Source organism: Rosa chinensis, chromosome 1, assembly GCF_002994745.2.
Source record: "Rosa chinensis cultivar Old Blush chromosome 1, RchiOBHm-V2, whole genome shotgun sequence".
Lineage (NCBI taxonomy): Eukaryota > Viridiplantae > Streptophyta > Magnoliopsida > Rosales > Rosaceae > Rosa > Rosa chinensis.
The window spans coordinates 50,096,077-50,201,536 of NC_037088.1; the positions used below are offsets into that span (position 1 = coordinate 50,096,077).

The following is a 105,460-nucleotide window of genomic DNA, read 5'->3' on the forward strand; positions in this document are numbered from 1 at the left end:
ATTTGTGACCGACTGGTTTGGTGTTGGGCGGTATTGGTACAACATTGCCAAATACCTTTCTTTTCGCTAGAGAATCAAGTTCTGCCTGGATCAGATCTTTCCATTTTGGCCAATCAGCTCTACGTTGGCATTCATCAACGGAGCGTGGTTCGATGTCATTGGTCTCAATAATCTCACGCGCCACTGAATACGCGAATACATCATCAATGATGATGAAGTTTCTTTCCCACGTCTCATGTACACTAGTGTAATTTACAGAGATCTCTACGTTCTCATGGATAGGTTCTGACATTGAGGCGTCCCCCAATGATGTCTCTTGGACATAACCGTAATCCGGAACATTCTCATGGGACAGATTTTGAGTATCGATGATCAAAGGATTTATCTGTGCCTCATTCGCTTTCTTTCTAGGGCGAGTATCCTTCGAACCAATTGGTCTACCGCGCTTCCTTGCGGGACCTGCGACCATAGATGCCACATCATTGCCATGTTGGGCAATGGCGCCATCCCCTGATGTCACAGGAGTGGCGTGATGTCTAGTATTTGGGACATCGATCCTTGCAGGCAAGTTTGCAGCAGGTATGAGTGATCTCGTCACTTTGGCAACATCAGAAAATGCATCAGGCAGAGTGTCTGCTACGTTCTGGAGCTCTATTATTCTTCGCACTTCAAGTTCGGACTGTGCGGTACGGGGATCAAGATGAGACATAGTGGGGACAGACCACGACAATTCCTGTCGTTCCTATTGAACATATGTGTTCTTATCTCCCCCTAACGATGGGAAGACTGTCTCATCAAAGTGACAATCCGCAAATCTAGCAGTAAAGAGATCGCCTGTCAAGGATTCAAGGTAGCGGACGATGGTTGGAGATTCATATCCAACGTATATGCCCATTCATCGTTGTGGACCCATCTTAGTAGGCTGTGGCGGTGTAATAGGCACATAAATGGCACACCCAAAAATGCGTAAGTGCGAGATATCAGGCTCGTACCCAGTCACTAGCTGTAACGTAGAGTAAGATTGGGTTGCAGTGGGTCGTAGATGAATTAGTGTCGCTGCATGCAATATTGCATATCCCCAAGCAGAAACAGGGAGGTTGGTGTGCATAACCAACGTCCGTGCTATCATCTGTAGTCGTTTGATAGCAGTTTCTGCGAGACCATTTTGGGTATGAACATGGGGAACTGGATGCTCTACATCAATCCCCAGTGACATGCAATAGTCATCGAACGTTTTCGATGTAAACTCCCCAGCATTATCAAGTCGAATCGACTTAATAGGATGATCTGGGTAGTGAGCCCGTAGACGGATAATCTGGGCGAGGAGTTTAGCATAAGCAGCATTTAGAGTGGACAACAGCGCGACATGTGACCAGCGCGTCGACACATCAACCAATACCATAAAGTTTTTAAAAGGTCCGCATGATGGTTGAATTGGTCCACAAATATCCCCTTGGATTCTCTGTAAGAACGGAATGATTATTTTGGGATCCTTTGCGTATGACGGTCTTGGTCCTAATTTCCCAAATGAACAGGCTTTGCAAAATGAGCGAGGGGCCTTAGAAGCAACCAATGAGGATTTTGGTTGGGCCTGAGCGTCTGGAGCACTATTGGAAGCAAAATGTGTGACTACATCTCCCATCATGGCATTAGAGCCATGGAAATTGGTATGTGTGGCGTCATGGCCACAAGGAGAGGCAACCATGACGTCATGCTCATGGTTGGCGCCATTGATGGCGTCATCACATGGGACTTGGGCAGCCCTATGGCGCCCCAAGACGGCTGCAGCGCCAGAAGCTGCAATTGTTGAAGTCTTGCTAAGTCCAGGAATCAATTTTCGATTCTTACTTCTTCTCACTCTGAAGAATGGATGTCCGTGTGAAGTCTTTAGTATACGGAGCATCATGTTACGACCAGGGTGTCTTAGTCGGTCATGCCAAAGCCAATATGTGTCTGAATCCAAGAGATCTTCTCTTATGACATTATTGGATTCAATTGGTCGAATTGTAGTAACATAAAGTCCACTAGATTGACACATAAGCTTCTCTAAGATGCGCTTTCATCCGCAATTATTAGAGGTAATGCAAAGGAACTCTTTTCCGTTCTCATTATGCGTTTCCGCATGGAATCCGTTGGCTCTTATATCTTTAAAGCTCAATAAGGTTCGATTTGCCTTAGGAGCGTAGAGAGCTTCAGTGACTTTAATCAAGGTGCCATTTGGCAATAGGAATTGAGCCATTCCATGTCCTTGAATTAAACCTGATGGCCCAGCCATCGTAGTCACAGAGGAATATGTAGGCAACATCTCTAAGAATAATTGTCTATGTCGTAGAATGGTCTGCGTAGTCGCACTATCCGCAAGACATTGTAGTTCATCCATTCCCAAAAGAAAAGCTCATAATTAAAAAAACAGGAGTCATAAAGAAAAGCACTCAACTTTTATTAATAAGCCAAACTGAATTACATCATCGTTTCTTTAAAAAGAATCTAATCTAATAAACTAGCTAATACAAAACAATGGTAGTCGTCTAACTCCTTTTGGTAATTTCAATGCAAATGTGACCAGGTGAGTAGTGAGATGTCGGTGGAGCAAAGCTCACTTAAGTACCACTTATCTTAAAACCTTCCTAGACATCACACTTACATTGAGTATGCCTCTTTGAAGAAAGACTAGTACCATTGGCATTTACTATAATAATATGGCAATTGCCTACATCTCTTGGAAAATAAAAAGACTTAATCAAAATCGCCAGTTTTTGGGTCTTGATTCTTGTAGTCTTCCACCCTTAGATCGAGATCGCCATCTTGATCTTCTTGTTCCATGTAATTTGCCTCCCTTGCTTCACGATACGTCTTGTACGCGTTTGCAACTTGCTGGGGTGCTTTACATGCTTTTGCCCAATGTCCAGTTGATCCACATCTGAGACAAGCATCATTATGGTCAGGTTCCCTTGATCGAGGCCCTCTAGGAGCGTTTTGAGGACGGTTATTGCCTTTGGTGGCGTTGCTACCATAACCGGAGGCTTGGCCTTTCTCTCTCTCTCTCTTCACACGTTTACCTCCACGGTTCCGTGCACGCCTATCTTGGCGGTTTCCTTCCTCTTTAAGGCGAGAATATGGACCAGAACGTCCAAGATTATCCCTACTCTTAGGGTTTCGCTCCTTGCGTCCTCCCTTGGAGGCGCGACTATAATTAGACTCCGGATTTGACTTGGTTCCCACGGGTCTAGAATTATAGTTTTTCATAAGTATGTTGTCGTGCTTTTCAGCTACGTTCATGGCACCAATTAGCTCATGAAATCTTGTGATGCGTGTAGCATTGATATCAATCCGATAGTTCTTGGCTATCATCAATGCAGAGACGGGGAAGGTGGAGAGTCTCTTCTCGATCAACATCGTATCAGTGATTTTCTGTCCACAGAATTCCATCATAGACTTGATACGAAGTGCTTCAGAATTGTAGTCAAGTACAGACTTGAAATCACAGAAGCGGAGGCTATGCTATCTCACTTCTAAGTCTGGAAGCAGGGAATCACGGACGTTGCCAAAACGCTGCTCGAGTTCTACCCATAGTTTTCTTGGGTCTTCCTCATTGAGGTACTCATTTTGGAGCGCGTCATTCATGTGCCTTGTCATGAGAATGATGGCTTTAGCTTCATTCGCCTCTCTCTTAGCTCTATTTGCTTCAAAAGCAGCAGCTTGTTGAGGAGTAAGCACGTCCTGACTTGGCTCTTGGATAAAACTCAAGATCCCATCAGCCTTAAGATGCTGGCACACATCACGGACCCACTTGTGGTATCCTGCGCCTATTGTCTCTAGTGGAGCGAAGCTCAACTTGTTCAGGTTACTCATCCTGAAAAACAACAAGAAAATATGGTTAGTTTCGGAGCGAAAAAGGGCTACCACGAAAAACTATAAAATTTCTGAGCGTAGTCGCTTTCCAAGAAATTAGGGATTTTCTGAGCGTAGTCGCTTCCAAGAAAATCCGATTCCAAGAGGGGTTTTGGATTAGATCGAAACAACGATGTATGTGGTCGATCGTTTTCTTCTCAACAAACTCTAAGTTTGGAGGACTCTACAAGCTCCAAGCTTGGAGTGAGCACGAACCCCACAGTTCGGCTTTTTGGTCTCCCCTATGAAGAAGAAAAGGGGGGTAGAAGAAGGGATGTTGGAAGTCCCCGATAAAAAGAAGAGAAAAAAAACTTCAAAAAACGGGAACTTTTAGAAAAGTTTACCTCGAAAAATTGCCGGAAATCTTGACTGGAAAAGTTGGCCTAAAAAAATGTCGCCGGAAAAGTCACCGGAAAAAGGTTGACCTGTCGTTGACCGGCGTTGACCGCAGGTGCTGACGTGGCGGCCGGTTGCTGACGTGGCAGACTGACTATATGCTGACGTGGGCTGGGTCCGCTGCTGACGTCAGTGATCTTTGGGCCGATCTCTTGTGCTACTGGGCCTAGGGTTTCTTTCTGTTTCTGGGCTGAGGGAGACTTGGGCCGAGCTTCTGGGCTGAGGCTGCACAGGGCTTAGCAGATGCAGGGGCTGAAGATGTTGGCGGCGGTTCGGAGGTGCAGCGCTTCTGGTGGCCGGTTCCAGGAAAAAATTTTCCGATTCCGTGGATCTGGGGTCAAAGTGCTTCTGTTGGTGGAGTATGGATGTCAGATGCGGAGGTGAAAGCTTTGAACCTGTTGGAGGAAAAACTATCACTTCCGGCGCCCGGTTTGGGTCTTTTCCTGCCGGTTCTGAACTCCTGGAGTTGAGATCTTCAAGGTAGGCGGCGGCGGTACCTGGGGTTTGAAGGCTACGAATTAAAGTTTCAGGGTTAGGGCTTCGTGCTGATAACGTGTTGTACAGAAACTGAATTTGAGAGAAATTTGTTGTGTATTCTCATTGATAATAGGGGCCTCTTTATATAGAGGATTACAATGCATAGAATCTCAATCATACAAGGAAAGTAATAGTATATTTAATAGGAATCTAGATCCTTCTAATTTAATCCTATTACCAATAGAGCAAGTAACCTAGAGTTTGGGCCAAACACAAATTAGGGTTTACTTGAACACTTAATACATTGTTGCCTATCATTTTCCATTACAATTCATTAACGATGAATGTTGTGTGTTACATACACTAAAATGTATGAACAATATTGGTCTTGCATTTGATGTAATAAGGATCTTGGTTTTTCGTCCATGTACATTAATCTATTGGTACAATTTATGATTTACATTTCATAAATTCATAAAATCAAGCTAGCTTTTGCTTCTTAATTGTTGATGTGGCGTATATGATGATGAACAAGTAGCCTGTGGGTACTAATGGATTCAAAAATCTGGATTTATATATGGAATATGTAGTGGGTCGAATCACAACTTTAAGTCTAAAGGCCAGGGATTCACAGAGTCGAATGGATGATAATGACCGTCTAAACTATTTGGCTGTAGCTCAAAATTGGACAGTTATACAATGTAATTGAGTTTTGACCAATCACCAATCTAAGAAAAAAGAAAATTAGAAATTACACGATCTTATTTCAATCACCAACGTGAGAAGTTTCACACAATATATGCACACGTACTGTCATCATAATCCGAACAACAATGAGAAAAATGTGGTGTATGTAGTCTTTTAAGGAAAGGGTAGAACAGATAATATGGATTATATCTTTGTTGGTTTAAGGGTCCAGTAGGGCAGAGTCTGTGGGGGAAAAAATCCAGTAGCTCATTCTCTAAGATTTTTACTCTATATATCCAAGCTGATTATGATATTCTTTTTTTATAAGATTAAATACTTGTTACTCCCTATACTTTGCCCTGTAAAACAGTTTAGTCCAAAATTTTAAAATTAAACAGGTTAGTCCTTATTCTCTCTAATTCTCACACAATAAGTCCAAATTCTCACATAATAGATCTAAATTGACTATTTTACCCCTCATTTTCTTTTTTTTTTGGGTTTAATTTATCTCTCTTTTCTTTATTTATTTTTCTGCTTCTCTCTCTCTCTCTCTCTGAGATCGATTCTTGTTCTTTACTCTCGCTCTCTCTTTGACTGTTTTAGTAATTAGCTAATCACCGATTCATATTCAGCAAGTGTGCTTCAATCTGTCGGTGTCGGCAAACTCATCAGTGAAGCCATATATGGCAGGGATCCATGGGGCAGGCCTAAACACGGAGGACTCGGCCATCGACGACGACTATAGCTGGAAATTGTAGGACCTCGATCGGGTTTGGGTCAATGAGGCCCATGTCAGGTTCCGATAGAGATCGAACTTGAATTCAGGTATTGTTCTTCCATACCTATAAGCATAGCCACATACATATCCATAATCCATAACCATCTTAATACCCTTACTGCTATTGCTCTCCTATTACACTCTAACAATCAAAGGTGAAGAAGAACAATACCAGAACCATCAACCCAGACCCATCGAAGAATGATGGAGTAGACCTGGACGACATCTTCGACCCAGAACACCAACGTCCAAACAATAGACTTCGATCCAGATCGGCTTCTTGCTTTGCTGCGTTCAAATCCTGTCAGATCAGCCGCAAAGGAACTCACTACTCTGAATCAGATTCCGGCGACCAACCTGCAAGACCCAATTTGAATCATGCGTTAACTCTTGAAATCGACTTTTGATTAAGTTTGAAAAATTTGGAGTTTTGGGTATAAATCTGCTAGTGTGTCCATTATGAAATGTGAAGTGTGATGATTCTGATCGGTTTTGGGTGTGATCAATTGTTTACTGAGTTTAGGAGTTTTATCGATGAACACCGTCATGGAAGGAGGAAGAGGAAGAAGAAAAATAAATAAAAAAATTGAAGAAGAAGGAGAAAAGAAGAATGGACAAAAAGGAGAAAAATAATAAATTAGAAAATAGAAAAAAATTAAAAGTGAGGGGTAAAATAGTCAGTTTGGACCTATTGTGTGAGAATTAGAGAGAATAAGGACTAACCTGTTTAATTTTACAATTTTGGACTGTACTGTTTTTCGGGGCAAAGTACAGGGAGTAACAAGTATTTAATCATGATTTTGACCTAGCCGTCTCTACAGCTAGGGTTTCTCGGTGCGACCTCGCATCGATAAAATTTCCAAAACTTCATCTTTTTCAACTGATCTCCTCTGATGGCCGGCCTCGGGAATGATTCTGTGGCATCGTTGCGGCAGGCAGACTCGACTCTGGTGGCCCTCGGGGATGCAGGGGCTGCAGCGTTTCAGGATCACCATTGGTACATGGTGGGACGATTGTTGGCACCGAAAACGGGTTTTCCAAGTTTCAAGGGTACCATCTCCAATATCTGGCATCTCAGATCAGGCCTTACCATTCAAGATGCTGGTGAGCGGTTTGTGTTTCAATTTGAGGACGAGTCTGTGCGCAATCGCATTATGCATGGGGGTCCTTGGTTTTATCGCAACACGATGCTAGTTGTGGGAGACTATGATGGACTTTGCCTGCCGGAGACGGTGGCTTTGAATATGATGGAGACATGGGTGGTGGTGCGGGGTCTTCCTCTTGCCCTGCGGAACAAGGTAGCGCTTAATATGGTGGGTGCGACACTAGGGCAGGCGGTTAGGATGGATCTGACAGCTCTGAAAAGGAAGGAAGAAGAGCAGAGGATCAAGGTCGTGTTTGATGTTCGCCACCGGATTCGATCTTGGAAAGTGGTTGAATTTTCTCCGGTGGTGCGACCAGAGTTAACTTTCATATATGAGAAGGTTAAGGGCTATTGTCGTGATTGTGGTTTGTTTATCCATAATGCGATGGGCTGTGATACAATATTGATCAAAGAAAAGGAGGAGCTTTAGGCACGGACATCGGTGGCGGCTATGGAGGGTCTGTCATTGACTGTGGGTAAGGCTGTGGGTGTTTCTGTGATGGAGATGGAGTCGGGACAGGGTAGTACTGATCTTGTTTGTTTGGAGACTGGATCGGGTTTGGAGGGTCAGGGTGTTGGGTCTTTATGGACTGGGAAGGAACCTAGAGCTGGAGTGTCCAGTGGTGTTTTGCGGTCCAAGGTGATGGGAAGACAGCTGGGGATGGAGCCGGTTCTGCAACAGTTGAAGACTTATGATCTTTTGCCTTTCATTCCGCCGGAGGTGGGGTTGAAAGCATTGGCTTTGCGTCTAGTAATGAATGGGAGCGGGAAGGAGAATATTTGTGTGGAATTCTCTTCCATGCAGGCGATGTCAAATGGAAGGAAAAGAAGGGCTAGGTCAATGTTGAGCAGGTTTGGCAAGAAGCTTTTAGCACTTTCGGACTCGTCGTTGGAGGAGGGAGCGAATACTTCCTTGGTTGTGCAACACAAAAATGGAAAATTACTGGTCTCACCTAGGAAGAAGAAGATTGGGCGTCCGAAGGGAAGCAAAAATAAAGTTAAAGCTACAGAGGACCAGGAAGAGAAGAAAATTCGTAAGTATAAGAGGAGGGGAAAAGCTTTGTGTTTTGACTCAACTTTGGAAGCATTGGCTGTCGCTGCTGAGGGGGTGACTGGGCATGGAATCATGCAACCAGGAGAAGATGAGGCGGCTCCAATTGTGGAGTTTCCGGTTGCAGAGGGAGTGGTAGAAGGTGAGGTTCCACCTTCTACCAGTAGTTTAATTTAATTTTGTTTTTGGGTCGCAAAAACCAGTGCCTTAGTTGTTTCTCTTTTATGTCTGCTTCGAGGCTTCTTGGTTTTTGTTAGAATAATGGTACGTGGATTTCCTAAAAGGTGGGTGTACTCGGGATTTTTTGAGATTTTATTCTTCTAGAATAGGGTGTCATGAGGTTCTAAGAAACGATTGCTTTCTGTCGACCCCATAGGGGTGTTTCGTTTTTGTACGGCTTGCTGAATCTAATGAAAGGGCTGACCTATTTCGTTAAAAAAAAAAACAAGTATTTAATCATTTTTTTATATATTCTTTTACTCAAATCATTATAAACACATTTGCAAGGTTTCCGGCCATTTTCCCATATGGGATTCACAATCTCAACATTTTTTTTTCATGAGAAATTTCACACAATATATACACGCATATTGTTAACGTGAAATTGAACAAACAATGAAAAAAAAGACTTTCGTGTTTTAAAGGGTTAGTAGCGATAATATGGATATTGCATCCTTTATTTTGATCACATCAGACAGAAAGTGAATTGTTGTGAAATTTTAATTAAAACTCGCAAGCGCATGAATCGTCGTTAGTATAGTGTGCAAGTACGAGGTCGTTCCAACTGAGGATTGATAATTAATTTAAAACCCTAACTCAATTAATCCAAACACAAAATCACATAAACAATCAAGAAAAAGAAGATATTGATTTTTGGGTTTTCGACTAAACAAATAATTTGAGAATTAAAGAAACAAACAAATAATGATAAAACCTAGGGTTTCGGAATCAACCACTAACAATCTTATTTATGTTTCAATGCAATTAACAGATTCTTTTATTTCTTTTGATGACAATTCCCGTATCTAAGTCCAGGTACGGCACTTGGACCATAGTTTTCCTTAAGTGTATGATTCTCTCCAAGTACGGCAGAGGTCGTATATCCTAACATGCAGTTTATCCAGGTACGTCATAAATTTAACACATAGGACTCATTACATTCTACAAAACAAGAGAATCATGCAAATCATTACTTCAGGTACGACAATAATGTAATTCACAACTCTTAATCACAAGAAGCTAATTTGAATTATATTGCAGGTACGCCTCAAATTCATCTTCAAATTACTAGATGCAAAGCCCTAAGGTGATCAATCAAAGAACTTAAACATAAAGCATCAATTCAAATAGTGACTAAGAATTCATCATAAAGAAACTATAAATCCATCAATAAAACATCAAAGTACATAAACAATCATAATAAGGCATCATCTTAACCCTAGAAAAAGGTTTAGCAAAAGATAACTAAATAAAACATAGGAAAAACATAAAAAGAATGGAAGGGGAAAAATGGGGAAGATGGATGAGTCGTCTCTGCTCCTTAGGCGTCTACATTGTGCTCCCGAGACTCTCTCTCATGTAAAATTCGTGCTCCCTTATATAGGGAAGATTTCTGCTCATCTTTGGCTTCATGTTTCCTTGTAAGACTTGGATTTGGATTCCTTTCTTCATTTGGAATGGGAAAACCTTGAAATATCTCTTGTAGAAGTAGGAATACATGTATTCTTGAATCCTCATCTGAATTAACTTCCTTGAAACATTAGGATTGACCAACTTGTGTCACGGAACTTGAGTTCTCCACGAATGGTTGTAAATTCCCGAGCAGATTTCTTGTCCGACCTATCTTCACTCAAATAATCATAACTTTCTCCAAAAGTATTGAAATCAAGATCCGTAAAATTCTACAGAAAGTAGACAACCGTAGCTTTCCGGTGATATAAGGCTCATTATCTGATTCAATCTAGGTAACTCCCAGTAATTCGGAGAAGTTGGTGGTTCTGCACAGACAGATTCTGGGACCTGGGCGTCTTTCAATCCCTAGTTAGCTATTTTGGCTTCTTTTCTTCTCTCTATGAAACAAATCTACAAAAAGACTAAAACATGTAAATGAATCATAAATAAGGAGAACTAAGGGGGGTGTATTGTATATGGAATTACTGGCACTTTTAAAGAAATCCATGGAATTTAAAAGTCTGGGTGTATTCAATAGAGACTTTTAACAGTCCATAAAAGTCTGGGTGTATTCAATTAGGATTTTAAAAAATCTTTATGAATTCCACCAAAGTCTAGGGGTATTCAATTAGGACTTTTAAAAATGAATAGAAGTTTAGGGGTATTCAAAATATCATCCATACATACGGAATTAGAAAATCATGGAAAATCATGGACTTTGTAGTGTTAAGTATAAATACCAAATTCCAATATTTTTCCAGCCACCAGAGCAAAGATTTTGAGCGTGGAAAAGTCTGTCAAAGTTCTTCTCTCTGCGCGTTCAAGGTTGGTCCTCCATCATCTCTCTTTCATGATTTCTTTTTTCTTTTCTCTATTATTTTGTGATATCAACCTCTAATGCCTAACATGTTCATTGTTGTTGTTAAATTTGATTTTTTTTTTTTTTCAATTGTGATGCTTGGAACCCTAATATTATCATCAACTCCTAAAACAAAGCCAAATAATGTATATGCCTAATGCTTTTACGGTTCGATCATAGTCCTGCATACTATTGCGGTTATTGCTATTGTCGTCACTTGTTTGCTGCGTATGTTTCTTCTTCTTTGTTTTTCTCGCTAGGTTTTCTGTTTCTTTTGTATTTGTTGCTGTCCTATATGGCATGGTTCTCTTTTTTTTGCTACTGCTTTGCCCTTGTGGCTCTTAAGTTCGGGTAGATTAGCCAAACGGTGGGTGGTTTTTTTTTTTTTTCCTTCATGCCAGAACTTCTTTTCTATACATAATAGTGTGTGTGATTTTACCCTGCATTGAGATAGGACTTATGTTGACAATCTCATGTCAACTTTCTTAAAATGATAGTAATGTCAGAGGTGCGATTTGGTTCAAGCTTTGGGTGAATCTACACAGAGTTATTAATTTTCATTCAAATTTTGCTATAACCCTTCAATTTGAAGCCAATGTTGGCCACCACTAAAGTCGGCAATGGCTGATAAAATTATGTCAGGTTATTTATTTTCTTTTTCTAAAATTTTAGTGTTCTTTTTTATGCTTTGAGAATATTATGTGTATGTTGAGCAGAGCTTTAATGTTAGAAATTTTACTTTGGGATTACAGAGTAGTAGGTTGAGTAAATAGGATCACTGAATCTTCAAAGAGTTAATTCAACTAAGTTTGTAGTCAGCTGAGAGATAGGAATATTGTTCTGGAGTTTTGATTCATGTTGGTTGGGCAAATTGCCATGATGACAGTTGTCTGGATCCTTGATTCAGTTTTGTCATCTTTATGGACCTCAATTTCTTTAGGATTCAGATTCTTTTTATTTTCCCCTTCAAATTCCTTTAAATTGGAATGCAGTTGTTACAAACGAGATTGATAGGGTTATATAGCTAAGGGAATTATAATTACCTCCCATGGAAACAGATAGTGATCAAGTTTTGGGGTTATGAGAGTCTGATTTGTGCAATTTATGAGTACTGTTTATAATCATATTGTATGGCATGCTATAAAAAACAAACAAGTGTGGATCAAAATGTAATTGAATGAATTATGAAATAAAGAAAAATTAAATGAATGAATTGAATGAATTATGAATTATGAAAATGAGGGAGAAGAATAAATCATATCATTATTTCAAAGACGTCTGCTTATTTGGCATGAAACTTCATCAATGTGTTTTTTTTTTCCCTTCTCTTTTTTGGATATCTTTTGGTTTGGTTGATTATATTTGGAGGCTTTTCCTTTATTTTCTTATATGTTTGTTTCATGACATTATTTGAGCTTCTCTGATTCCTACGCTAATGGTCATTAGTTAACATAGCTATGGCATCGTATTTTATTCTCTGACTAATAAACTAGCTTGGTTTTTCTTTTTTATAAGTATTGTGAAATCTACATAAGTCATTCATATAAAGTCTGTAGATTTTTACAAATCAGTAAAAATCTGTGCTAAAAATCAGTAAAAGTCAATGGTTTTTAAAAAATCAATAAAAGTCTATGAACTTTTTATAGAATCCATGAACTTTTGAAAAAGTCTATCATTTAAAAAAACTCCACACAAATCCAAATACAATACACCCCCCTAAATAAAAATATCAAGATTAAGAGGCATAGAAATATAGGAAAATATGAGCACATCATGAATGTAATTGTCCTCATAGGAATTTCTCATGAGATATTAGAAGAAACTAATTAGTTCTAAACTAAAAATTTAGTCTTGTTGTATATTCTATATGCCATATTTTTACATAGTATTGTTGCCGATTATTTCTCTGCATCCTCGGAGCTCTTAGGGTTTTCAGAAAAAAGTTTGGTGAAGTAACTTTCTTCTTGACGGTTCTTGTCTTGTGGCGCCCCAACGCCCGTGAGAGTCAACAGCTTCACCAATGCTTGGAGGCTGCTACCGGACAGGTGTGTGGTGGGTTGGTGGTCGAGGACGCGATGCGGCTTGGATTTATGGCCGACCTATGTTTTGGGTGGTAGCGGTTGTGCTAGCCATGGTCTTGGTGTTTCATGCCGGATCAGGAGGCGGGATTGGTAATCTCCTGTATCAAATCTGGGTGGCGATGGTTATGGTTGGCGGGGTGTAGCTGTGCATGTGGATTTTGGGAGGTGGTTCGTTTGCGGAGGTTTGGACCACCCAATTTTGTTGCTTCTCAGGTTTGATAAACAGAGGAGTTTTAAAAATTTTATGCACATGCACATACCATTAAAACGTTAGCATGAAATTGAACAACAATAAAAACATATACAGTAAAACAAAACTTGGTTGTTTGTCTTTCACAAGGCGAAGAATAATAATTCCTTCATTCAGTTTGCTTGATAACATATTTTGAATCTCTAAATTTTGCTGCGGGAAAGTAGATAACATATATATCAACTGGTTTACAAGATTACGAGTGTGTGTGTTCTTCAAAAGATTTTGGGACCGGAAAATTCGAAAATTGTGGGAAGTCACAGACGTTGATCGGAGAACGTTGCTGGAATGAGAAGTTGGACTGGGAATAGAAAAGAAAATTTGGTAGATCTGTGAAAAACAGAGGATCAGTACAAAAAGTAAATAAAACTTGTAAAATAAAAAAAAAGTTGTTTTATGGGGTTAGAGCACACGTTCGGTGGATAGAAATCAAGAATGCAGGCAACAGAGAATGGATCGATATTAAACTTAACGAGTAGCCACTGATAATTCTGATGGTTCCACTACTAGAATAATGTCATTAGACATCGCCACTATTAAATCGGTCAGGATTGCACCTGATGTTAAAAAACATGTTAACATCAGTTTGTGAAAAAAGCGATTTCTATTGTTATTATAGACATCAGTCACTAACATTTGTTTTGTTCGAAAAATTTAAAAAAACGCGGAGGGACTAAGTTTCAAACTTTTAGAACAGCGGGGACCAATTATTTCATTCCCCCAACACTTGTGTTTTTTCCGCTTTCTCTAAAACTTTCGAACTCTAGCTAATAACGAATCTCACAATTTGACTTCAACAGCTCATTCACCTTGTCGACATAGTTCTCCAAGCTGACCTGCGTCGAGTCCCCGACCTCCTTCTCCAACCTGACCTGCTCCAAGTCCCCGACTTCATTCTCCAACCTAAGCCGACTGGAGCCGCCTCCGACCTGTCTCTCCCTCATTAACCGCCTCCGACCTTATTGTCTTTCAAGTCACAGATCTGGTAGAGTCTTATCGAATCCAACCCACAAACCAAAATGGGTGGTATAGTCTTATCATATCCAGCCATATTCTCTCAGAGCCATAACGGATTCAGTCTCGCCTTCTCTAGGATCTCTCACAATCCAAACCCCAATTTCCCGATCGAGTTCAGTGAGGTTGAAATAGAGATGGCAAATGGTAAAGAGATGAGTTCCAGTGAGTTTGTGGAGAGGTACTTGGAGAATAACCAGCCTGTGGTGCTCATAGGTCTCATGGATGATTAGAGGGCTTGCAGAGATTGGGTCACTGATGAAGGCAATCCCAATCTTCAATTTTTCGCTACCCATTTTGGAAGATCCAAAGTCCAGGTACTCAAATGTTCTCTATTGAGCTGATTGGAAGTGTTTTTTCTTTTTTCTTTTTTCTATTGATTATCCTATTCTCTAATGGGTTCGCTTCTGTCTCCTTCATATCGCTCCTCAGCGGCTCAGCCCCACCTCACTTCCCAAATCTGAAGCACCTGTCATCATCTTTTCAATCACTCACCTCTCTTGAATCCCTTAACATTTGGGATTGTCTGAAGCAAGCATCTATTATTCCAGAAAAAGAGGATCGTCTGCCTCTTTCACTTACACAGCTTCTCATCTATTGTTTCCATAAGGGCTGTCCGCTGCTCCATCATATATATATATATATATATATATATATATATGTTTCAAGCTTCAAGCTTCAGAATCAACTACACACTGTATACACAACCACAATCTCCTTCATTTTCTTCAATTCGTCACAATCAGGTGTGCCCTATCTTCTCCCTTGTTTTCACACTATTTCGATTAATTCTTTCAATTTCGTCTGTAATCTCAACTTGCCAATTGGTTTATTCCTTCTCTTCTTAGCAAAATTTGTTTAAAGTTTTCATCTTTACTGCTAATTCGCACTGTGGAGCTGTTTCTGATCTATATAAATTTGCTTTTACCTCATCAAGTTCGTTAATTGCTTATTGGAATCAAACTACTAGGTGATTTAGTTCAGCTTTTGATAACCTAGGGCATGATTGATTGGCTTTAGAGTCGCAACCGGGCAATCTAAGTGGTTGATAATGGGACATATTAGGCAAGAAAATTGCATTATATTGGCAATTACTCCTGCCAACGCTGATTTAGCCACCTCTGATGCACTGCAACTCGCTAGAGAAGCTGACCCTACTGGTATCCTAATTATTGCTGTTAATTTAGCTTTACATGCATACATTGTGTTCCAGAGTGTTCATTTGTTCCCTGAATCCATACATTGTTCTCTATCACTGACGCAAATGCATTAATAGGTTTTCGTACCATTGGTGTCATCACCAAGGTCTGTCTTTCTCCTCTTTGATTCCTGGTTTTGTGCTTTGGTAAAAGTCTGATAAGGCACTTTTGTTCTGTCTGTAGCTGGATATAATGGACAGGGGCACCGATGCCAGCAACTTTTTGCTCGGGAAAGTTGTTCCCCTTAAGCTCGGTTATGTTGGTGTTGTCAACCGTTGTCAGGAGGTACAAATCATTCAAATAGTTAATCTGTCTACCACTAGTTTTATTTGCTACGTCGCTACAAAATTTATTCCCTATGACTAAGAGTATATATGGCAATATTAATTGGCAACTTTATAGGCTATTTTTCAAAGATTTGAGGAACTGGTATGACCTTTTAATTGGTTGTAAGTGTGAATTCTTGTTCAAGAGCTACTTGGATAATGTATGCTGCAATGTGGATTAGATTGGAAGTGCACATTAATGCCGAGCTGGCTCTTAGCACTTCAAATCTCTTCCCTTACATCGAGCTGGCACTTTCTTGCCTTGGAGCTTTAAGGCCTCTGGTGGCCTGGCTGGATGTTAACCCTTACTGGCTAAGTGATCCGATCAATCTTATCCATGAATTGCTCATGAATCTTGTTTTGCATTTTGCAGGGCAGCAGCAAGTAAAAGGTGGAGAAAGTTGTTTGCAATGAGAGCACCTCAAGAATTTTGATCTGGGCTTCTAGTTCTGGTTCAAGGTATTGTCCACTTAAGTAATTCTAATTTCGGTGCATTGATATGCATTCTGTCTGATATATGCTTCAGTTACGAGTAATGTGAACAATAAATTTGTTGTATGTGGGACTGAATTAATCTAGCATGACAGATAACCTTTCTCCATTAACTTTTGTCTTTCAAGTCTCTGTAGTTATAATCAGGTTCCTTACTAGATTTTTCTGTTTTAGGTAAATCAAACAAAGCTGACAAATATTAAAAAGTATATAAAGCACTACACTAATTTTTCTGTTGACGTATCTTTTATATTGGAAAATTGTTTTTGAAAATTTTGTTTGATAGGGCAACCTTTCCCAACAAATACTGTTGAAATTTCACATGCTTGCAGCAGAAGAGCTTGCATGATTGGTCCTCTCCATATGAAATTCATATACATATTTTGATATGGTTTTAGAGCAATTGTACACTAGGAGCATAAATTCATCGAATGTTTATAACTAGTTAGATAGACTACACTCTGTACAAATACTATATACAAATAGTAATAACTTCTTTTATCAGGTTAGAAGCTCAGGCATTTCTTTTCTATATGTTGCAGATTGCCAGTCAAGACTATGATAGCCAGTGAGGTATTTAAGCATGCCGCTACCATTTTAGGGTGTTGAACTTCTGGTAAGAATAAAACTGGAGTTTTTTTTAAGCTTGTTGTGGGATTTTGCATGCGTGTTGAAGTTCTTCGAGCGCGGTTGTAGGAACAAAGCAGGCTTCAGAACTAAAGGAGCAAATTTTTTGGTAAAATCAATCTTCTATTATTTCTTTTCTTGTCAGTGACAAATAGAGTGAAATTGAGATTGAGTGTACTTTTTGTGTATTTTGTGTTCTCTGCTGGAGAACAAGAAGATAAAAGAGATATCGTTGTGATATTCATATGCATTTTTTTTTTTCCTTTCCAACTTGAGTTTGTGTAGGCGTGTGTGTGTGTTTGTGTTTTTTTTCTTTAATTGGTTTGCATTTGATGGATTGTGATGTATATTCTAGATGTATGTCTCTGAGTTACTCAAATATGAGCAGAGGAATGCACACCTTTTATTTCACTTGCAAATCCCGTGCTATAACTTTTGTCTTTACGTCTTGGTAGGAGATGTTGTGCTGCTAAATCTTATTCTTGGAGTGACAGATTCCTACAGCAGGTTAGTTTTTCTTCCTTTCACTTGCTCAATACTGTATTCCCTTTTATTTAATTCCATTTAGTGTGCTTTTCAGTGATGTGTCAATGTCCATTCACGAGGAAAAATGCTACAGTATAAGATATTTGTTGTCTCACGTCCTAACAGCCTACGTCTTAGAAATAGTAGTTAACAAATTCACCAAAATGTTGTTGTATATTTAGATTTAAAATTTACAGAAACGAAATGAATTAATAGTTCTAGACTATAAATGATTCACTATATTTGTCATTGCTCTCAAACTGTATAGGACATTCTTACAATCTTTGTACATTCTTACATTCTTACACATTACTAACTTCAACCTCCGATCCAAAATTTACTTCTGTGCTTGATGCTAATACCTTGTTACAAACTTGTCATATATGTGCTAACATTAATGCAGCAAGGTTATGCATACAAGCTGGAGCTGCAGGAATAATTGTATCCAATCATGGAGCTCGGCAACTAGATTATGTCCCTGCAACCATTATGTCTTTGGAAGAGGTACATATACGCTTCATTTATCTTTCTAATTTTTATTGATTTATTTATTGCTTACGAATGAAAGGGCAGGAGTTCCTTTATCAATTGTTTGCATTCCTAAAGTTTCAGTCATTATAAGTGCTTAGTATTTCCCTTAGTTTGATTTTCTATTAAACTTTGTTTTAAATATTAGTGTTTCATTATGACTTACATTGTTATATATATTTGTAGTGGGCGGTAAAGGATCGGAAATGGTATACCCAACAACAACTTGACGAGGTGTGCATTGAAGTAGCCGACTACTTACAGACTGCTGTAGATTATGACCAGTTTCTTGATTTTGAGTTAGACTAGCTTTTGATTAACTTTTGTATAGCAATTATGAACAAAAATGAATACTAATTGCTAGGCTAGCCTTGTAGTAGGTGAGTTGGGGTTTTATTTTGCCCATTTTGTAAACTGTTTAGGATGTGATTTTAGATAAAATATCCCAATATTCAAATCACTCTTACTCTTGTTAACTGTCGAAATTGCAATTTATAGCAGCAGCTACATATTCTGTGGACATCATCCTCTTTATAGAATATGATGACTAGATATAAAGTTGAAATCAATTTTAACCATGAAAATTGATGTCCAGTAATACAGATACATCAGTTCTAAAATGAAAATTGATGTTACTAAAATATACAGACATCGATGTTTTGTCCAAAACGATATGTTACTGAGTACCAGACATCAGTTTCAACATGAAAATCGATGTTACTGAAATATACAGACATCGATTTTTTGTCGAAAACGATATGTTACAGAGTACCAGACATCAGTTCCAAAATGGAAATCGATGTTACTGGAATATACAGACATCGATTTTTTGTCGAAAACGATATGTTACTGAGTACCAGACATCAGTTCCAAAATGGAAATCGATGTTACTAAAATATACAGACATCGATTTTTTGTCGAAAACGATATGTTACTGAGTACCAGACATCAGTTCCAAAATGGGAACCGATGTCTGTAACAGTATCAGTCATCGGTTCTTAAATCAATAACGATGTTAAAATGCAAACTTGTGTTGTATAATCTATATTTCTTTAAGCTTGAAATTGTTTAAGTATAATGTATTTGAGAGAGATTGATGAGAGAGATGTTCTTATTATTGAGAATAGGAGCCCTATATATAGGGATTACAAAGTGCTAGTTCTAATGTTACAAGGAATACCAATCCGTGTAGGATTGGGAAATCTAGAACCTTCTCTCCTATTGCTACTCCTAGTTTGATAAGGCACATTAAATCGATATTCCTTCAACACTCCCCCTTGTGCCGCTTCAAACTAGGTGGTGACGCTTCATCCGTTGCCTCGTTAAAAACCTTGCCAGGTAACAAAAACCCTGTGGGATAAAAATAACCCTGGTCGAAGGACAAAAAGAGCACAACACGTCCTTCACTCTTCGAGATCGAACATGTAGACATCATAACTCCCCCTGATGTCGATATCTCCCCCTGATTGCTATAATCGTGGGAGTTCGGATAACTTTCTCAATCCGATGCTCTTCACATGTTTCTCGAAGGTGGATTTAGGTAACCACTTAGTGAATAAGTCCGCTACATTATCCTCTTATCGGATTTGATTCACTTCAATCTTTAGAAGTGATTGTTGTTGCTGATTATAAAAGAACTTAGGCGATATATGCTTGGTGTTGTCGCCCTTGATGAAACCTAACTTCATTTGTTCAATACAAGCTGCATTATCCTCATAAATGCATGTAGGTTCATTTGTGGTAGACTTCAAACCACAACTTCCTTGAATGTGTCGAATTACGGACCTTAGCCATACACATTCACGTACAGCTTCATGTAGAGCAATAATCTCTGCATGATTTGAGGAAGTAGCAACAAGGGTCTGTTTTGTAGACCTCCAAGATATCGCAGTGCTTCCCATGGTAAAGACATAACCAGTTTGGGAGCGACCTTTGTGAGGGTCAGAGAGGTACCCTGCATCAGCAAAACCCATCAAGACATCATTGTCGTTTTGATGGAGGGAGATAGGAGAACGCCGGCCACCATGAGCGGTGGCGGCGCCGGCGGCGGCAACATGGCCGGCGGCCATTCCATGGACGGGGGCGTTTTGCCTTTTGGGGTCTAATCCCAATTTTCCGTCATTCCTTTTCTCTCTGTAGGGATAGAATAGGCCCATATCAATCGTACCTCTTAGGTATCGAAAGATTGTCTTTATACCAATCCAATGGCGGCGTGTTGGCGCAGAGCTATGTCGAGCTAACAAGTTCACTGCGAATGAGATATCCGGTCTTGTGCATTGAGCTAAGTACAATAATGCGCCTATTGCACTCAAATAGGGCACCTCGGCCTCTAATGGTTCTTCGTCCTCATCCCTTGGACGAAACGGATCTTTTCCGGGCTCAAGACTACGGCCGATCATGGGAGTACTCGTAGGCTTTGCTTTATCTTCATTAAAGCGCCTTAGGATTTTCTGAGTATATGCAGACTGATGGATCAAGATTCCATCACTACGGTGCTCGAGTTCTAAACCGAGACAAAACCGTGTTTTCCCAAGATCTTTCATCTCAAATTCGGATTTCAAGTATTTAGCAGTTTCCTTCAACTCATCTAGAGTTCCAATTAGGTTCATGTCATCGACATAAACTGCTACGATTGCAAATCCGGAACTTGTTCTTTTAATGAACACGCATGGGCATATTTCATTGTTAATATATCCCTTCCCAATCAAGTAGTCACTTAGACGGTTATACCACATCCGTCCGGATTGTTTTAATCCATATAGTGAGCGTTTTAACCTTATTGAAAACGCGCTCCGTGGTTTAGAGCCACTTGATTTGGGTAATTGAAGTCCATCTGGAACCTTCATATATATCTCTGAATCTAGATCCCCATAGAGATATGCTGTAACCACATCCATAAGCTGCATGTCAAGTTTTTCGGAAACTACCAAACTGACAAGGTAGCGGAACGTTATAACGTCCATTACGGGAGAATATGTCTCCTCGTAGTCAATTCCAGGGCGTTGTGAGAAACCTTGCGCCACAAGGCGGGCTTTGTATCTAACAACCTCGTTTTTCTCATTACGCTTTCTAACAAAGACCCATTTATGGCCAACAGGCTTTACATTTGGGGGTGTCTGCGTTACAGGCCCAAACACCTGTCTCTTTGTTAGTGAATCCAATTCAGCCTGGATCGCATCTTTCCATTTAGGCCAATCCGCTCTTTGTTGACATTCTTCAACAGAGCGAGGTTCGATATCATCATATTCTATAATTCCTTTTGCAATATGATATGCAAATGCATCATCAATCGCCATAGAATTTCTATCCATCATCTCATGTACACTAGTGTAATTTATGGAGATCTCTCTATTCTCTGGAGTTGGTTCTGACATTGGAGCGTCCCCCAATGATGTCTCTTGGACATAACCATAATCCGGAATATTCTCATGAGATGGATTATTTATATCGATGATTAATGGATTATTTTGTGCCAAACTCGCTTTCTTTCTTGGGCGAGAATCCATCGAACCTATGGGCCTCCCGCGCTTCCTGGCGGGAGCCGTGGGCCTAGCCATAATGTCACCATCATTAAGAGATGGGACGTTGGTGCCATGCTCATGCATTCTTGAGTTGGCGTCATGTCCTCTACTTTTAGGGACATCAATCCTTGCAGGCACGTTTGCAGCAGGTATGTGTGATCTCGTCACTTTAGCGATATCAGAAAACGCATCAGGCATCGATTCTGCTACGTTCTGAAGATCGAGAATTCTCCGCACTTCAATTTCGGACTGTGCGGTTCGGGGATCAAGATGAGACAGAGTGGGGACAGACCACGACAATTCCTGTCGTTCCTGTTGAACATTTATGTTCCTATCTCCCCCTAACGACGGGAAGACTGTCTCATCGAAGTGACAATCCGCAAATCTTGCGGTAAAGAGATCGCCTGTCAAGGGTTCTAAATAGCGGACAATGGTTGGAGAATCATATCCAACATAAATGCCTAATCGTCGTTAAGGCCCCATTTTGGTGCGCTGTGGCGGCGCAATAGGCACATAAACTGCACACCCAAATATGCGTAAGTGTGAGACATTAGGCTCATACCCAGTCACCATCTGGGACGCAGAAAAGGGTTGAGTGGCAGTGGGCCTCAGACGAAGAAGCACAGCTGCATGCAATATTGCATAGCCCCAAGCAGAAATAGGGAGATTGGTGCGCATTACCAATGCCCTAGCGACCATTTGTAGTCGTTTAATGGCGGCTTCTGCGAGACCATTTTGGGTGTGAACATGAGGAACTGGATGTTCAACTTCTATCCCAATGGACATGCAATAATCATCAAAAGTCTTTGATGTAAACTCCCCAGCATTGTCTAATCTTATAGACTTAATGGGATGATCAGGGTGGTGAGCCCGTAACTTAATTATTTGTGCTAGGAGTTTAGCAAATGCAGCGTTCCTTGTGAACAATAGCATGACATGTGACCAGCGTGTCGATGCATCAACCAACACCATAAAATATCTAAATGGTCCGCATGGTGGTTGAATAGGTCCACAAATATCACCTTGGATTCTTTGCAAGAATGGTATATTTTCTTTGGTGTCCTTTGCATAGGATGGTCTCGATCCTAACTTTGCTAAAGAGCAGGCTTTGCAGAACGAATGATGGGCTTTGGAAACAACCAATGAGGATTTTGGTTGAGCCATGAAGTCACAATGGACCTTAGAAGTAAAAATGGGAGTCAAGGGAGCAGGGGTGGCGTCAAAGCCACCCTTGGGCCGCAGGGGGATGGCGGCGCCGACCGGGGATGGCCGGACTTGAGGGGGAAAGGCGCCGTGAGGCGCAGGTGCTCCTCCTTGATCCAAATTTCGAGTTTTACTTCCTTTCGTTCTGAAAAAGGGATGTCCGTGTGAAGTCTTCAATATACGGATCATCATGTCACGACCTGGGTGTCCCAAACGGTCGTGCCAAAGCCTATACGTGTCGGAATCCTATAAATCATCTCTCATGACATGGTTGGATTCAATGACTCGAATAGTGGTTGCATACAACCCACTAGAGCGACACATAAGTTTCTCTAATACTCGTTTATGTCCGTAGTCATTAGAGGTGATGCAAAGGAACTCTTGTCCATTCTCACAATGTGTTTCCACATGAAAACCATTGGCTCTTATATCTTTGAAATAATCGATACTTTATTAATAATAGCCAATGATTACACCAAAGTTTCGTGACCATAATCTAATCCAATATAAAAATCAAATCGTAGACAAATCGTAGTCACTCTATCCGTTCGGTAATTTCAATTTAGTTGTGACCAGGTAAGGTAAGGCGAGATTTTGGTGGAGCGTTGCTCGCTTTTAAAACCGTTCTCTCAGATCAAACCTTGCCTAGACATCACAAGTACTCTTGAGTACGCCTAGAGGGAAAGAGTTAATACAATAAGTCATTTTATTGATTTAAGGCATAATTGCCATTACATAATTCTTGGAAATATAAAAGACTATTCTAAATAAAAATCTGCGGCATGTCGTCTTCATCGCCAGATTTAAAGTCTTTGTGAACTCGATGTCTGGATCACCATAATGCGACTACCTTCGTAGGTACATTGCAAATTCAGGTCCATTGATCAGACGTTCCATATCAGAAATAGACACCATAAAGAGTATTCTCCCTTGATTGAGGCGCATTGGCGCAATATGCATAGTCCCTAGGACTGGTGGCGTTGGAAAGTGGTGCCCATGGCCAACGTTGGCTCCATGGTTTCCAACCCTATTTCCCTCAAAATCACGCCTCCTACGGTCGTGGGATTGTCGCCTTGAGCGATTACCTTCTTGAGCATTTCGATCGTATGGATCATGACGTCGATGGCGACTTTCTCTAGCCATAGGACGATGCTCTTGATAGCTATCTTGAAGCCTATCAAATCTTCTTTGCACAAGTTCATTGCCATGTCTTTCAGTAGTGACCATAGCTTCAATAAGCTGTTGAAAACTTGTGATCCGTCTTGCATTTACATGAGTCCGGGATAAGTCAGAGGACCTCATAGCATAGACGGGGAAGGTATTGAGGGTTTTCTCAATCAATTGGTCTTCTGTGATTGTTTTTCCACAGAGACGCATCATTGCTCTGATGCTGAGAGCTTCCGAATAAAATTGCATGACAGTGTCAAATTCAGAGAAGCGAAGATCTTTCCATTCTGCTTCTGTATTCGGAAGTATGGAGTCACGAACATTGCCATATCGTTCGCAAAGCGCTTGCCAAAGCTTTATAGCGCTATCCTCATTTATGAACTCAAACTGGAGGTCACTATCCATGTGACGTTTCATAAAGGCAAGTGCCTTGGAATTATCTTTCTCAGTTTGAGGGTCTGGAGCTGTTTCTATAGGACAAAGCTCTTGGATTGTATGCAATAAATCTTAGGCAGTAAGATGGGTCGCAATGTCAATGGCCCAGTATAAATATCCTTTGCCTGCATAATCCAATGGAACAAAATCGAGTTTGTTCGTGTTTGACATCTCGAGAGATGAAACAGGAACAAGTTAGTTTCGGAGCCAATGCTTCCACGACAACTAAATAATAAGATTTCCGAGCTATGCTACCAAGAAATTGATTTCCAAGAATAATTGGATTAGACCGAAACAATGATGTTTATATGGTCGTTAATCGATGCTTACGAACACTCTTAGTTCGTTAATTGCGTGAATCCCCACGATTCCGCTTTTCTCAAAGATCGAACCCACGTTATAAGAAAGGTGGGATGTAGAAGAAGGGAGGTTTTCAAGTCCCCGAGAAAAGAAGAAGAAATATAAATTCTGAAATTACAGGAACTTCAAAACTTACTCTTTTGAATACTTACTTGTATTTGGATCACGCGCGTGTCGATGCAGGCGTGATGGAGCGAAGCAATCCGAGTAGATTCTGTTCTGAACAGCTTGTACCTCGATTGGTGTACAGATCTCAATATGACTCCGATAAGGCTGAAATTCGGAGGTTAGATGTAAGAGACAGAGACGAACAACTTTGATGAAGAAAGTTTTTCGATCTGAGCTTCCGAACTAGACGTTTCGAGGCTTGCAAGAAGACGGATGTGCACAGGAACGGGAAAAGATGCAGTGGGTGTGCGTTGGCTTGTTTGCGCAGCAGGGATGCTTCGGTGGCAGCAGGCTGGAACGCAGGGCTGCAGGGAGGGGGCAGCAGGGGCTGCTGTGCAAGGTTGCAAGCACACGGGTGCTCGGGCTGCAGCGAAGGCTCGGCTAGCTCGGGCTAGGGGCTGCTTTGTGAATGAGTTTTGGTTTTTCTGTTTTGTGGTTAGAGTCGTGCTGATAACGTGTTTAAGTATAATGTATTTGAGAGAGATTGATGAGAGAGATGTTCTTATTATTGAGAATAGGAGCCCTATATATAGGGATTACAAAGTGCTAGTTCTAATGTTACAAGGAATACCAATCCGTGTAGGATTGGGAAATCTAGAACCTTCTCTCCTATTGCTACTCCTAGTTTGATAAGGCACATTAAATCGATATTCCTTCAACAGAAATACAATAAAATGTGGGTTTAACAATAGTAAAGCATGCAAGTTTGTTATCATTTAAACCTATTTACATCGGTTTATAATAAGGAACCGATGTCTACACGAATACTAGACATCGGCTAAAAACCGATGTCTGCATTTTCCGGATCTTTCTCATCACCCACAAAGACATCGGTCGGGTTTTTGTTTCTCATCGGTTTTTGGCCGATGTTTGGGGCCATAATTCTAGTAGTGTTCCCTTCGTCCATTTATATTTCATCGAAAGCATGTGGGCACTGCTACTGATTCTGATGGAGGTTATGGAAGAGATAGTAGATACTCTAGATTCACAACTTAAAAGGTGTGCTCCTGGTAGGGTGAACTTTGTGGTCGTGTCGATCGACACTAGTTTGATAATATATATCAAAGCAATTGTATGTGTATAAATGGTCAAATTATCGTGAACAGATAAGAAAATCCAGGAAATGCTTTAACTACGTACTAAGCATGGAATTGGTACTCGATCACCTTCCTCCTGGTCTTATAAAAGGCGTCTCATCATGAGAGTCTCATGTTCTTCTCACCTGCTAGCAGTAATAGCTGGTCCTGGATTGAATGTGATCAGTTAAGCAGACTAAGAAAAGGCCGTTATTCGAATGAGGCGATCTGCAAAACTTTGAACGATTTTGAACTTAAATCCTCGATGATAGTAGTGATAAAATTCAGTAGGTTACAGCATCATAGGCCCCACTATTTTGTGCTCAGGAGTTGTGTGGCCTTTACTTTCATTATTCTAGCATATATCACTGCTTTGATCAGCAGTTGTGATGCCATCCATCCCAAGCAGCATCCATTTCAGGTGCCACGATTGCTTGATGCTTCTCTTCCTTAACTGTGGTTCGTACTCTATCAAGAAATTTTCTCCTTCTGGAAGAAAATTAGTGGCTCCCATAGCTGCAAAAAAATGAAGACAGCCACAACTTGGACTCAGTCGGAACGTGGGATGAAAATTACCAGCGCTGAATAAAATCATCATCACATTGCCATGAATAAAATCATCACATCACCTTCATGAGAAACTTCACACAATACAGCAGTGAAAAAACGTTTGTGTTTCATTTTAAAGGATCAGAACTAATAATGGATAGTATAGATTGCATACATATTTTGGTTTTGCTCAGAAAACTAGGTCTTTAGAGTTTCTTTTTATGAGATGTCAGAAGAAACTAAATAATTCTAAACTAGAATGTTAGGTTTATGTTACCTTCAACATGCAGCCTTCTCTTGCCACTATTTCTCCTTCCCAACCCATTGAAAATAGCAAATCAAACTCAAATTCTATGAGAACATGCCTTAAGTGGTTAGAAATGAATTTTTTTATTACAATTAAAAAAAAATTATATTACAACGTTCACTATGTTCCATGGCTTTTTCACAACTAATTAATATAGAAGGAAAAGTCACTAGATTATTCTAGTACTGTTGTCGTGCCAGCCAATGACTCAAACGATTAAAGTGATCGAGTTAGATATGGTCCGATGTACCATAAACAATGACTTAGAATAGAGATCAATGAGTTACCTCCTCATTATGTAGATAATGCTTTGTAATATTGTAAGATGAGAGCTTGAGTCGCAATACTATAATCCTTGGAATTCAAGTAAAATTTAGAATTCAGTTCACTATTTTTTGTGGGCTAGGCTGTTTTAAGAAAGGTGAGAATGAAGTAGTTCAACCCTCTACCATGATTGTATCCAAGTTAACTGTAAAAAGTAGAAAACTTAATTAGAGGCAATAACCTCTTACGTACAGAAACTTGGTTTAAAAAGATGAACTAGTTGACAAAGGGAGATAAATGATTCCAAACTTCTTCGGCCTGAACATCAATCCCCAAATAGCTAGCGGTCTGCTAGGAAATTTTCCTCCCAAAGAATATAAGTAGCAATGGAGACGCTTCAGATCAGATTGGCCAAGTAAATGATACCTTCGAACAAAACCTTAATAAGCCAGGGGACAACTGTTATGCCTATAATATTGTCAATCCAGTGCAATGCTTCACAAAGAGAAGCAGCCTCTGCAACTAGGCAGACGCAAAACCTAATTGTTTAGTACCAGCTACAAGTGGATGAAAATGCTGATCTCGAACTACAAAACCAGCCGCAGAAGAACCATTTGGATCATCAAAATTGAGTTCGGTATGAGGAGGATAAAGAAGCTCCCACTTAAATAGTTTTATCATTTCTCGCAAGTGAAATGGGGGTTAACACTCCCCGGTATAAATTGCCAAACATAGCAGCAAGCAACCGCAAGGATTTGGTGGAAACTATAATGTTGCTAATTGTGCATTGAATGCCAAAGCTGTCAACACAGAACTAAAATTTTACCAAAATCAATATGCCAAGTTCGACTACTATGAGTTCTGAATGAACTAGCCGGTCAAGAAAAGATCTACACGTCCAGTGTAAAGGACTTATTTCCACACTGCCAATTAGTCTTAGCAAAAGGGTACATAAGGGGCCAACAGTTTCTTCAAAAGAGTTAAAAAAATGGACAATCAGCAGATAAAATATACAATCGAATGCATAATGCTGCACTCTTAGAGACTAAAGCATTACGAGTTAAAACGTTAAGTTTTACCATCCATATATGAACCAAGGCAATATTAAATAAAATGGGAAGTTTCGGGCATGGAAAATAAAATTCCTTCAAAAATTGTGATTTACAAAGTCTTGCCAGAGTCACCTGTTAGTAGATGGTGATATGTCTGTTAACAATCCAGTAAAAACTATACAAGCTACTCCTAACAGACCAAAAACAGAAAACCAAGTCGAGTGTCTGCTATTTAAGTAGTCTCAGTAGGCAAACTTTCACCATTTTTTCAGCAAAATTTGCCTGAATCAGCAGTCCAATCATTTAGGTTGCAGAAGGTAGGAGGCCCAGATATCATCTGCAGGAGGTGGAGGTTGCACCCAGTGTCCTGGTATCCAGCTGCACCATACATAGCAGGAGCATAAAGTTATGTGTCATTTATCAGAATTAAGCAAGTTATTAGCTATCTTAATTGCTGATGTAGAACATCATAACAACAACAGGTAAAGCCTCTGGGAAGCCTTTTGCCCTAATATGGTTCTGATGGTGTATGGTGGAACAGGTAAATTGAGAACATAAGTGTAAAGACCAGGCACTATTTGTTATTGGAGGTAAAAATTGTAGTCATGTCAACACTGGTTTGATGGCATCAAAGTAATGTGGTAAAAATGGTAACATTAAAGTGGACAAATAGGAAAATCAGAATGGCTTCAACTAATAAGAAATGAATTGGTACTCACCTTCCTCCTGGTCTTATATAGGCATCCCATGTTCTTCTCACCTGCAAGCAATAAGTCGTGATTATAATTCAAGACCAGAACAGACGAGATGCTAGTAAATGTGAATAGTTAAAGACTTAAGAAAGCCTTTATCTGAAGGGGGTAATCTACAAACTTGGAAGTATTCCATATATATTTACCTCAATAAGGGTGCCCATATATATTGCTGCCATGATAATAGTGATAAAATTCCATAGGTAAATTTGCCACAGCATCATAAGCTCCACTGTAACCCTCTCCCTGTAGAACTTGTTTTCCAGATTCCTTGTTAGTGACTGCAGTAGAGTTGCCTTCATTAGTGCTTGGAATTGTCGGGCCTTTACTTTCCTTACTCTCGCCTTTAGCACTGCTTTGATTAATAGAGTCAGGTCTGAAATTCTCGGTTGTTTTCCTCGATTGCTCAGCAGTTGCAATGGCATCCCTAGCAGCATCCATGTCAGCTGCCAAGATTGCTTGATGCTCCTCCTCCTCAACTGCAGCTCGTACTCTTTCAAGAAATTTATCATCCTCTTCTGGGAGAAAATGGCCTGCATAAAGACAAAAACAACCACAAGTTAGACTTAGCAGGATGATGAGGAGGACTAAAGTCTAAAATATTTGGCTGTAGCTGAACATAGAGACAGAAGAAGAGGTACATAAACACCATATCACTACACTCATCAACAATTTAAACAGCTTGAAAGATGTCGTGCCAAGAGGCATTCTAAGATGATGATACATGATAACAGGATTTTATTGCTAACATAGACATGACAGCACAAACAAGATAGCAGCCCATAAAAATCCAAAAGAGAACAAACCTTGTTTCTTCATTTTTTCAATCCTGATGGAGCGCAACTCTTGCAATTTCTCAACAATCAATACTGTCTCAAGCTGAAATATGAACATGGAACTCAATTGTCTGCTTGACATTTTTTAACGTTAAAAACGAAACACAACACTGCATGTTGGTTAAAACTCTTACCTCGGATTCTAGTCTCTTTCTCTCTTCCTTTGCTTTAAGGCTTGCAATTTTCTTCATGTCTTCCATCTGCAATCGCATATGCCATGCTTACATTACTAAGAAAAAGACACAAACAACATAGCAGCTTAAGAGAAACACTTCAATACCTTGCGTTTGGCAATATCCTTTGCAATTTCCCTAGCTCTCCATTCATCAGCTTCTCGATCAGCTTCATCAAACCCTTCACGTTCCTTCATTTCACCATACCAAAAGCAAAATAAACAAACCAAGATAAGCACTTAAACATCCCAACTTAATGTAAAGAGGGGAGAGACCACACAACCCACCTTTGCAAACATCTCCGCAATGCGCTTCCTCTTTCTTTTCCTCCACCGTTTTTCCTCTTGGACTTGCATATCTTATTGGATAATTGGACAGCCGCAGATTTTTCCTCCCAGGGACACATTTCGTGCGTGATCACTCTAAACGGTTCAAGCTCAACTCGTAGTTTAGCCATTAAAGAGTTTGCAGCTTCCACTGATTGCAACACTTGGGCCTCCAAATCAATCTTCCTATCTTTCAAATACTCAGAAAACCCGCTGACAGAAGCATCATCAGACCCCTTACCATCTCTGATCAACATCAGCATCTCAAGCTCTTTCTGCCTATAAATCCAACCACAATGTTAATGAAGTTCTTTGATTGGAATTCAACAGTTCAGAAACTCACATTGCTTTTGCAAGACCAAGAGTGTCCTGCAAATTCTTCAGCTGATCACGCACATTTGCGGTCTCCCAGAAAGTGCTCGTGACCGGAGGGTTGGGGGGCCCCATAGGAGCGTTGGGAGGCATCATTGGAGGGTTAGGCGGCAACATTCGAGGCCATGGAGGTGGAGGTGCCATAGGTTGGTATGGATTTGGATTCATGGCTACCAAACTGTGAGTTGCGAATACAAATTCCATTCTTCTATTTATCTGCAAAGTGAAAATAGCATATGATTTGCATCCCAAACACGAATTGGCATTCAAAGTTCCAGGTCAGCTTATGCGAAATTGTTACATCACACAAACTTCCTGGAATGAGAAATCAATAAAACAATGCTTTTGGGGTCCAGTTCAACCATGCAGAAATCAAAATATTACCTGCAATAACTTTCCACCAGCAGCAAATGATCGCAAACCAATGGTATCCTACAAAAAGGAACCAAAACTTCAATATCACCAAAGCAGATCATAAGGAACATGTCTGAAAAATAGGCAACATTTTGAATCCAAAAGAAAAGAACTGAGTTCTTGCATACTAACCTTGCTTCTGATTACAATGAGGAACTGAGCTGCAGGATCTCTTTTCATTACATTTGACATGGTATCTAGGAACCAACCACCACCTTTAACTCTTTGCCTTGCGACATGAAGACCGGGGATATCTCTTGCATATAGAGCTACAACATAGCCATCCCTTAACAGCTCACCAGGCTTTCCACTCAGCCTCTTTCTGGATTTTAGAAGCTGGTCGGAAGGTGACTCTTGCATTGAATCTATAGGTGTTTTCCTACTTCTTGAGTCTTCAGGGGAAGCAAACCGAGAACTGGAACTAAATGCTTGATTTGTGCCACTCATAGTCGTATCTTCATCCCGCTGCGAGGTACTTTCTTCTGCTAGTGAAGGTTCATCTGATTTCTTCTGGGATTTCTGATGTGTGTGCCTCTTTTTGGCTTTCTTACCTCATCTACTTCGTCTTCCATCAGACCGAGTAGTTGAATTTTGAGATAAACCCGAACCTTGCTGGCTAGGAGACTCTTTGGATTGATTGGTTACTTTATTCAGGGAGCTTTCTGGACTTGCATGACTAACATCAGTTAATTGCTGAACAAGGGTTAGCTGTAAGGGATTTTCTTGCTTCAGTTTATCAGAGGGTTCATTTTCATCACCTATTTCACTTTCCTCCTCATCCTCATCAGATACAACATTTTTTGGAACAACCCCATCAAAGAAGAATGTCTGCAATACGGATATTGCTTTCTCCCTTATCTCCAGCCATACTTCTTCGCTATAATCTGCACTGTGCGGAAGTATCAATACATTGGGCATCTCCTTTACCTGAATTTAACCAATGACAATATATATCTTAGGAACACCCTGGTATATAACTTGATACTCCACACTTCTATCATTCAGATATGGGTAGCCACTTTACAGTAAGGAAGAAAAAAAAAGTAGCATCACAAATCACACACACACATCCATAAAAGGTATTCCTTCCCATCCGGCCCCTCCCCGTTTCAATGGGCATATGCCCATAAGTTGTCACGTGTCAACAACACCACCAAACCCAATAATTAGGCAACAGGGCAACATCATCAAGGACACATTGTTGATAAGAATGGTAAACTTTAAAGTTAGGCAACAGGGCAAGGTTAGAATGAAAACCATGAAAAAGCTCAAGGGATTGGAGAAACTTAAACATAAGTTGAGAGATGCATATAGGATTATTAATGCATGGATTCAAACAATTATCATAGTGTGAAAACAGAACATGATTTAGAGATTTGGTAAAGGGTATACAGAACATGATAATCATGTCTGTCTCTCTGCTCCTTTGGCAGAAGAAAAAATCTGTGATCAGAAATGAGACTGCAATACACTCACTCACTCACTTGATAAGAAATTTTTTCTTTTCGCTAACTAGAAAGGCCTGACCTTTTTACAAGACAAGAAACAGGAGACAATTCCTTCAATGGAGCAAAACAGGAACTATAAAGGGAGACTGAAAAGCATACTCAATCAGTCAACTACAAGTACTTGCCAAGAAATGACACAATAACTGGTTAACATACCCATGCTTCCATCCATTGCGGCCCTTCAGCACCATCCAAAGCACACCCAGCTAAAGTTCCATCAATCAAAAGCTGTTTCACAAAACAATCATCCAACAGCTACCCGTGTTTCCAAGAAATGCTCCTGCACAAGAGGACCCATAATTCTATGCTAAAAACGAAACAAAACAAAAAAACAAAAAAGAAGAAGAAAGAACCAAATATGTTCCTTAAACAAGGACCAAGATGGAAGATAAATATACCAGCCTTTACGTGCTGTAAACATTCAGCATTCAGAATCTGAATTGTTTCATTTGTCAGAGGACAGTGAAGTGAAATGAGGTCACTCGCAGCAAGTAAGTCATTTAGAGTATCCATCTTTCGGGCAGCAGAAGGAAAGCCATAAGACTTACTCACTTTTCCGTTCACCTGATTGAATGTGTTTAAACAGAAACATCAATAGAAAATGCAAAAGGGGTTTGAAACTTGAACTAAGCTAATATAGATATCAACAAACCTCTAGCATTGCATTCAAAAGTTCAGAACATACTTACAACCACAATCACTTCCAACTTGAAACTCAAAGAATTAAATTTGATGGAATTGGTACCTCTACATCAAAAAACAGCACACTGATCTTGAAGGCCAATCTCCTAGTAACCATAGACCTCGCCGCCGCAGATCTACCGATAATCCCCAAAACCAAGCCCCGGCACTGCTCCTTGTAGTAAGATAAAACACTAACCAGAACTCGCTCCAGCTCAAGGCTTATTAGACTCAACCGATTATTCATCCTACTGTTATTCTAAGAAACTGATAGACTGCTCCTAATTTCGACAAAATTTATACCTAAAAAGAAGACTCAATTGCACTAGAACTACAAATTAAAGAAAATGAGCACCAGCATTCGATACGCACATCCCTCTTGAGTCCAGTAAATGCCAGTTCCTATGTAAATTCTATTACTTTCAACCTGTTGCCTCAGAAAATCACCTCGGCCTATACAGCCGAGGGATCAAGGAACAAATGTCCTTCTTGGTGAGTAGATTGCGGGGCGTGCCAGCACACGGCCAGAAGGCCAAGTGTGCAATTGTAGATGTAGAAGATGTAGTGCGCGTGTTCTGACTTCGTCGAGCGACTGAAAGCCGAGGAAGGAACAATCTTGGCTTAGGGTTCGATGCCTTTGGATCAAGGACTTTTGGGTTGTTCAATGGACGAGTCGCAAATAGTGATTGGTAACCGAACAATTGCGTTAAAACTACTCCTAGTGCAAGAAATAAACACAATAGTAAAAGAGCAAGAAAATAAACTCTAGATTAAGTGCAGAAAGGAAAAGAGCAATAAAGTAAATCGCAGGAAAGTAAATAGCGATAAAGTAAAGAGCGGAAAAAGAAAATAATAAATGGCTTGAAGAATAAAACTATCAACTATTATCAAAAAGTAACAAAGGAAATTATTGAAATAGCGATACTAGATTACAAGAAAAACGAAGGAAATTGACTCGAACTAGTAGAGCTAACAACTAAGAATTGAAAAGAGAATGAAACTAATCTGGAGCTAAGAAAAATAAAAGGAAACCCATGATGGAGTTTTGGCTGGAGATGTATGTGTTCTCTGTCTTTTGTCAATGCTTCTTTATATAGAGGTGGGCTTGCTGGGCGACCAAGCGGATGTGAAGTCTTTCCATCGAACTCAAATTGCTTGCTTCAATCTCATTAGGACTCCTAATGCATATATACTAAAGGCTCACGTCATCAACTAACATATATGCGCGATATATATGGCTTCTCAATATTTGATCATGCAATTAAGCATTGCACCATGTCATGCAGTAGAAACCCACTCAAATTCAATAAGTATTGTGCATGATTACATTGCTTTGGAATGTTTGATTACCACCAAAATACGTTGACTTTAATTAGTTCCAACGTTTTTGCTTGCTGCATGGAATTCTTATCTCCCCTCCCATACTTCTAGTTGGAACAAATCTCTTCTTCTTAGCCTCATCAAGATAACCATGCTAATAATTAAATAAATCATTAGTAATTATCTTATTTTTGTCTTTTCAACAACATGCAATTTGATGGAATGGAGGTTCATAAACCGGGTGTAAACAACTTTCAACCTAAACTTCTAACTAATACGATTCCAATAACGAAAAATAAACCACAAACTTCTAACTTGTACCTTTTCCTTATCTTTGCTTTGTAAGGTGAAGATAATGCAGGGAATTGGGGAAAAGGGTAAGAAATTTGTGAGGACTAGCAAAGATGAGAAGGTAATTTGAACAGTCAAGTTTTGTGAAGTTTCTATTTAGAGATTGTTTTGATGAAAAAATATAAGTAAATTCGAATGATGTAGATATTTGGTTATTATTTATATGTTTGTTTTTGTTTTTCATGAGCGTGTGCAAAACTTGAAAGTAAATGCAAGATTTATGAGTAGTGAATGGTCATAACTCGTAACTTATAACGTAAAATTTTATTTTTGTTATATAATTATACATGTTTTTAAATGTAATTCATCTTTGATCAATGTAAGAAAAATATCATAAAACTCCAAGCGGCCTCCCTTGCTGCACCAAAAATCCTAGCCTAACGCCGACCTCCTTATGTCGCTGTTCTCCATCTTTTTCCGATCTTTGCTTCACCATTTCCGGATCTCTCCATGTCGAATATTGATTCTGTCACCATGCGGCGTCCATTCTTTATACATTTTTGATTTGTTTCCTATATAGATTTAATCTCCCCCTAATCGAATTCTTTTAAATTTTAGTAAATACTTAATGAAAAGTATTTTTTGGTAAGTACATAATTATGAGATTTAATTAACATTTCTATCTCTTGCATTACAATTTACTTTTGAGTTTCTTCTTCATCATACGTTTTAGATTTATGTATTTAATATATAATTATGACTACATAAGAAGATTGGAGGGGGGGGGGGTCCAATTGGCTAAGATTGTGCAAGTTATATATGATTTCATAGAAATCATTCATTAATTACCTAATCAGCTTAATTCTTGGGGGGTCTGATGCAGACCGAACAGTGGTTCCGCCACTGCCTGCTTCACCACCGGCGGAAGAAGGCTTGAGCTCAATGGTCCCTTTTTAGGGTTTCAGGGAAATTAATTCAAGGATGGAATGTTTCACTTCCAGAGTCTTACCACCCCCATTCTTCTGCCTGTTGGAAGATCTCTATTTGGAGGACCTGAGACAAGAAAGGTACGCAAACCTATTGTAATTCGTAGTGCAGAAAAAAGACAAGCTAATGAAGACAATGAGTTAGCTTTGGTACCTGTGGACATCGAGCAGCAAGCTAAGAGAGACCGACCCTTTCCTTCTCCAAAAAAGCTACAATTTTTTATGTCTGATTTACTGGAAGGCAAGACAAGTCCTGTTGCACCCTCCAAAAAGGTAAAAATGCCTGAATTCCCTACCAAATTCAGTGCAAAATCTCTGGGTTTAGTGGAGACACCAGGTGGTATGTTGGTCCTGTAGAGGTAATGATGCCCAAACCTGTGCAAGTAGAGATCCTGGTGGAAGAAAGAAGAGAGGAAGACATGTACAGCGCCATAACTGTATCGGCGATCTCCTCGGAAACAAGGCCCATGCTTAATCGAACTGTCAATTAATCGATCACACACCATATTTCCCAATGTTTTAAAACGCTAAAGGCGTACCCGAGGCGTTTTCGGGAGAGCCTTGCAGCCTTGAGGCCTAAGGCGCATAAGGCGTAAGCCTTACGATATAAATTTTTGTTACACACACACATAAACAGAAAACATTAATACATAAAAATCCACAAATATGTTTAGATATGTATCACATTCAGAATTCAAACTCAATACATATCAAATTACCCAGAGAAACCGGAATCATACCTTCTAGACTGTTGTCACTCAGAGCAAGCTCAGAAAGAAACTTAAGTTGACTTATCTCGTGAGGAATTAAACCATTTAACTGGTTGTTATTTAGGTGCAGGACCTCAAGAGATTTGTTAGAAGACCAATTTCTGGTGGGATTTGCCCAAACAACTGGTTAACAGACAGATCAAGATATGTAAGATTAGGGAATTCTTTTCCATTCATGAACTGTACCTAGAATTTGAGAAGAATAAAAACATCAGTAACCTGGAGCCAAAACTAGTGTACTGGGCTACTGGCAAAATTAGTATACTGGGCTACTGGCATGGCTTTCAACTTCTGAACCAAAACGAGTTGCAAACATAACCAGTCAAAATGTATCTGTCTCCAACTTCTCCAAACATAACCAGTCAAATTTTGCAGATTTCCTATGAAAGATTAGAACCCACATCATCTCGATGTCTACCCATCAACAAGTGATGCCCAAAAGTAAGACATTTACTCAGACCCATATACATACAATCATATATGATTGTCTAGACGGGAACAACTGAAACCCAGATCAGTATAGCCTTGGTTCAAACACTATTTTGAAGATTTATAATGGAATCAATTGGAATCATACCTTCAAATGACCTGTTGCGAATCGAGCTCCAATACCTTCAAATGGCCTGCCGCAAATCGAACTCCAATACCTTCAAATGGCCTGCTGCGAATCGAGCTCCCATACCTTCAAATTGACTGCTGCGAATCGAAAAATCGAGCCCTAACTTGAATTTGCTACGTTTTGGAAGAGAGAGGGCTGAAATCGGCTGTCCAACACCTTCAGTCGCGACCTCTGTAGCCTTTAAACCCAATCTGTTCCAAAAGACCAAAACGACGTCATTTTTCTTTTTTTCCTGAGCGTACGCCTTTAACGCCTTGTGCTCTGTTTTTGACGCCTTTCGCGCCTTGAAGGACGCCTCAGCAGCCTCGTCGCCTAACCAGTGAAACACACTCAGTTTCAGGCCGGAAATTCGCTTTTTGAGCCTCAGGGGCGCGCTTTTTAATTCATTGATATTTCCTCAGGTCACAAGAGCCCACAATTACTTGAGACATGTCCAGATACGCCTGCTCGCTCTCTCAGCATCTTTGTCCAGATACGCCTGGAGAAAACTTCATATTCAAGGTAAAGCACTCTCAAGTGTGGCAGGTTCTCAAGTATTCTTTCTATCTGGTCTCCCTTCGTGGAGTACAAACCAGCTTTATTTTGATGAGGTTTGGAAAGGACAGGAGGTTCTCTGCTAACTCCTTCACTGAGTGCCCCTCCAGTCGCAGCTTGTATATAGAACGAAACCCCGATAGATCCGTTAATGAATCATGACCCCACAGTTTCAGAGATACAGAACGAAGATGCTGCAATGTGGGACTACTTCTCGATCTCAAGAATTCCTCCAGTTTTTTCCAGAGTTCTGATCCTGCCCAATCCTGGATGGATAGTTTCCGAAGATTGTATAGGGCATTAAAATCACAGTTTCCACATTTAACATTGACCAACGTCTGCAAGTTGCCAGCTGTAGCCAATGAGAGCCCCCCACGTAACTTGTGATTATACCACCTGGGTAGATATAAATGCCTCAATTGTTCCATCTTCTTAAACACATGCGGGATTTTCATTCTCCCACAGTCCCACCCCAAGCACAACGTAAATCTAAAGTCTGCAAACACACCAAGTTGGCTACAGATGATGGTAAGTTTTGTACTCCACTGTTCTTCAGACTTAAAAACCGCAAGTGGACCAGATTCCCAATTGTGCTCGGTAACTCTTTGAATCCATACATATCTTCCAACTTCAAGACTCTAAGTAATTTGAAGTCATTGAATACAGACCGAATGACTTTTTTATTCCCGATTCCACCGTATTGTGGGCAGAAGTATAAGTGTGACCTCAGGGGAGCACCTCTTGTAGTGGGAACAAATTGATCAACTGTTTCGTTCAAATACATTGCCACTCTTCGAACTCTACCGACTTGTGTTGTATTGGTTCTCGTCCCTGTATAAAAATTGACAACATGTAAAAAGTTCTCCTCTTCGGCTTTTAACAAGCACAAGTCTCGCATAAGATCATGAAGACGACAAGTTTTAATTTTCCCAAATAAATCAATGTCCACAACTTGAACCATACACCTTTCCACCAATTCACTCAAGCAACTATATGATACATCTTCCATCATTTCTGTTGACGTCGTGGATATAAAACCTTCTGCCATCCATAACTGAGTCAGTCTTTTCACCCGTATCTCATAATCTTCAGGAAAATTTGCCAAGTACAAAAAGCAAAGCTTTAAGCGATATGGTAAGTTGTCATAACTGAGTGCCAAGACCCATGAAGCACCTCCGTGTTTTTGACCTTTGTATTCTCGTTCAAGGTCTGTGCCTCTCCTTATATATACATTAACATTCTTATGCACAGTTTCCCACTCATCAATTGTGTCTTTTCTAGCTAGTAGTCCTGCGAGCACGATAATAGCTAATGGCAAACCTGCACAATGTTGAAGCATATTCTTTCCCAGTTCTTCCTTCTTTGAATAAATTTGAGAGTCTGAATCTGAAAAATAAAGTAAAATGGACAGCAAAGTAAAGTCAATTTTGCATCCTTGTTCAGTGTCAATCATGTCATATACTTAAGTATATATAGAATTGTAGTTTCATGACAATTAAAATTAAAGTTTTTAGGAATCGGATTTAGCCCAAGCGGCTAGTGAGAAAGTTTTGAAAATTGCATTAGGACAGGCTTGATCGATAGGTCTGTCCTGAGATTTTCTAATCGCCATCCAACAATTAATTCATATATATTGCATGCATGTGACGGTAACACTTGGAAAATAGTAACATTCCAGCTGAGAACAAACTATGGAAAGAAGAAGAAATTGCAATGACAAGTGGAATGCTATAGTTTCTAATATTAGACTCGAAGGATAAACATAAAGAGTAAAGATGAAAGAGTTTATGAGAATATACTTGTATCATCCATTTCAAAGAATGCTATCTTCCGAAACAAATTCCAGCTTTCATCTGCACTTAGCGCCCGAGATTCGTAGAGTAAGCTATTTCCCCTTGCAAGTGAAGCTACTTCTCTGTTTCCTCATCCACTGAAAATCCACCTTTAAAAGAGTTCCATGCATCAAGAGTCCAAATATCATCCAGCACCACCAAACATTTTCTGTGTCGTTGGAAATTGCACAACCTCTCTGCTATTTCATCATTACTCAGATTTGCAATTCCTTGTCTTTGCTCATCGGACACACCGCTAAGTTTAATAAAAATTTCTTTCATAACTGTTGTACCGTCACATTGTTGAGATATACACACCCAAGCAAAACAATCAAAATGAGACTTGACTTTCTTATGATTGTAAATTTGTTTTGCAAGAGTGGTCTTTCCCGAGCCGCCCATGCCCCAAATAGAAACCACTTGAGGGCCTTTTTCTTCCACCAAATTTGTAGCTAACAACTCTGTGTCGTCCCCTAACCCAACAACGTGGTGCTCAATAACATGAGGATAGGTTAGCCTGCGTTCTCGCTGCCTCATTGAAGAAGTAGCACCTTCTTTCCCCTTCTCTTGCTTTATGTCATAGCTTTGCATAGTCAACCTGAGCTTAGAAAGCTTGGTCGTAATGCTCTCAATTTCCAATCCGATCTTGTAACGATCCACTCCTTTGCTCAAGAAACAAGCAAACCTTTTGAGAACTACCTTCACACTTGCATCCCTCTTCAAAGCTACTTTCAAGACAAAAGATTCAATGGCATCCTCCAAATCATAAGCAGCTTCTCTGATAATATTAACCCATAAGCGTACCGGCCACTTCTTCATTTTCTTGTCGTGCATCTGCATCTTTCAGGAAGCCTTGCATCAAGAGTAGCTCGGTTTGTGCAAGCTCAACTTTATCGCCGACTCCATCGAAGAACATTGCTTGCTGAATCATCAAGCTTCCGAGCGGCCTGAGCCCATGGATCACCATTGAAACGACAGCTTCAGCCATGTTGGAGAAGTCTGCTAATCTGAGCTTTTTCTTTTTTTTTGTTTTCTGGATTGATTAATATGAATGATTGATCAGGTCTCTCTTAGGGTGTATATATGAAATGCTTTGAGTCTCTTTCCTCAGCATTTTCCTCACGAATCTACGCACAAGTCATGAAAAAAAACAGTTAGGTGGGTGTGATCACTAGTTCAATCGGACGTTTGTGGAAGATTAGCGAAAGCTACACTATATAAAAGCTTAAAAACTTTCCACGCGCTTAGACTATTTCTTTTTCTAGGTTTTAAAAAAATAAAAATAAACTCTCTCTCTCGGCCGAACACCGTTGGCGTTTCTCACCGCTGAGTAGCTTTGGAAGCAAGGGGAGAGAGAGCAGTTCCGACCTCTGCTTTTGAGGGTTGTGTACACCAGTTCACAATGTGGAGGGGAACATATTTGGGATTATGCTTGACCGTCATGATCGTGTGAGCTCATTACAAATCATTAATCAAGACATCAAGTGATGACATTCAAAACTGTTGATACTTTGTCAAATTAGAAGCCTCCTTGGTCAACATCATCAATTTTCTTGTCTCATGGAGTGCCGGAGAATTAGTAACTCCATTACACTTGGGAAGCTATATTCTGGCTCATTGGTATGACGTTTGTACAAGTAAATTAGTGGCTCATCTTTATCATTCTCATGAACTTATTTGATAAACAAAAAACTATTTTAGGGAAACGGAATTGAGTGTAATGGCACGTTTACTTACTTGGAATGGAAAATAATCATGAATCGGAGACAAGTGGAATGGGAGAAGAAAGGAATCGGTATTGATTCCGGAGGAATGATTCCTAAACTCATCTCCCCCCTTCGTAATCGAATTCCTGAGTATTCAGGAATTTATTCCTGATAATGAGGTGGGACCTACATCCATTCTGATTCCTTCATGTGTTAGTAAACGCATGAATTCTTTTACCCGGAATCATTCTGATTCCTTTATGTGTTAGTAAACGCAGGAATGTTTTTACCCCGTAATCATTCCCTTTCCTTCCAAGTAAGTAAACGTGTTCTAAATCGCTGTGTATTCTCATTGATAATAGGGGCCTCTTTATATAAAGGATTACAATGCATAGAATCTCAATCATACAAGGAAAGTAATCGTACATTGAATAGGAATCTAGATCCTTCTAATTTAACCCTATTACCACTAAGTCAAGTAACCTAGAGTTTGGGCCAAACACAAATTAGGGTTTTACTTGAACACTCCCCCTTGTGTTGCCCAAACGCGGTGCTTCTCTCTTTGCCTTGTTAAAAATCTTACCGAGTAACAAAAACCCAGTGGGACAAAAATAACCTCGGTCGAAGGGGAAAAAGAGCACAACACACCCTTCATGTTTCAAGGTGAACATGTAGACATCTCCCCCTGATGTCTGCGTCTCCCCCTGATGACTACGATAATGGGAGTTCAGATAATTTCCGCAAGCCAATTCTTGCCACATGTTTCTTGAACGTGGATTTGGGCAATGACTTAGTAAACAAGTCTATCACATTATCCTCAGATCGAACCTAGTTCACTTTGGTATTTGAGGAGAGTCTGTTGTTGCTGATTATGCTTGGTGTTGTCGCTTTTGATGTGGCCTAGCTTCATTTATTCAAAAACGAACAGCATTATCCTAAATGCTCGTAGGCTCATCTTGTGGTAGACTTCAAACCACAATTTGTTCGAACATGCATAATTATGGATCCAATCCATAAACATTTACGAACACTTCATGAAGAGCAATAATCTCTGCATAGTTCGAAGATATAGCGACTACGGTCTGTTCTGTAGACCTCCAAGATATCACAGTCTTTTCCCATGTTGAACACTTAACCAGTTTGGGAGTGACGTTTGTGTGGGTCAGAGAGGTACCCAGCATCAGCAAAACCTTCCAAAACACTTATATCGTTTTGGGATGGGGATAGAGAACGCAGACCAGCGTTGGCGGCGTTTCTGGTGTGTGATGGGTCCGAATCCATCATCTCTCTGTAGAGATAGAACAAGCCTATATCAATCGTACATCTCAAGTACCGAAAGATATATTTTTCCACCAATCTAATTGTATCGCGTTGGCGCACAGCTATACCTAGCTAACAAGTTCACAACATATGAGATGTGCAGTCTTGTGCATTGATATAAGTACAATAATGCGCCTATTGTTCTTAAGTAAGACACTTCTGCCTCTAGCACATCTTCGTCATCATCCTTCAGACGAAGAGGATCCTTTTCAGGATCAAGACTAAGGACGATCATGGGGGTGCTTGAAGGTTTGACTTTGTCAAAATGCCTAAGCATCTATCAACACGATGCTCAAGTTCCAAACCGAGGCATAATTGTGCTCTCCCAAAATTTTTCATCTCAAACTCGGATTTGAAGTGTTCAGCGGTTTCCCTTAACTCTTTTAGGGCTTCTAATGAAGATCATGTCCAACATGAACCGTGATAGAATCTGAAACTTGTTATGGAAACGCGTGGGCATATCCCTTCCCAATCAAGTAGTCATCTTAGTGAGCATTTCAACCTTATTGCAAACGCGCTCCGTGGTCTGGAGCCACTTGACTTGGGTAAATGAAGTTCACCATGAACCTTCATGTATATTTCGTATCTAGATCCTCATATAGATACGTAGTGACCACATTTGTAAGCTGCATGTTCAGTTATTCGGAAACTACCAAACTGACAAGGTGGTGGAGTGTAGTGACATCCATTACGAGAGAATATGTCTCATCGTAGTCGATTCTAGGGCGTTTTGTGAGAAGCCTTGCGCCATAAGGCGAGATTGCCATCTCTTTTTCTCATCACGCTTTCCAACGAAGACCCATTAGTCAATAGGTTTTATGTTAGGAGGTGTTGGCATCACTGGCTTGAAAACCTTCCTCTTCGTTAGAGAATCCAACTTAACCTGGATCGCATATTTCCATTTAGGTCAAATCTCTCTACGTTGGCATTCATTCATCAACGGAGCGTGGTTCGATGTCATCGGACTCAGTAAACTCATGAGCATGCGCAACTACATCATCATTATGATGGAGTTTCTATCCCACGTCTCATGTACACTAGTGTAATTTTCATAGAGCTCTATATTTTCAGGAATAGGTTATAACGTTGAGGCGTCCCCCAACGAACAATAACCTGGAAGATTCTCATGAGACAGATTTTGAGTGTCGATGATCAAAGGATTGGAGTGTGCCAAAGCATCCTTCGAACCTACAGGCCTCCCACGCATCCTAGCTGGGGCCATGGCCTGTAACGCAAAAGTGCCACTCTCTTTGGCGTTGGTGTCATGCCTACCTCTGTGTAGGGTGGCGCTACGTCCTCTCGTAGGGACGTCCTTCCTTGCAGGCTTGTTTGCAGCATATTTGTGTGATCTCGTCACTTTAACAGGGATCGAGATGAGATATAGTGGGGACAGGCCACGACATTTCCTGTCATTCTTGCTGAACGTCCGTGTTCTTATCTCCCCCTAATGACGGGAAGACTGTCTCATCAAAGTGATAACCCGCAAATCTAGAGGTAATGAGATCGCCTTGCAAGGGCATTAAGTGGCGGACGATTGTTGGAGTCTCAAATCCAACGTAGTTGCCCATTCGTCTGTACGGACCCATCATAGAGCACTATGGTGGCCCAATTGGCACATAAATGGCTCACTCAAATATGCGTAAGTACGATACTTGTACCCAGTCACTAGCTGTAATGCAGAGGTACATTGAGTGGCAGTGGGTCGTAGACGAATTAGCATAGCTGCATGCGATATTGCATCACCCCAAGCGGATATAAGGAGATTGGTGCACATTACCAATGTCCGGACTACCATCGTAGTCGTTTCTGCAAGACCATTTGGGTGTGTACATGGGAATGTGATGCCCAACATTAGTCCCATTGCAATATCCATCGAAAGTCTTTCGATGTAAACTCTCTAGCATAGTCAAATCTAATTGACTGAATAGGATGATCAGGGGAGTGAGCCCGTTGTCATATGATATGTGCTAGGAGTGTAGCATAAGCAACATTTATAGGTGGACAATGGCACAACACGTGATCAGCGTGTTTGCGTGTCAACCAACATCATGAAATATTTAAGCGTCCGCAAGTTGGAGCCATGAATGTCGCTGAAAAGCATGACAACATCCTTGTGAAGAACTATAATACGAGACCCGTGGAAACAGAGCATATTCCGGAGTCCAATTATAGTCGCGCCAAAGTAGGCTAACACATAACCGAAGAGGTCAAAGAGAGAGGGAGGCAACGCCTCTGGCCATGTTGGTGGCGCCACCAACACTAAGAGCCATCCTTATGACGCTTTCAAAGCTCCTCAATCAATGGAATTTGAGCACATAGATGAATGTTCCCGATGTGGAGTGTCCGGTCATTAGGCACACATTTGTAGAGCTCGTGAAGAAATTGTCACTGCCTACAAAGCATATTGTGAAGTAAGAGAAGCTCACTATGTGGAACAAGAAGATCAAGAAGGTGATCTAGAGTAAAGGGTTGAAGACTTCAAATTTGGGTGGGATCAATAGATCGCCAATTCTGTTTAAGTCTTTATTTTTCCAAGAGATGTAATAGGCAGTTGCCATATATTTTATACTAAATGCCATTGGTTTAGTTTCTCTTCGAAGTAGGCTCATCCAAAGTGAGTATGATGTCTAGGAAGGTTTTGAGATAAGTGGTACTTAAGCGAGCTTTGCTCCACCGACATCTCTCTACTCACCTGGTCATATTTATTTTGAAGTTACCGAAAGAAGTTAAACGACTACCATTGTTTTGCACTAGCTAGTACTTGGATTAGATTTTCTTGGTTAAGAAACGATGATGTACTCCGTTGGCTTATGAATAAAATTTTGATTTCTTTTCATTATGACTCCATTTTGATTCTGAGCATATTACTTTGTGACTACGATGGCTAGGCCATCAGGATTAGTTCAAGGACAAGGAATAGCCCAAATTTCGCTTGCCAAATGGCACCTTGATTACTGTCACAGAAACTCTCTATGCTCCTAGGGTGAATCAAACCCTATTGAGCTATTTGAGCCAACGGATTCCATGCAGAAATGCATGTAGAGAACGGAAAATAGTTCATTTGCACTACCTCTAATGATTGCGAATAAAGGCGCATCTTAGAGAAATGTATGTGTCTCTCTAGTGGATTTTATGTCACCACTATTCGAGCTATTAAATCCAATAAAGTTATGAGAGAAGATCTCTTGGATTTAGACACATATTGGCTTTGTCATGACATGATAGGTCATCCTAGTCATGATATGATGATCCGACTATTAAAGACTTCACACGGACATCCATTCTTTCGAGCGAAACGAAGCATGAATCAAAAGTTGATTCCTGGATCAAGTGTGACCGTCGCCACTGCCTCTGGCACCGCCGCCGTCCACCATCAGCCTAGGGCTGGCACAGTCCCTATACATGTCACGCCCCTGATTTTACACACATGAAAATCGATATATATAACCCCATAATTATATATGCGTGAACGTCCAGTCATCAATACAAAATACCTGAAATCTTTTTCCCTTAAACTTACACACTTATTGATGCCCTGAACCCTCAAAGTTAATATACACTCACTCCAAAGAGTTATATATTACACAAGCTTACGAATTAAATTGTCAACAACAAGATAAACGTAATGCTCCTCAGAGCTCACTACAACGGAAGTCCAAATAACGGTAAAGTCACAAAATTGGCTTCCTACCGTAAAGCTGCTAGCTCGCTGCCTCAACCTCGATTATCCTAACCTGCAGGATTAACCCCTACACGGTTGGAATGGTGCACCGGGTTGCCACACAACAAACCCGGTAAGCTTTTGCAAGCCCGTATGAGTAACTCAAACCACACACAACTCACGCCAAAAATAAGGAAAACAACTCACGCTTTGATTCCTTAAAACACGAAATAAAGGAGAATAACTCACACTTTAATTTCCTTTCAAATCGAAATAAAAGAAAGCAACTCACACCTTGTTTCCTTTTAAAACGAAACATAGAAAACAACCCACACTTGAATTCTATCAGTTGTACCATAAGCGTACCATAGAAAGCAACTCACACCTTGATTTCTATCAGTAAAACATAGAAAGCAACTCACTCCTTGATTTCTATCAGTAAAACATAGAAAGCAACTCACTCCTTGATTTCTATCAAATGTACCATAATCGTACCATAGAAAGCAACTCACACCTTGATTTCTATCAAAACGTTAATAAGGAAAACAACTCACTCCTTGTCCCCTTAAAAACCATTAATAAGGAAGCAACTCACACCTTGTTCCCTAAAAATACGTAATGTCATGAGTTGTAAATAACCAATTCCCGTTACCCCATGAATTACCTATATGGCAGACAGATTAGAGCTCTAACTGAAAAACGTAACCACTCGTCCGGCCAAAGACGTGGTCACCTGAGATTCTGCCCAAGGTCTTAGACCTTCGATCCTCGGGCGGCAATGTCCCTTGGAGCAAAACATTAAAGGAGTCGCATCTGACCCAAAATGTTACACAAATCGCAACGCTTTTGAAAACAATCGAAATCAACATTTCCATAATCATTGTTTTCCGAAAAAGCCATAACACAAAACAATAAAAAGCATCAATTCATGCCCATTGTTTTCATACCCAAATCTCAACACTTTTCTCAAATCTCAACGCTTTTCAAAACAAATCGAAATCAATCATTTCCACAAATCATTTGTTTTCCAAAAGCCACACCCCAAAACAATAAAAAGCATCATTTCATGCATATTGTTTTCATAAATCCACAAACCACCCAAAACATATATATTTCACGTAAACATATATCTACTAATACATGAATACGTATGTATATATATACATCCCATAATATACATATATACACACGTAATCATCTACTCAAAAGTGCCACTAATACCATCTATAGTTTGCAGTTAACTAAATAACTCTCAAAATAATAAGGGTATTCCCGTTCGTGAAATGAACTTCGTGAGATTACTCACCTCAGAATCCCGCTGCGTCTTCTATACAGAACCGAACTAGTACACTATCACCAACAACTCGTCCAATTCACCTTCTAGAAGCACCTATTCACCAATGATCTCAAATCAGTAACGATTCATAACCAATTTTAAGTCCGAAACCCCTGTTTTGAACTAAAATCCCCCAAAGTGGCGCCAATCGAGGCAAAACCACATCCGAGACCTCCCGAAGTCTCTGGAATACGTCCACGATCGATGTGACCAAACCACAAGTCGATCGGACGCTCAAATCCTCACGGATAGAATAATCGATCGGTATGAAATTGCAAAAATCATAACAATTCCATACGAACTCCAAAATTTGCATATTATATATCGAAACGCTCGTATCAACGAGTAGAACATATATAATACCAAAAACAGTTCCTTAAGTGGCCGGAACACCGCCGGAACGCCACCACAGACGGTGGTGCACCGCCACCGGCCAAAACACATTATTTCACAAAACTCCCAACATCAAAGTTCTTCATCTAAGCATGCTTGTGAATTCTCATAACTAGCTCGAAGTCAGAAAACAAGCTTAAGGGATCGAAAACTACCTCACAAGCCGTGAACAGTAATCCCAACTGAGTTGATCGAATTTTCACGTGAATCGATCCAAACAACCACCATGGATCGATCAGCGAGCTTGTTCTGAACTCAACCCAAGAAAATCGAAGCCGTGCCGACGTCGGAACTGTGTTTTCCGGTCGGGTCCGATTTCTCCAGTCTGCACCGCCTTGAACTGCCACCGAGACGGAGAATCGCCGTAAGAGAACACCAGAGGGACGACCAGACGGAGGAGACGACCCTGCTGGCCAAGTTTCAAGGCCGGAGACCGCCGCAGTTGGCCGGAAAAGTCGGGTCGGATCGGCCGGGTTCGGGTCGGGTCAGGCGGTTTTCTTCGATACTGAGGGAGCGGACGAGAGAGAAGAGAGAGAGAGGGAGTGGCTTCCGGAAAAGGAAAATGAGGAAATGAATATATTTTCTGATTTTTCCTTTATATACTAAAATGGAAACTTTTTCCAATAGCCATAACTTCCTCATACGAACTCCGATTCTCGCGTTCCACATGTCCACGAACTCGTATCGACGCGCTCTACAACTTTCGTGAAGGAAGTTTTCGGAGAATCCCAACGAATAAAAAGTCAACCTTTGGCAACCCCCCTAAAACCATATTCTTCAATTAATTATTCGCCCGAAACACTTCCGCTCCATCCACGAGCCACGAAACCGTCCAATAGTTATAAAATTAATTCTGGAAAAATCTTCAGAAAATAATTACGAATTTCCGGGGCATCACATTCCACCCCCTTAAAGAAATTTCGTCCCGAAATTCACACGTACCACACCCACAAGTACGCATAAACCAAGCTCAAGTCCAAATCTCATTTCGCAACAACCTGTTCTTGTCTCACTATACAACATACTTAGCTCAATAATGGATACAGGTACCCTACCTAATATCGCAATTCAAATGCCTCCTACCATCCCACTTGGAGATAATCTAAACATCTCACCTGTTTCAATCACGTTCTAATGCAACAACAATTATGCACAACCACCTAAGAGTCCATAGTCCTGTCCTCACAGTATCTGCATCGATATATCATCAATTACAACATTCTCATTGCTAAATTTAAAATGACATTTCATTTCAAGTCAATTGATAAAACTCTAGGTTTTTGCCACAGTCAACTATTTGCAAAATCACAATAAGCATTCCAACTATCTCCGAACATAGTAAGATGAGATTCAGCCTCGGCCGAACTACCCATCAATTATCACATGGTATCGCACATACAAACAAAGTTGTAAAAGACTCCTCTGTTACAACAATGAAAAATGCATCATGCAACATACCATCAAAAACAGTATTTTACAAAAGGAAGCCACACGCAAAAGTCTAACTATGGACATCAGGCAAAGCCTGTCACAGCACACAAAGGAATTAGGTTCTCCACTATCATACTTCGCCTTAGCAAGAAAAGTCTTAAGGCCGATAAGACACCTCCATTCCCTACACTTTGCTGAAAATTAGCATCCACTCAGACATGCCCCAAAGGCTGCTGTCCTCGCTGATTTCCTTGTCCCCTGCCCTGCTGCTGGGTACAATCCCTTGAGAAATGCCCTGTCTGGCCACAAGTAAAACACGCCAAGTTCTTCGGTTTTGTGCAAGCCTTAGCAGTATGGCCAATCTCCTTACAGTTGTAACATCTCAGAGGTGCTCCCTGCCCAACAGGTGCAGCCCTAGCAGGTGCAGCCGCTTCCCTAGCTGGCGCCTGCTGATGAGTCCTGCGCCTCTTCCAGAACCCACCCTGAGCATCTGTCCCTTCATTGCTCTCAGCAGTTGCCTTCCCCTTCCTTCGGGAGTCCCTCTCAGCCGACTCCTGCTCCTGGAAAATCAAGTTCTCCTGCTCAATGGCCATAGCCTTAACGAAAATGAGCTCTACCGTCTTCAGTTCCAGAACAGCGACATCGCGCCGGATTGAAGCATTCAGTCCCCACTGAAACTTCATAGCTAAGCTCTCAGCATCCATCTGCCTCACAAAGCGATACAACCTTGAGAACTCAGCTTCATACTCCCTCACACTCTTAGTCCCTTGGACTAACGAGATGAATTCCCTTTCCATCTGCTCCATCACTGAAGGCGGAAAGTACTTCTTCCTGAACAGTTCCACAAAACCGTCCCAGGTCATGGCGGACACATCCATCACCCTCTGTGTGCCGCTCCACCATACCCGTGCATCGCCTTGGAGCATAAACGCCGCAATCTTCCTCTTCTCAACGTCGTCGCAGACGACCATCTCGAAGTAGGTCTTCATGTTCTCGATCCATTGATCTGCCAACATGTGATCCGTACCTCCCTGGAATGGAACTCCTCCCAACCTCGAAATCTCCTTTGCCAACTTCGACAAACGAGTGGGATCTACAACATTCGCAACCTCCACAACCGGTGGAACAGGCAGCTCAACATTCGATGCCTCGATATCATTCTCAAACATCTCCTCAACAGGAGGAGGAATCCTGCCCCTACCTCTGGCTCCACCCCTGCCTCTGGGTCTACCTCGACCCCTAGCTCGGCCTCCTTGTGAATCCATCACCTAAGAAGCATAACAACCTGTGATTAATACTTGTACAACTTCCAACTACAAGTATAAGTCAACAACATGACTAAATCAACCACCTTACTACGTCAGAAGATACAATTCTGTCCCCTACGTAAATCTTGAGTCAAATCTAAAGGTCCTCATTCCTCAAAAGATTATAACTCCTAGAAGCTACCTTAAGCTCCTACACTTGGTTCACTGAGCTAACACTACCCTGATGACTCGCAATCCAACACTCATTGCATACCCAATGACTATATCAATACCGAAGAGCATCAGATGGGGATCCGCTGCAGACGGGCCATCACTCGAGGAGTATTGATTGTCACCAAATATGCACCTTACGCTCTGATACCAATCTGTCACGCCCCTGATTTTACACACATGAAAATCGATATATATAACCCCATAATTATATATGCGTGAACGTCCAGTCATCAATACAAAATACCTGAAATCTTTTTCCCTTAAACTTACACACTTATTGATGCCCTGAACCCTCAAAGTTAATATACACTCACTCCAAAGAGTTATATATTACACAAGCTTACGAATTAAATTGTCAACAACAAGATAAACGTAATGCTCCTCAGAGCTCACTACAACGGAAGTCCAAATAACGGTAAAGTCACAAAATTGGCTTCCTACCGTAAAGCTGCTAGCTCGCTGCCTCAACCTCGATTATCCTAACCTGCAGGATTAACCCCTACACGGTTGGAATGGTGCACCGGGTTGCCACACAACAAACCCGGTAAGCTTTTGCAAGCCCGTATGAGTAACTCAAACCACACACAACTCACGCCAAAAATAAGGAAAACAACTCACGCTTTGATTCCTTAAAACACGAAATAAAGGAGAATAACTCACACTTTAATTTCCTTTCAAATCGAAATAAAAGAAAGCAACTCACACCTTGTTTCCTTTTAAAACGAAACATAGAAAACAACCCACACTTGAATTCTATCAGTTGTACCATAAGCGTACCATAGAAAGCAACTCACACCTTGATTTCTATCAGTAAAACATAGAAAGCAACTCACTCCTTGATTTCTATCAGTAAAACATAGAAAGCAACTCACTCCTTGATTTCTATCAGTAAAACATAGAAAGCAACTCACTCCTTGATTTCTATCAAATGTACCATAATCGTACCATAGAAAGCAACTCACACCTTGATTTCTATCAAAACGTTAATAAGGAAAACAACTCACTCCTTGTCCCCTTAAAAACCATTAATAAGGAAGCAACTCACACCTTGTTCCCTAAAAATACGTAATGTCATGAGTTGTAAATAACCAATTCCCGTTACCCCATGAATTACCTATATGGCAGACAGATTAGAGCTCTAACTGAAAAACGTAACCACTCGTCCGGCCAAAGACGTGGTCACCTGAGATTCTGCCCAAGGTCTTAGACCTTCGATCCTCGGGCGGCAATGTCCCTTGGAGCAAAACATTAAAGGAGTCGCATCTGACCCAAAATGTTACACAAATCGCAACGCTTTTGAAAACAATCGAAATCAACATTTCCATAATCATTGTTTTCCGAAAAAGCCATAACACAAAACAATAAAAGCATCAATTCATGCCCATTGTTTTCATACCCAAATCTCAACACTTTTCTCAAATCTCAACGCTTTTCAAAACAAATCGAAATCAATCATTTCCACAAATCATTTGTTTTCCAAAAGCCACACCCCAAAACAATAAAAAGCATCATTTCATGCATATTGTTTTCATAAATCCACAAACCACCCAAAACATATATATTTCACGTAAACATATATCTACTAATACATGAATACGTATGTATATATATACATCCCATAATATACATATATACACACGTAATCATCTACTCAAAAGTGCCACTAATACCATCTATAGTTTGCAGTTAACTAAATAACTCTCAAAATAATAAGGGTATTCCCGTTCGTGAAATGAACTTCGTGAGATTACTCACCTCAGAATCCCGCTGCGTCTTCTATACAGAACCGAACTAGTACACTATCACCAACAACTCGTCCAATTCACCTTCTAGAAGCACCTATTCACCAATGATCTCAAATCAGTAACGATTCATAACCAATTTTAAGTCCGAAACCCCTGTTTTGAACTAAAATCCCCCAAAGTGGCGCCAATCGAGGCAAAACCACATCCGAGACCTCCCGAAGTCTCTGGAATACGTCCACGATCGATGTGACCAAACCACAAGTCGATCGGACGCTCAAATCCTCACGGATAGAATAATCGATCGGTATGAAATTGCAAAAATCATAACAATTCCATACGAACTCCAAAATTTGCATATTATATATCGAAACGCTCGTATCAACGAGTAGAACATATATAATACCAAAAACAGTTCCTTAAGTGGCCGGAACACCGCCGGAACGCCACCACAGACGGTGGTGCACCGCCACCGGCCAAAACACATTATTTCACAAAACTCCCAACATCAAAGTTCTTCATCTAAGCATGCTTGTGAATTCTCATAACTAGCTCGAAGTCAGAAAACAAGCTTAAGGGATCGAAAACTACCTCACAAGCCGTGAACAGTAATCCCAACTGAGTTGATCGAATTTTCACGTGAATCGATCCAAACAACCACCATGGATCGATCAGCGAGCTTGTTCTGAACTCAACCCAAGAAAATCGAAGCCGTGCCGACGTCGGAACTGTGTTTTCCGGTCGGGTCCGATTTCTCCAGTCTGCACCGCCTTGAACTGCCACCGAGACGGAGAATCGCCGTAAGAGAACACCAGAGGGACGACCAGACGGAGGAGACGACCCTGCTGGCCAAGTTTCAAGGCCGGAGACCGCCGCAGTTGGCCGGAAAAGTCGGGTCGGATCGGCCGGGTTCGGGTCGGGTCAGGCGGTTTTCTTCGATACTGAGGGAGCGGACGAGAGAGAAGAGAGAGAGAGGGAGTGGCTTCCGGAAAAGGAAAATGAGGAAATGAATATATTTTCTGATTTTTCCTTTATATACTAAAATGGAAACTTTTTCCAATAGCCATAACTTCCTCATACGAACTCCGATTCTCGCGTTCCACATGTCCACGAACTCGTATCGACGCGCTCTACAACTTTCGTGAAGGAAGTTTTCGGAGAATCCCAACGAATAAAAAGTCAACCTTTGGCAACCCCCCTAAAACCATATTCTTCAATTAATTATTCGCCCGAAACACTTCCGCTCCATCCACGAGCCACGAAACCGTCCAATAGTTATAAAATTAATTCTGGAAAAATCTTCAGAAAATAATTACGAATTTCCGGGGCATCACATTCCACCCCCCTTAAAGAAATTTCGTCCCGAAATTCACACGTACCACACCCACAAGTACGCATAAACCAAGCTCAAGTCCAAATCTCATTTCGCAACAACCTGTTCTTGTCTCACTATACAACATACTTAGCTCAATAATGGATACAGGTACCCTACCTAATATCGCAATTCAAATGCCTCCTACCATCCCACTTGGAGATAATCTAAACATCTCACCTGTTTCAATCACGTTCTAATGCAACAACAATTATGCACAACCACCTAAGAGTCCATAGTCCTGTCCTCACAGTATCTGCATCGATATATCATCAATTACAACATTCTCATTGCTAAATTTAAAATGACATTTCATTTCAAGTCAATTGATAAAACTCTAGGTTTTTGCCACAGTCAACTATTTGCAAAATCACAATAAGCATTCCAACTATCTCCGAACATAGTAAGATGAGATTCAGCCTCGGCCGAACTACCCATCAATTATCACATGGTATCGCACATACAAACAAAGTTGTAAAAGACTCCTCTGTTACAACAATGAAAAATGCATCATGCAACATACCATCAAAAACAGTATTTTACAAAAGGAAGCCACACGCAAAAGTCTAACTATGGACATCAGGCAAAGCCTGTCACAGCACACAAAGGAATTAGGTTCTCCACTATCATACTTCGCCTTAGCAAGAAAAGTCTTAAGGCCGATAAGACACCTCCATTCCCTACACTTTGCTGAAAATTAGCATCCACTCAGACATGCCCCAAAGGCTGCTGTCCTCGCTGATTTCCTTGTCCCCTGCCCTGCTGCTGGGTACAATCCCTTGAGAAATGCCCTGTCTGGCCACAAGTAAAACACGCCAAGTTCTTCGGTTTTGTGCAAGCCTTAGCAGTATGGCCAATCTCCTTACAGTTGTAACATCTCAGAGGTGCTCCCTGCCCAACAGGTGCAGCCCTAGCAGGTGCAGCCGCTTCCCTAGCTGGCGCCTGCTGATGAGTCCTGCGCCTCTTCCAGAACCCACCCTGAGCATCTGTCCCTTCATTGCTCTCAGCAGTTGCCTTCCCCTTCCTTCGGGAGTCCCTCTCAGCCGACTCCTGCTCCTGGAAAATCAAGTTCTCCTGCTCAATGGCCATAGCCTTAACGAAAATGAGCTCTACCGTCTTCAGTTCCAGAACAGCGACATCGCGCCGGATTGAAGCATTCAGTCCCCACTGAAACTTCATAGCTAAGCTCTCAGCATCCATCTGCCTCACAAAGCGATACAACCTTGAGAACTCAGCTTCATACTCCCTCACACTCTTAGTCCCTTGGACTAACGAGATGAATTCCCTTTCCATCTGCTCCATCACTGAAGGCGGAAAGTACTTCTTCCTGAACAGTTCCACAAAACCGTCCCAGGTCATGGCGGACACATCCATCACCCTCTGTGTGCCGCTCCACCATACCCGTGCATCGCCTTGGAGCATAAACGCCGCAATCTTCCTCTTCTCAACGTCGTCGCAGACGACCATCTCGAAGTAGGTCTTCATGTTCTCGATCCATTGATCTGCCAACATGTGATCCGTACCTCCCTGGAATGGAACTCCTCCCAACCTCGAAATCTCCTTTGCCAACTTCGACAAACGAGTGGGATCTACAACATTCGCAACCTCCACAACCGGTGGAACAGGCAGCTCAACATTCGATGCCTCGATATCATTCTCAAACATCTCCTCAACAGGAGGAGGAATCCTGCCCCTACCTCTGGCTCCACCCCTGCCTCTGGGTCTACCTCGACCCCTAGCTCGGCCTCCTTGTGAATCCATCACCTAAGAAGCATAACAACCTGTGATTAATACTTGTACAACTTCCAACTACAAGTATAAGTCAACAACATGACTAAATCAACCACCTTACTACGTCAGAAGATACAATTCTGTCCCCTACGTAAATCTTGAGTCAAATCTAAAGGTCCTCATTCCTCAAAAGATTATAACTCCTAGAAGCTACCTTAAGCTCCTACACTTGGTTCACTGAGCTAACACTACCCTGATGACTCGCAATCCAACACTCATTGCATACCCAATGACTATATCAATACCGAAGAGCATCAGATGGGGATCCGCTGCAGACGGGCCATCACTCGAGGAGTATTGATTGTCACCAAATATGCACCTTACGCTCTGATACCAATCTGTCACGCCCCTGATTTTACACACATGAAAATCGATATATATAACCCCATAATTATATATGCGTGAACGTCCAGTCATCAATACAAAATACCTGAAATCTTTTTCCCTTAAACTTACACACTTATTGATGCCCTGAACCCTCAAAGTTAATATACACTCACTCCAAAGAGTTATATATTACACAAGCTTACGAATTAAATTGTCAACAACAAGATAAACGTAATGCTCCTCAGAGCTCACTACAACGGAAGTCCAAATAACGGTAAAGTCACAAAATTGGCTTCCTACCGTAAAGCTGCTAGCTCGCTGCCTCAACCTCGATTATCCTAACCTGCAGGATTAACCCCTACACGGTTGGAATGGTGCACCGGGTTGCCACACAACAAACCCGGTAAGCTTTTGCAAGCCCGTATGAGTAACTCAAACCACACACAACTCACGCCAAAAATAAGGAAAACAACTCACGCTTTGATTCCTTAAAACACGAAATAAAGGAGAATAACTCACACTTTAATTTCCTTTCAAATCGAAATAAAAGAAAGCAACTCACACCTTGTTTCCTTTTAAAACGAAACATAGAAAACAACCCACACTTGAATTCTATCAGTTGTACCATAAGCGTACCATAGAAAGCAACTCACACCTTGATTTCTATCAGTAAAACATAGAAAGCAACTCACTCCTTGATTTCTATCAGTAAAACATAGAAAGCAACTCACTCCTTGATTTCTATCAGTAAAACATAGAAAGCAACTCACTCCTTGATTTCTATCAAATGTACCATAATCGTACCATAGAAAGCAACTCACACCTTGATTTCTATCAAAACGTTAATAAGGAAAACAACTCACTCCTTGTCCCCTTAAAAACCATTAATAAGGAAGCAACTCACACCTTGTTCCCTAAAAATACGTAATGTCATGAGTTGTAAATAACCAATTCCCGTTACCCCATGAATTACCTATATGGCAGACAGATTAGAGCTCTAACTGAAAAACGTAACCACTCGTCCGGCCAAAGACGTGGTCACCTGAGATTCTGCCCAAGGTCTTAGACCTTCGATCCTCGGGCGGCAATGTCCCTTGGAGCAAAACATTAAAGGAGTCGCATCTGACCCAAAATGTTACACAAATCGCAACGCTTTTGAAAACAATCGAAATCAACATTTCCATAATCATTGTTTTCCGAAAAAGCCATAACACAAAACAATAAAAAGCATCAATTCATGCCCATTGTTTTCATACCCAAATCTCAACACTTTTCTCAAATCTCAACGCTTTTCAAAACAAATCGAAATCAATCATTTCCACAAATCATTTGTTTTCCAAAAGCCACACCCCAAAACAATAAAAAGCATCATTTCATGCATATTGTTTTCATAAATCCACAAACCACCCAAAACATATATATTTCACGTAAACATATATCTACTAATACATGAATACGTATGTATATATATACATCCCATAATATACATATATACACACGTAATCATCTACTCAAAAGTGCCACTAATACCATCTATAGTTTGCAGTTAACTAAATAACTCTCAAAATAATAAGGGTATTCCCGTTCGTGAAATGAACTTCGTGAGATTACTCACCTCAGAATCCCGCTGCGTCTTCTATACAGAACCGAACTAGTACACTATCACCAACAACTCGTCCAATTCACCTTCTAGAAGCACCTATTCACCAATGATCTCAAATCAGTAACGATTCATAACCAATTTTAAGTCCGAAACCCCTGTTTTGAACTAAAATCCCCCAAAGTGGCGCCAATCGAGGCAAAACCACATCCGAGACCTCCCGAAGTCTCTGGAATACGTCCACGATCGATGTGACCAAACCACAAGTCGATCGGACGCTCAAATCCTCACGGATAGAATAATCGATCGGTATGAAATTGCAAAAATCATAACAATTCCATACGAACTCCAAAATTTGCATATTATATATCGAAACGCTCGTATCAACGAGTAGAACATATATAATACCAAAAACAGTTCCTTAAGTGGCCGGAACACCGCCGGAACGCCACCACAGACGGTGGTGCACCGCCACCGGCCAAAACACATTATTTCACAAAACTCCCAACATCAAAGTTCTTCATCTAAGCATGCTTGTGAATTCTCATAACTAGCTCGAAGTCAGAAAACAAGCTTAAGGGATCGAAAACTACCTCACAAGCCGTGAACAGTAATCCCAACTGAGTTGATCGAATTTTCACGTGAATCGATCCAAACAACCACCATGGATCGATCAGCGAGCTTGTTCTGAACTCAACCCAAGAAAATCGAAGCCGTGCCGACGTCGGAACTGTGTTTTCCGGTCGGGTCCGATTTCTCCAGTCTGCACCGCCTTGAACTGCCACCGAGACGGAGAATCGCCGTAAGAGAACACCAGAGGGACGACCAGACGGAGGAGACGACCCTGCTGGCCAAGTTTCAAGGCCGGAGACCGCCGCAGTTGGCCGGAAAAGTCGGGTCGGATCGGCCGGGTTCGGGTCGGGTCAGGCGGTTTTCTTCGATACTGAGGGAGCGGACGAGAGAGAAGAGAGAGAGAGGGAGTGGCTTCCGGAAAAGGAAAATGAGGAAATGAATATATTTTCTGATTTTTCCTTTATATACTAAAATGGAAACTTTTTCCAATAGCCATAACTTCCTCATACGAACTCCGATTCTCGCGTTCCACATGTCCACGAACTCGTATCGACGCGCTCTACAACTTTCGTGAAGGAAGTTTTCGGAGAATCCCAACGAATAAAAAGTCAACCTTTGGCAACCCCCCTAAAACCATATTCTTCAATTAATTATTCGCCCGAAACACTTCCGCTCCATCCACGAGCCACGAAACCGTCCAATAGTTATAAAATTAATTCTGGAAAAATCTTCAGAAAATAATTACGAATTTCCGGGGCATCACATTCCACCCCCCTTAAAGAAATTTCGTCCCGAAATTCACACGTACCACACCCACAAGTACGCATAAACCAAGCTCAAGTCCAAATCTCATTTCGCAACAACCTGTTCTTGTCTCACTATACAACATACTTAGCTCAATAATGGATACAGGTACCCTACCTAATATCGCAATTCAAATGCCTCCTACCATCCCACTTGGAGATAATCTAAACATCTCACCTGTTTCAATCACGTTCTAATGCAACAACAATTATGCACAACCACCTAAGAGTCCATAGTCCTGTCCTCACAGTATCTGCATCGATATATCATCAATTACAACATTCTCATTGCTAAATTTAAAATGACATTTCATTTCAAGTCAATTGATAAAACTCTAGGTTTTTGCCACAGTCAACTATTTGCAAAATCACAATAAGCATTCCAACTATCTCCGAACATAGTAAGATGAGATTCAGCCTCGGCCGAACTACCCATCAATTATCACATGGTATCGCACATACAAACAAAGTTGTAAAAGACTCCTCTGTTACAACAATGAAAAATGCATCATGCAACATACCATCAAAAACAGTATTTTACAAAAGGAAGCCACACGCAAAAGTCTAACTATGGACATCAGGCAAAGCCTGTCACAGCACACAAAGGAATTAGGTTCTCCACTATCATACTTCGCCTTAGCAAGAAAAGTCTTAAGGCCGATAAGACACCTCCATTCCCTACACTTTGCTGAAAATTAGCATCCACTCAGACATGCCCCAAAGGCTGCTGTCCTCGCTGATTTCCTTGTCCCCTGCCCTGCTGCTGGGTACAATCCCTTGAGAAATGCCCTGTCTGGCCACAAGTAAAACACGCCAAGTTCTTCGGTTTTGTGCAAGCCTTAGCAGTATGGCCAATCTCCTTACAGTTGTAACATCTCAGAGGTGCTCCCTGCCCAACAGGTGCAGCCCTAGCAGGTGCAGCCGCTTCCCTAGCTGGCGCCTGCTGATGAGTCCTGCGCCTCTTCCAGAACCCACCCTGAGCATCTGTCCCTTCATTGCTCTCAGCAGTTGCCTTCCCCTTCCTTCGGGAGTCCCTCTCAGCCGACTCCTGCTCCTGGAAAATCAAGTTCTCCTGCTCAATGGCCATAGCCTTAACGAAAATGAGCTCTACCGTCTTCAGTTCCAGAACAGCGACATCGCGCCGGATTGAAGCATTCAGTCCCCACTGAAACTTCATAGCTAAGCTCTCAGCATCCATCTGCCTCACAAAGCGATACAACCTTGAGAACTCAGCTTCATACTCCCTCACACTCTTAGTCCCTTGGACTAACGAGATGAATTCCCTTTCCATCTGCTCCCTCACTGAAGGCGGAAAGTACTTCTTCCTGAACAGTTCCACAAAACCGTCCCAGGTCATGGCGGACACATCCATCACCCTCTGTGTGCCGCTCCACCATACCCGTGCATCGCCTTGGAGCATAAACGCCGCAATCTTCCTCTTCTCAACGTCGTCGCAGACGACCATCTCGAAGTAGGTCTTCATGTTCTCGATCCATTGATCTGCCAACATGTGATCCGTACCTCCCTGGAATGGAACTCCTCCCAACCTCGAAATCTCCTTTGCCAACTTCGACAAACGAGTGGGATCTACAACATTCGCAACCTCCACAACCGGTGGAACAGGCAGCTCAACATTCGATGCCTCGATATCATTCTCAAACATCTCCTCAACAGGAGGAGGAATCCTGCCCCTACCTCTGGCTCCACCCCTGCCTCTGGGTCTACCTCGACCCCTAGCTCGGCCTCCTTGTGAATCCATCACCTAAGAAGCATAACAACCTGTGATTAATACTTGTACAACTTCCAACTACAAGTATAAGTCAACAACATGACTAAATCAACCACCTTACTACGTCAGAAGATACAATTCTGTCCCCTACGTAAATCTTGAGTCAAATCTAAAGGTCCTCATTCCTCAAAAGATTATAACTCCTAGAAGCTACCTTAAGCTCCTACACTTGGTTCACTGAGCTAACACTACCCTGATGACTCGCAATCCAACACTCATTGCATACCCAATGACTATATCAATACCGAAGAGCATCAGATGGGGATCCGCTGCAGACGGGCCATCACTCGAGGAGTATTGATTGTCACCAAATATGCACCTTACGCTCTGATACCAATCTGTCACGCCCCTGATTTTACACACATGAAAATCGATATATATAACCCCATAATTATATATGCGTGAACGTCCAGTCATCAATACAAAATACCTGAAATCTTTTTCCCTTAAACTTACACACTTATTGATGCCCTGAACCCTCAAAGTTAATATACACTCACTCCAAAGAGTTATATATTACACAAGCTTACGAATTAAATTGTCAACAACAAGATAAACGTAATGCTCCTCAGAGCTCACTACAACGGAAGTCCAAATAACGGTAAAGTCACAAAATTGGCTTCCTACCGTAAAGCTGCTAGCTCGCTGCCTCAACCTCGATTATCCTAACCTGCAGGATTAACCCCTACACGGTTGGAATGGTGCACCGGGTTGCCACACAACAAACCCGGTAAGCTTTTGCAAGCCCGTATGAGTAACTCAAACCACACACAACTCACGCCAAAAATAAGGAAAACAACTCACGCTTTGATTCCTTAAAACACGAAATAAAGGAGAATAACTCACACTTTAATTTCCTTTCAAATCGAAATAAAAGAAAGCAACTCACACCTTGTTTCCTTTTAAAACGAAACATAGAAAACAACCCACACTTGAATTCTATCAGTTGTACCATAAGCGTACCATAGAAAGCAACTCACACCTTGATTTCTATCAGTAAAACATAGAAAGCAACTCACTCCTTGATTTCTATCAGTAAAACATAGAAAGCAACTCACTCCTTGATTTCTATCAGTAAAACATAGAAAGCAACTCACTCCTTGATTTCTATCAAATGTACCATAATCGTACCATAGAAAGCAACTCACACCTTGATTTCTATCAAAACGTTAATAAGGAAAACAACTCACTCCTTGTCCCCTTAAAAACCATTAATAAGGAAGCAACTCACACCTTGTTCCCTAAAAATACGTAATGTCATGAGTTGTAAATAACCAATTCCCGTTACCCCATGAATTACCTATATGGCAGACAGATTAGAGCTCTAACTGAAAAACGTAACCACTCGTCCGGCCAAAGACGTGGTCACCTGAGATTCTGCCCAAGGTCTTAGACCTTCGATCCTCGGGCGGCAATGTCCCTTGGAGCAAAACATTAAAGGAGTCGCATCTGACCCAAAATGTTACACAAATCGCAACGCTTTTGAAAACAATCGAAATCAACATTTCCATAATCATTGTTTTCCGAAAAAGCCATAACACAAAACAATAAAAAGCATCAATTCATGCCCATTGTTTTCATACCCAAATCTCAACACTTTTCTCAAATCTCAACGCTTTTCAAAACAAATCGAAATCAATCATTTCCACAAATAATTTGTTTTCCAAAAGCCACACCCCAAAACAATAAAAAGCATCATTTCATGCATATTGTTTTCATAAATCCACAAACCACCCAAAACATATATATTTCACGTAAACATATATCTACTAATACATGAATACGTATGTATATATATACATCCCATAATATACATATATACACACGTAATCATCTACTCAAAAGTGCCACTAATACCATCTATAGTTTGCAGTTAACTAAATAACTCTCAAAATAATAAGGGTATTCCCGTTCGTGAAATGAACTTCGTGAGATTACTCACCTCAGAATCCCGCTGCGTCTTCTATACAGAACCGAACTAGTACACTATCACCAACAACTCGTCCAATTCACCTTCTAGAAGCACCTATTCACCAATGATCTCAAATCAGTAACGATTCATAACCAATTTTAAGTCCGAAACCCCTGTTTTGAACTAAAATCCCCCAAAGTGGCGCCAATCGAGGCAAAACCACATCCGAGACCTCCCGAAGTCTCTGGAATACGTCCACGATCGATGTGACCAAACCACAAGTCGATCGGACGCTCAAATCCTCACGGATAGAATAATCGATCGGTATGAAATTGCAAAAATCATAACAATTCCATACGAACTCCAAAATTTGCATATTATATATCGAAACGCTCGTATCAACGAGTAGAACATATATAATACCAAAAACAGTTCCTTAAGTGGCCGGAACACCGCCGGAACGCCACCACAGACGGTGGTGCACCGCCACCGGCCAAAACACATTATTTCACAAAACTCCCAACATCAAAGTTCTTCATCTAAGCATGCTTGTGAATTCTCATAACTAGCTCGAAGTCAGAAAACAAGCTTAAGGGATCGAAAACTACCTCACAAGCCGTGAACAGTAATCCCAACTGAGTTGATCGAATTTTCACGTGAATCGATCCAAACAACCACCATGGATCGATCAGCGAGCTTGTTCTGAACTCAACCCAAGAAAATCGAAGCCGTGCCGACGTCGGAACTGTGTTTTCCGGTCGGGTCCGATTTCTCCAGTCTGCACCGCCTTGAACTGCCACCGAGACGGAGAATCGCCGTAAGAGAACACCAGAGGGACGACCAGACGGAGGAGACGACCCTGCTGGCCAAGTTTCAAGGCCGGAGACCGCCGCAGTTGGCCGGAAAAGTCGGGTCGGATCGGCCGGGTTCGGGTCGGGTCAGGCGGTTTTCTTCGATACTGAGGGAGCGGACGAGAGAGAAGAGAGAGAGAGGGAGTGGCTTCCGGAAAAGGAAAATGAGGAAATGAATATATTTTCTGATTTTTCCTTTATATACTAAAATGGAAACTTTTTCCAATAGCCATAACTTCCTCATACGAACTCCGATTCTCGCGTTCCACATGTCCACGAACTCGTATCGACGCGCTCTACAACTTTCGTGAAGGAAGTTTTCGGAGAATCCCAACGAATAAAAAGTCAACCTTTGGCAACCCCCCTAAAACCATATTCTTCAATTAATTATTCGCCCGAAACACTTCCGCTCCATCCACGAGCCACGAAACCGTCCAATAGTTATAAAATTAATTCTGGAAAAATCTTCAGAAAATAATTACGAATTTCCGGGGCATCACATTCCACCCCCCTTAAAGAAATTTCGTCCCGAAATTCACACGTACCACACCCACAAGTACGCATAAACCAAGCTCAAGTCCAAATCTCATTTCGCAACAACCTGTTCTTGTCTCACTATACAACATACTTAGCTCAATAATGGATACAGGTACCCTACCTAATATCGCAATTCAAATGCCTCCTACCATCCCACTTGGAGATAATCTAAACATCTCACCTGTTTCAATCACGTTCTAATGCAACAACAATTATGCACAACCACCTAAGAGTCCATAGTCCTGTCCTCACAGTATCTGCATCGATATATCATCAATTACAACATTCTCATTGCTAAATTTAAAATGACATTTCATTTCAAGTCAATTGATAAAACTCTAGGTTTTTGCCACAGTCAACTATTTGCAAAATCACAATAAGCATTCCAACTATCTCCGAACATAGTAAGATGAGATTCAGCCTCGGCCGAACTACCCATCAATTATCACATGGTATCGCACATACAAACAAAGTTGTAAAAGACTCCTCTGTTACAACAATGAAAAATGCATCATGCAACATACCATCAAAAACAGTATTTTACAAAAGGAAGCCACACGCAAAAGTCTAACTATGGACATCAGGCAAAGCCTGTCACAGCACACAAAGGAATTAGGTTCTCCACTATCATACTTCGCCTTAGCAAGAAAAGTCTTAAGGCCGATAAGACACCTCCATTCCCTACACTTTGCTGAAAATTAGCATCCACTCAGACATGCCCCAAAGGCTGCTGTCCTCGCTGATTTCCTTGTCCCCTGCCCTGCTGCTGGGTACAATCCCTTGAGAAATGCCCTGTCTGGCCACAAGTAAAACACGCCAAGTTCTTCGGTTTTGTGCAAGCCTTAGCAGTATGGCCAATCTCCTTACAGTTGTAACATCTCAGAGGTGCTCCCTGCCCAACAGGTGCAGCCCTAGCAGGTGCAGCCGCTTCCCTAGCTGGCGCCTGCTGATGAGTCCTGCGCCTCTTCCAGAACCCACCCTGAGCATCTGTCCCTTCATTGCTCTCAGCAGTTGCCTTCCCCTTCCTTCGGGAGTCCCTCTCAGCCGACTCCTGCTCCTGGAAAATCAAGTTCTCCTGCTCAATGGCCATAGCCTTAACGAAAATGAGCTCTACCGTCTTCAGTTCCAGAACAGCGACATCGCGCCGGATTGAAGCATTCAGTCCCCACTGAAACTTCATAGCTAAGCTCTCAGCATCCATCTGCCTCACAAAGCGATACAACCTTGAGAACTCAGCTTCATACTCCCTCACACTCTTAGTCCCTTGGACTAACGAGATGAATTCCCTTTCCATCTGCTCCCTCACTGAAGGCGGAAAGTACTTCTTCCTGAACAGTTCCACAAAACCGTCCCAGGTCATGGCGGACACATCCATCACCCTCTGTGTGCCGCTCCACCATACCCGTGCATCGCCTTGGAGCATAAACGCCGCAATCTTCCTCTTCTCAACGTCGTCGCAGACGACCATCTCGAAGTAGGTCTTCATGTTCTCGATCCATTGATCTGCCAACATGTGATCCGTACCTCCCTGGAATGGAACTCCTCCCAACCTCGAAATCTCCTTTGCCAACTTCGACAAACGAGTGGGATCTACAACATTCGCAACCTCCACAACCGGTGGAACAGGCAGCTCAACATTCGATGCCTCGATATCATTCTCAAACATCTCCTCAACAGGAGGAGGAATCCTGCCCCTACCTCTGGCTCCACCCCTGCCTCTGGGTCTACCTCGACCCCTAGCTCGGCCTCCTTGTGAATCCATCACCTAAGAAGCATAACAACCTGTGATTAATACTTGTACAACTTCCAACTACAAGTATAAGTCAACAACATGACTAAATCAACCACCTTACTACGTCAGAAGATACAATTCTGTCCCCTACGTAAATCTTGAGTCAAATCTAAAGGTCCTCATTCCTCAAAAGATTATAACTCCTAGAAGCTACCTTAAGCTCCTACACTTGGTTCACTGAGCTAACACTACCCTGATGACTCGCAATCCAACACTCATTGCATACCCAATGACTATATCAATACCGAAGAGCATCAGATGGGGATCCGCTGCAGACGGGCCATCACTCGAGGAGTATTGATTGTCACCAAATATGCACCTTACGCTCTGATACCAATCTGTCACGCCCCTGATTTTACACACATGAAAATCGATATATATAACCCCATAATTATATATGCGTGAACGTCCAGTCATCAATACAAAATACCTGAAATCTTTTTCCCTTAAACTTACACACTTATTGATGCCCTGAACCCTCAAAGTTAATATACACTCACTCCAAAGAGTTATATATTACACAAGCTTACGAATTAAATTGTCAACAACAAGATAAACGTAATGCTCCTCAGAGCTCACTACAACGGAAGTCCAAATAACGGTAAAGTCACAAAATTGGCTTCCTACCGTAAAGCTGCTAGCTCGCTGCCTCAACCTCGATTATCCTAACCTGCAGGATTAACCCCTACACGGTTGGAATGGTGCACCGGGTTGCCACACAACAAACCCGGTAAGCTTTTGCAAGCCCGTATGAGTAACTCAAACCACACACAACTCACGCCAAAAATAAGGAAAACAACTCACGCTTTGATTCCTTAAAACACGAAATAAAGGAGAATAACTCACACTTTAATTTCCTTTCAAATCGAAATAAAAGAAAGCAACTCACACCTTGTTTCCTTTTAAAACGAAACATAGAAAACAACCCACACTTGAATTCTATCAGTTGTACCATAAGCGTACCATAGAAAGCAACTCACACCTTGATTTCTATCAGTAAAACATAGAAAGCAACTCACTCCTTGATTTCTATCAGTAAAACATAGAAAGCAACTCACTCCTTGATTTCTATCAGTAAAACATAGAAAGCAACTCACTCCTTGATTTCTATCAAATGTACCATAATCGTACCATAGAAAGCAACTCACACCTTGATTTCTATCAAAACGTTAATAAGGAAAACAACTCACTCCTTGTCCCCTTAAAAACCATTAATAAGGAAGCAACTCACACCTTGTTCCCTAAAAATACGTAATGTCATGAGTTGTAAATAACCAATTCCCGTTACCCCATGAATTACCTATATGGCAGACAGATTAGAGCTCTAACTGAAAAACGTAACCACTCGTCCGGCCAAAGACGTGGTCACCTGAGATTCTGCCCAAGGTCTTAGACCTTCGATCCTCGGGCGGCAATGTCCCTTGGAGCAAAACATTAAAGGAGTCGCATCTGACCCAAAATGTTACACAAATCGCAACGCTTTTGAAAACAATCGAAATCAACATTTCCATAATCATTGTTTTCCGAAAAAGCCATAACACAAAACAATAAAAAGCATCAATTCATGCCCATTGTTTTCATACCCAAATCTCAACACTTTTCTCAAATCTCAACGCTTTTCAAAACAAATCGAAATCAATCATTTCCACAAATCATTTGTTTTCCAAAAGCCACACCCCAAAACAATAAAAAGCATCATTTCATGCATATTGTTTTCATAAATCCACAAACCACCCAAAACATATATATTTCACGTAAACATATATCTACTAATACATGAATACGTATGTATATATATACATCCCATAATATACATATATACACACGTAATCATCTACTCAAAAGTGCCACTAATACCATCTATAGTTTGCAGTTAACTAAATAACTCTCAAAATAATAAGGGTATTCCCGTTCGTGAAATGAACTTCGTGAGATTACTCACCTCAGAATCCCGCTGCGTCTTCTATACAGAACCGAACTAGTACACTATCACCAACAACTCGTCCAATTCACCTTCTAGAAGCACCTATTCACCAATGATCTCAAATCAGTAACGATTCATAACCAATTTTAAGTCCGAAACCCCTGTTTTGAACTAAAATCCCCCAAAGTGGCGCCAATCGAGGCAAAACCACATCCGAGACCTCCCGAAGTCTCTGGAATACGTCCACGATCGATGTGACCAAACCACAAGTCGATCGGACGCTCAAATCCTCACGGATAGAATAATCGATCGGTATGAAATTGCAAAAATCATAACAATTCCATACGAACTCCAAAATTTGCATATTATATATCGAAACGCTCGTATCAACGAGTAGAACATATATAATACCAAAAACAGTTCCTTAAGTGGCCGGAACACCGCCGGAACGCCACCACAGACGGTGGTGCACCGCCACCGGCCAAAACACATTATTTCACAAAACTCCCAACATCAAAGTTCTTCATCTAAGTATGCTTGTGAATTCTCATAACTAGCTCGAAGTCAGAAAACAAGCTTAAGGGATCGAAAACTACCTCACAAGCCGTGAACAGTAATCCCAACTGAGTTGATCGAATTTTCACGTGAATCGATCCAAACAACCACCATGGATCGATCAGCGAGCTTGTTCTGAACTCAACCCAAGAAAATCGAAGCCGTGCCGACGTCGGAACTGTGTTTTCCGGTCGGGTCCGATTTCTCCAGTCTGCACCGCCTTGAACTGCCACCGAGACGGAGAATCGCCGTAAGAGAACACCAGAGGGACGACCAGACGGAGGAGACGACCCTGCTGGCCAAGTTTCAAGGCCGGAGACCGCCGCAGTTGGCCGGAAAAGTCGGGTCGGATCGGCCGGGTTCGGGTCGGGTCAGGCGGTTTTCTTCGATACTGAGGGAGCGGACGAGAGAGAAGAGAGAGAGAGGGAGTGGCTTCCGGAAAAGGAAAATGAGGAAATGAATATATTTTCTGATTTTTCCTTTATATACTAAAATGGAAACTTTTTCCAATAGCCATAACTTCCTCATACGAACTCCGATTCTCGCGTTCCACATGTCCACGAACTCGTATCGACGCGCTCTACAACTTTCGTGAAGGAAGTTTTCGGAGAATCCCAACGAATAAAAAGTCAACCTTTGGCAACCCCCCTAAAACCATATTCTTCAATTAATTATTCGCCCGAAACACTTCCGCTCCATCCACGAGCCACGAAACCGTCCAATAGTTATAAAATTAATTCTGGAAAAATCTTCAGAAAATAATTACGAATTTCCGGGGCATCACAATACATGACGCCATGGATGGCGCCCATCATGGTGATGGCACCACAGGTGATGATGCAATCACCAAACTTTGCTTCAAATAGCGTTTCAGATGCTCAGGTCCAACCAAAATTCTCATTGGTTGCTTCTAAGGCCCCTCGCTCATTTTACAAAGCCTGTTCCTTAGGGAAATTAGGACTGAGACCGTCCTATGCAAAAGATACGAGAATACTCATTCTGTTCTTACATAGAATCCAAGGGGATTCTGTGGACTGATTCAACTAACTTGCGGACGTTTAAATATTGCATGATGTTGGTTGACATGCAAACACGTTGGTCACGTGTTGTGCCATTGTCCATTTTTAATTGTAGACACCAAAAATTTAATGAAAATAAAATTCATTAAATAATTCGGTCAACACTCGAAATTATGACCGAACAAATTTAGTCGGCATGTGGGTCACACAAAATGCGCACGTGGCTTATGAGTAAGCAAAACCAAGCGGACTCAGGGAATGACACGTGGCGGCGTACGAAAAGCCCGACGGCAATAAATAAATTTGTTCTGACTTAATCAACTGATATTAAGGCGGATCAATCAAATCAATTGATTCCAAGTCAAATCAAATATTAAATTTCGTCTGCTGATTAAAGGTCAATTTATTTAAATTGATAATCAAGATGAAAATCAGTCATCAAATTGATTGGCTAATTCCTTAATAATCGTGATTAAATCAGTTAATTAACACTGATTGATTTGATTATGTTATTAGAAAAAAGCAATTAAAATCAGCCATCAAATTGATTGGCTAATTCCTTAATAATCGTGATTAAATCAGTTAATTAACGCTGATTGATTCGATTATGTAATTAAGGAAAATGTAATTAATTACGTGTCATCAAGGCATTCCAAATCAAGAGAGACGCCGACACTATAAATACCCACTCTCAAATCAAGAGAAGGAATTCAGCCAAAAGAAAGAGAAGAAAACACTCACAAAATTTCTGAAGCCTCCCAAGCTCGTGTGAAGAACCATCAAGCTGCCAAATAGCCGGTTCCTCACCAACCTCAAGTCAAAACGTTCGTCACGTGCCAACTCTCATGACCATCTTCCAACTCAAATCAAGCGTCAAGCCCTTGAGTGAAATTCATCGTCGGAGATCGAATCAGAGGATTACCAAAGATTGTAACCCGCACTTAAATTAATAAAATTATTATTTTTGTACACGTGTCTGCATTTTGTTTGTTTTCAGATTTCCGTGTTTACAGTAATGCTGCTTTGGCTACACTCCTAGCACATATCATATGACAACGAGCTCACTCCCCGAATCATCCTATTTAGTTAATTGGACTTGACAATGCTAAAGAGTTTACATCGAAGACTTTTGATATCGAAGACTTTCGATGGTTATTGCAATGGGACTGATGTTGGACATCATATTCCCATCCAAATGGTCTCGCGGAAACGACTACGATGGTAGTCTGGACATTGGTAATGCTCACCAATCTCTTTATATCCTCTTGGGTGATGCAATATCGCATGCAGCTATGCTAATTCGTCTACGACCCACCGCTACTCAATCTATCTCTGCGTTACAACTAGCATATCATACTTACGCATATTTGAGTGTACCATTTATGTGTCAATTGCGCTGCCACAACGCACTATGATGGGTCCTTACAGACAAATGGGCAACTAAGTTGGATTTGAGACTCCAACAATCGTTCGCCACTTAATGCCCTTGCTAGGCGATCTCCTTACCACTAGATTTACGGATTGTCACTTTAATGAGATAGTCTTCCCGTCGTTAGGGGGAGATAAGAACACAAATGTTCAACAGGAACGACAGGAATTGTCGTGATTTGTCCTCACTATGTCTCATCTCGATCCCTACTAAAGTGACGAGATCACACATAAATATAGAGAGCAAGATGAGGCTCTCTATAATTTAATACATGTCTTTTAAGTTATTTTATGTAATTTATAAATGCATTTAAACTATTTAGTCTTCATTTAAAAAATAATATAAATTCAAAATTATCTAAAATAGATAGCACTGATACAAACGTATTTCTAAAGTGGTTAGTCAAAATGACTTTTTAGCTACTTTGGCTAAAATTTGACTAAAAAGCATTGCTAAATATGCGTAAGTACAACACTGTAAAATGTCACAATTAAACTGGCAAGTAAAACTGGAAATAAAAAACTTAAACTTCCATAAAGACCAGATCTTAGATCCTTGCTGGCAAGATTTCCTATAGCTTCACCTGCAACAACCGTGCCATCAGCCATGAAGAAAGGTTTTTTTTTTTTTTTTTTTTTTTGGTCTGAAGCCATGAAGAAAGGTTAATGATGAAGCAAATGGAATATGAAAGATAGTTGCTTCAACCAAAGGGACAAAAAAAGACATACCATTATCCACAGTAGATTCCTGAGAATCATCAGGACCACTGCAGCTATGTTTCTCGTTCGGGTTCATTTTCTTCCTCAGACCTAATACTTTATTAAAAAAAAAAAAAAAAGTAAATAAATATAGATGATAGATGAGTTGCGTAGTGACTTCAATTAGTAACTCCTTAAAGCAGAGATGATGAATTCTTACCTGGACCGTTATTGTAACTGGCCCTAGTATCTCTGAAAAATGAACCAGGCAATTTTTATTATCAATAGTATATATAACAATAAGATGCACAAAAGCAGGATGCGATAAATCAATAAGAAAGCAAAACGAACATGTACAATTGTGATTTCTTAGGATTAATCACACACTATATATATGTCATTCTGAATCTCTCACATACCATGATTGAGTTCCCAAATGAACTGTCTCTCAGTGATTATAACAGAAGGCACATGTTTGATTTTGTAGAAATCCTCTCCTTCTTCGTCAAGCCTACTACACAATTCAATAGGCATCTGCTTGAGTACTAATTCCTTGAGGGTGGTACTATATTGAAGTCCATCTGGAAGTGCCCTCAATCCTTGACAATGATCAATGTTCAATCTGCAGAGACGAGGCATGGCTCCTTCCTCCATGGTCCATTCTTTTAATTCTTTCAAGCACTTGATTGAAAGAAATTCAAGACGTGGAAAGCCTCCATGCACCGGAGCAAAGCCAGTGTGTTTGAAGGAAGGCTGACGAAAACACCGAACTCAAGGTGAAGCACTCTCAACTCTGGCAGCTTTTCTAGTACCTCTATCTGGTCTTCCTCCAAATAAGTATTATACAGTTTTATCTTCACAAGGTTTGGATAGCGCAAGAGCTCTTCTGGTAACCGTGTGAGTCCGAACAGTCGCAGTTTAGAAATGAACGGAAACCTTAATACTATAATATCCCCTCCACTATGGTCCTCCAACAGATACAGAGATCGGAGGTGGTTAAATGTGATGCTTCTAGATTTCAACATCTCATCCAGCTTTTCCAAGTGTTTTGACCCTTTTGGTGCCACAATGTATAGTTTTGTGAGATTGGATAATTCAACATCGTTCAAATCAGAGTCTTCACTGTAAAGATTGACTAAGGTCTGCAAATTGCAAAGCGTAGCCAATGACAGCTTCTCCCCACTGACTCTGTGATTCCAAGGCAGATATAAATGTCTCAGCTGCTTCATATTCTTAAACATATTCGAGACTGTCATTCTTACTTTAGCATGTAAATCCAAAGTTTGCATACACATCAAATTAGCTACACATGATGAAAACCGTCTTATTACACTGTCTTTCACACTTAAAAACCTTAAGTGGACTAGATTCCCAATTGAACTCGGTAGCTCATTGCTATAATAGTTATAACACATACCTTCAAACTTCAGAACTCTAAGCAACCTGAAGTTCTTACAGTGTTTGTAAGTCCTTTTTACATACTCCCCCGAGCAAGTTAGGGGAAAAGTATAACAAAGACCTAAGGTGGCCATCTCTTGTTAGAGCTAATATATTAACTCGATCGCCCTCCAAATAGATGGCAAGTCTTCGAACTTTACCAATTGGTGCTACCTGCTTAATTCTCATATCTCCAGAAAGATTGACAATATGGATAAAGTTCTCCTCTTCGGCCTTTAACAAGCACAAATCTCGCATAAGATCATGCAGACGACAAGTTTTAATTTTCCCAGATACACCAATATCACCAACTTGAACCATACACCTTTCTACCACTCCCTCAAGCAACTGTATGACACATCTTCCATCAATTCCGTTGACGTCATGGATATAAAACCTTCTGCCATCCATAACTCAGTCAGGCTTTTCACCCGTATCACACAGTCTTCAGGAAAATTTCCCAAGTACAAAAAGCATAGCTTTAACCGATATGGTAAGTTGTCATAAATGAGTGCCAAGACTCATGATGCACCTTCATATTTTTGACCTTTGTATTGTCGTTCAAGGTCTGTACCTCTCCTTATATATACATCAACATTCTTATGCACAGTTTGCCACTCATCAATTGTGTCTTTTTTAGATAGTAGTCCTGCGAGCACGATAATAGCTAATGGCAAACCTGCACAATGTTGAAGCATATTCTTTCCCAGTTCTTCCTTCTTTGAATAAATTTGATAGTCTGAAAAATAAAGTACAATGGACAGCAAGGTAAAGTCAATTTTGAATCCTTATTCAATGTCAATAATGTCATAAACTTAAGTATATATATACAATTGTAGTTTCATGACAAATAAAATTAAGTTTTTAGGAATTAGGATTAGCTTAATTAACTAGTGAGAAAGTTTTTACAATTGCATTAGAATGTTAGGCTTACTCTCATGTTCCAGTCTAATCAAGCCAGCGTGTTACCCCATCATCTTCGCCTACAGTGGCCAGAATCTCGATGCTTACATCCAAAACAGCCTACAGGTTCAAAAATCCAAAAGATGAGGGTACAAGTTGGAAGAAAATACTAAAATTTTATTAAAGTGACAAAGATCATGAGCTTTATATCAGCTAAGCAACTGATAACAGTATAATGTTAAATCTCAAGTAGAAGCAGCAAATCATGATAAGCTCGTTAAAAGTTGCCCTAAGAAAGACATCACAATTTTTGCACACTTACGGCTAGTTAAGATGCAAATTTCAGCATGCTGTTGAAATCTGCTCGGTTTGTTAACCCCCTAACATATCCAAAAGAAGCAGACAGTGCCTGCATTTGGGAATTCCTTTACACCAGTGATCTATCTTTGTTGACATGTCTAAAGTTTCGGGAGGGGAGGGGGAGGAGACCATTACTCTTACTGTGCATTTGTATTGCAGTGACAGAACATGGAAGCATATGCAACAAAGTAAAGGTACATAACAGTGGATTTCTACAGTTAACCAGCCTACACTCGTCCAGAGAACCTTCCAACATCCAACTCTCCCAAACATCAAAACTGTGACTTGCGAATACAAATTCCATTCTTCTATTTATCTGCAAAGTGAAAATAGCATATGATTTGCATCCCAAACACGAATTGGCATTCAAAGTTCCAGGTCAGCTTATGCGAAATTGTTACATCACACAAACCTCCTGGAATGAGAAATAAAAAAAAACAATGCTTTTGGGGTCCAGTTCAACCATGCAGAAATCAAAATATTACCTGCAATAACTTTCCACCAGCAGCAAAAGATCGCAAACCAATGGTATCCTACAAAAAGGAACCAAAACTTCAATATCACCAAAGCAGATCATAAGGAACATGTCTGAAAAATAGGCAACATTTTGAATCCAAAAGAAAAACTGAGTTCTTGCATACTAACATTGCTTCTGATTACAATGAGGAACTGAGCTGCAGGATCTCTTTTCATTACATTTGACATGGTATCTAGGAACCAATCACTACCTTTAACTCTTTGCCTTGCAACATGAAGACCGGGGATATCTCTTGCATATAGAGCTACAACATAGCCATCCTTTAACAGTTCACCACGCTTTCCACTCAGCCTCTTTCTGGATTTTAGAAGCTGGTCGGAAGGCGACTCTTGCATTGATTCTATAGGTGTTTTCCTACTTCTTGAGTCTTCAGGGGAAGCAAACCAAGAACTGGAACTAAACGCTTGATCTGTGCCACTCATAGTCGTATCTTCCTCCCGCTGCGAGGTACTTTCTTTTGCTAGTGAAGGTTCATCTGATTTCTTCTGGGATTTCTGATGTGTGTGCCTCTTTTTGGCTTTCTTACCTCATCTACTTCATCTTCCATCAGACCGAGTAGTTGAATTTTGAGACAAACCCGAACCTTGCTGGCTAGGAGACTCCTTGGATTGATTGGTTACTTTATTCAGGGAGCTTTCTGGACTTGCATGACTAACATCAGTTAATTGCTGAACAAGGGTTAGCTGTAAGGGATTTTCTTGCTCCAGTTTATCAGAGGGTTCATTTTCATCACCTATTTCACTTTCCTCCTCATCCTCATCAGATACAACATTTTTTGGAACAACCCCATCAAAGAAGAATGTCTGCAATACGGATATTGCTTTCTCCCTTATCTCCAGCCATACTTCTTCGCTATAATCTGCACTCTGCGGAAGTATCAATACATTGGGCATCTCCTTTACCTGAATTTAACCAATGACAATATATATCTTAGGAACACCCTGGTATATAACTTGATACTCCACACTTCTATCATTCACATACGGGTAGCCAATTTACAGTAAGGAAGAAAAAAAAAGTAGCAACACAGATCACACACACACATCCATAAAAGGTATTCCTTCCCATCCCCTGCCCGTTTCCATGGGCATATGCCCATAAGTTGTCACGTGTCAACAACACCACCAAACCCAAGGTCTAATTTTATCTCACTTTTCCGTTCACCTAATTGAATGCGTTTAAACAGAAACATCAATACAAGATGCAAAACATCAATACAGAGTTTGAAACCAGGAAATGCATCAAGGCAATCTTTCAATCACCATCAACATAACAGGAAAAAACTCATTTGTAGCCTATTTAGAACAATATGAAATGAATTCACTAAGCTCAAACATATTGCTCAATATAGAGATCAACAAACCTCTAGCATTGCATCAAAACTTCAGAACAACCTTACAACCACAATGACTTGCAGCTTGAACTAAGCTAACTCGAAACTCAAAGAAGTAAATTTGATGGAATCGGTACCTCTACATCAAAATACAGCACACTGATCTTGAAGGCGAAGCTCCTAGTAGCCAGAGACCTCGCCACCCCGAAGCCGAAAGCGTTTGGCGCGAGAGCAAGTGCGTCCTCCTCAGCAACCCTAGAAACAGCGCCATAACTGTATCGGCGATCTCCTCGGAAACAAGGCCCAGGCTTAATCGAACTGTCAATTAATCGATCACATACCATATTTCCTCAGGTCACAAGAGCCCACAATTACTTGAGACATGTCCACGTACGCCTGCTCACTCTCTCCCCCAGCAACTTCTTCCGCCACTTCTCTCGCTCTTTCCTCAGGTCCTCCAAGTCTCTCTGTTCAGTTCCTGTTATGATAAGAGAAGGTACATGTTTGATTTTGTGGAAATCCTCCCCGTCTTCGCCAAGCCTACTACAGAATTTACTTGGCATGCACTTGACGGTTAACTCCTTGAGGGTAGCAACGTATTGAAGCCCATCTGGAACTGCTCTCAATTTTTCGCACGTATCAATGCACAATCTGCGGAGACGGGGCATGGCTCCTTCCTCCACCCTCCACTTTTTCAATTCATGCAAATTTCCGAGGGAAAGAAATTCAAGATTGGGAAATCCTCGATTGCTGCAAACCAGTGTGTTTGAAGGAAGGCTGGAGAAAACTCGACCTCGAAGGTAAAGCACTCTCAAGTGTGGCAGCTTCTCAAGTATTTCTATCTGGTCTCCCTTTAGTTGAGTTTCTACCAGCTTTATCGTGATGAGGTTTGGAAAGGACAGGAGGTTCTCTGGTAACTCCTTGATTGAGGTCCCCACCAGTCGCAGCTTGTATATAAAACGAAACCCCGATAGATCCGTTAATGAATCATGACCATACAGTCGCAGAGAAAGAGAACGAAGATGGTGGAATGTGGGACTACTTCTCGATTTCAAGAATTCCTCCAGTTTTTTCCAGTTTTTTACATCTGCCCAATCCTGGATGGATAGTTTCCTAAGATTGTATAATTCAACAAGGGCATTAAAATCACAGTTTTCACATTCAACATTGACTAACGTCTGCAAGTTGCAAGCTGTAGGCAATGAGAGCTCCCCACGTACCCTGTAATAATACCAGGGTAGATATAAATGCCTCAATTGTTCCATCTTCTTAAACACATTTGGGATTTTCATAAGACTACCAGTACGTAAATCTAAAGTCTGCAAACACACCAAGTTAGCTACAGATAATGGCAAGTTTTCTACTCTACTACGCTTTAGACTTAAAAACCGCAAGTGGACCAGATTCCCAATTGTGCTCGGTAACTTCTCGAGTCCTCCCATACCTTCTAACTCCAGAACTCTAAGCAACTTGAAGTCATTGAATACAGACCGGATGACTTTTTTTAGTTTTTTATTCCAAAAGTATTGTGGGCCGAAGCATAAGAGTGACCTCAGGGGAGCACCTCTTGTAGTGGGAACTAATTGATCAACTGTGTTGTTCACATACATTGCCACTCTTCGAACTCTACCGACTTGTGTTGTATTGGTTCTCGTCCCTGTAGAAAAATTGACAACATGTAAAAAGTTCTCCTCTTCGGCTTTTAACAAGCACAAGTCTCGCATAAGATCATGAAGACGACAAGTTTTAATTTTCCCAGATAAACCAATGTCCACAACTTGGACCATACACCTTTCCACCAATTCACTCAAGCAACTATATGATACATCTTCCATCATTTCTGTTGATGTCGTGGATATAAAACCTTCTGCCATCCATAGCTGAGTCAGTCTTTTCACCGGTATCTCATAATCTTCAGGAAAATTTGCCGAGTACAAAAAGCATAGTTTTAAGCGATATGGTAAGTTGTCATAACTGAGTGCCAAGACCCATGAAGCACCTCCGTGTTTTTGACCTTTGTATTCTCGTTCAAGGTCTGTGCCTCTCCTTATATATACATTAACATTCTTATGCACAGTTTCCCACTCATCAATTGTGTCTTTTCTAGCTAGTAGTCCTGCGAGCACGATAATAGCTAATGGCAAACCTGCACAATGTTGAAGCATATTCTTTCCCAGTTCTTCCTTCTTTGAATAAATTTGAGAGTCTGAATCTGAAAAATAAAGTAAAATGGACAGCAAAGTAAAGTCAATTTTGCATCCTTGTTCAGTGTCAATCATGTCATAAACTTAAGTATATATACAATTGTAGTTTCATGACAAATAAAATTAAAGTTTTTAGGAACAGGATTTAGCCCAAGCAGCTAGTGAGAAAGTTTTGAAAATTGCATTAGGACAGGCTTGATCGATAGGTCTGTCCTGAGATTTTCTAATCGCCATCCAACAATTAATTCATATATATTGAATGCATGTGACGGTAACACTTGGAAAATAGTACATTCCAGCTGAGAACAAACTATGGAAAGAAGAAGAAATTGTAATGACAAGTGGAATACTATAGTTTCTAATATTAGACTCGAAGGATAAACATAAAGAGTAAAGATGAAAGAGTTTATGAGAATATACTTGTATCATCCATTTCAAAGAATGCTATCTTCCGAAACAAATTCCAGCTTTCATCTGCACTTAGTGCCTGAGATTCGTAGAGTAAGCCATTTCCCCTTGCAAGTGAAGCTACTTCTCTGTTGCGAGTGGTCAGTAATATGCGGCTCTCAGTTTCCTCATTCACCGAAAATCCACCTTTAAAAGAGTTCCATGCATCAAGAGTCCAAATATCATCGATGACCACCAAACATTTTCTGTGTCGTTGGAAATTGCACAGCCTCTCTGCTACTTCATCATTACTCAGATTTGCAATTCCTTGTCTTCGCTCATCGGACACACCGCTAAGTTTAATGAAAATTTCTTTCATAACTGCTGTACCGTCACATTGTTGAGATATACACACCCAAGCAAAACAATCAAAATGAGACTTGACTTTCTTATGATTGTAAATTTGTTTTGCAAGAGTGGTCTTTCCCGAGCCGCCCATGCCCCAAATAGTTACCACTTGAGGGCCTTTTTCTTCCACCAAATTTGTAGCTAACATCTCTGTGTCGTCCCCTAACCCAACAACATCATGATCAATAACATGAGGATAGGTTAGCCTGCGTTCTCGCTGCCTCATTGAAGTAGCAGCACCTTCATTCCCCTTTTCTTGCTTTATGTCATAGCTTTGCATAGTCAACCTGAGCCTAGAAAGCTTGGTCGTAATGCTCTCGATTTCCAATCCGATCTTGTAACGATCCACTCCTTTGCACAAGAAACAAGCAAACCTTTTGAGAACTACCTTCACACTTGCTTCCCTCTTGAAAGCTACTTTCAAGACAAAAGATTCAATGGCATCCTCCAAATCGTAAGCAGCATCTCTAATAATATTAACCCATAAGCGTACCACTTCTTCATTTTCTTGTCGTGCATCTGCATCTTTCAGGAAGCCTTGCATCAAGAGTAGCTCGGTTTGTGCAAGCTCAACTTTATCGCCGACTCCATTGAAGAACATTGCTTGCTGAATCATCAAGCTTCCGAGCGGCCTGAGCCCATGGATCACCATTGAAACGACAGCTTCAGCCATGTTGGAGGAGTCTGCTAATCTGCAGCTTTTTCTTTTTTTGTTTACTGGATTGATTAATATGAATGATTGAGCAAGCCTCTCTTAGGGTGTGTATGAAATGCTTTTAGTCTCTTTCCTCAGCATTTGCCTCACAAGTCTACGCACAAGTCATATAAAAATGGTTAGGTGGGTGTGATCACAAGTTATGAAAATTTATTCCAACCTGCTCCCCACGTTGCATCACAAGGAAGACTAGATCAATCTGACTTTTCTTGAAGATTAATTAGCTAAAGCTTCACCATTCATACGGCTCAAAAACTTTCCACGCGCTTAGAACGCGCCTAGAAAAATAAATAAATAAATAAATAAAGCAGAGAGAGAGTGTGAGTTTCTCTCCCGGCCGAACACCGTTGGCGTTTCTCACAGCTACGTCTCAGTCAGAGAGAGAATGTGACAATTTTTGCTTGGCTCCGGCTTCTGCTCGCTATGTTGGGTCAGCTTTGAGAGAGAGAGAGAGAGAGAGAGTGGTAGTAGCAATTCCGACCTCTACCATTGAGGAGTCTAATATCAGAATTAGCGTCATGGTTGTTTGAGGGTTGTGTACCCCAATCCGAGTGTGGAGGGGAACATATTTGGGATTAAGTTTGGCCGTCGTGATTGTGCTGTGGCTCATTACAAAGCATTGTTAATCGAGTGACGACATTGGCATGCCTTACCAAAAATGTTGATACTTTGTCAAATTAGAAGTCTCCCTGGTCAACATGATCAATTTTCTTGTTTCATGGAGTGCCAAAGAGTTATGTTCATACTCATTGGTCTGACATCGAAAATGTTCACCTGCTCAGTTGCTGACCAAGAAAATAATGCTCAACCACCCTTGGATGTAAATCCAAGGGCAGAGAGAATTATTATTAAGTTGAGGTGTTTTGTTTTCCACCCTTAGATGTAAATTTAAGGGTTGTTGAGTATAAATTCTTTGGTCAGCAACTGACCGGGTGAACACCACTGGGTCTGACATTTGTACAAGTAAACTATTAGCGGCTCATCTTTATCATTCCCGCGTCACTTGTATCTTCTTCCATATGAATGCACTTATTTGATAAAAAAAATAAAATCCGACTTTTCTGATTCAAATCACTAAAATAAATATTCTCAAAAAAAAAATGGTAATTTAAAAGAACAATCCCACCTAATCCCCATGTCATTAGACTTGAGAGTGATAGTGTTTGATGCTCTACCTAATAACTTTGGACAACTTCTAGTCGTGTTCAATGTTTTCATCTTTTAGCAATTCAGGTAGTAAAGAAGGAAAAGAGATACCACCGTAACATAACAAGATCTCTAGCTTTTCAAACCAAATATTTGCCCAAGAAAACTGAAGGCGGAAAGCTCTTCGTGAGTACACCACGCGTGGTGAACTCGACCATTGACAGGAATGTATTGAGTCCCCGATAAAACCAACAGTCAAATGAAACTTTCCTTTACTGGTAAGTTACATATCTCCAATGGAATGTCCCATGTAAATTACACAAATACATTCACTTTGCGGCTGAATAACTCAACTTCGAACACAAATATAATGATAAAAACTGACAAAACCATAGAAAGGAAATGGAGGCAATAAAAAATAAACAAAAGGAACACTTTACAACTTTCAAGCAGATTCAAATTGATACAAACCTCCAAGGAGGGAAAAATAAAATTGGAACAAGAATGTTAGGCTTACTCTCATCTTCCAGTCCTAATCAAGCAGTGTGTTACCCCATCATCTTCGCCTACAGTGGCCAGTATCTCGATGCTTACATCCAAAACAGCCTACAGGTTTATAAATCCAAAAGGTGAGGATAAAAATTGGAAGAAAATATTAAAATTTTAACAGTCACAAAGATCATGAGCTTAGATCAGCTAAAGAACTGAGAACAGTATAGTGTTAAATCTCAAGTAGAAGCAGCAAATCATAATTTGCTCATTACAAAGTTGCCCTGAGAAAGACATCACAACTTTCGCACACTTGGGGCTAGTTAAGATGCAAATTTCAGCATGGTGTTGAAATCTGCTCCGCGGTTTGTTAACCCCCCTAACATACTTGAAAGAAGCACAAAGTGCCTGCATATGGAATTCCTATAGACCAGTGATCTATCTTTGTTGACATGTCTAAAGTTGCGGGGAGGGGGAGGAGACCATTACTCATACTGTGCATCTGTATTGCAGTGAAAGAACATGGAAGCATATGCAACAAAGTAAAGGTACATACCAGTGGATTTCTACAGTTAACCAGCCTACACTCGTCCAGAGAACCTTCCAACATCCAACTCTCCCAAACATCAAAACTGTGACTTGCGAATACAAATTCCATTCTTCTATTTATCTGCAAAGTGAAAATAGCATATGATTTGCATCCCAAACACGAATCAGCATTTAAAGTTCCGGGTCAGCTATGCAAAATTGTTACATCACACAAACCTCCTGGAATGAGAAATCAATACAACACTGCATTTGGGGTCCAGTTCAACCATGCAGAAATCAAAATATTACCTGCAATAACTTTCCACCAGCAGCAAAAGATCGCAAACCAATGGTATCCTACAACAAGGAACCGAAACTTCAATATCACCAAAGCAGATCATAAGGAACATGTCTGATCACTCTAGCCATCATAATTTGAAAAATAGGCAACATTTTGCATCCAAAAGAAAAGAACTGAGTCCTTGCATACTAACCTTGCTTCTGATTACAATAAGGAACTGAGCTGCAGGATCTCTTTTTGTTACATTTGACATGGTATCTAGGAACCAACCACCACCTTTAACTCTTTGCCTTGCGACATGAAGACCGGGGATATCTCTTGCATATAGAGTTATATTCTACAACATAGCCATCCTTTAACAGTTCACCAGGCTTTCCACTCAGCCTCTTTCTAGATTTTAGAAGCTGGTCGGAAGACGACTCTTGCATTGATTCTATAGGTGTTTTCCTACTTCTTGAGTCTTCAGAGGAAGCAAACCGAGAACTGGAACTTAACGCTTGATCTGTACCACTCATAGTCGTATCTTCCTCCCGCTGCGAGGTACTTTCTTTTGCTAGTGAAGGTTCATCTGATTTCTTCTGGGATTTCTGATGTGTGTGCCTCTTTTTGGCTTTCTTACCTCATCTACTTTGTCTTCCATCAGACCGAGTAGTTGAATTTTGAGACAAACCCGAACCTTGCTGGCTAGGAGACACCTTGGATTGATTGGTTACTTTATTCAGGGAGCTTTCTGGACTTGCATGACTAAAATCAGTTAATTGCTGAATGAGGGTTAGCTGTAAGGGATTTTCTTGCTCCAGTTTATCAGTGTTCATTTTCATCACCTATTTCACTATCCTCCTCGTCCTCATCTGATACAACATTTTTGGAACAACCCCATCAAAGAATAATGTCTGCAATACGGATATTGCTTTCTCCCTTATCTCCAGCCATACTTCTTCGCTATAATCTGCACTGTGCGGAAGTATTAACACATTGGGCATCTCCTTTACCTGAATTTAACCAATGACAATATAAGTCTTAGGAACACCCTGGTATATCACTTGATACTCCACACTTCTATCATTCAAATATGGGTAGCCACTTTACAGTAAGGAAGAAAAAAAAAATAGCATCACAAATCACATAAACACAACCATAAAAGGTATTCCTCCCCATCCCCTCCGTTTCAATGGGCATATGCCCATAAGTTGTCACATGTCAACAACACCACCAAACCCAATAATTAGGCAACAGGGCAACATCATCAAGGACACATTGTTGATAAGAATGATAAACTTAAAGTTAGGCAACAGGGCAAGGTTAGAATGAAAACCATGCAAAAGCTCAAGGGATTGGAGAAACTTAAATATAAGTTGAGACATGCATATAGGATTATTAATGCATGGATTCAAACAATTATCATAGTGTGAAAACAGAACATGATTTAGAGATTTGGCAAAGGGTATAGAGAACGCGATAAACATGTCTCGTCTCTCTGCTCCTTTGGCAGAAGAAAAAATCTGTAATCAGAAATGAGACAGCAACACACTCACTCACTCACTTGATAAGAAAGTCCTGCCCTTTTTTCTTTTTGCTAACTAGAAAGTCCTGACCTTTTTACAAGACAAGAAACAGGAGACAATTCCTTCAATAGAGCAAAACAGGTACTATAAAGGGAGACTGAAAAGCATACTCAATCAGTTAACTACAAGTACTTGCCAAGAAATTGACACAACCTACGTTAACAAGCCCATAACCATAACTAGTTAACATACCCATGCTTCCATCCATTGCGGCCCTTCAGCACCATCCAAAGCACACCCAGCTAGAGTTCCATCAATCAAAAGCTGTTTCACAAAACAATCATCCAATAGCTACCCGTGTTTACAAGAAATGCTCCTGCACAAGAGGACCCATAATTATTCTATGCTAAATAAGAATAAAGAACCAAATATGTTCCTTAAACAAGGACCAAGATGGAAGATAAATATACCAGCCTTTACGTGCTGTAAACATTCAGCATTCAGAATCTGAATTGTTTCATTTGTCAGAGCACAATGAAGCAAAATGAGGTCACTCGCAGCAAGTAAGTCATTTAGAGTATCCATCTTTCAGGCAGCAGAAGGAAAGCCATAAGACCTACTCACTTTTCCGTTCACCTGATTGAATGCGTTTAAACAGAAACATCAATAGAAAATGCAAAAGGGGTTTGAAACTTGAACTAAGCCAATATAGATATCAACAAACCTCTAGCATTGCATTCAAAAGTTCAGAACATACTTACAACCACAATCACTTCCAACTCGAAATTCAAAGAATTAAATTTGATCGAATTGGTACCTCTACATCAAAATACAGCACACTGATCTTGAAGGCCAATCTCCTAGTAGCCAGAGACCTCGCCGCCGCAGATCTACCGATAATCCCCAAAACCAAGCCCCAGCACCGCTCCTTGTAGTAAGATAAAACACTAACCAGAACTCGCTCCAGCTCAAGGCTTATTAGACTCAACCGATTATTCATCCTACTGTTATTCTAAGTAACTGATAGACTGCTCCTAATTTCGACAAAATTTAAACCTAAAAAGAAGACTCAATTGCACTACAACTACAAATTAAAGCAAATGAGCACCAGCATTCGATATGCATATCCCTCATGAGCCCAGTAAATACCAGTTCCTATGTAAATTCTATTACTTTCAACCTAAACTTCTAACTAATACGATTCCGATAACAAAAAATAAACCACATTTAGCAAATCTACCTACAGTTCAAAGTTTCAACTTCTCAGCCACAAGCAGGTTAATAACATTAATAATTCTCAGCAATATACATGATTTCTATACTCTACAAAGCATTACCAGCTATTCAATCCAAAACGCATGAACATCACCGACAAAATTCTCACACCAAAAAAAATCCGAAAACCGAAGAGAGAGCTTAGTAAAAATCAATGCCAAACACCGGAGCCGACGCCGCCATTCGACACCGGCGAGCGCGACGACGGCGACTTGGAATGCGCGAAGCTGTGGGAGTTTCTCCGATCAGAAATAGACGAACCTTGGCCGCCTCCTCCATTGGTTGAGGCGTAGATCTCAAACTCCTCTTCGTCGCTGTCGTCGTGCACGTCCTGCGCGATCTTGTTGAGATTCTCTTTGAGGTTGGCAATCGTCCCCCACATCATTCACAAATACGAGCGGAGAGAGTGTTTGCGAAGAATTTGGGGTCGGAAAATAGGGGGAAATCGGCGACGGTGATCGGAGCGGCGTCGGCGGATGGAGAAGGGGGGAGTGGGGGATTGGAATTGAAATTCGGTAGATCTGAGAGGGAAGGAGACAGGGGAAGAAGAAGAGGGGACGGAGGTGGTGGTGGAATTTTAGTAAATTAAATATAATAAATAAATAAAACTTGGAATTTAAAAAATAAATAAAAAAATTGGTTCTAGAGGACACGTTATGGGACCAATGGCATTTTATTGATATACTCACAAGTCACATTGTCACCAATAAATTTGTACCTTTCATCATGGAAAAAACATAAACTTGTACCTTTTCCTTATAATACAAAGCAAAGGTGAAGATAATGCAAGGAATTGGGGAAAAGGGTAAGACATTTTTGAGGAATGGTCAAGATGAGAAGGTAAACTGAACAGTCAAATTTTGTGAAGTTTCTATCTAGAGATTGTTTTGATGAAAATATAAGTAGATTCGAATGATGTAGATATTGGTTATTATTTCTATATTTGTTTTTGTTTTTCGTGAGCGCGTGCAGAACTTGAAGGTAAATGCAAGATTTATGAGTAGTGAATTGTCATAACTCGTAACTTATAACGTAAAATTTTGTTTTTGTTATATGAGTGTACGTGTCTTTAATGTAACTTATCTTTAATCAGTGTAAGAAAAAGATCATAATTTTTTTTTTGGTCTGAAGAAAAAGATCATAATGGCATCTTATTTTTGCTCATTAATTTGTCACTATTTTTTTTTTTTTTTTTGGGGGTCTGAGCTCATAAGGTTGTCATGGATAATACTGCTTTCGAGAAATTTCTCACAATATATATGCGCTCATATTGTTAACATGAAATAAACCCCAATATATATGCGCTCATATTATTATTTACTTTTAGTATGCTATGGCTTTCTGCCAGTAATAATTCCCTATCACTTTTGGTTAGGGTGAAGTGGGTTTTGTCCAGGTATGCACATTATGTATGCCTTGTCTGGCCTAGCCAGGCGGCGAGTTATTTGCTTGATCAAATGGACGCAACCTCCTAATGGCAGGATGAAATTGAGTATCGCCGGATTTATTTCAATGCGGCAACATAGTGGGAAAGCTGTGCTATTTGTAATGATGCTTCTTCGTAATAGAGTTATCTTTCCGGTATGTCACCGCTATGTCAAAGCAAATAGAGTAGCCATTCGTGCACTCTTTGCTAATTGGTGCTTGTTAGAATATATAGGTTTTGTGGAGAATTCTGGTATTATTTCAGGATGTTTTCTTTATGCTTATTGTAATTTGGGGTTCAAGCTCTACGTCCCCCCCCCCTCCCCGTATTCTGTAATTTCATTAATCAAGACTTGAGGGCAGCCGCACTAGCTCCATTTCAAAAAAAAAAAAAACCCCAATGAAAAACTTATGGTATATGTGTTTATAAGGTAAATAATAATAACAATAGATTAGACTGCATCCTTTATTTTAGCTATGTTATCATGGTGAATATTATGGTGAGAACATGCCACAAATCCATAAAACTCATTACTTTGCATGAGATATTGGGAAAAACTAGTTAATACATTGTTGCCTATCATTTTCCGTTACAATTCATTAGCGATGGCAAATGAAAAACCAACAGTAACAAATAAGGGTCTATTTCAGTACTAAGATGAAATATCTATCTCTATTACATCAGAAACAATAAGAACTTTTTTATAAAAGGATAAAAAACAATACTAAATTACTAAGTTAAATCTAATGTTGTGTGTTACATACACTAAAATGTATGAACAGTCTTGGTCTTGCATTTGATGTAATAAGGATCTTGGTTTTTCGTCCATGTACATTAATCTATTGGTACAATTTATGATTTACATTTCATAAATTCATAAAATCAAGCTAGCTTTTGCTTCTTAATTGTTGATGTGGCATATATGATGATGAACAAGTAGCCTGTGGGTACTAATGGATTCAAAAATCTGGATTTATACATGGAATATGTAGTGGGTCGAATCACAACTTTCAGTCTAAAGGCCAGGGATTTACAGAGTCGAATGGATGATAATGACCGTCTAACCAATCACCAATCTAAGAAAAAAGAAAATTATCTCTTATTTCAATCACCAACGTGAGAAGTTTCACACAATATATGCACACTATGATGATCCGAACAACAATGAGAAAAATTTGGTGTATGCAGTCTTTTAAGGAAAGCGTAGAACAGATAATATGGATTGTATCTTTGTTTAAGGGTCCGGTAGGGTAGGGTGACTAGGGTCTGTAGGGGAAAAAATCAAGTAGCTCATTCTCTAAGATTTTTACTCTATATATCCAAGCTGATTATGATATTCTTTTTTTATATATTCTTTTACTCAAATCATTATAAACACATTTGCAAGGTTTCTGGCCATTTTCCCATATGGGATTCACAATCTCAACATTTTTTTTTCATGTGAAATTGCACACAATATATACATGCATATTGTTAAATGAAATTGAACAAACAATGAAAAAAAAAAGACTTTCGTGTTTTAAAGGGTTAGTAGCGATAATATGGATATTGCATCCTTTATTTTGATCACATCAGACATAAAGTGAATGTAATTGTCCTCATAGGAATTTCTCATGAGATATTAGAAGAAACTAATTAGTTCTAAACTAAAAATTTAGTCTAGTTGTATATTCTATATGCCATATTTTTACATAGTATTGTTGCCGATTACTTCTCTGCATCCGTGGAGCTCTTAGGGTTTTCAGAAAAAAGTTTGGTGAAGTAACTTTCTTCTTGGCGGTTCTTGTCTTGTGGCACCCCAACACCCGTGAGAGTCAACGGCTTCACCAATGCTTGGGGGCTGCTACCGGACTGGTGTGTGGTAGGTTGGTGGTGGAGGACGTGATGTGGCTTGGATTTATGGGCGACCTATGTTTTGGGTGGTAGCGGTTGTGCTAGCCATGGTCTTGGTGTTTCATGCCGGATCAGGAGGCGGGATTGGTAATCTCCTGTATCAAATCTGGGCGGCGATGGTTATGGTTGGCGGGGTGTAGCTGTGCATGTGGATTTTGGGAGGTGGTTCGTTTGCAGAGGTTTGGGTGGTAGCAGTTTTGTTGCTTCTCAGGTTTGATAAAGAGTGCATCGGTACTGACGCAAATCCGGCAATGAATGATCTTGGTAGTATGGTGATAGTTCGTCTCGACAGATGTGTGGGTTCCGGTGGTATATATTTGTCTTTTAGTCCTGATTTTTTGGTTTAGTTTTTTGGGTTAATCTAACTAGTCCCTATTCTTTCGAGTTAGGGTTTTGGAGTCTTGGTATGGTAGTTTTGGAGTCTTGGTATGGTAGTTTTGTCGTGTCATTTCCAAAGATTCAATTTACCTTCTTGTGGTCAAAGTAATGAAGATAAACTCCTACACGCGGTCTGGTGGTTTTGGGTCATGGTATGTGTGCCAAGAAGAGGAGTTATAAAAATTTGGGGTTTTGTCCATTTATCCCATTTCCAAGGTTTTTTTTCCCACTTACCCCATTAAGTTTTTTTAATTCCCTCTTACCCAGTACACTCTAAGAGAGTTTTCCTTAATACCCCATTAAATTTTTTTTTTGTTTTTAATTTTTTTTAAATACAATTTTACCCCTCACCCCTTTGTTACTTAGAGAGAGAGAGAGAGAGAGAGAGAGAGAGAGAGAGTGGAAGAGAGAGAAACCATAGGAGACTTCGCCGGAGCCCGTCACCGGCCGAACCGGCCGACAGAATCCGGTCACCGGTCGCCGGATTCCGGCCAACTTTCGCCGGAATCCGGTCACCTGCTGCCGCCCACCGAAATTTGCTGAAAATCTCACCGGAAAGTTTTTTTGCCCCCAATAGACATCTATTGCCCCCTTATAGATGTCTATTGACCCCCAATAGACGTCTATTGCCCCGATAGTCTATTGTCCCCCAATAGACGACTATCAACCATGTATTGCCCCCAATAGACGACTATCAGCCATGTATTGCCCCCCAATAGACGTCTATTGCCCTCCAATAGATGTTTATTACCCCCTAATACCCATTTATTTATTAAAATTAGATAAATAAAACTTTGATTAACGAAAAAAAAAAGATGAGATTACATCAATTTAAAACGTCTACTGCCCTCCAATAGACGTCTATTGCCTCCCAATAGATCTTTAAGAGGCCTCTATTGCCCCAATAGAACCTTTTTTTTTTCTTTCTTTCTTTTCATTTTGGGCTTCTGAACCAATTTACAGCCAAAAAAAAAAAAATTGATTTGGGCACCCAGAGAAAAGCTCTGGGCACCAAATCGTGGTTCTCCTCCACCACCGGCATACCAGATCCATGTTCTCCTCTGCCACCGGCCTGTGTCGAGGCCGGAGAGCTTGGGTCGAGCACCAGAGGTCGAGCTCGAGCGCCAATTCCCGCCGGAGATGAGTTGCTGTTTTGATTTCGTGATCGGAGAAGCCAAGCAACCGGTGACTTCAGTCTTCAGCACGAACTCGCCGCCGGCAATGGATGGCTCGAACTCCGAGCTCGCTGCACGAACCAGAACTCCGACCTAGCTGCACGGAGGTGACGTTGTAGAACTCCGAGCTCGCTGCACGAACTCGCCGCCGGCTGTACGATCGATGGCACCGGCTGCACGAACTCGCCGCCGTCTTCTGGGCTGCACAAACTCTTCGCCGACTGCACGAGCGCCGGCTTCTGGGCTGCACGACTATTGCCGGATGAGAGAGAGAGAGAGAGAGGAGAGAGAGAGAGAGAGAGAATCAGATCGAAGAGGGGAGAGAGTCAGATCGAAGGGGAGAGAGGAGAGAGAGCTCGATGGCATATGGTGTAATTTATTAATTTGATTGAGGGTAAAGCTGTCTTTTTAATTTAAATTGGATAGTGGGGAATAAAAATATGTTGCTGGGATAAGTGGGATAACTTTGGCTCATTTTGAGGCTTTGGGTAAGGACCCTAAAAATTTTATCCACATGCACATACCATTAAAACGTTAGCATGAAATTGAACAACAATAAAAACATATACAGTAAAACAAAACTTGGTTGTTTGTCTTTCACAAGACGAAGAATAATAATTCCTTCATTCAGTTTGCTTGATAACATATTTTGAATCTCTAAATTTTGCTGCGGGAAAGTAGATAACATATATATCAACTATTTTACAAGATTACGAGTGTGTGTTCTTCGAAAGATTTTGGGACCGGAAAATTCGAAAATTGTGGGAAGTCACAGACGTTGATCGGAGAACATTGCCGGAATGAGAAGTTGGACTGGGAATAGAAAAGAAAATTTGGTAGATGTGTGAGAAACAGAGGATCAGTACAAAAAGTAAGTAAAACTTGTAAAATAAAAAAAGTTGTTTTATGGGGTTAGAGCACACTTTCGGTGGATAGAAATCAAGAATGCAGGCAACAGAGAATGGATCGATAGTAAACTTAACGAGTAGCTACTGATAATTCTGATGGTTCCCTTCGTACATTTATATTTCATCGAAAGCGTGTGGGCACTACTACTGATTCTGATGGTGTTTGATGGAGGTTATGGAAGAGATAGTAGATACTCTAGATTCACAACTTAAAAGGTGTGCTCCTGGTAGGGTGAACTTTGTGGTCATATCGACACTAGTTTGATAATATATATCAAAGCAATTGTATGTGTATAAATGGTCAAATTATCGTGAACAGATAAGAAAATCCAGGAAATGCTTTAACTACGTACTAAGCGAGGAATTGGTACTCGATCACCTTCCTCCTGGTCTTATAAAGAGGCGTCTCATCATGAGAGTCTCATGTTCTTCTCACCTGCTAGCAGTAATAGCTGGTCCTGGATGCTACTGAATGTGATCAGTTAAGCAGACTAAGAAAAGGCCGTTATTCGAATGAGGCGATCTGCAAAACTTTGAACGATTTTGAACTTAAATCCTCGATGATAGTAGTGATAAAATTCAGTAGGTTACAGCATCATAAGCCCCACTATTTTGTGCTCAGAGAGTTGTGTGGCCTTTACTTTCGTTATTCTAGCATATATCATTGCTTTGATCAGCAGTTGTGATGCCATCCCAAGCAGCATCCATTTCAGGTGCCACGATTGCTTGATGCTTCTCTTCCTTAACTGTGGCTCGTACTCTATCAAGAAATTTTCTCCTTCTGGAAGAAAATTAGTGGCTCGCATAGCTGCAAAAAAATGAAGACAGCCACAACTTGGACTCAGTCGGAACTTGGGATGAAAATTACCAGCGCTGAATAAAATCATCATCACATTGCCATGAATAAAATCATCACATCACCTTCATCAGAAACTTCACACAATACAGCAGTGAAAAAACGTTTGTGTTTCATTTTAAAGGATCAGAACTAATAATGGATAGTATAGATTGCATACTTATTTTGGTTTTGCTCAGAAAACTAGGTCTTTAGAGTTTCTTTTTATGAGATGTCAGAAGAGGGAAATTCTAGTGTAGTGGTGGGTATCTCATACCCACATTTACAAAAGTGAGAACAAATTTTGTTGTCAAAGTTGTAATTTGAGTCCTACTTTGTGTAATCTTAGTTCTAATAATGGTAATTACACCTCTTACGACATTTTACAAGTTTTTGAACAAATTCGTTGTCAATGTTGTAATCTTAGTTCTAATAATGGTAATTACACCTCTTACGACATTTTTACAAGCTTTTGAACAAATTCGTTGTCAATGTTGTAATTTTTGTTTAACTATATGTAAATAGTGTAAATGAATATGGTAACTTTTGTTCTCAATGTTGTAATTTTGGTTAAAATACTTGTAAATTTTTGTTCAAATAGTTGTAAATGAGGGTATCTCATACCCACCAATACACTAGCTTGTCTCGTCAGAAGAAACTAAATAATTCTAAACTAGAATGTTAGGTTTATGTTACCTTCAGCATGCAGCCTTCTCTTGCCACTATATATTTCTCCTTCCCAACCCATTGAAAATAGCATATCGAACTTTAGTTTTAGCAAATCAAACTCAAATTCTATGAGAACATGCCTTAAGTGGTTAGAAATGTTTTTTTTTTATTACAATTAAAAAAAAATTATATTACAACGTTCACTATGTTCCATGACTTTTTCACAACTGATTAATATAGAAGGAAAAGTCACTAGATTATTCTAGTACTGTTGTCGTGCCAGCCAATGACCCAAACGATTAAAGTGAGTTAGATATGGTCCTATGTACCATAAACAATGACTTAGAATAGAGATCAATGAGTTACCTCCTCATTATGTAGATAATGCTTTGTAATATTGTAAGATGAGAGCTTGAGTCGCAATACTATAATCCTTGGAATTCAAGTAAAATTTAGAATTAAGTTCACTATTTTTTGTGGGCTAGGCTGTTTTAAGAAAGGTGAGAATGAAGTAGCTGAACCCTCTACCATGATTGTATCCAAGTTAACTGTAAAAAGTAGAAAACTTAATTAGAGGCGATATAACCTCGTACGTACAGAAACTTGGTTTAAAAAGATGAACTAGTTGACAAAGGGAGATAAATGATTCCAAACTTCTTCGGCCTGAACATCAATCCCCAAATAGCTAGCGGTCTGCTAGGAAATTTTCCTCCTAAAGAATATAAGTAGCAATGGAGACGCTTCGGATCAGATTGGCCAACTAAATGATACCTTCGAACAAAACCTTAATAAGCCAGGGCACAACTGTTATGCCTATAATATTGTCAATCCAGTGCAATGCTTCACAAAGAGAAGCAGCCTCTGCAACTAGGCAGACGCAAAACCTAATTGTTTAGTACCAGCTACAAGTGGATGAAAATGCTGATCTCGAACTACAAAACCAGCCGCAGAAGAACCATTTGGATCATCAAAATTGAGTTCGGTATGAGGAGGATAAAGAAGCTCCCACTTAAATAGTTTTATCATTTCTCGCAAGTGAAATGGGGGTCAACACTACCCGGTATAAATTGCCAAACATAGCAGCAAGCAACCGCAAGGATTTGGTGGAAACTATAATGTTGCTAATTGTGCATTGTATGCCAAATTTGACTAATATGAGTTTTGAATGAACTAGCCGGTCAAGAAAAGATCTACACGTCCAGTGTAGAGGACTTATTTCCACACTGCCAATTAGTCTTAGCAAAAGGGTACATAAGGGGCCAACAGTTTCTTCAAAAGAGTTTAAAAAAGGACAATCAGCAGATAAAATATACAATCGAATGCATAATGCTGCACTCTTAAAGACTAAAGCATTACGAGTTAAAACGTTCAGTTTTACCATCCATATATGAACCAAGGCAATATTAAAGAAAATGGGAAGTTTAGAGCATGGAAAATAAAATTCCTTCAAAAATTGTGATTTACAAAGTCTTGCCAGAGTCACCCCACAGTAAGAGAAAGTGAAATAGAACGCGCCTCACGCGCGGAGACCAAAACAGAGAGTTCGAGCGTGTTCTCTCCCGGTCGAACGCCGGCGGGCCCCCTGCCGCTGCTTTCCGGTCCGGGAGGGGATGAGGATGGAGGCTAGCGGCGAGGCTCTATGGCGGGGATCTGGCTCAGGGATGGAGGTTGGCAGCTTCTACTTGGATCGGGGCGGAGATTCCAGATCGGTTTCGTCTCTTCGTCGATCGTGGGTGGGAGCTGGCACGGATTTCCGGCGTGGTGCGATCTGCCGGCGGGGCTCGATCTGCCGGTTGCTGCAGGTGTCTGGGCCAAGGCTGGTTTCTTGGCGGTGGTTGGGTTCTCGATTTCATGGAAGTGACGAGCTTCTCGGAGTTAGATCTCGGACGCCGGCCAGGATCTCGTGTGGTTGTCTTTGTGGTGTGTCGTTGCAGTTGTGGCGGCGGGGCAGTACAAGGTGGGAGGATGGCGGAGGGTGCAGGTACGGGCGGCTGCCATGGTGGATCGCGGTGAGGCCTTGGTGGATGGCGGCGCTGGAGTCATGTGGGAAGTGGTGGTTGGGCCGGTCTTTGTTGTTTGGGCCTGGCTATCTGGGCCTCCTTTTGTTGTTAGTTTTGTTTTCTGCAGTGTTACTTTTACTGTTGTTTGTTGTGTAGTTGTCTTCCGCAGTTTGGGAGCAATAAGTCCCTGCATTCGTGGTGTAGGGCTAGTCGGGCCTTGTGCCTGTGGGTGCACTCATTGTGCCTTGTCTGCTCTAGGGTGGCAGCGAGTTCCTTGCTTTGTCAAATGGTCGCTGCCTCCTAGTGGCAGGATGAAACTTGGTGCCACTGGAGGTATTTTCCGGTGGCAACATGATAGGAAAGCTGTGAGAATGGTTTTTATGCTTGGCTGTATTAGATTTGCAGATCCAGTCTTCTTTCCGTTGTGTCACTGTTGGGAAGCAAATAGAACCGTCAGGAGCGTGTTCTTTGCTAGTTGGTGCGATTTTGAATACAATTGTTTAGTAGAGTCTGTTGATAGTTGTTCGGGATGTACTCTAGGTGTCTATTGTAATCTGGGGTTTAGGCTCTTTGTCCCCCCTTGTATTCGACGGTTTCATTTATGAAGGCTTGAGGGCAGCCGCACCGGCCCTTGTTTCAAAAAAAAAAAAAAAAAAAGTCTTGCCAGAGTCACCTGTTAGTAGATGGTGATATGTCTGTTAACAATCCAGTAAAAACTCTACAAGCTACTCCTACCAGACCAAAAACAGAAAACCAAGTCGAGTGTCTGCTATTTAAGTAGTCTCAGTAGGCAAACTTTCACCATTTTTTCAGCAAAATTTGCCTGAATCAGCAGTCCAATCATTTAGGTTGCAGAAGGTAGGAGGCCCAGATATCATCTGCAGGAGGTGGAGGTTGCACCCAGTGTCCTGGTATCCGGCTGCACCATACATAGCAGGAGCATAAAGTTATGTGTCATTTATCAGAATTAAGCAAGTTATTAGCTATCTAAGCCTATCTTAATTGCTGATGTAGAACATCATAACAAAAACAGGTAGCCTCTGGGAAGCCTTTTGCCCTAATATGGTTCTGATGGTGTATGGTGGAGCAGGTAAATTGAGAACATAAGTGTAAAGACCAGGCACTATTTGTTATTGGAGGTAAAAATTGTAGTCATGTCAACACTGGTTTGATGGCATCGAAGTAATGTGGTAAAAATGGTAACATTAAAGTGGACAAATAGGAAAAACAGAATGGCTTCAACTAATAAGAAATGAATTGGTACTCACCTTCCTCCTGGTCTTATATAGGCATCCCATGTTCTTCTCACCTGCAAGCAATAAGTCGTGATTATAATTCAAGAACAGACGAGATGCTAGTAAATGTGAATAGTTAAAGACTTAAGAAAGCCTTTATCTGAAGGGGGTAATCTACAAACTTGGAAGTATTCCACATATATTTACCTCAATAAGGGTGCCCATATCAGTATTGCTGCCATGATAATAGTGATAAAATTCCATAGTTTGCCACAGCATCATAAGCTCCACTGTAACCCTCTCCCTGTAGAACTTGTTTTCCAGATTCCTTGTTAGTGACTGCAGTAGAGTTGCCTTCATTAGTGCTTGGAATTGTCGGGCCTTTACTTTCCTTACTCTCGCCTTTAGCACTGCTTTGATTAATAGAGTCAGGTCTGAAATTCTCGGTTGTTTTCCTCGATTGCTCAGCAGTTGCAATGGCATCCCTAGCAGCATCCATGTCAGCTGCCAAGATTGCTTGATGCTCCTCCTCCTCAACTGCAGCTCGTACTCTTTTAAGAAATTTATCATCCTCTTCTGGGAGAAAATGTCCTGCATATAGACAAAAACAACCACAAGTTAGACTTAGCAGGATGATGAGGAGGACTAAAGTCTAAAATATTTGGCTGTGGCTGAACATAGAGACAGAAAAAGAGGTACATAAACACCATATCACTATACTCATCAACAATTTAAACAGCTTGAAAGATGTCGTGCCAAGAGGCATTCTAAGATGATGATACATGATAACAGGATTTTATTGCTAACATAGACATGACAGCACAAACAAGATAGCAGCCCATAAAAATCCAAAAGAGAACAAACCTTGTTTCTTCATTTTTTCAATCCTGATGGAGCGCAACTCTTGCAATTTCTCAACAATCAATACTGTCTCAAGCTGAAATATGAACATGGAACTCAATTGTCTGCTTGACATTTTTTAACGTTAAAAACGAAACACACACATCATGTTGGTTAAAACTCTTACCTCGGATTCTAGTCTCTTTCTCTCTTCCTTTGCTTTAAGGCTTGCTATTTTCTTCATGTCTTCCATCTGCAATCGCATATGCCATGCTTACATTACTAAGAAAAAGACACAAACAATATAGCAGCTTAAGAGAAACACTTCAATACCTTGCGTTTGGCAATATCCTTTGCAATTTCCCTAGCTCTCCATTCATCAGCTTCTCGATCAGCTTCATCAAACCCTTCATGTTCCTTCATTTAACCATACCAAAAGCAAAATAAACAAACCAAGATAAGCACTTAAACATCCCAACTTAATGTAAAGAGGGGAGAGACCAAACCAACCCACCTTTGCAAACATCTCCGCAATGCTCTTCCTCTTTCTTTTCCTCCATTGTTTTTCCTCTTGGACTTGCATATCTTATTGGATAATTGGACAGCCGCAGATTTTTCCTCCCAGGGACACATTTTGTGCGTGATCACTCTAAACGGTTCATGCTCAACTCGTAGTTTAGCCATTAAAGAGTTTGCAGCTTCCACTGATTGCAACACTTGGGCCTCCAAATCAATCTTCCTATCTTTCAAAAACTCAGAAAACCCGCTGACAGAAGCATCATCAGACCCCTTACCATCTCTGATCAACATCAGCATCTCAAGCTCTTTCTGCCTATAAATCCAACCACAATGTTAATGAAGTTTCCAAAGAACTTCAAATTGGAATTCAACAGTTCAGAAACTCACATTGCTTTTGCAAGACCAGGAGTGTCCTGCAAATTCTTCAGCTGATCACACACATTTGCTGTCTCCCAGAAAGTGCTCGTGACCGGAGGGTTGGGGGGCACATAGGAGCGTTGGGAGGCATCATTGGAGGGATAGGCGGCAACATTCGAGGCCATGGAGGTGGAGGTGCCATAGGTTGGTATGGATTTGGATTCATGGCTACCAAACTGTGAGTTGCGAATACAAATTCCATTCTTCTATTTATCTGCAAAGTGAAAATAGCATATGATTTGCATCCCAAACACGAATTGGCATTCAAAGTTCCAGGTCAGCTTATGCGAAATTGTTACATCACACAAACTTCCTGGAATGAGAAATCAATAAAACAATGCTTTTGGGGTCCAGTTCAACCATGCAGAAATCAAAATATTACCTGCAATAACTTTCCACCAGCAGCAAAAGATCGCAAACCAATGGAATCCTACAACAAGCAACCAAAACTTCAATATCACCAAAGCAGATCATAAGGAACATGTCTGAAAAATAGGCAACATTTTGAATCCAAAAGAAAAGAACCGAGTCCTTGCATACTGACCTTGCTTCTGATTACAATAAGGAACTGAGCTGCAGGATCTCTTTTTGTTACATTTGATATGGTATCTAGGAACCAACCACCACCTTTAACTCTTTGCCTTGCGACATGAAGACCGGGGATATCTCTTGCATATAGAGCTACAACATAGCCATCCTTTAACAGTTCACCAGGCTTTCCACTCAGCCTCTTTCTAGATTTTAGAAGCTGGTCAGAAGACGACTCTTGCATTGATTCTATAGGTGTTTTCCTACTTCTTGAGTCTTCAGGGTAAGCAAACCGAGAACTGGAACTTAACGCTTGATCTGTACCACTCATAGTCGTATCTTCCTCCCGCTGCGAGGTACTTTCTTTTGCTAGTGAAGGTTCATCTAATTTCTTCTGTGATTTCTGATGTGTGCGCCTCTTTTTGGCTTTCTTAACTCATCTACTTCGTCTTCCATCAGAACCGAGTAGTTGAATTTTGAGACAAACCCGAACCTTGCTGGCTAGGAGACTCCTTGGATTGATTGGTTTCTTTATTCAGGGAGCTTTCAGGACTTGCATGACTAACATCAGTTAATTGCTGAATGAGGGTTAGCTGTAAGGGATTTTTTTGCTCCAGTTTAGCAGTGTTCATTTTCATCACCTATTTCACTATCCTCCTCGTCCTCATCTGATACAACATTTTTTGGAACAACCCCATCAAAGAAGAATGTCTGCAATACGGATATTGCTTTCTCCCTTATCTCCAACCATACTTCTTCGCTATAATCTGCATTGTACGGAAGTATTAACACATTGGGCATCTCCTTTTCCTGAATTTAACCAATGACAATATAAGTCTTAGGAACACCCTGGTATATCACTTTATACTCCACACTTCTATCATTCAGATATGGGTAGCCACTTTACAGTAAGGAAGAAAAAAAAAATAGCATCACAAATCACATAAACACAACCATAAAAGGTATTTCTTCCCATCCCCTCCCCGTTTCAATGGGCATATGCCCATAAGTTGTCACGTGTCAACAACACCACCAAACCCAATAATTAGGCAACAGGGCAACATCATCAAGGACACATTGTTGATAAGAATGGTAAACTTTAAAGTTAGGCAACAGGGCAAGGTTAGAATGAAAACCATGCAAAAGGTCAAGGGATTGGAGAAACTTAAACATCAGTTGAGACATGCTTATAGGATTATTAATGCATGGATTCAAACAATTATCATAGTGTGAAAACAGAACATGATTTAGAGATTTGGTAAAGGGTATACAGAACGTGATAATCATGTCTATCTCTCTGCTCCTTTGGCAGAAGAAAAAATCTGAGATCAGAAATGAGACAGCAATACACTCACTCACTCACTTGATAAGAAATTGTTTTCTTTTTGCTAACTAGAAAGGCCTGACCTTTTTACAAGACAAGAAACAGGAGACAATTCCTTCAAAGGAGCAAAACAGGTACTATAAAGGGAGACTGAAAAGCATACTCAATCAGTCAACTACAAATACTTTCCAAGAAATTGACACAACCTACGGTAACAAGCCCATAACCCATAACTAGTTAACATACCCATGCTTCCATCCATTGCGGCCCTTCAGCACCATCCAAAGCACACCCAGCTACCCGTGTTTACAAAACAATCAAAAGCTGTTTCACAAAACAATCATCCAACAGCTACCCGTGTTTACAAGAAATGCTCCTGCACAAGAGGACCCATAATTATTCTATGCTAAAAACAGAACAAAACAAAAAACAAAAAAGAAGAAAGAACCAAATATGTTCCTTAAACAAGGACCAAGATGGAAGATAAATATACCAGCCTTTACGTGCTGTAAAGATTCAGCATTCAGATTCTGAATTGTTTCATTTGTCAGAGCACAATGAAGTGAAATGAGGTCACTCGCAGCAAGTAAGTCATTTAGAGTATCCATCTTTCGGGCAGCAGAAGGAAAGCCATAAGACCTACTCACTTTTCCATTCACCTGATTGAATGCGTTTAAACAGAAACATCAATAGAAAATGCAAAAGGGGTTTGAAACTTGAACTAAGCTAACATAGATATCAACAAACCTCTAGCGGTGATCGGAGCGGTGATCGGAGCGGCGTCGGCGGATGGAGAAGTGGGGAGTGGGGGATTGGAATTGAAATTCGGTAGATCTGAGAGGGAAGGAGACAGGGGAAGACGGAGGTGGTGGTGGAATTTTAGTAAATTAAATATAATAAATAAATAAAACTTGGAATTTAAAAAATAAATAAATAAAATAAATTGGTTCTAGAGGACACGTTATGGGACCAATGGCATTATATTGATATACTCACAAGTCACATTGTCACCAATAAATTTGTACCTTTCATCATGGAAAAAACATAAACCTGTACCTTTTCCTTGTAATACAAAGCAAAGGTGAAGATAATGCAAGGAATTGGGGAAAGGGTAAGAAATTTTTGAGGAATGGTCAAGATGAGAAGGTAAACTGAACAGTCAAATTTTGTGAAGTTTCTATCTAGAGATTGTTTTGATGAAAATATAAGTAGATTCGAATGATGTAGATATTTGGTTATTATTTCTATATTTGTTCTTGTTTTTCGTGAGCGCGTGCAGAACTTGAAGGTAAATATAAGATTTATGAGTAGTGAATTGTCATGACTCGTAACTTATAACGTAAAATTTTGTTTTTGTTATATGAGTGTACATGTTTTTAAATGTAACTTATCTTTAATCAATGTAAGAAAAATATCATAATTTTTTTTTGGTCTGAAGAAAAAGATCATAATGGCATCTTATTTTTGCTCATTAGTTTGTCACTATTTATTTTTTAAAATTTTTTTTGGGTTTGAGCTCATAAGGTTGTCATGGACAATACTGCTTTCGAGAAATTTCTCACAATATATATGCGCTCATATTGTTAACATGAAATAAACCCCAATATATATGTGCTCATATTATTATTTACTTTTAGTATGCTATGGCTCTCTGCCAGTAATAATTCCCTATCACTTTTGGTTAGGGTGAAGTGGGCTTTGTCCAGGTATGCACATTCTGTGTGCCTTGTTTGGCCTAGCGAGGCGGCGAGTTATTTACTTGATCAAATGGACGCAACCTCTTAATGGCAGGATGAAATTGAGTATTGCCGGATTTATTTCAATGAGGCAACATAGTGGGAAAGCTGTGCTATTTGTAATTATGCTTCTTCGTAATAGAGTTATCTTTCCGGTATGTCACCGCTATGTCAAAGCAAATAGAGAAGTCATTCATGCACTCTTTGCTAATTAGTGCTTGTTAGAATATATAGGTTTTGTGGAGAATTCAGGTATTATTTCATGATGTTCTCTTATATTGTAATTTAGGGTTCAGGCTCTACGTTCCCCCCCCCCCCCCCGAAAAACTTATGGTATATGTGTTTATAAGGTAAATAATTATAAGAATAGATTAGACTGCATCCTTTATTTTAGCTATGTTATCATGGTGAATATTATGGTGAGAACATGCCACAAATCCATAAAACTCATTACTTTGCATGAGATATTGGGAAAAACTAGTTAATACATTGTTGCCTATCATTTTCCGTTACAATTCATTATCGATGGCAAATGAAAAACCAACAGTAACAAATAAGGGTCTATTTCAGTACTAAGATGAACTATCTATCTCAATTACATCAGAAACAATAAGAACTTTTTTATAAAAGGATCAAAAACAATACTAAATTACTATAAGTTAAATCTAATGTTGTGTGTTACATACGCTAAAATGTATGAACAATCTTGGTCTTGCATTTGATGTAATAAGGATCTTGGTTTTTCGTCCATGTACATTAATCTATTGGTACAATTTATGATTTACATTTCATAAATTCATAAAATCAAGCTAGCTTTTGCTTCTTAATTGTTGATGTGGCATATATGATGATGAACAAGTAGCCTGTGGGTACTAATGGATTCAAAAATCTGGATTTATATATGGAATATGTAGTGGGTCGAATCACAACTTTAAGTCTAAAGGCCAGGGATTCAGAGAGTCGAATGGATGATAATGACCGTCTAAACTATTTGGCTGTAGCTCAAAATTGGACGGTTATACAATGTAATTGAGTTTTGACCAATCACCAATCTAAGAAAAAAGAAAATTAGAAATTACACGATCTTATTTCAATCACCAACGTGAGAAGTTTCACATAATATATGCACACATACTGTCATCATAATCCGAACAACAATGAGAAAAATGTGGTGTATGCAGTCTTTTAAGGAAAGGGTGGAACAGATAATATGGATTGTATCTTTGTTGGTTTAAGGGTCCAGTAGGGTAGAGTCTGTAGGGGAAAAAATCAAGTAGCTCATTCTCTAAGAATTTTTTTACTCTATATATCCAAGTTGATTATGATATTCTTTTTTTATAAATTCTTTTACTCAAATCATTATAAACACATTTGCAAGGTTTCCGGCCATTTTCCCATGGGATTCACAATCTCAACATTTTTTTTTTCACGAGAAATTTCACACAATATATACACGCATATTGTTAACGTGAAATTGAACAAACAATGAAAAAAAAGACTTTCGTGTTTTAAAGGGTTAGTAACGATAATATGGATATTGCATCCTTTATTTTGATCACATCAGACAGAAAGTGAATGTAATTGTCCTCATAGGAATTTCTCATGAGATATTAGAAGAAACTAATTAGTTCTAAACTAAAAATTTAGTCTAGTTGTATATTTCTATATGCCATATTTTTACATAGTATTGTTGCCGATTATTTCTCTGCATCCTCGGAGCTCTTAGGGTTTTCAGAAAAAAGTTTGGTGAAGTAACTTTCTTCTTGGCGGTTCTTGTCTTGTGGCACCCCAACGCCCGTGAGAGTCAACGGCTTCACCAATGCTTGGAGGCTGCTATCGGACAAGTGTGTGGTGGGTTGGTGGTGGAGGACGCGATGCGGCTTGGATTTATGGGCGACCTATGTTTTGGGTGGTAGCGGTTGTGCTAGGCGCTAGCCATGGTCTTGGTGTTTCATGCCGGATCAGGAGGCGGGATTGGTAATCTCCTGTATCAAATCTGGGCGGCGATGGTTATGGTTGGCGGGGTGTAGTTGTGCATGTGGATTTTGGGAGGTGGTTCGTTTGAGGAGGTTTGGGTGGTAGCAGTTTTGTTGCTTCTCAGGTTTGATAAAGAGTGCATTGGTACCGACGCAAAACCGGCAATGAATGATCTTGGTAGTATGGTGATAGTTCGTCTCGACAGATGTGTGGGTTCCGGTGGTATATATTTGTCTTTTAGTCCTGATTTTTTGGTTTAGTTTTTTGGGTTAATCTAATAAGTCCCTACTCTTTCAAGTTAGGGTTTTGGAGTCTTGGTATGGTAGTTGTGTCGTGTCATTTCCAGAGATTCAATTTACCTTTTTGTGGTCAAAGTAATGAAGATAAACTCCTACACATGGTCTGGTGGTTTTGGGTCATGGTATGTGTGCCAAGAAGAGGAGTTTTAAAAATTTTATGCACATGCACATACCATTAAAACGTTAGCATGAACAACAATAAGAACATATACAGTAAAACAAAACTTGGTTGTTTGTCTTTCACAAGGCGAAGAATAATAATTCCTTCATTCAGTTTGCTTGATAACATATTTTGAATCTCTAAATTTTGCTGCGGGAAAGTAGATAACATATATATCGACTGTTTTACAAGATTACGAGTGTGTGTTCTTCAAAATATTTTGGGACCGGAAAATTCGAAAATTGTGGGAAGTCACAGACGTTGATCGGAGAACGTTGCCGGAATGAGAAGTTGGACTGGGAATAGAAAAGAAAATTTGGTATATGTGTGAGAAACAGAGGATCAGTACAAAAAGTAAGTAAAACTTGTAAAATAAAAAAAAAAGTTGTTTTATGGGGTTAGAGCACACTTTCGGTGGATAGAAATCAAGAATGCGGGCAACAGAGAATGGATCGATATTAAACTTAACGAGTAGCTACTGATAATTCTGATGGTTCCCTTCGTACATTTATATTTCATCGAAAGCGTGTGGGCACTACTACTGATTCTGATGGTGTTTGATTGAGGTTATGGAAGAGATAGTAGCTAGATACTCTAGATTCACAACTTAAAAGGTGTGCTCCTGGTAGGGTGAACTTAATTTGTGGTCATGTCGACACTAGTTTGATAATATATATCAAAGCAATTGTATGTGTATAAACGCTCAAATTATCGTGAACAGATAAGAAAATCCAGGAAATGCTTTAACTACGTACTAAGCAAGGAATTGGTACTCGATCACCTTCATCCTGGTCTTATAAAGAGGCGTCTCATCATGAGAGTCTCATGTTCTTCTCACCTGCTAGCAGTAATAGCTGGTCCTGCTGGATGCTACTGAATGTGATCAGTTAAGCAGACTAAGAAAAGGCCGTTATTCGAATGAGGCGATCCGCAAAACTTTGAACGATTTTGAACTTAAATCCTCGATGATAGTAGTGATAAAATTCAGTAGGTTACAGCATCATAAGCCCCACTATTTTGTGCTCAGGAGTTGTGTGGCCTTTACTGTCGTTATTCTAGCATATATCACTACGTTGATCAGCAGTTGTGATGCCATCCCAAGCAGCATCCATTTCAGGTGCCACGATTGCTTGATGCTTCTCTTCCTTAACTGTGGCTCGTACTCTATCAAGAAATTTTCTCCTTCTGGAAGAAAATTAGTGGCTCGCATAGCTGCAAAAAAATGAAGACAGCCACAACTTGGACTCAGTCGGAACTTGGGATGAAAATTACCAGCGCTGAATAAAATCATCGTCACATTGCCATGAATAAAATCATCACATCACCTTCATGAGAAACTTCACACAATACAGCAGTGAAAAAACGTTTGTGTGTCATTTTAAAGGATCAGAACTAATAATGGATAGTATAGATTGCATACTTATCTTGGTTTTGCTCAGAAAACTAGGTCTTTAGAGTTTCTTTTTATGAGATGTCAGAAGAAACTAAATAATTCTAAACTAGAATGTTAGGTTTATGTTACCTTCAACATGCAGCCTTCTCTTGCCACTATATATTTCTCCTTCCCAACCCATTGAAAATAGCATATCGAACTTTAGTTTTAGCAAATCAAATTCAAATTCTATGAGAACATGCCTTAAGTGGTTAGAAATGATTTTTTTTATTACAATTAAAAAAAAATTATATTACAACGTTCACTATGTTCCATGACTTTTTCACAACTGATTAATATAGAAGGAAAAGTCACTAGATTATTCTAGTACTGTTGTCGTGCCAGCCGATGACTTAAACGATTAAAGTGAGTTAGATATGGTCCTATATATGTACCATAAACAATGACTTAGAAAAGAGATCAATGAGTTACCTCCTCATTATGTAGATAATGCTTTGTAATATTGTAAGATGATAGCTTGAGTCGCAATAGTATAATCCTTGGAATTCAAGTCAAATTTAGAATTAAGTTCACTATTTTTTGTGGGCTAGGCTGTTTTAAGAAAGGTGAGAATGAAGTAGCTCAACCCTCTACCATGATTGTATCCAAGTTAACTGTAAAAAGTA

The 105,460-nt window shown here is 40.4% G+C and overlaps 7 protein-coding genes, 1 non-coding gene and 4 pseudogenes across 16 annotated transcripts; 2 read left to right on the forward strand and 10 right to left on the reverse strand.

The window, feature by feature from the left end:
- The first annotated feature begins 7,122 nt into the window (after positions 1 to 7,122).
- On the forward strand, positions 7,123 to 7,803 carry LOC112168993. The gene has a single exon (XM_024305934.1). The coding sequence runs from the start codon at positions 7,123 to 7,125 to the stop codon at positions 7,801 to 7,803; it is 681 nt and encodes a 226-aa protein (XP_024161702.1).
- A 6,216-nt stretch (positions 7,804 to 14,019) lies between these two features.
- On the forward strand, positions 14,020 to 18,456 carry LOC112183636. Of its 9 annotated transcripts, XR_002929932.2 has the most exons (10): positions 14,023 to 14,616; positions 14,732 to 15,045; positions 15,299 to 15,459; positions 15,576 to 15,604; positions 15,682 to 15,783; positions 16,198 to 16,283; positions 16,859 to 17,052; positions 17,399 to 17,450; positions 17,872 to 17,972; positions 18,183 to 18,456. It is a non-coding gene; the product is annotated as an uncharacterized LOC112183636 (transcript). The 9 variants fall into 9 exon arrangements; XR_005805180.1 differs by having other exon boundaries at positions 15,299 to 15,604; XR_005805182.1 differs by lacking the exon at positions 15,576 to 15,604.
- Positions 18,457 to 28,167: 9,711 nt separating this feature from the next.
- LOC112183021 lies at positions 28,168 to 33,422 on the reverse strand (annotated as a pseudogene).
- Positions 33,423 to 38,131: 4,709 nt separating this feature from the next.
- On the reverse strand, positions 38,132 to 40,310 carry LOC112169003 (annotated as a pseudogene).
- A 9,261-nt stretch (positions 40,311 to 49,571) lies between these two features.
- LOC112169012 (cold shock domain-containing protein 3-like) lies at positions 49,572 to 49,952 on the reverse strand. Its single transcript, XM_024305951.1, has one exon. It carries the CDS (start codon positions 49,950 to 49,952, stop codon positions 49,572 to 49,574), a length of 381 nt encoding a protein of 126 aa, XP_024161719.1.
- Positions 49,953 to 54,662: 4,710 nt separating this feature from the next.
- On the reverse strand, positions 54,663 to 55,043 carry LOC112169024 (cold shock domain-containing protein 3-like). Its single transcript, XM_024305962.1, has one exon. It carries the CDS (start codon positions 55,041 to 55,043, stop codon positions 54,663 to 54,665), a length of 381 nt encoding a protein of 126 aa, XP_024161730.1.
- Positions 55,044 to 59,754: 4,711 nt separating this feature from the next.
- LOC112169032 (cold shock domain-containing protein 3-like) lies at positions 59,755 to 60,135 on the reverse strand. The gene has a single exon (XM_024305969.1). The coding sequence runs from the start codon at positions 60,133 to 60,135 to the stop codon at positions 59,755 to 59,757; it is 381 nt and encodes a 126-aa protein (XP_024161737.1).
- Positions 60,136 to 64,846: 4,711 nt separating this feature from the next.
- On the reverse strand, positions 64,847 to 65,227 carry LOC112169039 (cold shock domain-containing protein 3-like). The gene has a single exon (XM_024305980.1). It carries the CDS (start codon positions 65,225 to 65,227, stop codon positions 64,847 to 64,849), a length of 381 nt encoding a protein of 126 aa, XP_024161748.1.
- A 6,004-nt stretch (positions 65,228 to 71,231) lies between these two features.
- Positions 71,232 to 79,977, reverse strand: LOC112181831 (putative disease resistance protein At1g50180). The gene is made up of 15 exons (XM_040507339.1): positions 78,750 to 79,977; positions 76,501 to 78,337; positions 76,263 to 76,443; positions 75,376 to 75,694; positions 74,900 to 75,159; positions 74,740 to 74,787; positions 74,478 to 74,570; positions 73,961 to 74,014; positions 73,671 to 73,730; positions 73,166 to 73,339; positions 72,367 to 72,696; positions 71,974 to 72,325; positions 71,775 to 71,806; positions 71,585 to 71,671; positions 71,232 to 71,439 (listed from the first exon to the last, which is right to left on the reverse strand). The coding sequence occupies exons 1-14, from the start codon at positions 79,795 to 79,797 to the stop codon at positions 71,666 to 71,668; spliced, it is 4,794 nt and encodes a 1,597-aa protein (XP_040363273.1). The 5' UTR covers positions 79,798 to 79,977; the 3' UTR covers positions 71,232 to 71,439; positions 71,585 to 71,665.
- LOC112181825 (C-terminal binding protein AN) lies at positions 75,210 to 76,499 on the reverse strand. The gene is made up of 2 exons (XM_024320223.2): positions 76,263 to 76,499; positions 75,210 to 75,694 (listed from the first exon to the last, which is right to left on the reverse strand). Exons 1-2 carry the CDS (start codon positions 76,467 to 76,469, stop codon positions 75,329 to 75,331), a joined length of 573 nt encoding a protein of 190 aa, XP_024175991.2. The 5' UTR covers positions 76,470 to 76,499; the 3' UTR covers positions 75,210 to 75,328.
- Positions 79,978 to 81,356: 1,379 nt separating the features above from the next.
- Positions 81,357 to 85,688, reverse strand: LOC112181827 (annotated as a pseudogene).
- A 9,490-nt stretch (positions 85,689 to 95,178) lies between these two features.
- LOC112181828 lies at positions 95,179 to 100,130 on the reverse strand (annotated as a pseudogene).
- Between the last annotated feature and the right edge of the window lie 5,330 nt (positions 100,131 to 105,460).

Excerpts from the sequence above, each read along its gene's own strand:
- LOC112168993 (XM_024305934.1), top strand. The coding sequence starts at position 7,123 with ATGGCCGGCCTCGGGAATGATTCTGTGGCATCGTTGCGGCAGGCAGAC.
- LOC112169012 (XM_024305951.1), bottom strand. The coding sequence starts at position 49,952 with ATGGCCATTGAGCAGGAGAACTTGATTTTCCAGGAGCAGGAGTCGGCT.
- LOC112169024 (XM_024305962.1), bottom strand. The coding sequence starts at position 55,043 with ATGGCCATTGAGCAGGAGAACTTGATTTTCCAGGAGCAGGAGTCGGCT.
- LOC112169032 (XM_024305969.1), bottom strand. The coding sequence starts at position 60,135 with ATGGCCATTGAGCAGGAGAACTTGATTTTCCAGGAGCAGGAGTCGGCT.
- LOC112169039 (XM_024305980.1), bottom strand. The coding sequence starts at position 65,227 with ATGGCCATTGAGCAGGAGAACTTGATTTTCCAGGAGCAGGAGTCGGCT.
- LOC112181825 (XM_024320223.2), bottom strand. The coding sequence starts at position 76,469 with ATGGTATGTGATCGATTAATTGACAGTTCGATTAAGCCTGGGCCTTGT. Across the intron at positions 75,695-76,262 it reads TGCTGTATTTTGATGTAGAG|GTAAAGGAGATGCCCAATGT; the intron begins GTACCGATTCCA and ends GGTTAAATTCAG.
- LOC112181831 (XM_040507339.1), bottom strand. The coding sequence starts at position 79,797 with ATGGCTGAAGCTGTCGTTTCAATGGTGATCCATGGGCTCAGGCCGCTC. Across the intron at positions 74,788-74,899 it reads TCATTGTAATCAGAAGCAAT|GATACCATTGGTTTGCGATC; the intron begins GTTAGTATGCAA and ends TCCTTTTTGTAG. Across the intron at positions 71,807-71,973 it reads CATTTGGGAACTCAATCATG|AGATACTAGGGCCAGTTACA; the intron begins GTATGTGAGAGA and ends TTCATTTTTCAG.